This window comes from Sus scrofa, chromosome 9, assembly GCF_000003025.6.
Source record: "Sus scrofa isolate TJ Tabasco breed Duroc chromosome 9, Sscrofa11.1, whole genome shotgun sequence".
NCBI lineage: Eukaryota > Metazoa > Chordata > Mammalia > Artiodactyla > Suidae > Sus > Sus scrofa.
The window spans coordinates 52136307-52280485 of record NC_010451.4 but is presented as its reverse complement, the minus strand read 5'-3'; the positions used below and the strand labels follow the sequence as shown (position 1 = coordinate 52280485).

Genomic DNA, 144179 nt, shown 5'->3' with positions numbered 1-144179 from the left:
GCCAGTGTTTTGGGTTAGCATTTGAAAACCACTCTGACTGCATCAGAACCGTGTGTGTGTGTGTGTGTGTGTGTGTGTGTGTGTGTGTGCGTGTGTGTGTGTGTTTGTGTTTGTGTGTGTGTGTGGTGAGCAAGCTAGAGTGCAGACTCCCACCCCAGTTTTCCTGTATTATGGGGGAAAGGGATGAAGGCTGCATATTTCTAGATTGCTGCGGATGTGAATATTGGAAGAAGGGCACAGAGCAAACACTGTTTTGAAATCAGTCCCTCTTTCCTCTGTCCTGAGTTTCAGACCCAGGAGAGCAGAATGGGTTTTGAGCAAAATATGTTCGTCAGCAGGGCCAGCAGGACTGGAGTTCTCATTTTCAGGTTCTGAGCATCAGCCCCTGCAGCAGCCCGGCTCGATACTGTATCAATAAAACATGGCCTGTGCCTTCTGCACCCAAGCCCTGCTAATTGGCTAATTAAAAAGTGAACCATGTCGAACGAGCAAACATGTAGCCCGCGAGAGACTTGTTCAGTACTGGAGCCAAGGTCAAAGTTATGTCAAAGCTGTTTCATCAAACTGACCTTTTCTGTAAGCTGGCTGCTGGGTTAATCTCTGGAGCAGCCCTTTCCTTCTTGGTGTCTTTGGATCTCAGTAGTCACAGCAGAGCTTGACCTTGACAGGTGCTTTGTGCATCAGCACTGTATTAGTTATCCTCTGCTGCTGTAACAAATTGCCACCATATTAGGCGATAACGCAAATTTACTATCTTAAAGTTCCAAAGGTTAGAAGTCCAAAATCAGCCTCCTTTGGCTAAAACCAAGGGGTTGGCAGGGCTGTCTTCCTTTCCAGATTTCTGGGGAAGAATCTGTTTCCTTGCCCTTTCCAATGGCAGAGACCACCCTTAGCTGTTGCCCCCCCTTGCTCCTCCTTCAGAGCCAGAAAAACGTCTCTCTGACTCTGCCTCCACCCTCGCTTCTCTTTCTCTGACCCTCTCTCTTGTCTTCCCCTACCAGTTTTAAAGACCCTTGTAATTACATTGAGCCGCCTATAATGTACAATTCAGGCCAAGCTCCCTATTTCAAAGTCAGCTGATTAGCAACCTTAATTCCATCTACAAACTTAATTCTCTGTGATGTAACTTAACATATTCACAGTTTCTAGAGATTAGGATGTGGACATTTTAGGGTCCCTATTCTGTTAGCTACAGTCACCCTTCAGGTATTTGGGGTTCTCTTTAGGTGCTAGCTTCCAAAAACTTCTGGAAATTGTGGAGTCCCCTGTCCCTTGGTTTGGGCTGACACTCCACTAAGTCTATAGATTCAGTGGCTTTTTCCTGCCCAAACTTAATAAGCAGCATCATTGGGATCTCTGGAAAATAGAGGTCTGGCAATGAACAGCAGGCAAGTGGGAGAGCCAATACCAATTATAGGTTTCTGTCAGCAAAGACCAAAAGCTTGGGGGTTCAAGTATGAGGCTGGGTTGTCAGGCATCCAACTGAATGAATTGGAGCAAGTTACCATCCTCTCAGTGTTTCGGCATCTCACGTAAGTGGCTCCAACCCTTAAAATGCTGGTTTACAAATGTCAGGGTTCAGAACTCTTCTGATGAAAGTTTTAGAGTCACCTTTTCATTTTGAAAATGACCCCTCCTGAATTGACCATGGGTTGGTGATGACAAAGGGTCTTGGGTATGTGGGGTTATTATACTGTTGCTTTTTTGTGTGTTTAAAATTCTCCCTAATGAAAAGTTAACAACAACCAAATGAGCCTTCCCAGGACCAAGCAAGCAAGCTTCTCATGGACTCTTTCAGATAACTGATTTCAGAACATAAAAGAACTCGTCCAGGGTCTTCAGAGTATTTATGAACCTCCTACATCAAGCCATTTGTTCCCTGTACTTCCAGCTCAGAACCATGAGAAAATGGTTCTTTCCTATCCATTTACAGAGTAGACTTGGGTCAGGATGTCACTGGAAGTTACAAACATGGACTGCCCATTCATCAAAGTTCCAAATGAGCCATGGCCAGGGAGCAGAAGTGATCATAATTTCATTTTTGATGTTTCCCTCTCCAGATCGTTGATACCTTTTTCATTGGCCGCTATGTCCTGCTGGCTTTCCTCACTGCTGTCTTCTTGGGGAGCCTCTTCTTGGTTCTAGTCCATCACATCCTGGAGCCAGTCTATGCCAAACCACTTCGGTCCTACTGAGCAACACTCAAGAAGACCAAGACCTTTCCTCCCCTCGCTTTGATATCATCAGTGAGCAGAAAGGTACTGTTGGAACGTTGTCTTGACAGCATTCATGCTTAAGATCAGAGGAACATCTATTCATCACTCAGACAAACCCCTTGAGTCCTGGCTTCCAGAAACATGGTTGCAGAATTGTCCCTGGGATCCTAGGAGAAATATTGCTGTCTTCTTAACACCTGCACTTCAGGTTTTCCATCTCTTTTGAGAGGGAAATGGCAACAGTGTCTGCTTAGATTTCAATCAGGCCATCAGCATGTGGATTTTGGGAAAAGGAGCACTTTGGTTTCTGCTGTCCAATAGAAGAACCTGGTCCTTTTTGATAATATGTAAAATTCTTAGTTAAAAGGTCAAGATCACTTGGAAAAGAAAGGCATTCAAAGTTGAAAAGTTCATTTTAAAGGGATGACCTGGGAACACATCCAGGTGCTGGATATGGAGCTCTCTGTGCAGACCATGCCTCAGGGCTCTGCAAAGGCCATGTGTCACCTCTCACTGTTCCAGGAAAGCCATCAACAGTGGCCGAAGGACTGCTTTTCACCTCAGACTCCTGGCCGCAGCTTTCTGAATTTAGCATTTCGAGTTTACTTGGGGATTAGAAGCAGGGTGTGGAAATGTCCCTTGTCTGTCCTACTGCTCTGTCTCTCTGGATTCTTTTTTTCCTAGGATTGAGTGACCTTTGTTGCCTTATTTAGTTACCATAACAGTCCATTCTGGGTTATTGTCATCTCTTTCATCGTTGTAGCTCTTTCTCCAAAGCCAGTGAGGAATGTATATTCCCGGGATTAGGCATAACTTTATACCTAAACCCCAGACCAAGTGAAATCTGTCATTAAACAGAGGGGCTCTCGGCTGCTTCCACTTTGGAAGTCTCATTGTGGCTCCCTAGAGCTATTTGAAAAAGGAGATTCTGGCTTAAAATTAAGAACCAGAAAACAATTGGAAAAAGAATTTTGATTGAGTACATGGTATATGCCAGTAGTACACTAGTCTGGGTTTGTTTGTTTGGTTGGTTGTTGTTGTTGTTTTTTACACAGATGTAGATGACGGACTTCCATGTTAAGGGCAAAAACGTACTTTGTACAAAGTGTATTTTAGCTCGGCCTGCCTTCTGTAGCTCCTGTAACTACCAGCAGTGGTGAACTGAATACTAGATCAATTTCTACCTTCATACTCAAAACAGTCATGTCCAACCCTGGGGGAAAAAAAAGCAAACCCACAGAGTTGGGATAAGAATAAAAGGCTGGGAGGGCACAAAGTTAATTTTACTGAGTTCTGCATGGGGCACCCTGATAATCAATAGATAATATTGGCACCCTTTTGTTCATGGCCTTCCTGGAGGTAGAGCTTAAATACAAATAGATCGTCTCAGTTTCCATTCATTGGTCTTTGATCAATGCCCCTAGAGCTAGTTGTGCTCCCCAGAAGGGATCCTGTGGCAAAGAGATGTAGTGATCCCACAGGGGAAGGGAGAGTAAATCTGGGCCTCCATATAAGAAAACAGGTAGGAGTTCCTGTCATGGCTCAGTGGAAGCGAATCTGACTAGCATCCATGAGGATGCATGTTCGATCCCAGGCCTTACTCAGTGGGTTAAGGATCTGGCACTGTGGTGAGCTGTGGTATAGGTCGGCAGCTGTAGTTCCAATTCAACACCTAGCCTGGGACCTTCCATATGCTGCCCTTAAAAAAAAAAAAGAACGAACGAAAGAAAGAAAACAGGTAATTTCATTGCCTCTTAAAATTGTATCCTGACAAAACCAAATCAGCAAGGCGCCACCCCCACCACGGAGACATTCGTCTGATCCGCTAGGTGGCGCTGTGCTGCATTTTAGAAGGCCCTCGGGCCAGCCAAACAACGCTAGGTTCTTTTTTAACAAGTTCCTTCTAGCTCTCATAAAATAGAAGTAAAGCTAACGTTCTTTACTGATGCACGATATCGGACATCTAAAAATTCTCCAAAGTTTTTGTACAATGTTCAGTTACTAGGGAATGCACTGCCCGTCCTCCACGTGCATAGAGCAGGCATTACCATTCATTCCGCCTTTACTGTGTTTACTCTGGATGTGAAGCCTCGTCCTGGTGCTGTAAATCACCCCAAGAAGGAGGCTCTGAGGCTCCTAGGCTGTTTCCCTCACTCCATCCTGGGATGAAAATGTTTTTAATTCTAACATAATCCATTTCTTGTTCTGTTCTCTAAGACATAAACTTTTCTATCAACTGTGTCTCTTGCTGCTGCTGCAGTTGAAACAGTTTTATTTTGCTCTGATTTTTATTTGTGTGTAAAGAAACCTGCTGCAGTTATTTCGTAGATGAGAAACAGGCAGAGAGATAAAGAGATTTTAAAAGTTTCACAGCTAGTTAGGTAGTGGGGCTCAAATTTGACAATGGGATCTTGTCACCTCATTTCTCAGGTAGTTTAAAGAGCAGTTTTGGCTTTCAAACAACTCCTTAGTTTTACATTGGGTAATACTATTTCTTAGCTATTTGCACCCACCATTCCCCTGACCCATATCCAAAAAAAGACAAAAGTTTCATGAAAGAATTCCTCATTAACATTTATAGTACAGATAACATTTTATCATAACTTCTTGGCTTAAACCTTTAAGTATTTGGCTTTATTACATAGGAGCAAGGTTCCAGAGCGGGGAATGGGAATTGCATAGAAGAGAATCTGAGGAAATGCTGATTATCTTCTCAGGAGCATAAAAGCTCAGGGTTGGAGGGCATTTTATAGTCCATGGAGTTCAATCTTTAGTCTCTATTTCCATCCCAATACTTCAGAATATCCTATTCTTTACATGCTGAAATCACAATTTTTTTTTTTTTTTTTTTTTTTTTGTCTTTTTGTTGTTGTTGTTGTTGCTATTTCTTGGGCCGCTCCCGCGGCATATGGAGGTTCCCAGGCTAGGGGTCGAATCGGAGCTGTAGCCACCAGCCTACGCCAGAGCCACAGCAACGCGGGATCCGAGCCGCGTCTGCAACCTACACCACAGCTCACAGCAACGCCAGATCGTTAACCCACTGAGCAAGGGCAGGGACCAAACCCACAACCTCATGGTTCCTAGTCGGATTCGTTAACCACTGCGCCACAACGGGAACTCCACAATTTTAATTATATTTAGCAAACAGGTTAGACATTTTTCTAAGGACTTTGTATTAGATAATCCTCGTAGCAACCGTGTGACATAAATGCTGTTAATACCCCCATTTAACAAATGGGGAGTGGGCACAGAGGGGTGTGGTGGTTTGCTTGAGGTCACTCAGCTCAGGGTTAAATAGTCAGGAAGGCAGGTAGCCTAAGTGCCTCACTGCCTCATACCCTGTTGCTTTGTAAGATGAAAACAAAGGAAAAGGAGGGACCAAGGAAATACTGAGCAGAGGCTGTTGAGTCTAGTGGAAAATCCAAATGGGCCAGGAACCTAGGGCAAAGCAGTTAGAAGCCACATGGGACCTTGGGGACAGCCTCACTGGTCAGCTCTGGTTTGGGGGTCTCTGCATGGTGAGACTTTGGCTCCCCCCTCGATTAGAGATCCTCAGCGAGGGAGCTTGTGGGCTGAGTGTCAAGGATGCAGGCAGCAATCTCTCTCTTCAGCACTGTCTTAATACTTGGGTTAATACTTGGGTTGGTTTGCAGAGGTGTGGCTGGAAGAGTCAAAGCCACAAGCCAAGAATGCGTGTTGGTTTCTTGACCTCTGTCTCTAGCAGAGCACAGTGGTGGCTGTTTACTCAAGCAAAAAGTGTTTGTAACCCCCAACTCCTTCCCCACCCCTCCACCCCCCACCCAATACACCCTCCTGCCTCAGTTCCTGGGACTAAAGAAGTGACAGCAGGGACCGAAATCAGGACCCAGCACCACAGAAAAAAGGAGATAGTTCATTTTTCTGGTTTTCCACACACACATTGGATATTGTCAAGGATGTGTTTAGCCCAAGTCCTGCCTTCAGAGAAGTCAGGGGACTTACACATGTGGCATTTATGGGGTCCCCGGCTGCTCCATGGCCACCTTCGCCACTTGTTTTTTAAATCTTTGAGGATTTTTTTGGTTTTGCTGTCTTCAAATTGGTATAGCCCCCATTTTACACTGGGAATATTTAATAGTATCCTGTGACAAATTACCACAACCTCAGTCGTTTAGAACAATGTAAATTTATTATCTTACAGTTCTGGAGGTCAGAAATCTGAAAGAGGTTTCATGAAGCTAAACTCAACATTTGGGAGGCTTGAGGGGAGAATCCTGTTTCTGTGGCTTTGCAGCCTCCAGAGCCGCCTGTATTTCCTTGGCCCTTCCTCCCTCTTCAAAGCCAGCAACCTGACATCTGACACTTTTACCTCCTTCTTTGAGTATTTAAGGACCCTGTTGATTACTCTGGGCCCACTCTGACCATCCCAGATTAGCTCCCCATCTCATGGTCCTTAAGCACATTGCAAAGTCTCGTTTGCCATGCAGGATGCCATAGCCACTGGTTCTGGGCATTAGGACATGGACCTCTCTGGAGGAGGGACAATATCCTGCCTCCCACCAAATATGTGGCCCCCATCTTCCACCTATAGGGACTGCCTTCTCTACTCTCCCTCTTCTGTACCCTGCGCCTTTTTAGACAAGGCCTGCCCCGAGCCACCAGCACTACTCTCCAGTTCTCAGGGTGCCCACCCGATACCCAAGATATGTTGTTTCCTTCCCCCCAACTGGGTCTTTGTGGCAGCCTCAGCGTGTTCAGACCTACCGAGAACTGCTCTCCCTTTCTTTTCTTTACATCTTCCCATCCCACCGCCACCCCCCTCAGCAGCCCAGCCTCCCAGTGGATCTCTAAAGGAGAAATGCAAAGAGTTATTGCTTTTTAATTACAAGTGCTATTGTAACATCTATAAGGAAGAACACTTTAAGCTTAATTGAGAACAAATGTGAAGTTAAATTAAATGAATAACTAATTAACGTAATGCTCCTGCATTAGCCCCGAGTGAGTGCTGAGGCCCAGAGAAGAGGCGGGTCCTAGGCCTCCAGGGACAGTCGATGCCCAAAGCTACACAGGTCCCTGGGCCTGGGAGACAGGTGGGCAGATCTGCAAGGGCAGACCTCAGGGCCAAGCCCCCAAACACCCACCTACAGCCCCAGTCCTCATTTCTGAGGCTGGGCCCCAAGCTCCCCCCATGCCCTTTGCATCTCCCTAGCGCCACGCTGAACCACTGGCACAAGCAAATGTCTGGTTCATCCAGGGTGTGCAGAATAAGCCCATCAGGAACACAGGGGAGAAGAGGCCAGCTGCAGAGAGCCAGGACCTGCACCTTTGTTCATCTAGTCCCTGTGCCTGATGTGTTAGGGGCTTGATACCGTGTTCGTTTTAACTCCCTGGTCCACGTCCCCTCACTGCCTTACCAGACCCAACACCCAAATCATGTTCATTCTTCCTTCAGGGCAGTCACAGTCATTCCTCTGTTGCCATGGGGACTGCCTTCCTGCCAGCCCTGTCCCTTCAGGGACAAATTCTCTCAACCTGAGTCACCCTCCTCGGTTGTTTGTTTTTTTGTTGTTGTTTGTTTTTTTTTCCTTGTATTGGTTTGAACATCTCCCTCTCCCTGTCTTATCCTCTAACTAGACAAAGCCCTGAGGGCAGGGAGGGTGTTTAACACTGACAAGTCTCCCCTGACAGGAATCCTCTGAGGTAGGGACCGCCATTACTCCTTTCTCAGGAGGAAGAGGCTCAAAGCCAGTCCATGGTGAGGCTGGGGACAAGGAGGCCTCCAGAATGGGTGCCCAGGAAAGAACAACACCCCCCTACCCTGCCCCTGAAAGTGGGCAGGTGAGGGAGTCTCTCTACCCACTGGAAGCAGAAAGGGAGCCCAGGCCACCGCCTCTAGCATGGGATGATGGCGCCATCTAGTGGCCTCCCTGAGTGATGCTGTCAGGTAGACCTAGTCTTGAAAGATGCTTTCCTGAACCTGAACACCTTGCCATCCACTGCAGCTCTGCCCTGGAGGCCTGAGGAATTAGACATCTCAAGTGGCTCCTGCTTTCAAAGCCAGAGTGGGTTTCAGGCACTTTTGAGACTGTCACCACCAGCATCTATACAGTCTGTTTCATTGTGGTGGGATCTGTGGTGGCCATTGCACTGGCCCACACAGGCTCACCCACGGGTCATCAGTGTTGTCACGACCACCTCCTCTGGTCCCCGCCAATTGCAAGCAGCCCCAACTCTCCACCTTTGTGGTCCTGGGAAGCAGCTCCAACAGCCCACATAAGACTTGACAAGGATGAGCACAGACACCTCTGGCAAAAGACATCTGTATTGATGCTGCTGCCTTTGAGGCAGCCAGAAATGCCAAGAGCTAGGCTGGTAAATCCAGGGATTTGGGGCAGCCAGAACAAGCACATCAGGAACAGGAGGAGAGGAGGCTGGCTGCAGAGAGCCAAGACCTGCATACGGAACAGCTGCACCCTCTATCCTCTATCCTTGTCACCCTGGAGCCTGCGCTTAGGCTGTCAGCCCTTTTTCTGTGTCCACTGTCTACTCCATCCTAGGGCAGAGCCGGCAAACAGTGAACACCCGAGAGCCACTGGCACTTCATTACCAAAATATTTAATACACACACCGGTACTTTTGGTCATTTCCCCGCCCCCTTCCCCCACAGCACTGCCCGACAGGCCATCTTCCCTGGAGACACAGAGGGCTGGGACAAGAGCCAGGCAAGGCAGCCTCACTCTCAGGGGCCGCACAGGCCCAAGCCCAGGAGTGACGCCTCCCTTGCCTCTCTCTAGTCCTGGCCCCAAAAGATACAGCAATAATGCTCTCAAAATGGGTCAGCAGTTAGAAGCAGGATCAAATGGAGGGTAGGGGGAGAGGTGCCGACATGGGGAAACACACGGAGAACACTGGTTTGTGGACCAGGGACAAGGAGAGGCTGGGTGGCTCTCAAAGACCCACTTGTGGGTACAGCTGATTACGGAGGTTCAAATTTAACACAAGAAGGAGAGACACACTTTTTCTAGGCCTTGGCCTGGCCGAACCGTCTCCTTCTGTCTTGGGAGCTGAACAAGCAAGACTCTGAGCACATCCTTGTTATACCACAGAGGAGACACCACTCAGCCCTGAACCCTATTCCTTCCGCTTGCCGCCTCCAGAGCTCAGGCCTATCTTGCTGTCGACATAACCGATACCATCTTAGGCCCTGGTTTCTCCTCTCCTTCTGTGGCCCCTACCCAGGACTCTAGTGTGCAGTAAAACACTTCTCTGTCATCAAAGCTTTGTGGTTAATAGATATTGTTGAATAATCATTAGGACCGGGGAGCTTCTATGCTCTGTTAGTCCCCAAACAATGATGGAAACCTTCCCTGACGTATTCCCGGCACCCACGGGGCTGGTTACCCAATCTTAAATCCTAACTCAGGAATGCATGTCCTGCTTCTAAGCACCCGCCTCCCTAGCCTAGCTTAACTGTAAAATCGCCCCAATGGCCCCTGGGACCATGCGCACGGTGCCCAGAGCATCGTCCGCCCTATCCTTGTCCCCATCCCACCCTGTGAGGAAGTGACCCTATAATAAACTGACCCACTGATTGCACAGAGCTGCCTGCTTCATTTTTTTCGGCCTCAAGAAGCCTTCTCAGTTTGGTGGGCACTTTGTATTCCCTCCGTCCTCCAACAAGGCCCTTGAGTGGTCTGTGTCCTCCAGCGTGGCGGTTGGTCCCCTTCCCGTGGAGTCTCTTAGCCCTTGGCAGCCCTGTGGGCAGGGCCGGCTGCTGTTGGGTCGAGAGGCTTGGCCTCAACCATCTGCGGGGGTTGCACTTTGGGAGCCGGCAAGGGCCCTCCATGCTTCTGTTCTGATCGGGGCCTCATATTTCTCTATACCTGCACAAGGAGGAGAGAGGCAGTGAGACATGGTTAACAAGCCCTGGCCCCAGTGGTGGGGACTGGGAAGGTGGGTTCCATGGTCCCTTAATAATGGCCTTTCAGGAGTTCCCATCATGGCACAGCAGAAATGAATCCGACTAGGAACCATGAGGTTGCTGGTTCAATCCCTGGCTTTGCTTGTGGGTTAAAGATCAGGCATTGCCATGAGCTGTGGTGTAGATCACAGATGCAGCTTGGATCTCGTGTTGCCGTGGCTGTGGTATAGGCCAGCAGCTACAGCTCCAACTAGATCCCTAGCCAGGGAACCTCCACTTGCCGCAGGTGTGGCCCTAAAAGGCAAAAATTAATAATAATGGCCTTTCATCCCAGTTCAGTATAACTAGGGCTCCCTGTCACCTGTTCAGCAGGGAATACCAAGCCAGAATCATGTTAAAACCTTTACGATGTTGGTACCGAGTTTGACACTTGGCAGAGCAGTATCACATGTCCCATCTTGCAGCAGCCTGAAGTCAGCCTTCTCAGGGATTTAGAAATAAGCATTCCCCCTTTGACACATAAGGACACAGAAGTTCAGGGAAGGTGCCCAAGGTGTTAGAGATGCAGGTGAGCAAAGAAGTCAGGATTGTCCAGCGTTTCTGGTTCCAAGCCCAGTGCTCCCTCTGCCCCAGCAAGTGACTCCACTCCCCACACACAGGCCTTCTGCAGAGAAGGACTCAGGATGGCAGCAGTGCTGAGAAAAGCAAACTTCTCACATCCGGGGGCAAATTCAGGCTCTGCTGGGACCAGCTGAAGGCCCAAGGTGTATTATGGGAGCTCTGAGCCTCTGTTCTCTCACCTCTAAGTGAGAACACCTTCCTCTCAAGGCTGCTGAGAGGTAAGCAGGTGTATCCACAGTCAGACTCAACTCAGGCTCAGAGCAGACGCTTACTCAACATGCATTCTTTTCCTTTTCTGCTTCACTTGCCCCCTCCTGATGTCCCCTTGGGCCTGGCCTGAGGATGGCAGGTGGAAGGAGCACTAGTCACAGGTGCCAACACCCTCCCCCCGCCCCACCATCCTCTGCCTCCTTAGGACAGGGCAGGACACTCCAGAATGGCTCCAGCCCTCCATTTTTCTCCCTCTGAGCCCAGATGATGCCTTCCTCTAAGGGAAGTGCTTCCCAGATAGAGCGCTGGCTACCATGACCTCAGTGGTTTTACCAGCCAGACCAGGTCCACAGCTCTGGCAGCGCCTCATTAGCAAGAGCTTCCTAAGGAGAGCCAGAGAGGCCCTGAGAGAACATTGCCGACCTCAGCACCAGCTGCACAGCCCAGCTCCTAGCCTCTGCCTCGGCCGCAAGCCTGTCCGTGCAGCCTCCACACCCACCACCACTGGGCAACAGGCAAAGAGCAGCAGGCCAGTTTGGGGTTTTGTTCCAGAGGCTTTGCTTGGTAGTTGCTTTTTTCTGCACACCCCAGGCAGAGGCGCCAGATGGCCTCGGTTTCTGAGCTCTGGGAGGTGCAGACAGCTCAGAGCCCGCCTTCCAAGGGAAAATTCTTTCCCTGGACGCTGCCTCCTCTGTCCCCAGGGGGGCATCCAGAGCCCTACTGCTCTCCCCAAGGAGAAGAAGAGGCTGCCAACCTCCACAGAGGCTCAGGCCCCTTAGGAAACCCTTCCCAAGCACCAGGCTCTGCTTGGGGGCAGAGTCTGGAATTGGCACCCAAGGAAAAAGAGGAAGTCAGAAAAATCTGGAGGAGAGAGGCTTAGCATGCACTCCAACGCACATTAGTCACAGACTTGAAGAAAATACTCACAAAAGTCATGGGACTTGAGGAAAATACTATCGCGCATGGGTTAGGGCCACACTAGAGCTACGGAGACACATGGGGACAACAGAGGACAGGTTAGTGGTGCCAGGCAGGGGGGTTCAGGGAGCGCGTTCGGAGTCCGACTCCACGTTCCTGAGGTCCAGGCTGGAGCTGGGCTCAGACTGGTACAGCACAACAGAGCGCTGGTTTTGATGCCCAGGAGAAGGGAAGCGGGGCTCGGCTCTCCGAGGACTCACCCTCTGTCTCGGTGCAGGGATGACTTCCAGGCCAGGACCTCTTTGTACACCAACCGGCAGAGGAGCTGAGGGGAGGCGGTGGCACAGAGAGGTGGGGGGCAACATTAGCCTGGAGCGAGTGGTGAATCCCCGGTGCTGGGTGACTGCTGGATTGGCACACGGTTTCATTTTGTTGGGGGTCCCCCATGGGAGGCAGTGATTCTGAGCAAAGGGAGCTGTTCTTATTGTCCCAGAGCCCCAGTGGGCAATGCTTTGGACCTCCAGGGTTCTGGCCTGGCAGGGCAGGACCCCTCCCCAACCCCCTCTGTGCACCCCAAAACTCTTACCAAGCAGGCCAGGATGTCGGCAGAGATGAGCATGTAGAAGACATTGTTCCAGCCTGTGGGGGAAATGAGCCCGGCCAGCAGAGGCCCCAGAGCCGCACCTGTGGGGAGCACAGCATCAGACGGGGGCCCCAGCCAGGCCCTCCCTGCCCACACAAGGGCAGCGCCCCAAGAGAGCACCCAAGACCAGGCCCAGGGTTCCGCTACCAGCCTAGGGCAGGAGTCACAGACCTATGGACCCTGTGCCGTCGATGATGGCCGTGACAGTGGAGAGTGCCTTCGCATTGCCCTTCAGGCTCTTGTGAGTCCCCTGGGGAGAGAGAGCAAAGTGGGAAGGCCCACACCAGGAAGCGGCACCAAGCGGGACCGAGACCAGGACAGGGGATGGCTCGGGGAAAGGTAGCAGCTGGGGCTTGGAGTTGAAAGAGGGGCTGGTGGCAGTTTCTGAAGGACTTTGAGCATCTCATCTCTGCAGGCCAGGGGAAGGCAGGGTGGGGGTGGGGAGTGACATGGGGAAGATGGACCTGGCGACAGAGGCCCTAGCCCACCCCCAGGTGGCCCCACTTACCAGGTCAGCTGAGACAGCAGTGGTGATGAGCGCGTAAGGGCCGTTGACCAGGGCTCCAGAGATAATCAGCATGACTGAGGTGGTGACGAGACGGCCGGTTAGAGAGGACAGGCTGCCACCCCCAGACCCAAAGCAGGTGAGTCCCCCAGGCGTCAGGCTGAGAGCCTCCATTCCCTGAGCCTCCCTCCCAGCCCCCAGGCCGGCCTCATGGGGACCCCAAGGCAGCGCTGTCTCCTCACCTATGGAGATGCTGATCCCCCTCTGGCCAATGGAGTTGTACAGGAACATCTGAGAGAGGAGACGGGGCAGCAGAGTCACACCCTGGCTTCCCCGTGGGTCGCCTCCCTTAGACCTGAGCCCAGAAGTCCGAGGACCCCAGAGGTCCCCTTTCTCCTTCTCACACCCAGGCCGCTCTGTCTTCAGGCGTCCCAAGGATGCAGGGTCCGATACGTGGTAACCTATTGTTTCCCTTTGCCCCCAAAGTCTGCTCTCATATCAACCTCAATCTCTTATTCTTTCCTTGGTCAAGAAGCTTAGCAGCTGGCCTCCCCCTTCTCCACCAAAGCCAACAGCCGCTAATCCCTTTCCAGAATTCTCACGCTGAGCCTGGCCTCTCCTCCCCCCACTGTGCACAGAGATGTACACACGCAAAGAGACAGGCATGTGCGTGACGCCCGGGGCGTGCACACAGTCCAGTGGCCCACGGGCACAAATGCCCTTTGTCCTTGAGGTTCTACGCACCATGGGGGCAGCCAAGATCAGCATGACGCAGCAGGTGGTGGCCCTGCCATTGGTGTAGTCAGAGATGAGCCCCGCCAGGATGCCGCCTGGAACACAAGGCGCACACTGCCGCCCCAGGCACTGGGACCCCAGCACTGCCCCAGTGCTCAGCCCAGCACAAGCTTGGGCCTCTCCCTCTGCAGCCCTCCCTGTGCCCACAGCTCACAGGAAGACCAAACACAGGGGCCATCTTTCCTGGGGCCCCCTGAGCAGGAGCCCTTTTCCCTCTGATGCCACCGGCCAAGAGCACATCCCACTGGCCCTGGCCCTTTTTTCTGCACCCTGACAAGAGAAGAGGGGGATGCAGCCTAGAGGCAGAGCAGGGCATGGCCTCACCTATGATGCCACCAACATCGAAGAGTGTGGACAGGTCCCCAGCCTCCTTGGCAGTAAAGTGAACTGTGGAAAACAAAAGCATGGGTCAGACCTGGGGGCTCAGGGCAGACCTCTCAGGGGCCACCGCCAGAAGCGTTCCTGCAGAGCACCTGATCCACTGTCACTGCGTCCTCTTTCAGAGGAAGTGGGGGGGCGGGTTGTGGGGAAGTGATTGGCCAAAGTCACCTGTGAGTCTGCAGCAGACTCTTCCCAGCCCCCAGTCCTATACTGCCCTCTCCCCGAGTGAGATGGCCTTGACCTCCCAACCTGAAACCACTGAGAACTGGCCGCTGAGAGCCCTGTCCCTCTGGGGCACGACTGCTTTCTCTGAGCCTCAGCCCATCCAGCCACATTCTGGCTCAGCCCCTGATGGAACAGAAGGCCCCCTGCAGGAGCGCTTCACAGAAATCAGCTTGTAGGAAAATGGGGACCTTGGGTCCTAGGCCTTGCCCTGGGATTAGAAGAAGAGACGTCCAGAAGCTTGACTTGTAGCCCAGCCCTCGAGGCTGACTCATACTCCGAAGTCAGCACCAAGGCCGTGGAACAAAGAGTCACAGTGTCCACAGAGCTGCCTGGCGCTCTACCCCTATCTTCCAGAGAGGCCTCTCAGAGCTGTGGGACAAGTTACAGCTTGAGATTTGGCTCTGACTAATCCCCGTGGCATCTTGTTGGTGCATGAATATTGTGTGGCAAGGCAGCCTCGACCCTCCCATGGGGCCTGGAGGGAGCAGGGCAGCCCTGGGAGAGCTCTGAGGCCCCGGGAACTGAGGGCAGAGCTGCTCCTTGACAGCACAGCCCCACCAGGGGAATGCCAGAAACCCAGGACAGGTGGACAGAAACATCCTTTTCCAACCCCCAAAGTGGCCTCTCCTCATCTGTCCCTCCTTGGGTGGTGGCAGGTGTGGGGCAGGGGAGAGCAGGGCCATGAGACAGGCACCCAGCAGACCCAGGCACAAGTCATCGCTCCCGAGAGGTTCCCCGCAGCCCCTCGGAAGAGGACAGTGTTTACCGCCGGGCTGCAAGCAGTGGGGTCAGCTCGCAGGCCCTCTTCCTTGGGCTGGGGGAGGCTCAAGGGACCCCTGGAGGCACTCAAAAGGCAGACCTTTTGTAGCACCTTCCAATCCCACCCATCTTTGTGCCCAGCAGCCTGGTGGTGGGTTTCTCCTACACTTAAGGCTGGAGAAGAAGTTAGGGAGGATTGCGGAATAGAGCTTGGAGTTCCTAACCCCAACTCAGCGCCAAGGGAGGAAAGATGGCTGGAATCAGGGTCCAGGGGGTTGTCTTCAAAGTTTAGCTTCCCATTAAAGAAAAAAAAAAAAAAAATGTCCCTCTGCTCTAGGAGAGGTTCAGCAGAAATCCTGCCCCCTCCTGGAGTTATAAGCATCACATGACAGGTTTCCTCCCTCTCTCTCCTCTCCCTCCCCAGCACTCACCCACATTGAAGATGTAGAGGGGCAGCCAGTACAGGAAGGTGTAACTGACCAGCTTGGCAAAGAGCAGACACAAGGAGAACTCGATCACACCCTGGGGAGCATCAAGGAGGGTGCCATGGAAAGGGGTGCAAGACACCCTTGGTTCAGCAGCAGCCCCCACCCTACCCCATCCCACCCCTGCCCACCACACAAAGCATATCTCCAGTCTCAGTAACAGAGGGTGCCTGCTGCTCAAACACTGCGTCGAGACCAGCCTCCCACTTCACCTTCCCCAAGCGGGCCGCCCTCCCAAGGCATCCCACGTAAAGAAAATCTGGAAACCACAGATCACCCCTGATACCCAGCAGAAAAATCTAGAGAGCCTCTCCCTTCCTTCCATTCCACAGACTTCTCACCGGGATCCGGAGCGCCCCAAAGAAGCTGATGGCAGCAGGCTGGGCGCCTGGCTCCTTAGAGTAGGTGACAGCAGATTCCAGGCTGCTGTCCCTGTTGGAGTGGGAGTCCTCAGGGAGGTCCTGGCTGTCTTCTGACTCGACCTGCGCAGAGAGGAGCCCTTGCTGTGGCCACATCACGTACCACCTCCCACCAGCTGCAGGGACAACCCACAGGAGAGGTGGGGGCTCCCAAACTGGAAGGGGTACGTGTCCCCTCCTGGACTGGACTAAGCTCCTGTCGGGGAGCCACCCAAAGGCCCGACCTCGGGCTTGTGAAGTAACTGTGTGCACACGGCCCCCTCCTCCAAGTGCCCAGGCATCTCTGGGACCCACCCCTGGATGGAGCAGGAGGGCAGGGATGTAGGCCACACTTACGTGGTGCTGAGGAGGGGTGCAGTCCACGTCTTCTGGGTCTGAAAGAAAAAACTTCTAAGAAGCTTTCCAGCAGGCAAGGCTCTCACCATGCACGGTGTATAGACCCCAGCCCCCAAGGTGGCAAACCAGGGCTTAGGAGACCACTGTCCAGGCCTGGGTCTCCTAAGGATGAGCTGTAACACTACTGTCTCATGGACTTCCATTCTTTTGCTACAAGTGACCAAACAACCAGCCCATCTGACTTGCAAGGCTGTCAGGGAGCAGGGAAGAGGCTAAAAACGTGGAGAGCATCCCAGCCGTCAGCTCCACTTTCCCTCAAGTTCTGATTAGCCAGCATATCCTGACTCCAGGCCTCACTGGAACTTTCAACAGCCCAAGGAAGCAGGCGCTATCATTCTTAGGTTACAGATGAGAAAACCGAGGCTCAGAGAGGTTGTCGGTCCCCAGTCACCACATCTGTTCTTCCAGCTGGGAGATCCCACTGCACCAGCTGCCTTCTCCCAGAACCTCAGTGGGCGGCCATGTGGGGAGGGAGGGGCTGCTCACATTCGATGAGGAAGAAGAAGGTGATGAGGCCCATGATGGCTGTGATGATGCCAGGAACTATGAAGGACAGGCCCCACTGCTCATCCACCCAGATGCCAGCGATCAGGGAGCCCAGGATGTTGCCCACGGACGTATGGGAATTCCAGATGCCCATGATGAGCCCTCGCCTGGGGAGGAGGGGTGGAGAGTGGAAAAGGTAAGTACAAGAGCCAGCTGCCTGCAGCCTCCAAACCCAAAGACACCAGTGAGGAGGGAAGGAGAGGTTGGGCTCGCTGGTGGCTCTCCGCCAGCTCCCTGAGCAGCACTAGCTGGGCACTCGCTACCCCTGAGGGCATGGAGCCCCGCCCCTCTCTCCTCTCTTGATTCTAAAGTCCTCAACCAGAGGGTGATTCTGCCCCCCCCCCCAAGGGACACTGGCACTGCCTGGAGATTTTTGACTCAGCTGGGGTGTACTAGTGGCATCTAGCAAGTGAAAGCCACCAAATATTATACAATGTGCATGGCAGCCCTCACGACAAAGAATTATCCAGCTCCAAATGGCACTATGTCAGCAGTGCCAAGGCTGAGAAAATCTGCCCTAGAGAAACTTTTTTTTTTTTGCACAAAAGCCAGTTCAAAGAAAAAAATACACACACACACGAGTGTAACAGCTTCATGCAAAATGTTTTTCTCTTCATACAAGATGAAAATTCATCTATTATGAGGAAAAAAACATAACTAAGGTTGCAGGTTTTAAGGATTACAACCTCACCAATCAGAAAGTCAATATACTGCTTTTAGTCACTAAAATGTTTGTATCAGCCTGTGACAGCAAGATGGAGGCATGTCCCTAATCCCTGACTTGGAAATCATATTAGGGACTATAAGGAACCCCTCACCAGCCCAGCCCTCCCCGGGGTGCTGCCCACCCCTCCTCCTTGGTCACACTTACTTCCCCTTCCCAAACCAGTTGCCAACACAGGCCACCACGGAGGGCCAGCCAGTGGTCTGGGCAAGTCCATTGCAGATCTGCAGGGAGGGAGGAGGGAACGGTTCAGCATCTGGGATGGGGGCTACCACAGCCCACCCCACAAGCCCCCCTCCTTCACACATGGGCACACCCCACCCCCCAATCACCAGCTGATTTCTCCTCTGGCAGAGACCCCCACTGCAGAGACCAGGCCTTGCAGGCACCTCAGAGGACTCAGGGTAACATCAGTACACACTCACTGAGCCAACAAGGCTGACCTTAGCAAGGGAAGTGGGGCCCCAAGGCCTGTAATAAAGGAGCACAGGGCTGGGAAGGAAGGCCCAAGATGGGCCAGGACCCTGGGGTGGCTGGGAAGGACCAGAGGCTTCTGGGAGCCTCTCTGAGCCAGAACAGAAGCCCAACTGCAACACGGAGGCTCGTACCTGGACAAGCACAAAGTACCAGAGCACGTGGATGTTCCAGAAATAGCCCAGGCCAAAGAGTGCGGTGAAAAGGCCGCTGAGCAGCATTCCGGCTGAGAGGTAGTAACGCAGGGGGAGCCGCTCCCCAAAAATACCGCTGCAGGAGAGTTAGACATGGTTAATTTCCGCTACCTGCGCTCCTGGACTCTTTGCCCCCTATCCTGCCCCACCCCCGCCCAAAGCCATTGCAACGTCTTGGTCCAGGTGACCACCAATGACCTCTGTGTTGCCACAAGCCAGGGACACCCTCAGACCTCTGCTCACTAGGCCCCTCTGCTTTATTAGACACTGCTGACCAAGAGCCTTGCAATGTTCTCTCTGTGGACCCCAGAAAGTCACTGTCGCCCCCTTCCTCCCCCTGTCTGACCACTCCTTCTCATGCATTTTCTCTTGCATCACTTTTATGGGTTCAGCTGCTGCCTATATATTAAACAGCCCCAACTGTATATCTTCAGCCATGAACTCTCTCCCAGAGCTTCAGGATCACATCCAGATGCTTCAGGACATCCTGGCTTGGATGCCACCAAATAACCACCACTCTCCAACTCTAAAAACTGAATTCCTCTTCCTCCCCTCCCTCAGCCCCAGCCACCTGTCCTGCACCCCTCATCTGAGAGGATGGCACCATTGTAACCAGCAGAGCGCTGTGGGGCCCCTGGGCACAAAAGCCTTTCTGTGTCCCCCATTTCTTGTTTTCAGGAAATGGGCTCATTCAGCCTCCATAGCCTTGCTTGAGTTCCAAGGGGCAGGATAGGACATTTGCTGATCAGGGAAGGAAGGGGATGCAGAGACAGGAGAGGAACAATCAAGCTACAATAGTACAGCCTTGGGGCAGGATCCTGGTTCCCTCTCACCTGTAAGCCAAAGATTAGGCACCCTGAGCACAATTGCCTGTGGGTTAAAGACTGTTAGCACAGGATGTTTTTCCGGAACTTTCCCAGTTTGTTCTTTTTTTTTCTTTTTAGGGCCTCACCTGCAGCACTTGGAAGTTCCCAGGCTAGAGGTCTAATTGAAGCTGCAGCTGCCGGCCTACATCACAGCCACAGTAAGGGCAAATCCGAGCCGCATCTGTGACCTATGACACAACTCACAGCAATACTAGATCCTTAACCCACTGAGCAAGGCCAGGGGTTGAGCCCACATCCTCATGGGTGCTAGTCAGGTTCTTAACCTGCTGAGCCACAACAGGAACTCCTAGGAAGTCTATTTGTAAAGGCGTCACCCAGACTCATGCCCCAGGTTTAGCGGGACTTGGAAGCCAGTTTGAGCCATGGCTTCCTTTCTGGCTGGGAAGGGTTCCGTTCTTGCTTTCAGTTTTGTGCATGAGTGTTTAATTCCACTCAATATGAGAAGCGCTTCTCCAGTTCCATCCGATAGTACCCTGGGAAAGGTTTTGACAAACTGGTCAACCTATGAGTGTATGACTAAGAAAAAAATGATGTTTTCTTATAACACTATGTGGTCATAATACTTTTGGACTCCAGAGAAAACCGGTTTAAGTGAACCTCTTTTGAAAATTCTAAAACTTGTCCTTTTTGCATGTACAGTTAAAAAAAGCAAGCTCAATAAAACATCTTTGCAGAAATCTGACCCTGAGGGAAAAAGTCCTTTTTGGAGAACTTGCTTTTCTTGCCCTATGCTTTAAGACTGGGGCTCTCAGGAATACTTAACCTATTATCTCTAATTCCTGGTACAAAGGGGAAAAAAAATGGGAAAGAAATTTACTAAGTTTAGAAAATGAAGATGTGAGATCTGTGGTTGTGTCTGTGTGTTTATGTGTGCATTGTGTATATATATATATCTTAACCTTTGCATGGTATTATTATCAAAATTAAGTGTAAATGAACTCTACTTAATTGACTTAAAGGAAATGAGGCACATATATAAACTCTCAAAATATGAAAGGGAACTGGCCAAACAATTTTAGGTCCACGTGAACTGGGAAACATTCAGTATTAAATTAGTATCTGGTATTAAAGTTTGTTGATCTAATTCATATAGACATGTCTTCAGCATTATCAACATTAAGTATAATACCTTTTACCTAGGTTTAATAGAAGTCAAATAGGATAATGAGGCATCAGTTACTAAACAGAGAAATTAAAGGTGTTTAGGACTATTAATCAATGTTTGGTGCCACCCTGAAATGTTCTACGAAAACACATTTTTTTTTTTTTTTTTTTTTGGTCTTTTCTAGGGCCACTCCCTCGGCATATGGAGGTTCCCAGGCTAGGGGTCTAATCAGAGTTGTAGCTGCCGGCCTACACCACAGCCACAGCAACATGGGATCTAAGCCACGTCTGCAACCTAAATCACAGCTCATAGCAATGCCAGATCCTTAACCCACTGAGCGAGGCCAGGGATCGAAACCACAATCTCATGGTTCCTTAGTCGGATTCGTTAACCACTGAGCCACCACGGGAACTCTGAAAACACATGTTTTTAGAAATTATTGGTATTTATGTTTGCCAGTCTACAGAATGCTGATATAGAAGACAGTCCACGGTTGCTTAAGGAAAGTAGGATTTATGTTTTCAGTAAAGAAGGAATGAGGAATGGAATTGTATTTTATAAAGGGAAAAGAAAGTAAGTGTCTTATAGCTTGTTGTTTTGGATAGAAAAATAAGGGAGAGGCTAATAAGGATACAGAAAGTGATGGAAGGTTTGTGGGAAGTGGACACTGAGAAAAGAGGTTTGTGCATGGTCGGTACTAAGTTTAGAATAAATTTAACCAAGGTAATTTTAAAAGTAAGCTGGTGCAACTATGTCCAATCTCAATAGAACATGATGGAAGATAGTATGAGAAAAAGAATGTGTGTGTGTTGGTCTATGTGGTCTGACTGGGTCAACATGCTGTACAGCAGAAATTGATACACACTGTAAATCGACTATAATAAAATAAATAAAAATAAGCCAATGCAAAACTTGAATTTAGCTTTTCTCTCTGCTAAGAGAACAAACTCTTCTTAGAATGCTACTTTTGACAACAGATTATGTGAATTTCTTTGCCTTTAAATGATCTGTATTTGCTTTTGAGATCTCTTATAACTTTGGGAAAAGTATTATCCACAGTGACCCATTATTCTATCTGACCAAATGTTTTTTAAAAATGATATTTTTTATGAACTTCCTACCAAATTCTAATTAAAGTTTTTTTGATTTCAGCTAACTTTGGGATGCTTCAGAAAGCCCCTGAGGCATCTCAGGACAAAAAGAAAAAAAAAAAAAGAGTTAAACTAAGGAGAAAAATACATGGAGAGCATTATCAAGTGAATGATAAGCCTTCTCAGATAATACAGTATAATGTCACAGTAACGAAATTTATCAATTGCATTGTAATCAGATTTTAAATGTGCCTTACGTCTTTTGCCATTATAGACAATTAATGGTTTTACTCTGACACTTTTGCAAAAATACTTCTTCTTCAAGAAGATCTATAGAAAGGAGTTTTTGAAAAACACAAGTTCCTGGTTTTCAGGCCATAATGCTGAACTGGGCCTCTGCACCAAGCTGGTATATAGAGAAGACCGTTGATCTCAAAATCATCTTAAAACAGTGCTCACATGAAGAGAAACTACTCCAGTACGAGAAGACAATGACTTCAGAAGTAGGCAGCTGGCCCAAGATACCTAACTTGTATGATGATTTATAATATTTTCTTAACTACTTGAACTTTTTCATATGAATCAAATATTTTTCCATCAGGAGCATGATCCAATGCTAATTTAAAAAAAATCAATCAAATTGTTGGGTCTGTGGCCTATGTCTAGTACTTCTGGGTTACCTTAGTGAATTTTTTCTCTCCAAGGCTCCTACTAGATAGCCCTTAAGAAACGTATTTTATTACCAGGTGGAATTTTTCTCACCTGCCCAATTAATAATCCCTGCTCTGATCCTGACCATAAATATGTATTTTCTTTTAGGGGCATTCAAACTCAGTCAGAACAATGAGCTAAGTCTCAGTCAAAAAACTATAACCTGTTTATTAGAAGGGGGATGGATTTATATGTTTATAAATTCACTATTATAACTGAATAGCCTACTGAATACTGGGATCTATGATGCTTTAAGTGATGCACTCCCTAGTCTTAACATCTTTTAAAACTGGTTTGGCATAGGAAGCTCTTGGCTTAAATGTGTACTTATAACTTTATTAATGTCATTAGCTATAGTGTTTGTATTTTGCCTATTTTATAAGATTATCATTTCTTGTATTACCAATGTGTGACTGAGCCTCCAAAAAAATGATAATGATGACTATGAAACTTGAAGTAGTTGATCAAATGTATAGTTCTTTACCAGATCAATGATTGTAACTCTAGATACAGGAAGATGCAACAAGAAGGAATATTTTCCTGGACCATAACGGACTAGTAAGACAGGTGGTCCAGAGACCTTTGGCTACAGTTAACAAGGCCTAGTCTAGTAACAGCACATTGAATGACCTATCAACTAAATCTTGGCCAGATCTGGGGATGAGCATTTCTAGCACCGTGGGATAAAACAGTCATAAAATGTTTCCCCAAACTGTGGTCAAATTTATGGCATGGGGGAGCCCTGTGAACTGGGATTGGCACTTGCCATCTGCCTCTACACAGATTGAATCAGGAGCCACTATAGCTGCTGACCCTCAACACCCCCTGAAGGAGCTTGGGGTGGAGATCAGGAGGGAGGCACTCTGTGCTCTGGGAAAACTGGCAAAACAGGTCTTCAGATAGTGAGATATTTTCAGAAGAAGATTTTATGAGCCCCCTTCTTACATCTCCTCATATCTAGAAAAGGACTAAAATAATACCAGTGGTATCTGCCATGGCCATTAAGGGAAAATAGTATTAAAAGCCCAAATGGAGTAGCTATGGTTCAGATATCCAAAATAATATTAGGTGGCCATTATGATCATGATTTCAGACAAGTCCTTGTATTGCTGGGAACTTGAGTTTTCTGAGCTGTGTCAGACTTGGAATGCCACCAGCCATTCTTAAAGCAAGGTCTGCTGGCAGCTGGTAGCTGCAATCTTATGGTTTCAAGGTATCCTTTCATAGCTATTAAATTTTTAGACAATGAAATTGCTTTAGATCAGATGTTAGCTGAAAAAAGGAGCTATGTAATAGGAGCCAATAGCTCCTGTTATGTATATGTTAATACTACATCAGAAGTTAAAACCTACTTAAATAAAAGTAGACAACTGGCTACACATCTCCCCAAAGTGCCAGTTCCAGGAGTTCTCATTGTAGTGCAGTGGAAATGAATCTGACTAGTATCCATGAGGATGCGGGTTGGATCCCTGGCCTCGCTCAGTGGGTCGCCAATCCGGCTTTGCCCTGAGCTGCGGTGTAGGTCACAGATGTGGCTTAGATATGGCATTGCTGTGGTTGGAGCATAGGCCAGTGGCTGCAGCATAGGCCAGCAGCTGCAGCTCTGATTTGACCCCTAGCTTGGGAACTTCCATATGCCGAGGGTTTGGTCCTAAAAAAAAAAAAAGCACCAGCTCCAAATGGGTTTTCAGATGAGGAATTCTAATTCCTCAGGGAACGAGACATATTTTTGTCTATTAAAGTTCCAGTTGTCACTCCTCCTACTTATAACGGGGTCTGCTGCACCAAAATGGTCAAGACTTGGATGCAGAACCTGGAACTCAGGAATATTTCTAATTTGGTGTCCATTCCCCTAATTGAGGCAAGACCATGCCCTATTTCAGCAGGAAGTAGCCAGAGCAGTGGTCACCCTGCTTCCTGGAAGACTTGGGGAAAGATAAAACCGAAGTGGGGATTTTAAAACAGGTCCCCCTAAAACCAAGTTCCTGTGCCAAGTTTATGACTGTCGCTCTCTGAAACGATCATTCCCTTTCTTGCCCAACACCTGTTCTCCTCAGGATTGAAGAGTATCAAAGAAAAGGGGGGAATGTAACAGAGCAGGACCCTGTGGGGCTACTGGGCACAAAAGCCTTTTTCCCAGTTTTTAGGAAATGGTCCTCATTCAGCCTTCACTGTCTTCCCTGAGTTCCAAGAGGCAGGTACAGACAGTTACTTATCAGGGAAGGAAGGGGAGGCAAAGACAAGGGAGCAATAGTCAAGCAACAAAGGATCCTGGCTCCCTCTCAAAGGATCCACAAAATGATGTAGGCATCTTACACACTTAAAAGAAAGGTTGTATTCCTTATGCTTCTTTCAGAAATGAATACTTTAAAACTGAACAGCTCGGAGCCCTTCCTTGTGCTTCTCCCTCATTGGATTGCATCCTAAACGCAATCACCTGGGAGCTAAAGCTTAGGCGCCCTGAGCACAACTGCCTGTGGGTTAAAGATTATTAGCGCAGGCTGTTTTTCTGGAACTTTCCTCATTTGTTCTAATCTCTCATCATTATGCCTTTGTCATAAGCACTGTTATTCTAGGCAATAACCCAGAAGACCACCACCAGCATTATGCCGAGATCTCCTGAGGCCAGTTTCGATGACTAAGATTTCCCCAAAGAAGAACACGTGCTTGCCCCAATCCTGATTCTTATCTGCAACTCTGTTTTTCTCCTTTTAGACTATAAAACTCCCTGTAATTTTCCCCAAAGGGAGGCATAGTCTTTAAAGCATTGGCCTGCTCTGGCCTCCTTTGCCTGGCAAAGCAATAAAAGCTATTTTTTTTTTCCACCTTCACCCAAAACTGTCTTCTGCGTTTCTATTTGGCACCAGAGGACAGAGGCTGAGATCTGGCAATACCACCAGGCTGGGCACTGAAACCAGAAATCATGGAGCTACCTGTCTCTTGCCTCTCCACCCCCCTTCACATGCAACCTCCACTGTACCTCTTCTCTGGGTGCTGTTTCCTCTCCACCGATATTACTACTGCTCTAACTCGAGCTCTCCTCAAAGCTCAGCAGGGCTATTATCAAACCTGTTCCTTCTTCCGACTTTCTATCAGTTCTATCCTCCCTCACACCTACCTTCTGTCACCCATGCTCACAGTGATCTGTCCAGAATGTAAATCTGAACGTGCTCAGTGGCTCTCCTGTGCCACGGCCTGGTACACAATGACCTCATTCTTCAGCCTCATCTCCTGCCACGACTTCCTTCAGATTTTACACTCTGGTAAACCTGTTATTCGTGCTTCGCCCCACCCCGCCCCCCAGATCCTGCTGTTTTACACTTGCCTTACTTCGCCCACGCAGTTCCTCCCTCCTAGCCACTCCTGTGTCAGGCCCAAGTCCTCTTCATCAGCTCAAGCATCATCCCCTCCAAGAAACCTTCTCTAATCCTTTTTCTTTAATCCCAGCTTGGACTAAGTGACTCCCTCTGAGCCCCCAGAATGCCCTGCAGCCACCTCTGTCTTTGAGGCTGTTTTTCTGTTACTGTTTTTTGGTTTTTAATGGCCACGCCTACAGCACATGGACGTTCCTGGGCCAGGGATTGAATCTGAACCGCAGCTTTGACCGATGGTTGAACGCCCAATCCTTGAATGCACTGTACTGGGCCGGGGATCCACACCTCTGCAGCGAACTGAATTGCTGCAGCAGATTCCTAACCCACTGGGCCACAGCAGGAACTCATAAGCCTGTTTTATACCTAGCTGCTGATGTATCAGTCGCTCCACTAGGCCGTGAGCTCCTTGGAGGTGCTCTGCCTTAGTCATCTTTGATTCCTGGAAACAAATACCATACTCGCCAGCTAAAAGCTGGGCTGGGCTTTTCCTAGCACCCAGGGCTATCCTCGAAGGACCCCCATCCAGGACAAACCATATTCCAGCCATACCACTGAGTGAATGAACAAACTCAAAAGGAGATCCAAGAAAGCCTTTCTAAGAAAAAAAGTTACTAAAAGTGGGAGCTGGCCAGGGGAAGGAGCAGGCTGGGTGACCATGCAAACCCAGATGGCTACAGGCTTTGTGTGGAAGTCTTGACTCATTCCCAGCGAGGGGAGCCATCAGCTCCCTTTTTCCTTTGACCCCACTGCCCCAGGTTGGTCAAGGGGAGACAGCAGCTCTGAACAATCCCACTCTGGGTCCCAGACTCTGCCTCTCTTTTACCTGATAAACATGCCGATAGCATAGGCCACGAGGAAGGCATTGTCCACGGCCCCCAGGAGCTCCTTGTAGTTGCTCTGATCTGAAAGCCAGTGAGAGAGATTGCAAGTGGATGGATGCCCCTGCAAGCAGCTCTTTCCAAACACAGACAACCCTTTCCCAGGGCAGAGGAGAGGGGTGGGGAAGAGCAACTTGGCTTGCTCTTACCAAATGGGGCCCAGTTGCACCACGTGGTGTCGTTGATACTGTGGGTGTTGTTGGTGGGCTGGATTATTCCTGAGCAGTTGTGATGCAGACGACTCTGGAGAGGCAACGGATGCATGTGTCAGAGGTCATCTTGTGGCCCCAAGCCCACTCGACCCAGAAAGGAACAAGCAACCTCCCCAGTCCCACCAGCCCCACTGCTCCCTCAGCTCTGGAGCCCACGTTCCTTCCTCTGGCATGTCCTCTGGCAGGACAAGTGGCCACAGCAGAGCCTCAGTGAAGGGCAAGGGGAGTCTATGAGCAGAACCCTCAGAGGCCAGGGTGCCTGCTTTCTGGTTCCGCCCCCAGCCCCTGACACAGCTGTCTCAGTGAAGAAAGTCAAAGTGAGCTGCTAGGGGAACTCTGCTGGTAAAAGGGTCTGCTAAACGTGGGGGTCAGCCAGGGGAAGGAGCAGGCTCAGTGACCGAAGGAAGGGGATAAGTTTGGTTCTGGGCCGGGTTCCAGACCATTCTACTGAAGTACATTTCTGCTTGGGCCCAGCATTTCCTGCTCTCTTTCTTACCCCCAGGGCCAGCCTCACCTTGACCACACTGATGGGCTTCCTGGACATGTGATAACAGGTGTAGATGAAGAAGGTGATCAACAGGATGAAGCCTCGGAACCTGCAGGAAAAGGCAGGCATCTGTGTTAGCAGGAAGCTCAGATCCCCATCTCCATGGGTCAGGAAGCATCCTACCTGTGCACTCTGGCAGCCCCAGGGCCTCAGCACCACCCACTCCTCACCTTCATGCTCTCCTACACACACACACACACACACGTTCCTCAGGGCAGAGGCCAAGGTAGGAACAAATGCCCAGAGGCCAGGATGATCCGTAGGCACGTCTCCCTGGTCCCAGTCCCCGAGGCCTCCCAACAGAGCTGGCCCAGCACCTGTGCCCTAGGTGACACCACAGTATCCTGTCCTGTCTTGCTACTGCCCATCACCTCTGCTTCCCTTTGGTCTCACTCAGGTCGGGGTGCTTCTGCGTGGGCAAGAGAGATGTGGGCAAGGAGATAGAATTGTTTATAAAACACTAGACTTGGTGGGAGTGGGTAAGAGGCTGATGTGGGAGAAGAGGCTGCAAAGTGAGGTCAATACTGCTCTTAAGAACACAGCAGAAGGAGCAGATGCTACAGCCCAGTTCAAGCAGAGTCTAAAACATTGCTGGAAATGTGGCAACAGAACACAGGTCCTCTGCCTAGGCCCAGTCTAGTCCATCCCACTGGACAGAGGGGTCATTCTTTCCATTGGTGGCTCACATATCACATGTGCCCTCTCCCACCCTCACTTATCCCATGCCCTGGTCTGGGATGGAAAGAACAGTTCAGCCAGGCACCACTGAAGTTTCCACTGCACGCTCCACTCTTCCCCTTCTCCTGAGGGTCTGGGGAAGGGAGTCTGGTTCCTCCTGAGTCACTGTCTGCTTGCCCAGCACAGCATCAGCTGAGCCAGGTCAGCAGCTGGGAGCCAGGAAGTACATGGGAAATAGACCTCAGGAGGGACTGACAGCCCAGGAGAAAGACCAGAGCCTTGGTTGATTAAAGAGTTTGAGGAGAAGGTGGGAGGAGAAGGGGAGGAGGGGTCCTGAAGCCCTTTCCATCCCTGGGATCCCCAAACTGAAGGGCCAGACACTGGAGGCTCCATCTGCCCTCTTCAGGGATCTGTCTCCAAACCCCAAAATCACCTCGGCAAGCATGTGACGAAGGCTCCTGCTTGTGAAATGAAGGGGTGTTTCAGCAAAGGCTGAACTCAGATTGGGCTACCAGGCCCCTTCTCATTTCCACCCTTGACTCACTCTCCACTCCATTCTCTCCTCTGCCTCACAGTTTATCTTCTCTGAAGAGAACAAAGATACACCTGGCCCCTGCCATCACCTGGCTTAACATTTTCAGTGGCTCTCCATTCCATTAAGAATGAAGCTCCAGCTCTTTCGTCTGGACCTCTTGCTCCCAGTTCCTGAGAATGCATGGGACAAGGGGCTGGTGATCAAGGGCCCTCCCTGGAATCTGCGGTTACTCCAAGGGACTGTCAGAGTGACTCACATAGACTAGCTTGGTGGCAACGATGTTTTCCAATTTTTCAAATGGCTCATGACTCCTAGTTCAGAGACTTCTAGAATTGGGTGGGGAGGTTCTCTAAGAGAATTTGGAGAGAGTGCCCAGCTGGGCTTCTTCAAAGAGCAGTGGATGGGAGTTCCCTGGTGGCTCAGCAGGTTAAGGATCCAGCGTTGTCACTGCTGTGATGCAGGTTTGATCCCTGGCCCAGGAACTTCCACATGCCACGGACATAGCCAAAAAAGACATTCACCCAGTGCCCTGCCTAGGAAGCTGCCTGGTCTGGAAAAAGTTGAAAGCTTTGAGTGATGCCTCTAATTTATTACGTAACCAAATGCAAGTTCCTAAACTTGTTTTGCCTCTGGTTCCCTCATCAGTTACACGTGGATGATAGCACAAACCACATCCATCTCAAAGACAGGTGAACATAATACTACTCTCACACTAGTTCCTAGTTCTCTGTTATGCCACCTTTAAGACCCCTGGAGCTCATGGGAGTTCCCGTTGTGGTGCAGTGGAAATGAACCTGAGTAGTATCCATGAGGACATGGGTTCGATCCCTGGCCTCACTCAGTGAGTCAAGGATCCAGCGTTGCCGTAAGCTGTGGTGTAGGTCACAGACTCTGCTTGGATCCCGAGTTGCTGTGGCATAGGCCAGCAGCTATAGCTCCCATTGGACTCCTAACTTGGGAACTTATGCCTTGGGTGTGGCCCTAAAAAAACAAAAGAAGACCTCCCAGAGGGGAGGAGCTCAGCTGAGCCTAACTTGGCTGCCACATGGATGCAGCCATTGACCTCGGTGACAAATCAGATCTCTGGGTCTGCAAGGCCCCCAAGCACCCCTGAGGCTCCCAACACTGACTTCTCCCTGGATAGGCCTGGCAGTGAGGACCAGGCTGTAACTCAGCCAATCTGAGCCCTCTCAGGAGCTGCTCAGAGACAATGAGGGGTCAAAAGGTACAGCCCAGCTGGCAGCCCCCCTTCTCCCTTCCCCGCTCCCACCACCGCACTGCTTCAGCCCCTCGTGCCAGAACCTGCTCACTTCAAAGGTGCCTCAGCTCACACACCCTTGACTTTCTCCAGCCTGTGGTCCCAGGTGAGCTTCCTTATCTGCCATCATCTGGAGTCTTCTCCCTCCCAACCTTGGGTGGGAGAAGCTGAGACAGAACAGCAGGCACATCTGTGCCCACTTCTGACAACTTGACCCCTCTGGCAGAAACAGGAGTGCCCTCCCATCCACATCCTACCACGTGCCAGGCTCTATCAGGGACCCAGCAATAAGCCAGAAAAACAGTGAGAGAGACCCCCGCCCACCGGGGGCTCACAGGTCAGCGGGGAGGCAAACAGAATTGGTGCAACAGAGTATAAAAGAGGGCGGCCCTGCATGACGTGGAAGGAGGGACCCCAAGGCCAGCTGGGATGAAGCAGGGTCAGGAAAGGATTCTGGAGGTGAGGCTTCAGGAGAATCCTCCCAGACAAGCAGGGGTGGCCAGGACCACCAGGCCTGGGGCGGGGAGTACGTGTGTGAAAGCGCACAAGCATGAATGAGACCACCAGTCTGGGGAGCTCTGTGCAGTTCAGGACATCTGGAAGGTGGGACCGGCGAAGCCTAGAAGGCGAGGCAGCTGGGAAGGGGGTGTGGGATGGGTCAGGGCGGGCCTGCAGTTTAGACGGTTTTTTGGGGGTGATGGGAAGTGACTGAAGAGAGGTGAGATTTTCTAGCTCAGAGAGTTCTGGATACCTCGGAGGCTAAGCCAGGTGAAGCCCCCTCCCCCGCCCCCGCTCTGTTCTGCTGGTTATTTTGGGAGGCTCCATACAGGCTTCCTCGCAGAAGGCAAAGCTGGTTCCCTCCGCCTCATCTCTCCTGTCAGCCACCCCTCAGGCACATGGCCCCCCCACAGGGGACCCTCATCGTGCGTTTTGAGGGAGCTGGTGTCCGTAAAAGAAAAGATCAAGGACTTAGGAATCAGGGAAAACCTGATTTCATTCCCTAAAGCTGTTTGTTATCTGAAGAGAAGAGTTCATCACAGGACTACTGGCAGGTTGATGAGATGATGTGTAAAACAGCTCTTATGTGTTCCTGGCACTCAGTGGGCTAAATGAGTGTCAGGAACACTTAAAAATGACAGCTACGGGAGTTTCCTGGTGCCCCAGTAGGTTAAGGACTTGCATTGCTACTGCTGTGGCTCAGGTTCAATCCCCGGCCCTGGAACTTTTGGTCTTTTTTTTTTTTCCCCCTAGGGCCACACCCACGGCATATGGAGGATCCCAGGCTAGGGGTCAAATCAGAGCTGTAGCTGCTGGCCTACACCACAGCCACAGCAATATGGGATCTGAGCCGTGTCTATGACCTACACCACAGCTCACAGCAATGCTGGATCCTTAACCCACTGAGCAAGGCCAGGGATTGAACTCCTGTTCTCATGGATACTGCTTGGGTTCATTAACCACTGAGCCATGATGGGAACTCCTGGCCCTGGAACTTTTGTATGCCATGGGCATTGCCAAAAAGAAAAGACTGCTATTATTATTTCAGATTTTGAGGAAGGAAAGCTGGAGGGGTCAGTGGTAGCCCATGCTGCTCTTTACAGGAGGTGAGTAGGGTGGGGCTGCTGCCAAACTGTTCTGGGTGGTGGGATTCAGGCCCTGGATTTACCTGTAAAGTAGGGATTAGGAGGATTAGGAGGCCAGCATGCCCCTCCTCCCACTATAAGGATCTCAGCTAGAGGGACTCAAAGACACCTTGCAGTGACTAGTGCTGCACGGGGGAGCCTGCAATGGCATAGGACAGAGGCCTATCGGCTGGGGTCCGCCCACCTGCTCCCTTGGGAGTAGACAAGGAGGCTCAGCAGAGGTCCCCAGACATGCTGATATGCGAGATAGGTAGTGTGCCTCTATCTGACTTGGTTACTCAGTAACCAGTGCTGGGTAAGGAGAGGTGGGACTAAGAAGCGTCACTTCTCATCAACACAGCCTGGCCTGCCCTTTCTCCCTGCTCTGACCCCAACCCCCAATGGAAAATCTGACACCCAAGATAGCAGGAGAGTCATGCCTCCGGGAGGGAGGGGGGCTGGGGGGGGGCAGAAGTTTCTCTAATGTGCTGTGTGATGCTAGGCCTAGCACTGGCCTCCTCTGGGACTTCCTGCCTGGACTCCAGCACTGTGACAGGATGAGCCCAGAGCTGCATGGCTAGTGGGCAGAGCACACTTGGGGCCGGGCCTCTTTCCATTCCACTCTGGCAGCTCTCCCAAGAAAAAGGCCAAGGTGCCGTAGTTCAAAGGGGACTGGGGACATGGATCAGGTGAAGGGCTGGGCTGAGGACAAGGCCACCAAACTCACAGTAGCTCACAGGGAAGACAGCTGACATGTTCTTGCAGCGTGAAGAACCCACAGGTTTCACTTCTCTTCTCTTGAGCCCTTCTTTCAGCATCAAGGGGCCCCAGAAAGAGAGCAGGGGTAAAAACATACAGCTAGACTCGCCAAGCTGGGCCAAGGGCAGTGGGGGGAAAGCATGGCAGCCAGGGGCTGGGCCAGCAGGCCACAGACCCAGGAATGTGTATAGCAAGGCCCACAGACTGTTCCAGGCGGGCTGCCTGGCTCATGACCCTCAAAGTCTGTGTTGATGAGAAGTGACGCTTCTTAGTCCCACCTCCCCTTACCCAGCACTGGTTACTGAGTAACCAAGTCAGATAGAGGCACACTACCTATCTCTTAACTATTAGGTGACAGTCCAACTTAGTCTTTCAATTGAGCCAGCTAATATCTTTATGGACCTTGGCAAGACTTTGCACTAGAAATGCTTCAGAGGAAGGGACAAAGAACAGTGTCTGCCAAAGAAGCAAACGATAAAAAGCAAAACCCCAAAGGACCTACTACCAGCCCAGGACAACGGAAAACAAGAAACAGCCCAGCAGAGGGATGCTGACCTTAGGAGATGGTAGACAGAGGCCCATTTTCTCCAGCGTCTACCCCGTCACCTCCGGTCCCTGTCTCCTCTTCCTTGCTTTGCAACCACATTGCTGACAGTCCCTATCTTCATGTCAGGCCGGTGGGGACTTAAACTCCCCACTGGCTGTTCCCCACGATCCCCTACCTCAGCCTAGCCTCTAACCTGAGGCTGTGACTCCTAGTAGATTGTCTAGGGCTGCTCGGGTTGGCCATGTGACCTTGACCCTTGTCCTGAGGAAATGGATTTGGTGGCCTATCCTTGGATGTGCCTATTCTGGGACTCAGCAGCTCTGAAAAGGAGATAGGGCTGGGGGGGAATAAGAACCAGGCCAATGGTGACAATGCCACCACACCACCCCCTGCCAAGTCCTCCACTGACACTGGAAGACATCCTGGTAGGGAAAGACCAGCCCGGAACAGACAGGGCAGAGCCCTGAGCCAGGCCTTCCACTTACAAGATGGAACAGGACAGGACAGGTCTGGGAGGGCCTCTGAAAACAGCCCTCTCATGGCAGAGAAGCAGCCCACGGAATTCTCTACTTGCCACCCTTCCTCCAGCTGGGACTCGGGTGCTTGCTCAGAAAGATCAAGCTGAGTCAGGGTTTGGCCCCAAGATTTCTCCCAGAAAGGGGAGCCACTGACTAGGAGCCACAAGGAGCCCAGGACTTTATGGAATGAATGAGTAGATAAGATAATGATCTTTTTTTTTTTAGGGGAGGGGAAGACGTAGGGTAGATTGTTTTGCTTTGAGAAGGAATCTAAGTAGGGGAACCCTGAGTGCTCTGACAGAATGAAAGGACATGGCTTTTAGCTACAGTCTGATGTTCGGTTTCCCTGGAAAAACTGGAAGAAAGAGATTGTTGGGAGGGTTTGGAAGAAGTGGTCAACAGTATTTAGTTGGTCTCTCTTCTGAAGAAAGGCTATGCAAACAACACAGCAGGAAATGTGTTGATGGTGGCAGAGCCATGGTCCTGCCCAGAATGCTCTCAGGATTCTCTGGGGGCCTGGTCCCATGGCTCACCCTCACCCACTCCTCCCCAATAGGAAGGATCCAGGGGACGAGGCAGGAGCCGGAAGCCAAAGTGAGGACAGTAATACTACTCACTTCACCTCAGCCCCACACAGAAACTCAGGGACAAGCAGATGGGGTAGTTGCAGCCTTCATGGACTCTGTCCCTGGCGTCTGTCCCCAGTTTTGGTGTAACTTTGGGACAGCTCCAGGCCAACCTCAGCACTCAGGTAATGCAGCTTGACTGGAAGAAGAGAGGCCTTGGCCAACTACACAGACCATTCCAAAATGCTTGTGCCTTTCTAGACCAGCCTGCAGTGTAGGAGGCAGACCATCTCACCGAGAGCCAGGAAAGCGCTCATCAATCAGTTCTGTCAGAATTCCCATTGTGGTGAAGTGGAAACGAATCCGACTAAGAACCATGAGGTTTCGGGTTCAATCCCTGTCCTCACTCAGTGGGTTAAGGATCCAGCATTGCTGAGAGCTGTGGTGTAGGTCACAAACATGGCTCGGATCTGGCATTGCTGTGGATCTGGCGTAGGCCAGCAGCTGTAGCTCTGATTAGACCCCAAGCCTTCAAACCTCCATGTGCCGAGGGCGCGGCCCTAAAAGCCAAAAAAAAAAAAAAAAAAAAAAAAAAAATCAGTTCTGTCCAGAGGGAAAGAGGAAACAGCAGAGAGGAAGAGGAAGCAGAAACAGCTGGGTGGGAGAAGGCGACAGTCCGGTCGTGAGAGGGTGGGGGAGGGGGCACGACACAGGGTCACATGCTCTTCATGCATCAGCCCAGGAACCTGAGGAACCGAACTGGCTGGGGACTGGGATGATGGGCTCAGCCTCCCAGGTCCTCCTTTTCAGAACAGCCTCTGGCTACCACAGCTCTTTTTCAGGAGCCCTTTCTGCTGCCCTTAGCAGGCACCTCTTGGCAGTTATCAGGAAAAGAAGACCAGAGAAAGCCACACAGGTAGCATCTGGTGCTCCTGGCCTGAGGCCTCGGTAGAATGGGGACAAGAACTAGACTGAAAGAGCATGAGCTGCAACTTCTGGTTCTGTTACTGTGACCTCGGGCAAGCTGTCTCACCTCTGAGCCTCAGCCTGAGCTTCTTTGAAATGAGACAGAAAACTCCTGTCACACAAGACTGCCATTAGGACTAATTGAGATAACATTTCACCTTTTTCACAGCTAAATCTTCTTTTAAATGAGATAGTAAATTCCTATCACATGAGATTGCTCTAACAACTGAGATAACACTTTACCTCATCCTCAGCCTCTGAGCTTCTTTTAGATGAGACAGTAACTTCTTGTCACACAAGACTGCTATTAGGACTAATTGAGACACTTTAATCTTTTTTTAAATAAGACAGTAAACTCCTGTCACATAGGATTGCTATAAGGATTAAATGAGATAACACTTCTTCCTCAGTTTCAGCTTCTTTTAAAAGAGAGAATAAAGTCCTATCACACAAAATTGCCATCAGGACTCAATGAGACATTTTACCTCTCATCCTCGCCTCGATCTTCCTTTCAACAAGGCAGTAGATGCCCATCACACAAGATTTCCATAAGGATTAATTAATCAACATATGAGGGACCTGCCCACAGAACCTCAGCGGGCTCTGGAGGGCAGAGATTTCGTCCTAGCCGCAGCCTTTCCAGCTGGCGTGGACGGGTAGGGTGTGGGGAGAACTGAGTGGGTGTCCGCAGCTCCTGCCCTCCTGCCTGCCCAGGGCCCCCGCCCCATTCCTGTCCCTCCAATTGCGATGTCACCTGGGCTTCCTCCCACGGGCTCCTCTTCTCCAAGTCCTGGACTGTCCCCCTCACAGGCCCCAGGAAATGGGCCCAGCCCCATAAGTAGGAGCCGTAATCATCTCTCCGGCAAGATGCCCACATTGCCATCTACCCCCAGACATGCCCGTGCAGATGTTGCCACTGAAAGCAGGGGGCTGGCCAGGTGGTACCAGCCTCCGGGGCAGAAACTCCTCAAGTCTCTGCCTTTCGCTTGCACATCTTGTGCCTCCTGCCTCTCAGCCTCCTCTCCAGGGACTTCGCCTTCAGTCCCATGCTCCTGCCAGCCACAGCTACGGGTGACCAGTCCTGAAGAGACAGGCTACATCTTCATGTCCCTGCCTTTGCCAGCTCTGTGGCCTCTGCTCAGAACACCTCCAGATCCACCAAGACTACCCTTTCCTCCTAATGAAGAGGAATCTGCCCTTCACAGAAACTCACAAGCACCAAATGGTTACCAAGTAGTAACTGATTTAAAATACTGGATCTCGTCTCATTTAATTTCACCAAAACCCCTATGATACAGGTACATTGTTATTTCTTTCTCGCCTTTTTTTTTTTTTTTTTTTTTTTTTTTGCTTTTTAAGGCCACACCTGAGGCATAGGAAGTTCCCAGCATAGGGGCTGAATTGGAGCTACAGCTGCCATCCTATGCCACAGCCACAGCAACACAGGGTCCTCAACCCACTGAGTGTAGCCAGGGATCAAACCCACGTCCTCATGGATACTAGTCAGATTCATTTCCACTGTGCCACAACGAGAACTCCCTGTCATTTCCATTTTAAAGACAAAGACCTGGAGCCTCAGGTCGATTCAGTGATTCATCTAAGGCCAAGTGGCCACATGATTTTCCCCCTTCCACACTCTAATCAGGAGGACAGTAGAAAAGCCATGGGCTTGGGAGTCCTAACTAACCTGGATTCAAATTCAGCTCAGTCATTTATGAGCTATGTGACACTGGACAAGCTACATAATTTCTCTGTGCTTCATTATACCCGTATAATGGAGAATTAGGTGAGGAAACAAATAATGATCCTGCAGTGAACCACAAACACAATGCCTAGCACAAAGCAGAAGGAAAATCAAGTAGAATAATAGTCAATAATTAATGTTTAGTCAGTGCTTAATATGAGCCTGGCACTGATCTAAGTATTTTTACCTGCTGTGCCTCACGACAATCTTTAATCCTCACAACCACCTAATGAGGTATGTGTTACAAGTATCCTCACTGTACAGACAAGGGATCCAAAGCTCAGAGCCAGTCCAGCCTTTTGTGTCCTACTCCAGGAAGCTCTGCTTCCTTCACTTCGGCTTATATGTCCTCCTTGGGAGCATAAGGAAGCAGCAAGTTTGATGATGGGAGTACACACCCTGTCTCCAGCTTAATCTTTAGCTCTGAGAAAGTAGGACTATGTCTTAATCATCTCTGTGGGCCTCAGAGTTCAACACAATAATGTGCCTCTATTAGGAACTACGTTGATGTTCAGTGTTTGTCAGGCACTCCAAACCTACATGCATCAGGAAAGAAGAAAAAGAACACTTTTGAGTGCCCTCCATCAGCCACTAGAGGTCAAGAATGTTCATGTACCATGTTTATCCTCAAAAATCTACCTGACTTCTACCGATAAGGAAACAGGCTCAGAGAAGTTAACTATACAAGGCGCAGTGGTGAGAGGACTTCAATCCAGATCCATCTTAAACATGGAGATGCTAGAGAACCCAATAGTTGGATTCACACTTTAAGAAGTGTATAAATGATGAATGTGGCTGTAGAAAGCTGTGTATCTTTATGAGCTCTTCTAAAATGCTGGTGAGGAGTTCCTGCCATGGCACAACAGGATCGGCAACATCTCTGCAGCACCAGGACGCAGGTTCAATCCCGACCCGGCACAGCGGGTTAAAGGATCTGGCAATGCCGCAGCTGCAGCATAGGTCACCACTGCAGCTCAGATCTGACCCCTGGCCCGGGAATTCCACGTGCCGGGCAGGGCAGCCAAAAAAGAAAAAAATAAATAAAAATAAAAATAAAATGCTGGTGTGGGACAGGCTGTTTACAATTATCTACTTTCCCTAGTCCCCATTTTCTCTGAAATACAAGTTATTTTGGTTCAAGGGTATAGTCAGTATACACAAACGAGACTCTACTAGAACAACAGTGGCAGAGAGGTGCAATTTTGTATATATGATAATGAGATGTATTTTTGTTTATTAAGGGAAAAAAGTAGAATGTTATTATTTCTATAACTTCTCAGTAATTGTTTGCTGTATGAGAAATTCCTACAGATTTCTCAGTGGTTTCTTGGTCCTTGATCTGATTCTATGGATCGGCACCAACATGGTGCTTTGCCTGATGATAATAGTATAGAGTTACCAGTCATGACTTCAGTTATGATTTTAAATGTCACCTGGGAAGCACCCTTACTTCTTTAATTTGAATCTAGCATCTTCTAGGCCAGTGGTTTTCAACTGGAGATGTACATCATACTTTCCCCTGGAGTTTTATTAAAACACAGATGTTTAGGATTTACTCCAGACCTATTAAATTGACGTTCTTGGTGTCTCCTTGGCGTATCATGTAAATTATGTTTCAGAGTTTTACTTAGCTCAAGATTTTTTCCTCTATGAAAATTATGTCCATCCATTTTTCTAAATCAGATTTAATGTCCGCTGACAAAGTTCGTTGAAATTAGACTTTTTAGACACTGTATAATTTTTTTAACTTTCTTTTGTTTTACATACCTTAGGAACAACCTGATTTCCTTGTTAGCTGCATCATTCTTGTCATGAATTCCCATCAGATCATTTACTTTTGAAAATTATCAGTAATATGTTAATCTTTACCTTTTAGGTCTCTGTCGCCTACAGATAGTTTTTATTTTTTTATTTTTTCTGTCCTCTTAGGGCCACACCCTCGGCATATGGAGGTTCCAAGGCTAGGGGTATAATCAGAGCTGTAGCCGCTGGCCTATGCCAGAGCCACAGCAATGCCAGATCCAAGCCGCTTCTGCGACCTACACCACAGCTCACAGCAACGCCAGATCCTTAACCCACTGAGCGAGGCCAGGGATGGAACCCTCAACCTCATGGTTACTAGTCAGATTCGCTTCCGCTGCACCACGACAGGAACCCCCAGATAGTCTTTAATTTCTTCCTAAAGGCTCTGCAATCAGCTAGAGACCAAAGGTTCTATCTTTAACTGCTAAGAAAAAAAAGTATTCAGAAAAGCACTGTACTAGGTACTTACTCGGGGGTACAGCTTTTTTTTTTTTTTTTGTCTTTTTGCTATTTGTTTGGGCCGCTCCAGCAGCATATGGAGGTTCCCAGGCTAGGGGTCCAATCGGAGCTGTAGCCACTGGCCTACGCCAGAGCCACAGCAACGCGGGATCCGAGCCGCGTCTGCAACCTACACCACAGCTCACGGCAACGCCGGATCGTTAACCCACTGAGCAAGGGCAGGGACCGAACCCGCAACCTCATGGTTCCTAGTCGGATTCGTTAACCACTGCGCCACGATGGGAACTCCTTTTTTTTTTTTTTTTTAGTTCTAGAATTTCAACAGATTTCTGATGATGTGACTCAAACATCTTTAAGAACATACCAGTGGACTGAGTCAGGATTTCCAAAACTCTTTAGTAAAGAAGCTGACAGGTTTATGATGTTGCTATCTCAAGGTTCAGCAGAACAAGAATTAATCACATTGGACTAAATGAACTGATGAGCGATGACAGTCATTTACATCTGGAATATTATTAAGGAAATCCTTTCTCTATTTTTTTTTTTTTTTTTTTGGCTTTTTAGGGCTGAACCCACAGCATATGAAGGCTCCCAGGCTAGGGGTTAAATCAGAGCTATAGGTGCTGGCCTATGCCAGAGCTGTAGCAATGCCAGATCTGAGCTGCGTCTGTGACCTACACCACAGCTCAAGGCAGTGCCTGATCCTCAACTCATTGAGCAAGGCCAGGGGTCGAACCCACATCCTCATGGATCCTAGGCAGGTTTGTTAACCTCTGAGCCACAACAGGAACTTTTTTTTTTCTTTTTGTTTTTGGAGCTTAACCTGCAGCATATGGAAGTTTCCAGGCTAGGAGTTGAACTGGAGCTGCAGCTGCTGGCCTACACCACAGCCACAGCAACACCAGATCTGAGCCACATCTGTGATCTATACCACAGCTCACAGCAACGATGGATCCTTTACCCACTGAGTGGGGCAAGGGATTCAACCCGCATCCTTATGGACCCTAGTCGGGTTCGTTAACGCTGAGCCACAACGGGAACTTCCCCTTTTTCTTCTAAAATAATCTGTAACCCATAATAATTTAGGAATCTGTTTTTGTAAACTAAAATGAAACATTTGTAAATACTGTATTCTGGATACTTGACCCCCCAGAATTAAAAAAACTTTTGTGTTTTTTGCCTTTTATGGAAAAATGATTATTTGCAAGTATGGTTATTTTCAGTAAGAATATGTCCTCCTTGTTTTTGTTTCTAACCAGGACATATTAGAAAAATTGGTTTTGTAATCAAGGGCTTGCCTGGAATGTCGTATTTGTCAATGATGCTCATTTAATCAGATATTGCCACCCCTTTCAAGAAATTAAGGTTGACAGCCCATGCAAAACACTCCCAAGAAAACTGGTTGACTGTGTTCCCTTATAGGAGAATAAGGAAGGTCACTCCCTGGCAGGCCCAGGAACCTTAGGATATTTTGGGGTCCTCAAGAAGAGAGGAATTTGCCCAAATTTATAGATACAGCAGGTAAAACTAATAGAGACAGTTTCTTGGCTTGGCTTCCTAATCTCAAAACAGTAAATAACAGAAGGCTTTTAAAAGTCCAGTCTAAAGCTCCCACTGTGGCTCAGTGGGTTAGGAATGTGACAACAGCAGCTGGGGTCACTGTGGAATCTGATCCCTGGCCTGGGCGCGCAGTGCGTTAAAGGATCTGGCGTTGCTGTAGCAGGTCGAAGCTGTGGCTCGGGTTCAATCCCTGGTCTGGGAACTTCCATATGCTGCAGGTGTAGCTATGGAAAAAAAAGTTAGAAAAATTTAAAAGTCCAGTCTAAGATCCCTTATAAAAACTGCCAGCAAAGTGAACATAAGGCATACATAGTAAATTATATATATGAATAATCATATCAAATCTAATCAGACCAATCTATTTTGTGATCAAGAATAATCTTTCCTTTTTTTCTTTTTAGGGCTGCACCTGTGGCATATGGAAGTTCCCTGGCCAGGGGTTGAATCAGAGCTGCAGCTGTTGGCCTACTTGGCCAACTCAGGATCCGAGCTGCGTCTGCAACCTACACCACAGCTCACAGCAACGCCGGATCTCTAACCCCACTGAGCGAGGCCAGGGATTGAATCCGAGTCCTCATGGATACTAGTCGGATTCGTTACCACTGAGCCACAAGGGAACTCCAAGAATAATCTTTGTTTGAGACTATTTTTGATCACAGCAGGGCAAACTGTAGGAAAAAAATTTGTGTTTCTCTGGGAAAACTGCATTGCCTAGAGGATACCCCTCCAAGTTATCTGATTCTCACTTTTCAATGACCCTGAATTCCTTGAAGTGGTAACTGATTAGTGGTATAAAATATGTCTACGAACTGAGAGTTTCAAATAGTCTTCCCCTTCCCCACCAGTTTTGCCTCAATATTCCTGACTTATAAATGGGCATTTTCTTTGTAATCTCTCTCTCTTTTTTTTTAAATGGCCACACCTGCGGCATATGGACGTTCCCCGGCTAGGGTGCAATCGGAGCTGCAGCTGCCAGCCTAAACCAGAGCCACAGCGATGCCAGATCTGAGCCACATCTGTGACCTACACCACAGCTCATGGCAATGCCAGATCCTTAACCCACTGATCGAGGCCAGGGATCAAACCTGAGGCCTCAAAGATACAAGTTGAGATCGTTACTGCTAAGCCACAACAGGAACTTCCTCTCTAGTCTCTGTTTTTATAATTGTGGTAAAATATATCTAACATAAAATTTTCCTTTAACTTTTTTTTTTCTTTTTGCCAGCATGCAGAAGTTCCTGGGCCAAGGATCAAATCTGCAACACAGCAGTGAAAATGCCAGATTTTTAACCCACTGTGCCACCAGGGAACTCCTATTTAACCATTTTTAAGTGTACAGTTCAGTGGCATTAATACCTTCACATTGCTGTGCAGCCAACACCACCATCCATTTCCAGAACCTTTTCATCTTCCCAAAATGAAACTCTGTACCCATTAAACAATAACTCCCCATTCTTCTGGCTCCCTCATTATGAGTAAAATAAACTATTTTTAACACATGTTCATTTTTATGTCCTTATGAGAGTCATGATCTTATCTTTTTCTGAAAAATATTTTTAACAGTCATAAAGGCAAAAATAATCTGAGTGAGCAAGGCTGGAAGTGATAAGGACTGTCTGCAGTGAGAACTGTCACCACTGGAAAGTGCCGAGGGTGACCACCCTGATCTGCCCAGGTCTGAGGGGGTTGGAGATGTAGGATTTTCTGTATTAAAAGCAGAACGAATTGGTCATATTAAGAGCTTGCACCCCATCTAAAGGAACTCCTTGACTCCTACTGATATAATTTAGGAATTTAGGCCTGACTTTGCATCGTCTGTTTTTCAAGAGAAGCCAGGAGTCTGAGGAGTTTATGTTCAGTTTGATGGTAACTAACACGTTATTTTAAAACAGTAACAACAGCAAAAACAACACCTGTGCAGACCAAGCAAAATGCTCCAGTGTGTGGACTCTGATGAAGAGAGAGCTGAAAGCTCTCCACCCCATCATACACCCCAACACGTTCTGGCCTCCTCAGGCTCCTTGGTTGAGAGGAAAGCTACTGTGGAAGCCGCTGGCCCACTGTGGGGTTGGCCACCCAGCTGAGGAACAGCTGCCAATCTCATCTGAGAGGTATGCCCTACCCGGGGCATGTCCCTCAGGACCGGAACCATTCAGGCTCCCAGGACCTCTGGGTTCTGGCCTTCGTGTTATCACAAAGTTACAAGGGCTGAAAGAGACCAAAAGGGAAACCCAGTAACTCCAAAGGCCACTTTTTCAGCAACTCCACCATGCCCGGGCTTGGGGTTCTCTGGGGTGCTAGGTGAAACGAAAGTGAGACACACTGATGATCTACCCCCCGGGGGGGGTGTGTGTGCGCTGGAGGTGAGGATGTAAACCCTCAACGGGGCAGCGTCCCAGAAGGAGGTCTAGAGGAAGGCCGAGGGAGCCAGGGTGCGTACCAGCCACCTCCCCAGCTGGCGCCGGATCCTTCCGGAACCCCCGGAGCGCTCTAGGACTCCCGCCGCCCTAGCCGAGTCTCCGGAGGGAGGCTGTCCTAGACAGGGAGCTCGGCGCTCGGGGCCGGCGGGGAGTTGTTCCCGGGCGTCCCCCACCCCCACCCCTCAGCCCTGCTCACCAGCTGTCCCTGGAGAAGGCGCGGAGAAACCAGACGCCCGGCGCCAAGGAAGACCGCATCTTGCCCGGCCGGTACCCGGAGTAAAGCTGAGACGGACGAAGGAGGACGCAGCGCTGGGCATGCGTCCCAAGCGGGCAGTCCGCGGGGTTTAAAAGCCCCGCCGGCCGTCCCGCCCTGACCCCGCCACTCGTGGCCCTTAGCTCCCGCCCCCTTGCACCTGACCGCCCTGGGGGCCCGGCCGAGCGCAAAGCGCACACCGACTGCCAATCCTCCGGCGTCCGCTAGCACCGGAGTATTCTCGTGCTTTGCCTCGGGCTAGGGACCAACGGGCCCCTCCTTCAGCCTGCGCCGGGAACCGAAAGCTGAGACCCAGCCGTCGTCAGCTGTGTGACCTTCCGTCGGCCCGCAGCTGCTCCTGCAGCACCTATCTTGATTAGTAGTGGCCCGCCACAGACGGGGAAACTGAGGCACGCTGGAGGGCTAGGACGGACACCCAGTGGTCCCCACAGGGGAGCTGATCTGAGGGCAGGCGCCCCCTCGGAGCGCAGGCATTTCAGGAGGTTACTATAGTAGCCCCCCCAAGGCACTTTCTGGCCCACTCAAGATTCCAGACTCTGTGTTGAGCCAGACAGAACCCTACCACTCCCCGTTCGCACAGAGGTTCCCCACCCCCTCCCTCGCCCACATCCCACTCGCGGCAGAGACAGTGTCACGGCCACGCCTGCTCTCCCTTCTGGAGGCAAGCAGCCAAGTAGCCAAGCAACAGCGAAGGGCCAGTTTGAGGCACAAAATACCGTGCTCTTAATAAGCGCTCTTCGGGCCCTCTGGCCTGAAGATTTCCAGGGTATGTTTCCACTCATAAAAACCAGTTATTGTGAGATCTTTGGATATGAACCCAAGGGTGAACTAGAGGGGTGGAGAGGGAAAGCATTCACCTAGAGAATAAAATTGTTAATAGAACATAAACTAGGAACATGTCTGTGCAAATAGATTTCAGCCGTAACCCCACCCTGCCCCTGCCCCTCACTCCAAGGAGTGCCCAGGCCCAAAGTGCAAGGTCAGAAAAGTAGAGCAATGGGCTACACCAGACAGGTTAGGACCCAGGAGAGTGGGCTTGGCCACTACCAGCCTGGGGAATCAGGCAAAAAGGGGTAAAGAGAGTGGTAAAAGCCTCCCTCCGTTAGTGTCAGGCAGTCAGAGGCTGGGGTGTACTGGCAGAAATGAAGACAGCAACAAGCAGAGAGCAGGAGGTAAAGGACTAGAAAGGAAAGGAGAGAAGGAAGGAGCCAGGCTGGATTGCGTAAGGTGTGGAGCTGAGGCACCAGAGGAAGAGCACAGCTAACAGAGGTTAATTCAGCCCTTAATTATACCACACACAGTGCCCACATGTACACTCATTTCATTCTTACAAGTCAGTGAGGTGGGCATTACCCATCTGGGAAGGGTGCCTGTACATCCTGGTTTGTCTGGGACAATCCCATGTAAGATGGATGGCTCTGGGGTCAACAACACCCAGAAGACATGAGGTCTGAAAAAAGGCAGATGAAGAGTGGAATGTAGACTGGAATAATGAGCTGGTAACACCAAGAAGACAGCTTGTTTCCAAGGGACTGAAGGGAAGGATGAAGTTAGAATACAGAAGAGTCAAGGAAGCAGCTGAAGTTACTTGATGCTACACGGGAAGAGAATGTGGAGACGACTGGGGGAAGGGAGAGCCCACCGCCAGGGCTTCAGCAGTGTGGAATAGCCATCTTGGCATTTCAGACAGAGAGAAGCCAAGGAATAGGACTTTGTTTTGTTTTTAGGGCCGCTCATGCAGCACATGTTCCCAGGCTAGGGGGCAAATCAGAGCTGCAGCTGCTGCCACAGTCATGAAAATGCTGGATCCTTAACCCACTGAGTGAGACCAAGGATCAAACCTGCATCCTCACCCACGATTGCCAGGTTCTTAACCTAGTGAGCCACAATGGGAACTCCAGGAATAGGACTCTTTACCATCACACGCCCCTCTGGAGATGTGTTTGTGCTCCTCAGGGTCCATGCTGAACTGCACCTGGAACTCTCTGAGGGGCACAGAGAATATGCCCTCATGTTGGTATGGCTATTATTCATGCTGCGCCAACAAGTGGCTGGGAGCAGGGCCAGTCCTGAGACAGTCTTAGCCTTGTCCTAGTTACTTCCTGTGAATTCAGCCATGTATCCCTGTTCAGAGGTCAGGATGGCAGGGGAGACACTCCCACCAGGATGGCAGATGTCGCCCCTGTGGATGAGCTGACAACCTCCTTGCTTCCTGCTGCCTAGGGGAGTGACAAAGAAGAATACTCCTTCACTCACCTATACAAGCTTTCCACCCTTGACTCATTTTCCTGTTATCTGGCTCCCTTCCCATGCTACCTCCTCGAACCCTGCAGGGTGTGGACAGTAGGGACTGAAGAAAATAAGGAGGGAAGGGATAAGCCACTGAATCAGCCACTAAAGGAAGAGATCCTTAGTTCTTATTGTGGGTAGCCCTATAATGGGTCAAAAATGCTTACTTTGGTTTAGTATCAGACACCTGTAAAACAGGAGCTGGCAGTTAAAGGCCTTTTTGGCATCAAATACCAGTTCCTATTGCTAGCAAGTTTCATTGACCATCCACAAGACTTTCTGGGTAGCCAGTTATCTGTTTAGGTTCTTCTAGATCTGGCAACAAGTGTCCTTCCTGGTTTTTCTCAAAGGGACCCAGGGACCCAAATCCTTGAGAAAGTCTATGAGAACAAGCCATGGGGCAGCAGAACCTCCTCACATGTCACTGTACACACCCAAGCATCATTCTTTGAACACCTCTCCCTTCTCCCACTCTGAGAATAGTATAATTTTTTTTTGTGGTAGAATCAAAACCCAGACCCTTGATCAATCAAAATGGTGTAGGAGTTAAGACATTAGGGGAAATAGAGATTATTCAGTCTTGAAAGATTCAATTTCATATTTTTATTGAAAAGCCAGGTAGTGTAGTGACAAAAACATGGGATTTGAGGCAACTCTGGCTTTACTACTTCTCTAAACTTAGTTCTCTGATCTGTAAAATGTGGATAACGACATCTATCTTGCAGGGTGGCTATAAGAATTTTAAATTATGCATATAAAAAGTCTGGCCATATTAAATATGTTTGGTAGGTGGAGCAACTATTGTAAGTGCATGAGCTTATATATAGCACTAGGATCAGATATTGACTGTAACTTTGACAGAAACCAATGATCACTATGAGAACTATAGCTTGCCAAGGATCAGAGTCCTTAAAAAGTGTCAGTGGGTATAAGAGAATAGATCTGACCTGCAGGGTCTTAATATTGCGTATGTGTGTGTGTGAGAATGTATATGTATATGGCTATCTCTGTGTATACAACTTCACTCACTGAACTACTACAAGAATTATGATAACACATGTTGAATAATTTGGGGCTGACATGTATGGATGTATGTACAGGTTGAGTAAAATGTCATAAAAATGAAAGAAGCTGTTATTATCTCAAATATATCAGATGCTGAAATCTCACTATGAAGAGTTGCTTTTAAACTTCTTCCAGCCAACACAATCAAAAGATAAACAAGGTGCCAACGCATCCAAAAACATTTTGTTTCTCAATAAAAGACAGTATCTTTGGAAGGGCTTGGCAAAGAAAGCCCCAGCATTGATGTAAGTGGTCAAAAGGAGGGGCTCCTGCCTACTTAGGACTGGGCTGGTGGTTCATACTGTTTTCAAGAATGGGCTTTGGAGATGACTATCAGCCAAACCAGGGGCAGCCCTGCTCTCAGTTAACCAGTGGTGGCAGCAGATACATGTAAGGACAACCTGTAGGGAGGCAGACCTCAGGAAGTGAGGAGCAGACTGGGGGAGGTGAAATTGTTACGGTCTCCCAAAGTCACTTTGTTTGGGGGAGAAATGAAAAGGAATACATGGCAATGATAAAAGGCAGCTTCAGGTAGTCTAGTCACACAAGCTGAGGTCAATTTTTGGTTACTTTAGTATCTGAAAGTAACAATTCATTTATTTATTCATTTAGCTAACACATTTTTTTTTTCACTTTTTAGGGCCACATCCACGGCATACGAAAGTTCCCAGGCTAGGGGTTGAATGGGGAGGAGCTACAGCTGCCAGCCTACACCACGGCCACAGCAATGAGGGATCTGAGATGTGTCTGCGACCTACACCACAGCTCAATGGCAACGCCAGACCCCTCACCCACTGAGCGAGGCCAGGGATCGAACCCGCATGCTCATGGATACTAATTGGATTCATTTCCACTGCACCAGAAGGGGAACTCCTAGCCAACACCTTTTGAATGCCAACTATATGCAAGGCACAGTGCTATGCACTGAAGATACACTGATCAATCACAGAGGTACAGTCCCTAATCTCAAAGTCACAGTTGAATTGGACAGAGATGTAAGGAGGTATAATTCCACTGCAAAGAACCCTTGTGGAAGAGATCAACTCGAAACAAGAAACATCTTATAGACGTATGTTCACACTCCTAGGCAGGCACATGGTTCACTAACTCTGGAAAAGGCCGGAAAGGCTTCACAGTAGGCCACAAGAGAAGCAGGTGTGAGGCAGAGCTAGGGACATGCCAAGTAAAGAGGAGAAAGGCAGGACCAACAATGCGTGTACACTGGCATGGGCAGAACAACAATGCATGAAAAGCATGGTATACTTAAGAAATGGCACATAAAAAAATTCCACATAGCTGGACAGTACGCGTGCACAGTGAGGAGCTGCAGAAAATGTGACTGCTGTTCCCTGTGGTGAGATAGTGAAAAGCCTTAAATGTTTAATGTTAAGAGGTTGAGATTTTGTCCTTTGGGACCTTTTGTCCATAAAGTTGGGTGTTATGAAAAGAAGGTTTTCAAGAAGGGTTGAGAGATGATCATATTTATGTTCTTGAAGGAGCAATGGCCATTTAAAAGCCCTTGTCAGACTTCTGATTCTGGACCATGATGGAAAAGACACACTTCTCCTTATTCTTGCTAAATGTCAAAAACTCTGGACATATATAAACAACAACATAAGAAAACTCTGAAAAAGTGGAGAGAAGAAGGAAGATTAGCTGGGAAGCTTGAGATCTGAGGAAAGAAAGTAGTAATTTGTCCAGGCTTGCTTTTACTTCATTTATCCTGGAGTGAATGCTATTGAAACTAGCAATCCAGAAGCACCAAAAGCACAGACAAAAAAGAAAAGGAAAAAACAAGAAAACCTGGCTATTTAGCTAAGGAATCAACAAGGGGGTAGCCTACTCCAACCAAACACTGTAGCCCCACTCCACTTCTATCAGCAAAGGCAAAGTGGGGGGGGGGGCTCAACTTCCATTTGCACCTGGCTGAAATGAGCTGTCCCCCAAGCCCTACTATCAGGGTGGTGTCAGAGAATTCCAAGTGGGAAGCCAAGACTTTCACCATCTTCCAGGGGTAATGAGCACCACCATGGCATCAGTGGAGACGGCATGGGGAGCAATGAGCCCCTTCCCCTTCCCACGTGAGGTGGTATCAGTGGAGGCCCAGGAACGAGCCAGAACTCCCACTATCCAAGCAGTAGTGAGCTGCCCTTCTCCATCACCCCAGGGGTACCCACTGAGGTCAAGTAGGAAACCTGGGTCCTACCACTTTCCTGGCAAAGAAAATTAAAGACATGATCCAACTACATGCTGTCACTTTCTTAAAAACCTAAACATACAGCCATTCTACAACTCATTTGTTGCATTCCTGGGCATTTATCCCAGATAAATGAAAATTTTGTCCATACAAACCTATATACAAATGTCCATAGTGGCCTTATCTGGAATAGCAACAATGAAAATGTCCCTCAGTAGGTGAATACTTAAGCAAATTGTGGTAATCCATGCTACTGAATACTACTCAGCAAATGAAAGAATTATTGATACACACAACTTGGATGGATCTCAATGGCATTGTGCTGAATGAAAGAAATCAGTCTCAAAAGACCACACTCTTGTATGATTCCATTTAAGTAACATTCTTGAAATAACAAAATTATAGACATGGCAAAGAGTAATGGTGTCCTGGGGTTAGGAATAGGGGTGTGAGTGTGACTCAATAGGAGTAACGCAAGAGAGATCTTTGTAGTGATGGAATAGTTTTGTATCTTGATTGTAGTGGTGTTTACATGAATCAACACATGTGGAAATGGCACACATAGAACCATACCTACATGCTGTACCAATTGACAATCTGCTTTTGATATTGTGCTGGTTATATACAATGTAACCATTGGGGGAAACTGGGTAAAATTTACTCTCTGAAATATTTTTGCAATTTCCAGTATTTATATCATTATTTTATAAAAAGGTTTTTTTTTTTAATGTGGGAGAATAAAGTAGCCCTTTGTCAACTTTTAAGCTCCTTCTAGTAGTTCACAGTTTGCTAATTCTAGAAACAGGAGGTGTGAGGAATTTACCTTTTAAAAATAAATCTTTTCTCTGAGACTATGCTGTGGAATGGCAAGGTCACCTGTCCATGTTAATTCAGGTTAATGTCTAATTCACTTTCATCAGTACAGATTTCAGCACTATTCTTTTGATTTCAATTTATTCCAGCTCTGCTTTTCTAACACCTTCCTCGGTACCACTTAATGACTCAGAGCTAATACTTCTCCCCATTCCAAAGACAAGAAAAACTAAACTTATAGAAGAGAACAGGCATATTCTGAAGCCCATAATGATTGTGGTAGAAAGATAAGATACCAGCTCTCCCCAAGGCCACTCCATGTGTAAATCAGATTCCTTCTCAGCCCCTGGGGTGACTGTGGTAATGCCTCCCTGCCTTACACTGCTGTTCTCTTACATCTAAAATTGGGAATATAGTTTTACTGCACCATTGTGAAGCAAAAGGAATGAAACAGGGAGAACAGGTTGGACAAAGGAAAATTGGAAATTGGGTTTAGAAATCAGAAGCATGTGACTTCAAAGAGCTATAATTCTTTTCATCGGCAAGAATTGGAAGGTCTTTTATTAAGGGAAAATTTACTAGTAAGATTAAAGATGGTCTGGATAAATAAACTAGTGCCACACAATAAAGACTGAAGATACTCTTGCTGCCCCTAGATGTCCATGGCAGCAAAGGCAGGTCCCAGATTCGAAAAACTTTTATCTCCTTTGGCCCAGAAATACCTTCACCCTAGAATTTCTCCATGGAACCCTTTAGTACTGGCCTCAGATCCCTGGCTCCTAGTATACTGTTGACATTCCTTGTAAAATATGTGAAAAACAGGCAGGTTGCAAGATGTAGGAATCAAGTCCAAGACTGAAATTTCTGGGAGAGTCCTAATCCTAGTCTTTTTGAGAAACTCTCATTTGAGATCCAAGACGTCCCTTTTCAGAATTAAATAGCATCTAAATGTTCACCGTATGCTCAAGTGTGCTCTAGTAATTTCTGTCTATTGATTTAACACTGTTTCTAAGCCTTCCCACCCCTACTTCCTACTAAGGGATTTGTACAGGTTCTTCCCAGTTTATAATGACAGAGCTTCAGCCAGAGAGAAGGGGATATGGCCAGGCATCTCTAGAGAAGAAGGAAAAAAAAAAAAAGCAAATCAGAAAATTCATCTGTTTCTTTCAAAGTCCTTGTAGTACCTTATCAAGTCCTTCAATTCTTATAAAGTCCTCATCTATTCAGTGCACAGAATAAGATTTAAGACATACACACATAAGCCTTAAAAGTTACCGATCCAGTCATGCTGAAAACAGATGAAGTATGAATGAATATTCAGTCCAGTTAATTCACAAATATTTTAAAAGTCAAATCTGAAATTCTTTATGAAAACTTCCCGCAAAGCAAACTTAAGACCTGGATCATAAATTAACACTCTTGCTGTACCTTTATAAATAATCAGACCCAGTCTAATGAGAGCAGCCTTAGATTGTGATCAAGAATAGTCTTCCTTTGAAACTATTTTTGATTAAAACAAAGAATGCTGTAGAAAAAAAATTGTATGCTTCAGTAGAAAATTATACATTGTCTAGAGGACTTCCTTCCAGGTTATCTGATTTTAGCCTATAGATGATCTAATTTATAATTCTTCAAATTGCAAATAACTACGGAAAAAATCAATTTCATCTGTATTGAACTTTCATAACATTCCTTTATCCACATATTTTTCTTTTACTTTTTCTTGGAGCCAGTTATAACATCTGCTTATTTTCCTTGTGAATTTAAGCCTTTAACATGTTTATTTTATTTATTTATTTAGCTTTTATTTATTATTTTGTGGCATATGGAAGTTCCCAGGCCAGGAGTCAAATCAGAGCTACAGCTGCAGGCCTACGCCACAGCCACAGCAACGCAGGATGTAAGCTGCTTCTGTGGACCTAAACCACAGCTCACAACAACACTGGATCCTTAAGCCACTGAGCGAGGCCAGGGATCAAATCCATATCCTAATGGATACTAGCTGGGTTTGTTACCACTGAGCCACAATGGGAACCTCCAACACATGTTTATTTTAATATCCACACACATTCATTTTAATAGTTGTATAAGAGTCAAGATTTTACCTTTTTCAGAAAACTATCTTTTAGCATATATAAAAAATTCTCATGTAAGGCAGAAAAAAAATACATACAACTTAGAATTACAAGTAGTACACTACTGTCAGGCAGGAGGAATAACTGGTTCTGATTGAGAGAAATCAGTTTCTATAATGCAGGTGGTAGTAATACTTTGCCTTAAGGGTGAGTAAAATTTTAAGACTAAGAATTGGAAAGCTATTTCAGACAAACAAAAGGCCTATTAATCCTAAGGGGCTCTCCTAACCCAAATATTATTAGCCAGCACCCTAGAGTCCCAGGGAGAGGCCAGACTCAATGCTAGGAGATTCATGTAGGATCATTACCCAATTTGCAACCAACTCCAGGGAATCTCCCTATATATCTTACTCGTCAAGTCTTACAGACCCAACTGCTCACCTGATCAAGGAATCCTGGCATGCACAGGAATGTGAGGTATGATGATAACTGGGATAATTGGCTCATCAATTCAAAGCAGTGTGTCTTGAAATAAGGATCACAACATACCTCCTGTAAGTCCTACAGAACTATACCACAGCCTGAGCAAATTCCCCACCCCATGCTGCCTCAGTAGGTCAGGTATTATGTATGGATCTAATTGCATCTTACTTCTGGAGTCAAATTAAGTTTCATTAATGGCTGCTAATTTATCTATTTCCATTTTGCCAATGGCAAAGAGGAAGAAGTAGGTAAAGGTTCAGAAAATGTAATAGAAAAATATATAGGGGGTTCCCGTCATGACGCAGCAAAATGAATCCAACCAGGAACCATGAGGTGGCGGGTTCAATCCCTGGCCTCGCTCAGTGGGTTAAGGATCCGGCGTTGCCATGAGCTGTGATGTAGGTCGCAGACTTGGCTCGGATCTGGCAGTTGCTGTGGCTGTGGTGTAGGCTGGCGGCTACAGCTCTGATTCGACCCCTAGCCTGGGAACCTCCATATGCCATGGGTGTGGCCCTCAAAAGACAAAAGAGGGAAAAAAAAAAAAGAAAAATATATATTTAGTAGAGCATTAACTAAGTCTCCAGCTATCATTGTTGATGTATCTGATGGCATTCCCTCACAAATGGATTTTCCAGCATGAGCCACTATGTAAGTCTATTCTTACTATAGATTTATTATTACTTATAATAGACTTTTACAGTATAAGCCACTTATGTTAGTCTACTAGATTAACAAAAAATACCTCTAGTTTTCAGAAACCATATCTAACTAAACTCCTACTTCCTTTTGTGTTGGTTCAAGCTCCAATCCTGTTCTACTTCAAACTCTTTTCCCTTGATCTTCCATGGTGATTCTCAGTCTCAACGAGTTCCCTGCCTTATGTCTCTGTAATCCCCCCTCTCAACCTTAGCTCTGTTTTTGGTCCCCTTTCATCTACTATCCCAGACCTAAGTTACTAGTAAGCTAAGAACAAGGAGTGGAAAAAGACTCCTGAGGCAGATCCTTAAAAGACCTAATTGTATGACATTTGGGTTTTATGTATAGGATACTGTATGAGTGACAAGAAAAAATTGTTGGTCAGCTTTATGGCAATTGCTTTGAACTCCATGGAGAAAACACAGACCACCTGGGGAAATGGGGTAAGAGGTCCTCCTCCAGCTGAACCACAACTCAGTCTTGGCAATATGGTAAGGTGGGTGAATCCTGTCAGATGAGGTACCTACAGTTTTGAGCCTGGAAGGATTTAGAGGTAGGTATCATTTGCCCTCTGGTTGAGCAATAAAGAAGGTGTGCTAACTTACAATTTCAATGGCACACCCATCCATTTGGCAACTAGATAAACTCTCTTCCCTTGATCCTTCACCTTAAAAAAAAATCCAGCATTAGTGGTAAGAAGGCTCAGAATAGGACGGAGCAATGAATAAAATCAAATACTCAAATGCAAATGAAATGTAAATGTTATCACAACCTAGGGAATTAGTAAACTTTTTCTTTTAGGTATTAATACGAAAGATCAAATGAAATGTCTGAACTATTTTCTCGAATTCTCATAACAACTCTATGCAATAAGTACTATTATTATTCTCATTTTGCAGATGACGAAACTGAGGCACAGAGAACTCAGGTAACTCGCTTAAGGTCACACAGCTGATATGAGGCAACACCAGAATTTAACCTGGGACTGACCTTAACCATTGCATAAACTATCCCACAGCAGCAGGGCCTTTTGAAGAAAGAGCACAAAAGAGCTTTGACAACAAAAAATAATGTTTTAGGAGTTCCCGTTGTGGCGCAGCAGAAACAAATCCAACTAGGAACCATGAGGTTGCAGGTTCTGATCCCTGGCCTTGCTCAGTGGGTTAAGGATCCAGTGTTGCCATGAGCTGTGGTGTAGGTCACGGAAGCGGCTCGCATCTGGCATTGCTGTGGCTATGGATTAGGCCAGCGGCTACAGCTCCGGTTATGCCCCTAGTCTGGGGACTTCCATATGCCACAGGGCAGGGCCCTCAGAAAGACAAAAAGACAAAAAAAAAAAAAAAAAAAGTTCCAATCTCCATAAGATTCTGTTAAGAGGGAAAATGGAGATGTAAATGACTTTTCCCATTTCTAACTTGAACCACATAAACATTATCTCCTACTCCTATCTTACCCTAAGATTTCAAAACTTCAAACAGACATCAAAACAAAATGATTTAATTTTGTTCTTTTTGTAATTTCTATCCTATTTTCTATGGTCTTTCATCCCCAATCTTCTCAACCTTTATATGCCTGGGAATTCACCAGATTATAAAACAAGGTACAGAAAGATCACGGAATGCTGCAGCCTCTAGGTTCTAATCACCATCTGATGATAACTAGCATGTGAGAAGTCACACAACTAAGGGACATTACTTTCTTCCCTAAACCTCTTATTATAGGGGTGGGGAAGGACAGTTATAATGCTATCAAGGTTATCTCAGGCCCAAGGTGTTTTTTTTTTTAACAGTAATTGCTCTTTGACAAAATTCAAACACACAAAAATAGAGTAAATAGCATAATGAAACCCCAATATACCTATCACTTAGATTCACTGTTATCAAATTTTTGCTACCCTTACTTCATCTATCTCTCCTGTCCCATTTTGTTGAATTATTTTAAGATAAATCTCAAATATAGTTTTATTTCACCCCCGTATATGTCAGTATCCATCTCTGTATATTTTCTTATATAACTATAATGCCATCACTATACTTAACAAAACGAAGAACTTAGACTTTATTCAAATTCCCCCAACCTTTTTCAGACTAGTTTTTTTTTTTTTTTTTCCCACATTAGGATCCAAACCAGGTCCAAACATTATTTTTGAGGGTTATAATCTCTAGAAGTGTGTCTTAACCTAGAGCCTCCTGCTCATTTTTAAATTTAGGCCATTAACTTGTGGAAGAAATTGAGCCCATTTTCCTATAGAATGACCCATCCTCTGGGCTTCTGCTCTCATCCCATAAGGTGTAATTTGTTTTTCTTTCTTTCACTCTCTCTCAATTTCCTATAAATGGAATCCTCATGACTTTTCTCTTTACATATTGTTTTCATCTAACCTAGAAAACACAGAAAATGATTCAAGAAACCATTTTCTCAACTCTCCCATGATGAATTCTTAATTCTCTCTCTGTACCGTTCTAAGTGTGCAGTTGAACTGAGCTTAGGTCCACTTGCCTGTTGTGTAGCAGGGCCACTTTATTGGCACTGGCTTGTGGTGAAAGAAATTACTCCTTTATTTGCAGGGTGCCAAACAAGAAGTACGAGGTGATTTGTCCTCCAAAGAACTGAACTCCCCGATGGCTTTCAGGGAAGGGTTTTCAAGGCAACAGGAAGGTGCAAGGTGCGTGATCAGCTCATGGACTTTCTTCTGATTGGTTGGTGATGGCGAGGTAGCAGGGTGATGCTTCAGGAATCTTACTCATCAACCTTCTGATTCCAACCAGTCTGGGGTTGACATGCTTGTACTCTGCATTTCTTCCATTGGGTGGGGTTCTTCGCTCCTGCAGAACAACTCAAAAATCTGTGTCAGATTATGGTGTGTGTCCTTTGAGGAGGAACTGTTTCATTGCTGAACTACTGTTTCTTGACTCCTTTTCCTTTGTTTCTGCATTCCCTCACTTCCCCTAATTAGCAACTGCTTGAGTCTGCTCACTGGAACTCTGGAAAGTCTAGGAGACTAAAGCCTTTTTCTACAAACAAAAACCTGGGGACACAGAGGGACTTTTGTACCTAGGAGGGCCCCACAGGATCCTGCTTAGTTTCAATCCTCTCTTTTCTTAGACATTTCTCAATTGTGAGGAGACCAGGCGCGGGACAAGAAAAGGAATTAAGTTTTAGATAAGGAGCTTAATCATAAATACAGCAGGGAAACTTGGTTTTAGGGGGACCTGGTTTCAAATGAATTGGAGAAAAGTTAACTTATTACACAGTGGATTCCTTAGGGCAGTGGAACTTAAATTTCTCTCAGAACCCAGATGAAAAAGGCTTAAAGGCTTGATTATATTCATCTTTTTTTTCGACAAAAATATTTCATAGAAAGCACTGCATGCTTCATACCACCTCACATCAGAAAGCACAATGTCTGCGCTCACATTTAGTGATGGGAAATGAATTAATGGGTTCTGATGACAGCGTATAACAGTTTTACCCTCTAATGGCTGCTGTAGATGTTTTGAGGCAGGGGAGAAAACTAAAGCAAGAATTGAGTGAAAACGCTGATCAAGGGTGATCTCATCTCGAGGCCTGGAAGGGATGATGACTCATGCAGTACAGCACAAAAGTGTCTTAATCAAAAGAAATCAATGTGACTTCTCCTCCTTGGTACCCCCTCTCATAGGGGCCAGTAATACTCAGAGCAAGATCAGATAGGAACCATTCACTTTAAGAGAGCTTTAAAAATCTAAGTCAACATATTCAAAGGCTTTTGCCCAGGAGAATGGGCCTAGCATGCCAGAACATTTGCCTTCATTTTCTTCTATATTTCCTCTCTCAAATCTTTTCTGAGAAGCATGGGAAAATGCCCAAGATGGGACCCAAAGCAAACTATGCTCACTACACTTAGACGGAAACTAAAGGAAATATTTTGCTTCTAAAAACAGAATCTAAGTAAGTAAACACATAAAAGTAATACCTGCCACCTATCATACCTTAAATGGTTAGAAGATAAGGAAAGTGGTAGTTCCTACCCTGTACCCAGTGAGTAGTCAATAAAGTTGTTGACGATCTTATTCCTGCCCATCATAAAAGGGCTAAAAAGGTAAGGCTAAGTATAAGTAATACTAGACCACTACTAGTAATATACGGGAACAATGCCAGAAAGACGATATAGAGTTCATTAAATCAAAGCATTCAGAACAAGCCGTTTTAGGTCAGACTGCCTAGGAAAATGGGTCATGTATCAGCTTTTTGATCATTATTGCACAAAAACTAGTACATGAATATCTTCTGCTACTACAATGACCTTGGAATTGCTCCTGTCACATACACATTCCAACTTGGCATGATTTCTGCAATAAACAGCATAGCTGAGCTTTTCTGCGGTTGTGCCCCTCTTGCTGGACATAAATTCATACTTTTCTACATTCCCCTGTTCTGCTCTCCTATTCCACTGTGACCTAGTGAACCTGCATCTACTCTTGACAAGATCAGTGTTGGAGTCAGAGCAGAAAAGAGTAAACTTGTCTGATATCATCTCACTGTCTGCAAGTAAAATGTACCACAAGCTCTCAATTCAGCATGAAGAGAGAATGAAATGGAAAGCTTGTAAGGTCAAAAGCTAAAATACAGTCAATAAATTCATCGAATGTTACAGCTATTGGGGAGACTGAACATCACTTAGTATTAATTCTCTAACTTTACAGAAGAGAAAACTGTAGCCCAGAGAAATTAAAGCATTTGTCCCAAAATCACAGTCAAAATTAAAGAATGAAAATCAAAGTAAAATATCTAAGGACCTTTAAAGATCAAAACTGGAGTTCTTGTCGTGGCTCAGTGGTTAAAAAATCCAACTAGGAACCATGAGGTTGCGGGTTCAATCCCTGGCCTTGCTCAGTGGGTTAAGGATCCGGCATTGCCTTGAGCTGTGGTGTAGGTGGCAGATGCGGTTCGGATCCTAAGTTGCTGTGCCTCTGGCGTAGGCCAGCAGCTATGGCTTAGATTCGATCTCTAGCCTGAGAACCTCCATATGCTGCGGGAGTGACCCAAGATGTGGCAAGAAGACAAAAAAAAAAAAAAAAAAAAAAAAAAAAAGATCAAAACTATCAGGTAAAATTGATAATCATGTAGAAGCATTTGGAGTATTTAAAATTCAAATCTGTGTATTTATTTAGCAAATATTTACTGAGAGCTTATTACATGCCAGAACTGGGGATAAAGCAATGAACAGACAAAAATCCCTGTCCTTGTGGAGTGTACAATCTAGTGGGGAGATAAACATTAAATAAAATATCCAGTATATCATACAGCTGTAAGGATCATGAAGAAAAATAGGCAAGAGAAGGGGATGGGGGCATCTATGTAAGGGGTGGGTAGGAGAGTCACATTTTGAAATAGGGTGCTCAGGGAAGGCCCTCTAATTAAAAATACTTGGATAAAGGCTTGAAGGAGGTAATAGTGAGCAAAACACTATCTGAGGGAGAAGAAAGAGAAAATGAAAAAGCCCTGAGGCAACAGTTCCTGTAATGTCCATCAAAATACAAGATCAATGAGGTCCAGCAGAATGAGCAAGAAGGGAAACAAAGCCTTGAAATAACAAGGACCAGTTTTTACAGGCCCTTGTATGCCATTGTAAGGACTATGGCTTTTCCTAAATGAAATGAATACCCAAAGGAGACCTTGATCTTACTTTTTGAAAGGACTGCTCTGGCGGTGGTGCTAAGAACAATCTATAGGGGGCAAGCAGAGAAAGGACCAACTAGAAGGCTACTGCAATAACTGAGGCAAGGCATGATAATACCTTAGATCAAGGTTGTAGTACGGCAGATACGGGAAAAAATAGCTGTAGTTTAAGTATACTTTCAAGGTAGAGCCAACAAGGATTGATGTAGGTTGCATAGGAAAGAGGAGTGAAAACTGACTCCATGTTTTTTTGGCAAGAAGGACAGTGGTGTCATTTGCTGAGAATGGAGAAGACTGCAGGAAGAAGATTTTTTTGTAGTTTAGTGTGTATGTGAATGTGTGCATGTGCAGAGGGTGGAGATCAGAAGGTTTGGTGTGGGATGTGTTATGTTTGGCTGTTGTATTGAGAAAGTATACAGGTGCAATTAGGGTTACTTAGGAACTCTTAAAATAATCCAGGAGAGAGATGATAGTGGTTTGGACCAGGCATCTGGCAGCAGAGACAACGTGAACTGGGATATATTTTGAAGAAGAGCTGACACGATTTGCTGATGAAGGATGAGAGAGAAAGAGGAAAGTCAATGATTTCTTTAAGGTTCCCAGGCCTCAATAACTAGACAAATGGAATTGCTATTAACTGATATGAGAAAGATTACAGGAAGATCAAATTTGAGGGAAACCAACGATGTGGAAATGTCAAGTAGGCAGTTAGTTAGGGGTTTCAGGGAGAGGTCCACACCAGATATATAAATGTGGGAGTTATTAGTATGTAGATAACATTTAGAGCCACAAGACTAAGGAGATCACTGAAAGAACAAATGTAGACAGAAAAGAAGTCCAGGGAATTAGCCCTGGAACACTCTAGTATTAAAAGATTGGAGATGAGCAAAACACAGCAAAGGAAACTAAGAAGTAATGGCCAACTGAAGTTGGAAGAAAAGTCAAAAGCTTTGGTATTATAGAAGCCAGGTGTAAAATACTTCAAGAAAACAGAGTGATGGAATTCCCTGGTGGTGAAACAGGTTAGGATCTGGCTTTGTCAGTGCTGTGGCTCAAGTCACTGCTGTAGCACAGGTTTGATTCCTGGCCTGGGAACTTTTGCATGCCATTGGCGCAGCCAAGAAGGAAGGGGAAGGAAGGAAGGAAGGAAGGCAGGCAGGCAGGCAGGCAGGCAGGGAGGAAGTGTTTAATTCTGCTGACAGGTCAAGATAAAGTCTGAGAATGACCACTGAATTTAGTGATGTAGAAGTCATTGAAGATTTTGAAAAGGGCACTTTCATTGGAGAGGTAAAGGCGAAGAGTCTTACTAGAATGTATTCAAGAGAGAATGTGATGAGAAGAACAGGAACAGTAAGTATACACAAGGAATTTCATTATTTAAAAAAGCAGAAAAAGTTGGTGGTAGCTGAAGGAGAATATGGGGTAAAAGAAAGGTAGCAGGTAGCTTTTTCTTTCTCTCTCTTCTTTCTTTCTTTTTTTTCTTGGCTGTTGTTTTTTAAGATGGGAGAAATTACAGTAAGTTTATACATTGATAGGGATACTCTAGCATTCAGGAGAAAATTATGCTGCAGAAGAAAAAGAAGGAAATACCGAGGTAATGTCCTTCAGTAGGCAGAGGGAATTGGATCCAGACTAATGTCAGAGTAGGCCTAAGATAGGAGGGCAAACAGTTCATCCATATTAATAGGAATCATCAATACCCACAGATAGGCAGGTAGATATGATGGTGGGAGCTGAGGGAAGTTCCCTTTTGACTGTGTGTTTTTTTCAGTGATTACAAAAAATATTGTCACTGAGAGGAAGTGTGAGGGAAAACCTCTAGGAAATTTGAAGAGAGTTAAAAAAAAAAAAATGAAACAGTTACCAAGGAAAGTGTTCATTCGTATTCAATCAGTTTTTTCTTTCTTTCTCTCTTTTTCTTTCTTTCCCTTCCTTCCTTTTCTTTTTTGGCCACCCTGTGGCATATGGAGTTTCAGGACCAAGAATCAGATCCGATCCACAGTTGTGACCTATGCCACAGCTGCAGCAATGCCCACAGCTGCAGCAATGTGGGATCTTTAACCCACTGAGCCAGGCTGGGGATTGAACCTGCATCCTGGAGCTACAGAGATGCCACCAATCCTGCTGTGCCACAGTGGAAGCTCCATCAATCATTTTTCACTTGAAATGTCTGTCATATGACCTATTTTGAAATAGTGGGCTTGAATTTAATCCTGTTGTCCCCCCTCTTCCTACCCTTGCCCCCAAATCAAAGTCTATCTCACTTAGGCTCAATTCTTATCTTCAGGCTTCTTCTTCCTTATAAGTCCCTGCTAATTTAGAAAACATTCTAAACCCACAAAAATTAGCATTCTCTAAACCCACAAAAATAAATCATTAAACACCATCTACACATAACCAAACTACAATACAAAAGCATACTCATTCTCAGGTTAAGACTTAAATTCACAGACTGAACCTAGAGGAAGAAGACTTGCAATATCCCTCATCCTATGTAAGAGCTAATCCTATCACCATTCTATCATTAACCTGATGTCAGACAAGTCAACTCACCTATGATAACTGAATCAAAACATAGAAAAGAGGAAAAAAAAATGTCAGACAAGACTAAAGAAACAAATAAATAAAAGCCAATACAACTTATCCTAGAAATGAGTTTTTAACATCCACAAATCAATTAATGTAATATATCTTAATCATAGAAAAAAATGACAAAAAGACATAATAATAGATGCTGAAAAAGCATTTGACAAAACTCAACACCTTTTCATGATAAAAGCACTCAAGAAACTAGTAATAGAAGGGAACTTTGTCCCATCGTGGCGCAGTGGTTAACGAATCCGACTAGGAACCATGAGGTTGCATGTTCGGTCCCTGCCCTTGCTTAGTGGGTTAACGATCCGGCGTTGCCGTGAGCTGTGGTGTAGGTTGCAGACGCGGCTCGGATCCCGCGTTGCTGTGGCTCTGGCGTAGGCCGGTGGCTACAGCTCCGATTCAACCCCTAGCCTGGGAACCTCCATATGCCGAGGGAGCGGCCCAAGAAATAGCAACAATAACAACAACAAAAAAGACAAAAGACAAAAAAAAAAAAAAAGAAGAAGGGAACTTTGTTGAATAAAAGGCATCCAAGAAAAATTCACAGCTAACATCATACAAAATAGTGAAAGACTAAATGCTTTCCCCCTAAAATCAGGAACAAGACAAGGATGTTCACTTCATCACTCCTTTTCAACACTGTACTGGCTGTTCTATCCAAAGCAATTAGGCAAGAAAAAGAAATAAAAGGCATCCAGATTGGAAAAGAAGTAAAACTGTCTCTATTTGCAAATGAGAAAATCTTATATATAAAAAATCCTAAGGAATTCCTTGAAAACTATTAGACATAAAAAATTAGTTCAGGAAGGTTGCAGGTATACAAAAATATATTGTGGAATTCCCATCGTGGCACAGCGGAAACGAATCCGACTAGGAACCATGAGGTGGCGGGTTCGATCCCTGGCCTCGATCAATGGGTTAAGGATCTGGTGTTGCTGTGAGCTGTGGTGTAGGTCACAGACGTGGCTCAGATCTGATGTTGCTGTGTCTGTGGCATAGGCTGGTAGCAACAGCTCCAATTAGACCCCTAGCCTGGGAACCTCCACATGCCACAGATGCGGCCCTAAAAGGACAAAAGACAAAAAAAAAATGTGTGTGTGTGTGTGTGTGTGTGTGTGTAGTATTTCTATACACTTGTGATGAACAATTAAGGAGATGATTCCATTTAAAATAGCATCTTTTGATGCTTTGGAACAAATTTAGCAAAAAAGTACACGTTTTATGCTCTGAAAAATACAAAGCATTCTAAAAGAAATTAAAGAAGACTTAATTGAAAAGAAAGACATCCCATGTTCATGGATCACATGGTAATAGATCCCAAACTGATCTACAGATTCAATATGATCCTTATCAAAAATCTCAGCTGGCTTTTTTGCAAGGAGTTGATCTTAAAATTTCTATGAAAAATGCAAGGAACTCAGTATAGCAAAACAATCTTGAAAAAGAACAAAGTTGGAAGACTCATGTTTCTCAACTTTTAACTTACTACAAAGCTACAGTAATCAAGAGAGATGGTATTGGCTTAAGGATAAACATATAGCTTAATGGAATAGAACTGGGAGTTCAGAAATAAACATTACATTACATTAATGGTCCCTTGAATTTTGCCAACAGTGTCATATCAATTCAATGGGAAAAAATAGTTTTTTGAACAAATGGTGCTGGAACACTAGATATCCTCATGCTAAAGAATGAAATCGGAGCCCTCTCTAAAACCCTATACACCAAAATTAACTCAAAATAGATGATAGACCTCATTGTAAGAGCTACAACTATAAAACTCTTAGAAGAACACACAGGAATAAATATGTGACCTTGGACTCGGTAATGGTTAAAGCAACAACAAAAAAAGTAGATGAAACGGGCTTCCTCAAAATTAAAATCTTTTGTACTGTAAAGGAAACCATCAAGAAAGTGAAAACACAATCCCCAAAATGACAGGAAATATTTGCAAAACATATGTCTGATAGGAAATCTTACATAGAATATATTAACAACACTCACAGCTCAATAATCAAAAGATAATCTAATTACAAAATGGCAAAGGATCTGAAAAGACAGTTATCCAAAGAAGTTATACAGGTGGCTAATAACCACATGAAAAGATGCTCAGAATCATCAGCCATCAGGAAAATGCAAATTAAAACCAAAATGAGATACCACTTCATAGCCAGTAGGCTGACTATAATTAAAGAAACAGATAATCACAAAAATTGGAGGATGTGAAGAATCTGAACCCTTATACACAGTTGGTGGGAATGTAAAATCATGTAGCCACTTTGGAAAACAGTTTTTAGTTCCTCAAAATGTTTAATGCAGAGCCATCATATGACTCAGCAAACACCCTCCTGGGTATGTACCCAAGAGAAAAGAAAACAGATATTCACTGAAAAAAATGTAAACAATTGCTCATAGCAGCATTTTTCATAATAGTTAATTAGTAGAAACAGCCCAAATGTACATAAACTGATGACAGGTAAATAAAATGTGATATATCCATAGGGTGGAATATTATTCAGCAATAAAAAGCAATGAAGTATTGGTACACACTATAATATGGATAAATCTTAAAACCATTATACTAAATGAAAGATTCTAGTCACAAAAGATCATATATTTTCCAACTTATGTGAAAAGTCCAAAATAGGCAAATGGATAGAGACAGAAAGTAGATTGGTGATTGCCAAGGGAATTGGAGACAAATGCTAATGGGTATGGAATTTTTCTTTTCTATATTACAAAAATTTTAATTGTGGTTTAAAAAAACCCCACGTAATCTAAAATTTACCATTGTAACCATTTCTAAGTATATTTTTTAGTAGTGTTAACTATATTCACATTGTTGTGAAACAGACCTCTGAAACTTGTTATCTTGTAAAACTGAAAGTCTACTCATTAAACAGCTTCCCATTTCTCTCCCCTCCCAGACCCTGGCAACCAACATTCTATTTTCTATCTCCATGAATTTGACTATTCTAGTTTCCTCATGTGAGAGGAATCAAACAGTATCTGCCTTTTTGTTACTAGCTTACTTAACATAATGTCCTCAAGGCTTATCCATGTTGTAGCACATGACAGGATTTCTTTCCTTTTTAGGGCTGGATAATATTCCACTGTATATCCAATCATCTCTTGATGAATACTTACGTTGCTCCCACCTCTTGGGTATTGTGAATAATGCCACCTATGAACATGGTGTGTAGATATCTGCTGAAAATCATGCTTTCAATTATTTGGGGTATATACCCACAAGTGGGATTGCTGGATCGTAGGGGCATCTCTTTAGAGTGACAAAAGTGTTCCAAAATTTGATAGTAGTGATGGTTGTACAGCCCAAGAATGTACCAAAAGCCACTGAATTGTACATTTCAAATGGGTGAACCAAATGGTATATGAATTATATCCCAATGAAGCTATTAAAAACACAACTCTGAAAGGCTAAATCAAGGATATAGTTACATAAGGATTTTGACTGAACTGGATAATTAATCTAGTTAAATAACCAGTCAATCTCGTCACACAGGTAACTTTGACTCTTATTTTGAATGACCTGGCTAGATGCTTAGGTGTTTTTTGAGACATAACTTAAGTGCTTCTTCAAACGAAAATGTCAGTACCTATCTTTAATTCAATATTAAACCTTTTCATATATCATGATATAATGTGTGAAGAAATAACAAATTTATATGAACTATAGTAATTTTTATTTCATCTGCTCTGTAGATTTGGCATTCACTAGATTTTTAAAAGACAGGGAAGTAAGTTGGGATTTTACTCACTTTGACTTCACATTCACTTTCTGAAATGTCACTCACAATTATTTCACATAAAAGATGCCCCAAAGACAGAGTTTATTTCGCTTTGGGGGAGGCACTAAAAATTAGACATTTAAAAGTCCTATGTCCATTGCTCCTGAATAGGCAGAAATAAATTAAAAAATAAGAGAAAAAATTTTGAGAAAAAATGCATCAAATTAGGATTGTTCTCATCTATTATTGTTATATACAACTAGAAAAGTTTACAGCAATATAGATGGCCACTAATGCTCAGAAATTCGTTTTATCATCTTTTCTGCTTTATCCAAATATTTTCAATTTGAAAGATACAGTTATAGAAAGACAATAAATGTGATAATCTCGAAGATTTCTATAACCTCTTCCAATCAGAGCAAAGTGAAAGAAATCTTTCCATTCTGACCAATCATTTTTACTTATTTTTCTCTTTTTCCACCACACCCACAGCACATGGAAGTTCCCTGACCAGGGATCAAATCCAAGCCACAGCTGTGACCTATGCTGCAGTTGTGGCCACACCAGATCCTTAAAGCACTGTGCTGGGCCAGGGATCAAATCTGTGTTGTCTCAGAGACAATGTCAGTAGTACCACAGTGGGAACTCCTGGCTGATCATTTTTCAAACAATATGCTCCATATGGTTTATAGCAAAGAGACAAGTCTGTAAGCCAACGGTCAATCTTGGTCCCAAGCACAGAGGGAAACAATGGTTACGATCTAATTATAGAGAGAGCTGTTATGTGGGACAGTCTTTCTTTCCAGATTACACACCTTAAAAACTTTAACAGCTTTTCTGAAATAATCTCTCAGGGTTGATTTTAAATGAAGGTTAGGATAGTAACAGTTGATTTCAGATTCTTATTACAGATTTTTCAAAGTCCGTCTGCATGCAGAAGCAAAATTACGAATGGCAACTCGAAGAGTTGAGTTCCCCTCAGGGAGATCACAGGAATTGATGACTGAATGTAGTGCCCGGGTGTATGCTGTAAAAAAAAAAGTTTGCACAGTGATGAATGAAGTCAGATTCTAAACCATTTTCCCTACCTGTACTTGTACCACTTCTCTCCTCAGTCTCATGGGTATTAACTTTAACAATCCATTGAATAACTATTGAGTACTTAGCACATGCAAGTACTCTGTCATCAGTTTATGTACATTTGGGCTGTTTCTACTAATTAACTATTATGAAAAATGCTGCTATGAGCAATTGTTTACATTTTTTTCAGTGAATATCTGTTTTCATTTCTCTTGGGTACATACCCAGGAGGGTGTTTGCTGAGTCATATGACGGCTCTGCATTAACAGAGCGAATGGACACAAAAATTAAACTGTAGCGTAATATTTCTAAATCAGAAGCATACAAAACATCATCTAAAAATGAAGTTCAGAATAAAAGAAAAACTAGGAGAGGATGGAAACGATTTCTAGGCGTGGTAACATTTAAGATGGTCTTGAAGAATTAATAAAAGTAAAGAAGGTATTCTAGGTAAAGAAATGAGTATGTGGGGTGCCAAAGGTTTTAAAAAATGTGGTAGGTACTGGAAAATAGCAAGTTCGATAAGGCTGGAGTGTTGCCTGAAGCCAGAGAGAAAATATGCTAAATACGCCATGTATTTTTTACTGTAATGAACAGGACTGATAAGCAGCTCTTATCACACAGATAGGGCACTAGGAATACATATACTGGCAGTATTTTTGGAGTGTACACAAAGCCTATATAATCTCTACACCATGCAAATAAACATATTTAAGGACAGACAGGAAACAGAAATATTAGTGACAATAAGAAGGACTCCATTTTCTTTAGCTAGGACCCCTAATAGAGTTTATATTGGTCCTGATTTTCCTCAGTGACTCCTAGCAGAACTGGGCAGTCTAATGTGGATATATATAAAAATAATGCATATGTGTGGATGTAAATAATAAGTCTATAAGTATTTGGATAACAAGGAATTCACCTGGACAGAGGCCTAACTTAGATGGCCATAAAAAGCAAGCTCTAATATTGTTCATTTACAGGATAACCTGAAACTCTAGTCTCCCAACTATGAAATGAGCTAGAAATATTTCCCCAACATAAATGGAGACAAGAAGATAATAGATCTCAAGGAGAAATATAACTCACAATAATTATTTTTATTGCTTCAGAGCTTTTCTGTAAAGGAGGTATAATAGTCTCTGATGTATATTAAGTGCTTCATCAATATATGCTAAATTACTACAATCACTACTTTTATTGTTGTTGTCTTTTAATTGCCACCAAACCGTAATCATTCCTTAAGGAGACTTACCTCTGTGGTTTTTATAGAAAATACAATTGTTGGCACAGGTATCAGGATGAGCATCCCAAAAATCAGGACCACAGCAGCACAGTGGAGGTAAAGTAATATTATACAGCTGCATTTTCTCCTGAATCTGGGCTCTTAAAGCTTCTACATATCTATAAAAATACAGTATGTAGGCAAAGTGAACCACTAGGAAGAGAATGAACATGAGTCCTTACTTTATTACCAGCTTTAACTATTAAAACTATTTCATATCTGTGCCTCAACTCTTCCTCTTTGTACTGGAAAGCAGCACTAAGAAAAATGTAGTGCTATTCCCAATAGGTATTGGGCAATCAAGAAATCTGATAAAGTTTTGATGAACTCCAAAGGTATGAGAAGACAATCACTTTTTTTTTTTTTTTTTTTGCCACACCCATGGCATGCAGATGTTCCTGGGTCAGGGATCAAACCCAAGCAGTGACCTGAGCCACAGCAGTGACAACACTAGATCCTTTAGCTGTTAGGCCACCAGCGAACTCCCAGCAAACTTTTATTTTTAAGGAAAATGAGAACACTGACTTCCTAAGTCTCCTCTAGAGCCAGAATTTCATGCATAACTGTTCCAACTGGGAGTTCCCATTGTGGCTCAGTGGAAACAAACCCGACTAGTATCCATGAGGATGCAAGTTCAATCCCCAGCCTCATTCAGTGGGTCAAGGATCTGCTGTTACCGTGAGCTGTGGTGTAGGTCGAAGAAGTGGCTTGGATCTGGTGTTGCTGTGGCTGTGGTGTAGGCAGGTGATTGTAGCTCTGATTCAACCCTTAGCCTGGGAACTTCCATATGCCTCGGGTGCAGCCCTAGAAAGCAAAGGAAAAAAAAAAAAAGAACTGTTCAAATTACCTTTGGTATTCCTTTTCTTTCTGTTGTTTTTCTTTGGCTCCTTTTATTTCTTCAAGTTGTAGCTGGGCTAATATCTCACTCATCTTCTCCCCTGAATACGGCTCTTCATGAAAATTCATTCTTAATATCCTCTGCTCTTCAGCATAACGTTGCTGCTCTTTCTTTTTCTTAATTCTGAGAATAAAATCATAACATGGTTAGGAATTTCATAAAATCAGAAATCGAAATCAGATGGATTTCGATGGAAACAAACAGATGGAAAGATATACCATGCCGGTGGATTGGAAGAGTTAATATTATCAAACTGCCTATACTACCTAAGGCAATCTACAGATTCAATGCTATCCCTATCAAATCACCAAGGACATTTTTCACAGAACTTGAACAAAATATTTTAAAGTTTGCTTGGAAGCACAAAAGACCCAGAATAACCAAAGACATCCTGAAAAAGAAAAATGGAGCTGGAGGAATCAGGCTCCCGGACTTCAGACTATACTACAAAGCAACAATCATCAAAACCGCATGGTACTGGCACAAAGACAGAAATACAGATCAGTGGAACAGGATAGAAAGTCCAGAATTCAACCCACGCACCTACAGCCAACTCATCTATGACAAAGGAGGCAAGAATATACAATGGAGAAAGGACAGCTTGTTCAAGAAGTGGTGCTGGGAAAACTGGACAGCCACATGGGAAAGAATGAAATTAGAACACTCCCTAACACCATACACAAAAATAAACTCAAAATGGATTAAAGACCTAGATATAAGACCAGACACTATCAAACTCCTAGAGGAAAACATAGGCCAAACACTCTCTGACATAAACGACAGCAACATCTTCTCAGATCCACCTATCAGAGAATTGACAACAAAAACAAAAAATAAACAAATGGGACCTAATCAAACTTCAGAGTTTCTGCACAGCAAAGGAAACCCTAAACAACATAAAAAGACAACCCACAGAATGGGAGAAAACTTTTGCAAGTGAATCGACTGACAAGGGATTAATCTCCAAAATTGATAAACAACTTCTGCAGCTCCATACCCAAAAAACAAACAACCCCATCAAAAAATGGGCAGAAGATCTAAACAGACAGTTCTCCAAAGAAGACATACAGATGGCCGAGAAACACATGAAAAGATGTTCAACATCACTCATTATTAGAGAGATGCAAATCAAAACCTCTGAGGTACCACCTTACACCAGCCAGAATGGCTATCATCCAAAAGTGTACAAACAATAAATGCTGGTGAGGGTGTGGAGAAAAAGGAACACTAGTACACTGTTGGTGGGATTGTAAATTGGTGCAACCACTGTGGAAAGCAGTATGGAGATTTCTCAGAAAACTAAACATAGAACTACCATTTGATCCAGCAATCCCAATCCTGGGCATCTACCCAGAGAAAACCATGACTCGCAAAGACATGTACTCTGATGTTCATTGCAGCACTATTTACAATAGCCAAAACATGGGAACAACCTAAATGTCCATCAACAGAGGAGTGGATCAAGAAGATGTGGTACATATACACAATGGAATATTACTCAGCCATTAGAAAGAACGAAATACCAGCATTTTTTGCAACATGGATGGACCTAGAAACTATCATGCTAAGTGAAGTCAGCCATACAATGAGACACCAACATCAAATGCTTTCACTGACATGTGGAATCTGAAAAAAGGACAGAATGAACTTCTTTGCAGAACAGATGCTGACTCACAGACATTGAAAAACTTACGGTCTCCAGAGGAGACAGTTTGGGGGGTGGGGGGATATGCTTGGGCTGTGGGATGAAAATCCTGTGAAATCAGATTGTTATGATCATTATACAACTACAGACATGATAAATTCATTTGAATAATAAAAAATTATTAAAAAAAGAAATAGAAATCAGAAAATCAGAAATAGGGGAGTCAGGAAATCAAGTTTAACTCCCCTAGAAAAGCCTCAAAAATCCCAGCTGGCTGATTTTAGTTTGTCCTATAGCTCATGTGTACATATAGCCTCCCAAATGGAAATGGCCAATGGTTACTATTAAAAGTTTTTCTGTAAGAATTCTAATATAAGAGCTTTCTCAGGTTAAAACTACAAGTAGACAGGACTTCTACTTTAGGCTAAAATGAGTAACAGGGACTGAATTTGCCCTCCCACTTTAAACAACCAAATGAATACATAAACAAATCAACCCAGAAACCAACCAGACCAAATACAAAAAACAATGGTTTTCAAGACACTGGATATCAGGCCACAAAATACAGTGATCCTTGACAGATCAAAGACAAATGAAAACAAATGAAGTGAGCCCTCCAAGTGCCCAACTTAACCACAAAAGTTTCCAGGCAGCAGCATATGGCACAGAAAACAACTCTGGTAGGCTCCCAGAGTTCAGGAGATGAAAGCCAAAGTCCAAGGACACAGAAGCAATTAGAGTTCCTAAGAATACCAAGGGGAGAGAGCTGCTCAAAGAAAGCACTCCAGAAATCTACAGACAGTCTCCCAATACACAGTAGGACACTGTGCTCATATGTGAGGAAATGACCTGAGGCTAGGAACAGAACCATCCAAAAGAGAATACGGAACAGGGTACTGCCCTCACACAGAGCAGGAATAGAGCCTGTTCTCACCAGTCAAGACTTGGAAAAATTCATAATGCACAGAACATTGGGTAGAGTTTTCTGAAGATTTTACCTTACTAGTGGGGAATAATGATTAGTCCTAGACTAAGCACTGCTCCAGACACACCCAGCATTATAAAGGCAAAGCTCTAAAGTAACTTTGTTTTGCATCCCAAAACAAAGCTCAGGAAAATTTATATGAGAGTATGAAGATATCCCGTCACCCAGGGGTAAATGCACAATGTTGGACATCAAGTCAAAGATTACCAGGAATGCAAAAGAGGCAGTAAAATACAGTTCATAATGAAGAGACTAATAAATTAATCAAAATCAACTAGAATGTGCAGTTATTAGAATTAGCACAGAAGGACATTAAAACAGATAGTACGAGGAAGTTCCCATGTGGTACAGTGAGTTAAGGATCCAGTGTTGCTGCAGCTGTGGAATAGGCTGCAACTGTGGCATGAGTTCATTCCCTGGCCCAGGAACTTGCACATGCCACAGGTGCCAGAAAAAAAAATAGTACGACTATATCTTATATGTTCAAAAAGTTTAGACATAAAAATAGACTGAAATCGACTTCTCAAGATGAAAACTACAATTTCTGAGAGAAAAATGCACCGGAGAATAAGCCCATATTTTAAGAAGTGGAATTAATAATTAGTAAACTTCCAAAAAAGAAAGTAGTAGGCCCAGATGGGTAGACAAAAAATTAAGGAACAAATTATGCCAATTCTCTTTAATCTCTTTCAGTGGACAGAAACAGAAAGAACACTTCTTAACTCATCCTATGAGGTCAGCATTACTCCAAAACCAACACCAGAGAGATATTACAAGACTACAGACCATATTTCTCATGAACATAGAGGCAAAAATATTAGCAAATCAAATCCAACAATGTATATATATTTCATACCACAACCAAGTAGAATTTATGCCAAGAATGCAAGGTTGATTCAACATGGAAAATCAATTAATGTAATAGATCACATTAACAAGCTAAATAAGAAAAATCAAAAGATCCTATAAATAGATACAGAGAAAGTATTTGACAAAACTTAATACCATATGATTCAGCAATCGCACTCCTTGGTATTTACCCAAAGGAGTTGAAAACTTATGTCCACACAAAACATTTAAAACAGCTTTGGAGTTCCCGTCATGGCTCAGTGGTTAATGAATCCGACTAGGAACCATGAGGTTGCGGGTTCGGTCCCTGGCCTTGCTCAGGGGGTTAAGGATCCGGCGTTGCCGTGAGCTGTGGTGCAGGTCGCAGACGCGGCTCGGATCCCGTGTTGCTGTGGCTCTGGTGTAGGCCGGCGGCTACAGCTCCGATTCGACCCCTAGCCTGGGAATCTCCATATGCCGCAGGAGCAGCTCAAGAAAAGGCAAAAAGACAAAAACGAAACAAAAACTAAAACAGCTTTGTTTATAACTGCTAAATCTTGGAAGAAACCATGATGTCCTTCAGTAGATGAATGAATGGATAAATAAGCAGCTGTGTATATCCAAACAATGAAATATTATTCAGAACTAAAAAGAAATGACCTATCAAACCATGAGGAGATATGGAACTTAAATGTATATTACCAAGTGAAAGAAGCCAATCCCAAAAGACTACATAGTGTATGATTCCATCCATATGACATTCTGGAAATAGCAAAACAATGGAGACAGTGAAAGATCAGTGGTTACTAGAGGCTGGGAATGGAGGGAGGGAAAGGACGAATAGGCAGAGGATAAAGGACTTTTTGAGTAGTAAAATTATTCTGTATGACACTATAATGATGGATACATGTCATTATACATTTGCCCAAACCCATAAACGTATCATACCGAGTGAGATTTTGGGTGATAATGATGTGTCTGTGTAGGTTTACTTGTTCACAAACGTACCACACTGGTGGGGGATGTTGATGATGGAGGAGGCTCTGAATGTCAGGGGGCAGGGAGTACACATGGGAAATAGCTCTACCATCCTCTCAATTTTGCTGTGAAACTAAACTGCCCGATAAAAATAAGTTCTTTATTTAAAAAAATACACTGGGTGGGATCACCAGCAGACTAAATGTTGCAGAACTAAATCCAAAAGCATACTAATTGAAATTATCCAAAATAAACCACAGGGGAAAAAACCAAATTAAAAGGAACACAAAAAAGCAATTAATCCAATTAAAAATGGGTAAGGGATTGAATAGACTTTTATCCAAAGATGATCTATAAATAATCAACAAATATATGAAAAGATGCTTAACATCACTAATCATGAGGAAAATGCAAACCAAAATCTCAGTGAGATATCACCTCAAGCCATATTCATAACAATGTGAATATGTTTATTCATTTATTAACACTACTGATCTGTACACTTAAAAATGGTTACAATGGTAAATTTTACCTTGTGTTTTTTAACCACACACACAAAAAAGTATATGTCACATATATAAAGAACAAATGAAGGGGAAAAAATGAAATATAGTTGTTTTTAGGCACACAAAAACTGAAAGAATCCATCCTCAGTATAAGCATAACCTAGAGATATGGCAGGTTCAGTTCCAGACCACTGCAATAAAGGGAATATCACAGTAAAACAAGTTGCATGAATTTTTTGGTTTCCCAGTGCATATACAAGTTCTGTTTACACTACACCATAGTCTTTTAAGTACATAATAACACAATGTACATACTGCAATTAAAAATGAATGCTATTGGAAAAACAGCACCAATAGACTTGCTCGACACAGGGTTACCATATACCTTCAAGGCATAAAAAATGCAGTATCAGAGTTCCCGTCGTGGCTCAGTGGTTAACAAACCCGACTAGGAACCATGAGGTTGTGGGTTCGATCCCTGGCCTCGCTCAGTGGGTTAAGGATCTGGCGTTGCTGTGAGAGCTGTGGTGTAGGCTGCAGATGTGGCTTGGATCCCATGTTGCTGTGGCTGTGGTGTAGGCCAGCAGCTGTAGCTCTGATTAGACCCCTAGCCTGAGAACCTCCATATGCCGTGGGTACGGCCCTAAAAAGAAAAAAAAAAAAAAAGAAAAGAAAAGAAAAAAAAAGCAGGGGAGAGTAGATGTCAGATATTTGCCATCTTCCATTATCTAGCATATGATGTAAGGGAGGCTCCATTAATTGATACACTTATTTTGTTGTTGTTGTTTTGTTGTTTTAATTATTTAATGAATTTTATTACATTTATAGGTGTCCAACAATTATCACAACCAAAATTTACAGCATTTCCATCCCAAACCCTCAGAGCATCCCCCCACCCCACAACCTGTCTCATTTGGAAACTGTAAGTTTTTCAAAGTCTGTGAGTCAGTATCTGTTCTGCAAAGAAGTTTATTGTGTCCTTTTTTTAGATTCCACATGTAAGTGATGGCATTTGATGTTGGTGTCTCATTGTCTGACTGACAATGAGTCACTCAGCATGATAATTTCTAGGTCCATCCATGTTGCTGTGAATGCCGTTATTTCTTTCCTTTTAATGACTGAGTAATCCTCCATTGTGTATATGTACCACATCTTTATCCACTCCTCTGTCGATGGACATTTAGGTTGCTTCCATGTCTTGGCTATTGTATACAGTGCTGATACGCTTATTCTGTGTATTGATACACTTATTGATTCAATGTATTGTATTGATACATTTATTGATTCCATCCTCCAGAGTTTTAGAGTATCAGCTGGCTCTAGGATCTGGTTTAAAATGTAAGTCAAAAACGCCCAAAATCCATTTAGTTATTTAGAAACATCATACATTTCACAAATAGCATTGGCACATGTGGTCAGTCCATATCTCAGGGATATGGGCATCCTAGGGCCTTAGGAAGAGAGGTAAAAATCCTGAACCATCATTCCTGGGAAGGAGCAAGGTTGCTCACTAGGTCAAGTGCCGTCCCACCTGGGAAGTTTTTGCTCACTCATTTTTTCAGCATCACCGCAGTGTATGATTCTTATAATAAGATTTGAATATTAAATTTGAAGAAGTACAATATCATCTGAAGGTAAACTGTGAAAAGTTAGAGATGTACACTATAAATCCTAGAACCAATAAAATAAAAACATCACAACTATTATAAAATCAAAATATATCACAGGATTATAAAAACACAAAAGAAGGCATAAAAAGAGAAAAAGGTGAAGAAAGAACAGATGGGACAAATAGCAAGATAATATACTTAGATCAAACTCTACCAATAACCACATTAAAAGTAAACAGTCTATGCAGTTCCCATTGTGGCTCAGTGGTTTAAGGACCTGACATTTTCTCTGTGAGGATTTAGTTCAAGTCCTAGCCTGGCTCAGTGGGTTAAGGATCCACTGTTGCCACGGCTATGGCGTAGGCCCCAGCTACAGCTCTGATTTGACCCTGGCCCAGGAATTTCCATATCCTGCAAGTGTGGTTGTAAAAAGAAAAAAAAGTAAGTAAATGGTCTAAATACCTCAATTAAAAGGAAGAAACTGTCAGACTTGACAAAAATCATGACCCAACTACATGCTGCTGACAAGAAATGAACTTTATAATTTTCTTTCTGTGTGTGTATGGTATCCTTGATTCTGGTTACCACGGTGATGATGGCCTCATAGAATAAGCTTGCAAGTGTTCCTTCTGCAATTTTTTGGAAGCGTTTCAGAAGGACAGGTGTTAACTCGTCTCTGAATGTTTGACAGAATTCATCTGTGAAGCAATCTGGTCATGAACTTTTGTTGGTTGGAAGTTTTTAATCACTGTTTCAATTTCAGCACTTGTGCTTGGTTTGTTCCTATTTTGTATTTCTTCTTGACTCAGTCTTAGAAGACTATCTTTCTAAGAATTTGTCCATTTCTTTTAGGTTGTCCATTTTATTGGCACAGAGTTGTTTTTAACAGTCTCTTATGATCCTTTGTATTTTTGTGCTATCAGTTTTTTATTTCTAATTTTATTGATTTGAGCCTTCTCCCTTTGTTTTTCTTTTCTTTTTTTTTTTTTTTTTTTTTTGATAGGCCAAAGATACATTTATTAAGATAGGATGCTTGTGAGGGACACAAGTGGGTAAACGAGGAGGTTCTGCCCCGAGGATTATATGGACTACATATTTGTAATCCAAGCAAAGTGCGGACTTCTTCCTCATTCTTCGAGTAGATTAGTAGATGTCAGGCTTACATCAATAGCTCCTCCTTAGTATTGGGTAAGAGAGTATTTGACCATATGAGGTCAAACTAGGACTGTCAAGGCGCTTATTCAAATCACCAGAAGGTGGTAACATACACTAAAATATGTTCAATCATCTCAGGATACTTTGGAATGTCATCTTTCCCTTAAATTCCTGTCTTTGGTCCCAAGGATCATTAACTTGCTGAACTTGAATGCGGGCCTCATTTTATTTTTCACTTAATGACTGGAGGCACATCTCGTGCTCTTATTTATGGTTTTGTAGTTAAGCAAGCCTGTTTCATTCCATGATGTTCTGATAGCTTTCTTGAGTGATCATTAACTTATCCCAAAGTTCCCTAGATTTCCCTCTGTATCTCTGGTCCCCTACCAGGACTTCTACAACTACCTGTGTAACTATCCTACTCTATCCCTATCATTTCCCCCTCCAACTCTTTTATACCCTTTATGCTTGAAGGTGGATATGGGGTGATGACTGTTTAGTAACTACTTCCTGCGGAGATAGGGTGTAGGCCTGTCTATGGGAGGAGTAAAACACCTAGCTAGCTGTCCCTTCTGTGCTGTGAGGGCAGAAAGCCAGTGTCGCACTGGTTAACATTATTTTTCCAGCCAACTTAGAAGTTAAATAGTGTAGGATGAGTTATTTTAGATGCTATCCCTTCCAAGGTAGTCTCCCAACCAGGTATTACTGCCCAAAAAGTTGCTGCAAGGGAATGGTATAGAAGGTGTCCAACAGTGTCCACAATGAGTAGGAGTTGGAGTGGATGGTATCTGGACTTATTCTCCTTTTATTTCTTGATGAGTCTGGCTAAAGGTTTATCAATTTTGTTGATAAACCTTTCAAAGACCAGCTTTTAGTTTCATTCATCTTTTCTATTGTTTTCTTCATCTCTATTTCATTTATTTCTACTCTCATCTTTATGATTTCTTTCCTTCTACTAACTTTGGGTTTTGTTTTTCTTTCTCTAGTTGTTTTTGATGTAAGATTAGGTTATTTGAGATTTTTCTTGTTTCCTGAAATAAGGTTGTTTTGCTATAATCTTCCCTCTTAGAACTGCTTTTGCTGCACTGACATTTGTCTCTAGGTACTTTTTGATTTCCTCTTTGATTTCTTCAGTGATCCTTTGGTTGTTTAGTAGCATTATGTTTAACTAAACATGTTTCTGTATTTTTTACAGTTTTTTCCCTTGTAATTGATTTCTAATATCATAGTGTTGATACTTATAGAACATTCCATCTGAAAGCAGCAGAATCCACATTCTTCTCAAGTGCACTTGGACCATTCTCCAGGAGAGATCACATGTTGGGCCACAAATCAAGCCTCAGTACATTTAAGAAAACTGAAATCATATCAAGCATCTTTTCTAATTGCAACACTATGAGATTAGAAATGCACTTTAAATATAAACAAATAGATTAAAAATAAAGCAATATAAAAGAAATGCTAACACAAGTTAAAAGAAGGTTGGAGTGGCTATATTAATATCAGGCAATGTAGACTTCAGAACAAATTATCAGAGATGAAGAAGATCACTTCATAATTATGGAGACAACTGAAGAGACACAACAATCCCAAATATTTATGTATCTAGTAATACAGCTTCAAAATACATGAAGCAAAGACTGATGGCATTGCAAAAAGATACACCAAATCCACAGTTTCAGGCAGAGATTTTTAATATCCCATCTCAATTATTGATAGAATAAGTAGGCATTAAAATGGCAAAGATAAAAATTTGATCAACATCATCAACCAACTTGACCTAATGAACATTTATAAAATACTCCACAACATTTATAGAATAGCAAAATACACACTTATGGAACAACAGAATACACATTCTTCTATTGTAAGGTTATTGAACATTTACCATGATAAATCAAATTCTGAGCCATAAAACAATTGTCAGTAAATTCAAAAGGATTCAAGACATACAGAGCACAATGGAATTAGAAATCAATAACAGAAAGATCCTTGAAAAATCTCGATACTTGTAAATTATATAACTCATGATCAAAGATGAAAAAAGGAGAAATTAGAAGGTTTTGAACCAAATGAAAATGAATTTATTAAGTGCTACTAAAGAGTATTTAGCATAAAATTTATGGCACTAAATGCCTACTAAAAAAGGAAGTCATCGAATCAATGTCCTAATTGTCTACCTAAAAAAACCTAAAAAAGAAGAGGAAATTAAACCTAATGTAAGCAGTGGAAAGAAATGATAAAGATTGAGGCAGAAATCAATGAACTAGAAAAAAGAATAGAAAAAAAATAATGACCAAAAGCTAGGGCTTTGAGAAGATCAATAAAATTGATAAATCTTGACCTTATCTGATCATGAAAAAAAGAGCAAAGACACCAATTAAAGATTAAAAACTTAAGAGAGATGAAACCACTACAGATTCTACAGATATTAAAAGGGCAATAAGAAAATACTAAGAACAATTCTTACCAAATAAATTATACAACTTAGATGAAATGACAAATTTGTCCACAGAGACAAACTACTAAAGCCTCATGTAGGAAAAAAACAAAAACAAACAAACAAACAAAAAAACTGATCAGCCCTACATCTATTATCAATGTGAAAACTGTTGTTAACAGCATTTCCACAATCAAAAGTCCAGAACCAGGGAGATTCACTGGCAAATTCTACCAAAAAGTTAAGGAAAGCACAATACCAATTCTGCATAAACTCTTCCTCTTAAATTAGAGCAAATACTTCCCAATCCATTCTATGAATAGGCTAGTGTTTCCCAGAAAACAAAACCAAAGATACTACAAGAGAACTACAAGCCAATATCTCTTAGAACACAGAAGTAAGTTCTAAACAAAATTTTTAGCAAATCTAATCAAATAATATATTAAAAGGATAATACATTATTACCAAGTGGTGCATAACCCCAGGAATGCAGGGTTGGTTTAACAATCAAAAAGCAATGTTAACCACCATATTAACAAAATAAAAAAGTAAAACTGTGATCATCTCACTAGAGATAAAAAGAAATTGACAAAATTCAACATCCATTCCTGATAAAAATTCTCAACAACTAGGAAGAGAAGGGAACCTGAGAAAATATTATAGCTAACATCATACTTGATGTTGAAAGACTAAATGCTTTCTAAGATTAGGGATTGTCTACTCTTATCACTACAAATCAGTGTTGTTCTGGAGGTCCCAGCCAGTATAATTAGGCAAGAAAGAGAAATCAAAGACATCCAGATTTAAAGGAAGAAGTGAAAATGCCTTTGTGGAGTTCCTGCCATGGCATGTGGGTTAAGAATCTTGATTGCAGTGGCTCAGGTCACTGTGGAGGTGTGGGTTCAATCCCTGGCCCAGCACAGTGGGTTAAAAGGATCCAGTGTTGCCACAGCAGCGGTGTTGGGTTGTAGCTGTGGCTCAGATTCAACCCCTGGCCTGGGAACTTCCATGTACCACAGGTGTGGCCATAAAATTTTTAAAAAAAAAGAAGAAGAAGAAGTAAAACTACCTCTGAAGAAGACATGATTGTATTAAAAAAAAATCCAATGGAATTAATGAGTACAAGATCATACCTTCAAACATCAACTATGTATTTCCATGTAGTAGCAGCAACCACAAAAAACAAAAAATCAAAAATTGAAAATTTTTAAAAATACCATTTACAGTAGTTTTTAAAAATAAAACTACTTTAGGATAGATCTGACATAAAATGTAAAAGACCTATACACTGAAAAATACAACTAAAAAAAAACTAAAGAACAACTAAACACATGTTCCTGGGTTGGAAGACTCACTATCATTAAGTCTCAACATCTTAATGATAGCAATTCTCTTCAAACAATTTATAGATTCAACACATCCCAATCAAAATCCAAAGTTTCTTGGGAGAAACTGAAAAACTGATTTTAAAATTCATATGGAAATGCAGAGGGCCTAGAATAGCCAAGACAACTCTGGGGGGGAAAAATTGGAAGGCTAAATTAGCTATTTGATTTCAAGCAAGATTATAAAACTATGCCAATCAGAACAGCATGGTATAAGCATAAAGACAGACAAATAGATCAGGACAACAGAAGAGAATGTCCAGAAATAAATCCACGCATATACGAACAACTCATTTTTAACACTTTTACTGAGGTATTATTTGCACTCCATAAAGTTCACATGACCATTACGCAATTTTCATCCTCCCCAAAAGAAACCTTGTACTCACTAGCAGTCACTCTTTCCACCTAGACCTAGACAAACACTCATTTTTCTGTCTCTATAGATTTGCCTATCCTTGACATTTCATATAATGGGGTCACAAAATATGTGGCCTTTTGTGACTGGCTTCTTTCACTTGGAATAATGTTTTCAAAGTCCATCCTTGTTGTAGCATGCACGGGTATTTAATTCTTTTTTATTGATAATATTCTACTATATAGATATACCACATTTTATTTATCTAGTCATCGGTTTGGGGGCATTCAAGAAGCTTCAACTTCCTAGTTATTTTGAATAATGCTGCTATGAACATTTTTGTAAGTTTGTGTGTAGATGTACATGTTCAGTTCTCTTGGATATAGACCCAGGAATGAAACTGCTGAGTCATACTGGTAACTCTATGTTTAACCTTTTGAGAAATTGCTCAACTGTTTTCCAAAGTGATTATAGCAACAATATATAGAAATTCACTGTATTTTTCCATATCTTCATCAACACTTGCTATAATCCATCTTTTTTTTTTTTTTCAGGGCCACACCCATAGCATTCAGAAGTTCTTGGGCTAGGGGTCAAGTTGGAGCTGCAGTTGCTGGCCTATGCCACAGACACAGCAACATCAGCGCCAGGCTGCATCTGTGACCTATACCACTGCTTGGTGCAACCAACCCTGGATCCTTAACCCACTGAGTGAGGCCAGGGATCAAACCCACATCCTCACGGACACTATGTTCTGTTCTTTACTTGCTGAGCCACAGTAGGAAATCCAACCCCTTTTTTTTCTTTTCAGTGGTTTGATGTGTGATCTCAGTTCCCAGACCAGGGAATCAAACCTAGGCCACAACAGTGAAAGTGCTGAGTCCTAACCACTAGACCACCAGAGAACTCTCCTGTCTTTTTTAATATGGCTATTCTTATGCATGTGAAGTGGTATCTCATTGTAGCTTTGATTTCCATTTCCTAGGAACTAATGATGTTGAGCATCTTTTCAAGTGCTTATTAGCAATTTATATATTTTCCTAGGAGAAATGTCTATTTAAATCCTTGGTCCACTTTTCAATTGGATTATCTTTTTATTATTGGGTTGTAAACTTTTTTTATATATTCGGAATACAACTCTCATCAGATATATGATCTACAAATAATTTCTCACATTATGTAGTTGTCTTTTCACTTTCTTTTTTTTTTTTCACTTTCTTGATGGTTTTTAATTTTGAAGTCCAACTTATCAATCTTCTCTTTTATTGTTTGTTGGACAAAAGATTTTGAACAAATGCACAAAAGCAATGCATTGGAGAAAGAATAGCTTTTCAGCAAATGGATATCCATGTACAAAAAAAACTTCACACCATATATGAATATTAACTCAAAATGAATTACAGACCTAAAAATAAAATCTAAAATTACAATCTTTCTAGGAGAAAACAAAAAAGAAAATTTTTGTGATCTTGGGTTAGGCAATGATTTCTTAAATATGACACCAAAAGTACAATCTATAAAGGAACAAACTGAAAGATGAAAATCTTTGCATAGCGTATATCTATAAACGATTTGTATTCAGATTATATTAAAGAACTCTTGGGAGTTCCCGTCGTGGCGCAGTGGTTAACGAATCCGACTAGGAACCATGAGGTTGCGGGTTCGGTCCCTGCCCTTGCTCAGTGGGTTAACGATCCGGCGTTGCCGTGAGCTGTGGTGTAGGTTGCAGACGCGGCTCGGATCCCGCGTTGCTGTGGCTCTGGCGTAGGCCGGTGGCTACAGCTCCGATTGGACCCCTAGCCTGGGAACCTCCATATGCCACGGGAGCGGCCCAAGAAATAGCAACAACAACAACAACAACAAAAGACAAAAAGACAAAAGACAAAAAAAAAAAAAGAACTCAATATAACAAGATAATAACTCAATTTAAAAATTGGGTTGGAACATACTTCACCCAAAACAATATACAGATGACAAAGTAAACACTTGAAAAGATGTTCAACATCTTCAGTCATTCAGGAAGTGTACTAAAACCACGAGATACCACTGCATACCTATTGAAATGGCTAAAATGAAAAAGACTGACTGTACCAAGTGTTGGTGATGATGTAAGGAAACCTGAACTCTCCTACACCGCTAGTGGTAATATAAAGTGGTACGACCACTTTGGAAAACAGTTTGATAGTTTCTTTAAAAAATGAAATATATACATACCATGATGATCCACTCTACTCCCAGGTATCTACCCAAGAGAAAAGGTAACATATTTCCAGAAACTTGCACACAAATGTTCACTGCAGCTTTATGTGCAATAACCAAAACTGGAGACAACCCAAATGTCCATCAACCTATGAATGGATAAATAAACTATGGTATATCCAGCTAATGGAATACTATCCAGTAACAAAAAGGAATAAACTCTTGATACCACAACAAAGACAAATCTCAAAATAATTACTCTGAATAAAAGGAGCTGGGCACAAGAGTACATGTTGTATGATTTCAGAAAATGTAAATCAATCTAAAGTGACAGAAAGCCAACCAGCTGTTTCCTAGGGAAGGGGGCAGGGGGAGAAATGAGGGATTACTAAGGGCATAAGGAAACTTTTTAGGATGATACATATGTTCATTACTTGACAATAATAGCAATTATGCATGTGAAAATATCAAAATTTATACTATATATAGTTTATTTAATCTTACCTACTAGCAGAAAGGAAAGGAGAAGCTCATCAAGAAAACTCAGAAAATCTAACTTTAGAGCTTTTGTTAAGAAATATAACTAATGCAGGGAGTTCTGTCGTGACTCAGACATGGGTTCAATCCGTGGCCTCGCTTAGTGGGTTAAGGATCCAGCATTGCTGTGAGCTGTAGTGTAGGTCACAGACACGGCTCAGATCCCACACTGCTTGGCTGTGGCGTAGGCCTACAGCTACAATTCAACCCCTAGCCTGGGAACCTCCATTATGCCATGGGTGCAGCCCTAAAAAGACAACAACAAAAAAAAGAAAGAAATATAACTAATTCAAAACCAGAACTTATAAATACATGCTGATAATGTCAGTTGCTAAAAATTACTTTGAAACAAATGAGCTATTGTTTTCTGAACAGTGGCATGAGGTCAATTCATACTCATACCTCTTCAATACAGCACGGATTGCTGAAAATTCTGGGCTTCTATCCATCTGTAGCAGGCTATTTACTCCAGGGGAATTATGGACTTCCTTTTAGTTAGATTAACACAAGAATATACTAAAAAGCAGGAAGCTGTACTACAAAGGCTGAAAGATCAGGAACTGGAAAAGTACAAAAAACTTGTATGTGGAACTAAATCCATTCAGATTCTGACAACTAATCCCTCGCCACCTTTAACAGAGTGACAAGGCCACTTTAAACAAAGATTTTCTTATAACTGTTCTCTCTCACTTGCCATTCTTTCTTGTAAGTCTAAATTGAGTACTCCTCAAAGGATACAGAACATAAATATAGCTTTTATGGTATGATTCAAACTCGTATGCAATATAAAATTGTAATAGGGTAGAGGTAAGAAATCTCATTATTGCAAATTGAGCAGAGAGCTATGTTTTTATAACCAGTAAGGATCAAGATTTAAAGGCATATAAGGCAGTGTACTAGACATGTGGGGGAAAACAAGACATAAACTTCTTCACAAATGACTTTAAAACATGTCACTTTACTCTCTTAAAATATAATGCATGAAATAAGTAAGAGAATGAAAGAAAAACATTGTAAGAGTACAAAAGTTAAAAGATGAGTCTAGGAGTTCCTATTTTGGTGCAGTGGAAATGAATCCGACTAGGAACCATGAGGTTGTGGGTTCAATCCCTGGCCTTGCTTAGTGGATTAAGGATCTGGCATTGCTGTGAGCTGTGGTGTAGGTTGAAGACGCGGCTCAGATCTGGCGTTGCTGTGGTGTGGTGTAGGCCAGCAGCCACGGCTCCAATTAGACCTCTAGCCTGGGAACCTCCATATGCTGCGGGTGTGGCCCTAAAAAGACAAAAGACAAAAGACAAAAAAAAATAAAAAAGATGAGTCTGAGACCACAGGCGCTCTTGGCTAGAGATCTACATACATAGAGCTCTTATTCCAAGTAGAGTCAGTAAAGAAAAGTAAATATTTTGAAGACATTTGTATTTGATTAGTTCAATAATTCCTTAGCTTGTGAAAAAGGCAAATGTGAAAAGATTTTTCTGTAGATAAGAAACCAAACTGAGGTTTTCAATAGTGAAATATAAAAGGAGCCAAGTGAATGACAATAGAACAGCTTAGTTACTAGTACAATGCTCTATACCAGTAAACTAAGAGCTAAGGAAACACATGATCCCCTTAGGTCTTGATAATGAGACAATTACTAAATGATGGAATCAGTCCCTTTACCCCTCTCCCCTTGCTATTCCTCTCCTCACAGTGAAACACCTCAAGAGAGCTGTCTAGACCTTCTGTCTCTATTTCCTGATCTCCTCTCCCACTCCAATACAGGTTGAAGACCCATCAATCACTCCACCAAAATAACTCTTTAAGGTCAATGGCAGCGTACAGGTCAATTAATCCACCTACTATGTACATTCTCAACAAGGGCAACATTGTACCCAATGTGGCAAAAATTGATTCGAAGGAATAAAATATCTTAAATATTTAAAGTTTGTGGCCCTCCAAAAAGTAATAGTACATAAGCAGAAATACACTACATCTAGGCATTCTCCCACTTCTTACTCTATGCCTTCTCCCCAGGTGACTTTACGTATATTGCCTGCCTCAGTTACCATACACCATCGCCTGTAACTCATTAAGCTCCACCTCCAGCATAGACCATTCCCCTGAGATTCAAACCTATTTAACTGCCTCCCAATTTGACATTCCACTTGAGTGTCACAAAAGTATTTTTCTGGGAAAAGAATCTACAGCTTTGGTCAGATTCTCAGGTTAAAAACTACTGCCATATAGTAATTTCAGAAAGGATCATAAAGACAAAAAAGGCAAAGTCAACTAAAAAGATTGATATAAACAATTATTCTATAAACAAGTTTATTCTCTTCTGATGTGTTTAAAGCTTCTTGCATATATATACCTTTTAGCTGATACACAAGAGAAACTAAACTAGGTTGGAAATCAACCTGTCAACAATATCGGTTTTCCACAGAGCATTGACGTGAATACAATTATAGTGGTTTGCCTGGTTATGCTACAAGGTATTCTGAAACCAGTGTCAGACTTTCAATAAAAGAGATATTTATATTCAGTAAGAATATAAATTGCAAATTGATTGTAAACTTGCTACACTGGGTGTGTGCACAACTGAACAAGTAGGTGTCAATATTTACATTTTGAAGAAAATCCTGAAAATAAAGTGATATCACAAGCAAACTACATTAAAAATATATTCTTATAATTACAACAACTCTTGTTATTCAGTTACCTTCCACATAAGTTTACACTACTAATCCTTTACAAATTTAAACAAAGATTGAGACCTAGAACCAAAAACGAGGGCTATCTCTGGCTCTATGGACTCATATTTCTTGAGCAATTACAGAAATTTGCCAAAACCAATACTATCAAATAAAAGGAATTGTGCATCTAAGAACAGGAAATAGATTTATTTCAGGAGCTAAAGAGGTGCTCTGTTAAAAAGAACTTCTCAAGGAGGTGAAAGAAATCTTCCTCTTTGGCACAACAGGATTAAGGTCTAATCTAGCACAGTCTAAATCTTTGCCTGCTGTTTTTCTGTCAACCTTTTTCTCTGCTTCTCCGCTTCTTGATTCTGATAGTATTCTTCCTTAGGGATGTCTGAAAGCATTATTAAAAATAATTTAATGTTTCCTATTGGACCCTCTACTTGGATTCCTTTAAGCATTTCAAACCCAATATGCCACAAACTAAATTTATCCTCTCTGCCTCTACCTCCTTCCTGGCAAATCTGTTTTATAGTAACTCATTTGCCCGGTGGCCTATGCCATAAACCTGGGACTTTCCCTTAAATTCTCCTCTGACAATATCTTATCAATTCTATCTCTTATGCCTCCCTCCTCACTGCCTTCCTGGCCCCAGCTTATAACTTAAAGTTACAGACTTCAAAGAGGTTAAGTGATGGAGTCAAACAAATCTGGGATTGAATCTCAGTTCTGCCATTACTAAGTGTGATTTTAATCTTAGGCAAACTACTTAACTTCTCTAGACTCATTTTCTCATCTGTAAAACAAAAATAATAATAAAATTTACCTCATAAAGTTACTGAAGCAGACAAATGAGCTAATGCTTCTAAAACCTTTAACACTATGCCTGGCGCATTGTAAACACTCAGTGCCTGATAGCCACAACCCTACAGAATTGTATATCAATTAAATGAGATGATAATCCATGTAAAGCACCTCACATACAATAAGGGCTTAATATTTAATAACCTTTAAAAAATTAATTTTACTTCTCATCTTCTCTGTATTACTTCAATAATCTAATATCTAATCTTAGTCATTTTATCTATTTCTCACAATGCCGCTAAATGGCTCCTGTTTTCAAAATAAAACCCAAATTCCTTCTCATGAAATGCAAAGTTCTTTATGATTTTTTTCTCATTTCATAGGGCTTACCTCTTGTCATTCCTTTAGCTCCAATCACATCCAGCTCGGAAGTGTCACAGTCTCTCCAGAGTTACTGTTTTTGCAATGCTATTCTTTTTGCCTAGAATTCCCATCTACTCTTTTCCCCAATCCATCTTTATCTCACACTACTTCTTCTAACCCTGCAGAACTCAGCCCAGGAAATGCTCCTTGTCCTGAGACATCAAACCCTCAATTTTGAGTTCAAAACAGTCTCTGTGCTCTCACATATTCTTGTAATATTTCCTTCTAATGACATTAGAAGAAAGATTTTATTTTACTAATACTTTGAGACTTTTACATTTGTGTTGATGAAGGAAATTAAGTCTGTAATATTGCTTTCTTATAATGTCCATAGAAGGAAAGTTGGTATTAAGGTTATATTGGCTCCTATAATTATTTGGGAAGTATTTCCTGTTTTCCATTCACCGGAATATTTTCTGTAAAATTTGGTGTTATTTTTCCCAGTAAGTATTTGGTAACTAACATTTATTGAGCACATACTATGTGCCAGATTCTATATTTAGCTAATTTACCATCCACATTGAATCCTCATAGCAACTTTCTGAGGTATATATCATTATTGCTCCTGTTTTGTAGAGAAGAAACTGAGGCTTACAGAAGATAACTTTCCCAAAGTTGCAGAGCTGGGACTTCGACGCATATCTCCCCATGTTCTTAATCACATGCTACGATGTCTTATAATACTTATAATACAGTATTATAATTATCAATTCATTTATCTGCCTCCCCATTAGTCAGTGAAATCTATTTAGTAAGATCCTTGAAGGATGCGATCATGTCTTCCATTTTTTGCATCCCCTTATTATCACATTGGCCAATTAATAGGTGCTAAATAAAGAACTGTTAAATGACTTAATGCAAACGTATCATTTGATCCTTATAAAAACTGGGTAAATTGGTTATTATAACCCCCTGTTTAGAAAGTAGATGTATATTTACTTTAGAATGCTGCTATAGTGGTTTCTGTCATTAAGTGAAAACATATGACCCCCATGCAAAGAAGGCAGGCATGATTTAGTTTTTTCCACAGGAAAAAGCAAAAAAAAAAAAAAAAAAATCTAATTGTTTGCAAACTATCAATGACAACAAACTTAATGTTCTGATACCATCTTTAAGACAGAGCCCTTCATATTTTTCCTGGGATCAAGAGTATAAATCCAACAAGAAAAAGATTATCCAGTGAGAAAATGGCAATAAAACAAAAGCCTTAAGCAGAAAAGCTTTCAGAGAAGGTCAGCAGTACAGCTAAAGAATTCCCCACTGACTATGCCATGTGGTAGGCATGTCATAAGAAGATTTAGGGTAGACATAAAATACCCACAGCAGAGATGTCTTAGCATGGGTTAAATGAACTGAACTAAATTTCCATTCTGTCTGCTGCCTGATGAGTCTGTAAAAATTCTTTAATATGGGAACCACAGAACTGAGATTTTTTTTGATGTAGATCAGATCATAATTATGGCTAAATGACTAGGTTACAGTAAGACAAATCTGGCCAGATATAAGAATGAACTTTCTGAGAGCCAATGTCCTTAAATTCTGAAATTATTATCCAGGGAGCTAATTTATAGTCCTAAAGAACATCAAGAATAGAAGAGATTCTTGAAATATTAAAATAGAATCCTGCTTAAAGGCCACCCTATACAACCTCATGAGGATGTTTCCAAGCCTCTTCTACCCCAATCCAAAACACACACACACACACATTTTTTCACTGCAGCAATTTTTGTCAAGTTGCTTTTAGGACAATAGTATTATAACATATACCAAAGAGGGGAAAAATGTGAGAATAAAAATATACCAAAGGAATTGCTAATCACCTCACAGGAAAACTATTCTCACCACTGGACTGCCACATAAAAACTTCAGAAGCCTTTGTATTCTCTATAGCAAAATAAACAGGCTATTCAAGAGGCCCCTTACAATGTACATACTGCTTAGGCTCCCAAAGTAAAATATACAAATGACAAAAAAAAAATTTTTTGAAACACAGTAAGAATAGAAAAAAATGATTTATATCCACCAGTGAAAGACAATTCCTAAACATCTTGGAATGTTTAATTTAGTCCTTTAGTTCATCATCATTCTTTTTATTTATTTATTTATTTATTTATTTATTTATTTATTTATTGCTTTTTAGGGCCACACCCGTGACATATGGAAATTTCCAGGCAAGGGGTCGAATCGAAGCTACACCTGCTGGCCTATGCCACAGCAATATGGGCTCCAACACGTATCTGCAACCTATGCCAAAGCTCACTGCAATGCCGGATCCCTAACCCACTGAGTGAGGCCAGGGATCAAACCCTCATCCTCATGGATCCTAGCTGAGTTCATTAAACGCTGAGCCATGAAGAGAACTCCTATTGATCATCATTCTTTTTGCAAAAAGCTTTGTTTCCATTGGGTCCATGACTTGGCAGAAGTTCAAGAGTTCTAAGAAGCCTCCCTGGAGTTCCTGTTGTGGCTCAGTGGGTTAAGAACCCGACTAGTATCCACAAGGATGCCGTTTGATCCCTGGCCTCACTCAGTGGGTTAAGGCTCCAGTGTTGCCACAAACTGCAGTGTAGATCACAGATGTGGCTTGGATTTGGCGTTGCTGTGGCTATGGCCTGAAGCTGCAGCTCTGATTCGCCCCTTAGCCTGGGAACTGCCATATGCCACAGATGTGGCTATAAAAATAAAAATAAAAACCCAGAGTTCCCGTCATGGCTCAGTGGTTAACGAACCCAACTAGGAACCATGAGGCTGCGGGTTCAATTCCTGGCCTCGCTCAGTGGGTTGGGGATCCGGCGTTGCCATGAGCTGTGGTGTAGGTCGCAGATGCAGCTCGGATCCTGCATTGCTGTGGCTGTGGCTTAGGCCGGTAGCTACAGCTCCAATTAGATCCCTAGCCTGGGAACCTCCATATGCCACAGGAGTGGCCCTAGAAAAGGAAAAAAAAAAAAAAGACAAAAAGAAATAATAATAATAATAATAATAAAATAAAAACCTGCCCTGGAGAAGCAGGCAGAGGCTTAGACAGAAGCCCAAAGGACTTCTTGCAGTAGTGTCCCTCAAAGGTCACTGGGTCGTCTCACTTTACTTGGAATTATCATATTTATGTTCATGAAAGAAATCAGTCTGTAAATGTTGCTTTCTTATAATATCCTTGTCAGGCTGGTACTACCTCCTCAATTATTTGGGAAGTATTACCTGTTTTCCATTCTCTAGAGTAGTTTATATAAACCTTGGTGTTACTTTTTCCCTTAAATATTTGGGATCCCAAAATGAAAACTGTGCCTGGACCTGAGCTTGAGTTCTTTTTGCTAAGATTTTCAGTGAGTGCTTTAATGCCTGTCAGTGATATGGGATTACTCATATTTCTAGTTCTTCATTCATTTTCAGTTTTTTATTTTTAAAGGAGTTTTTCCAATTCATCAAAGTAATCAAAATTTTTAGTGTAAAGTCCTTATTAACATTTAATGTTTCTGAGCTCTGTAATAATGTCTCCTCCTTCATTCCTAACATTGGTAAATGGTGTCTTCTCTCTTTTCTTTTTACTGATTAGCAAAAGTGGTATGTCCTTGGCAGACTAAATTTTCAAAGAACTAATTTTTGGCTTTGCTGATTTTCTCCACTGTACATTTGTTTTCTATTTCATTGATTTCTATTCTTTCTGACTTCTTTTGGTTTGATATGCTATTTTTCCCTAGCTTCTTAAGACAACAAGTTACAATACTGATTTTTTTCTAGCTTTTCATTTTTTCTGATAATTGCAATTAAGGATCTAACATTCCCTCTGAGCAATTTTATCTGCGTCTGACAAGTTTTGATATGCTTTATCTTCATTCTTGTTCTCTTCAAAGTATTTCCACTGTAATTTTATCTTTGACCCAGAATTCGTTAAAAATGTACTGCTTATTGGCAGTTCCCGCTATGGCTCAGTGGTTAAAGAACCCAAATAGTATCCATGAGGACACAGGTTCAATCCCTGGATTTGCTCAGTGGGTTAAGGATCCGGTGTTGCCATGAGCTCTGTGTAGGTTGCGCACACACAGCTCGGATCCTGCATTGCTGTGGCCGTGGTGTAGGCTGGCAGCTACATCTCTGATTTGACCCCTAGCCTGGGAACCTCCATATGCCATGGGTGAGGCCCTAAAAAGACAAAACACACACACACACAAAAAAACTGTACTGCTTATTAATTCCTAGCCTAATTTCTGGTATAGTCAAAGAATATACTCTAGAAAATAACCCAGGATATGATCAATTTTGGTAAATGCCATGGACACTTGAAAATATACTCTGTCACTGTTCAATATTTTTATGAATGTTTTTACTTTTCTTGAGGAAATATCTAGCAGTAATGTGGCTGAGTCTCAGGGTAGGTATATGTTTAAATATATAAAAATATTAAACAGTTTTCTGAAGTAGTTGTTTCACTTTCACTACCAATACATGAGTTACAGTTCAGCCATACAATGAGACACCAACATCAAATGCTTTCATTGACCTGTGGAATCTGAAAAAAGGACACAGTGAACTTCTTTGCAGAACAGATGCTGACTCACAGACATTGAAAAACTTATGGTCTCCGGAGGAGACAGTTTGGGGGGTGGGGGGATGTACTTGGGCTGTGGGATGGAAATCCTGTGAAATCAGATTGTTATGATCATTATACAACTACAGATGTGATAAATTCATTTGAGTAATAAAAAAAAATCAATATCCCTGGCACATCTGGTACTGTTAAGTACAATTTGTTTTTTTGTTTGAGCTATTTGAATGAGTATGAAGTGGTATCTCATTGTACATGGAGTTGATTTTAAGATTATATTTTTAAACTTCAGACTTTTTATTTTATTTTAAAGATTCCAATTCTCTAGTGAAATTCTCCATGTTTTCATCTATTTTCTCCATCTTTTCCTCTACTTACCTGAGGGTATTTAACCAACTGTTTTAAAGTCCTTGTCTGATAACACCAATATCTGTGTCATCTGTGAGTCTGCTTCTGTTGTCTCTTCTTTCCCTTAGCTTTTGGTTACCTGGTCCTATCTCTTGACATGCCTAGGAAATTCTGACTGAAGGCTGAATGTCATTTTAAAAAAACTTTACAGCCTGCAAACTATGTTATCTATGACCAGAAAGACTTCACCCTTTTCTCTGCTAGGCAGAGAGTGCAGGGTTCATCACCTTAATTCAGTCAAGTCACTCAGGAGAATCAAGGCTTCTTTGCAGTTTGGGTATGGCTTTATGCTATAGTTGGTTAGACCATCTTCTTAGTGTATAACTTTCTATAGCTTTCAACTGAAAGCTTGGCATATTCACTGGGTTTTGCCCCCCACCTCACCTTGGGGTGGGGGGTGTCCTGAACTCTACATCTACTCAGTACCACAAGACTGAGTTTCTCTGTTTTCCAGAGGTCTTCAACTAAGCCTTTCAGCATTATTTCCCACATACATTTAGACTTTGGCAAATGTCTCAAGGAGAAAACTGATCAAGTGTTTGAAACTCTCTGTCTCCAATTTTGTGAATTCCGCTCCTTAAAGACCAACAAAAGCTTTGCTTATTCTCTCTCCCCCAGAAGTGGCCCTGTGCTTGGTCCAAATTCATGTTGAAACATACATTGAAAATTTCTAAGAAAAAAGTCTTTAGTTCCCATTGCTCCCTGAACTCTGGTTTCTTATTCCCAAATGTGTTAAGTCAGCCCTCTATTAATATTCCACAGGCTTCTCAAGCTTGATGTCCAAAACTGAACTTAACTAGCTTTCTGTCAAATCTACCTATGTTAATGGTATTAACATTCATTCAGTAATCCAAAAAGAAAGTTAGAAACTACCCTTGTCTCTTCTCTCAATCCCAAACCCAATTGGCCATCAAGTCCCATGGATTCTGCTCCTTAAATTTTATTAAATATCTTACTCTCCATTTCCAATGACCTCATCACCTCCTAACTCGACCATTAAACAGGAACTTCTTAATTGGACTCTGTCCTCTCCAGATCATTCTGTATTCTGCTGCCAGAGTGATCTTTCTAAAATATAAATCAGATCATAAGACTTCTTAAAATCTTTCATCACCTTCTTTATACCCCCTCTGCCACTATACTTCCAACAGTTTAGCCACCTCAAGTTTTCACATTGTTTCTCAAAGGTATCTTATACTTTCATACTAAATTCCTTGACCATCCAGCAGATTCCAGGTCATCCTTCAAGACCCTGCCTGAGTATTAACTCATTTATAGACCTTTCTTGACCTCCCCACACTGTCCTTGCCTCACTTTTTATGTAGCACTATAATTATTATTTTCATCTCCTTTTTTCTATTTTCCATTTGCCTGCTCTCCCTTGGTGTTCATCCTATGCACCATGATATCATCACCACCATCATCATTATGGTAGTAATAGGCTCTACTTATTTTGATTTTATTAAACACCAGGTACAATGTTAAGTACTTTACATATATTTCCCCATTTAATTCTTTCAACAACCTAGAAGGTAGGTATTATAATCCTCATTTAAGGTATGGAGTCTCAAAAGTGAAGAACTATGCTCAAAGTTACACAGCTAACAGGTGGAAAATTCAAACCTAAAACTAGCTGATTCTAACTTGCACTATGAACCACTATCCTGCCACATGTTCAAATTTTATATTATCAGTATATAGTAGAGTGTCTACCATGTGGTAGTCTCTCAATACATGTTCATTTTATTGTTGAAACACTAAAACAATATATGAACAATATATGAAAGCCCTTGTAAATTATAAAACTCTGCATGAATACTATTATTTCCTTCCACTCTGGCTCAGTTTTTTCTGATTTTTCTACTTCACTATCCTTATCCACTTCCCCAATAAACACACATTTATTCACTAGGTCCAGTGAAATGTAATAATTTCTCTAACTCTCCAGATGAAATTAGTAATCTCTCTTCTTTGGTGCTCTCGGGGAAGCACTTGCTCTGTCTTCACTTACTTCAATCACAGTAATTATATAACTCATAAGTATATAATCTTCCTCCCAACCATCCTAGATAATGAATTCTTCAAGAAAAGAAACCACATTTTATTTATCTTTGCGATGCTTGTGCCGAGAACAATTTCAACATATGAAAGATATCCAATTCATATCTGCTGAATAAATGCAGAATCATTCTCAGATCTGGGTAAGACAGGAGATCTTTGCCTTGGAACTCACATTTTTTTTCCTAGCTTTATTGAAATATAATTGACAAAAACACTGTGTAACTTTAAGGTATATAATGTATACCAATAATTTTATAAATATATATAGTGAAATATAAGGTTATTTAACACATTCATTATCTCACAAAGTTATCTTTCTTTGTATGTGATCAGGACACAGAAAATCTAGTCTCTCAGCAAATGAAGTATGTAATACTATAGTTACCATGCTGTACATTGTCAGATCCCCAGAATTTATTCATCTTTTAACTAAAAGTTTGTGTCCTTTGACCAACATCTCATTTCCTCCACTGCTGCCACAGGTCCTGGCAACCACCAATTTATTCTCTGTTTGTATAAGTTCAACTTTTTAAGACTTAAAATGTCAGATCAGGGAGCTTCCACTGTGGCAGAGTGGGTTAAGGATTTGGCATTGCTGCAGTTATGGCACAGGTTACAGCTGCAGCTCAGACTCAATCCCTGGCCCAAGAACTTCCATATGCCATGGCCGTAGCCCTAAAAAATAAATAAATAGATAGATAGATAGATAGATAAAATGTAAGATCATAAACTATTTGACTTTCCTTGTCTGACTTATTTAACTTAGCATAATGTCCTCAAGTTTCATTCATGCTGTCACAAATGACAGGATTTCCTTTTTCTTCATGACTGAATAACATTCTGTTTCATTTATCCCACATTTTCCCTTATCTGTTCACTTGTTGATGGACACTTAGGATGCTTTATGTCTTGACTATTGTCAATAATGCTACAATGAACATAGCAGTGTACATATCTCTCTGAGATAATGATTTAATTTCCTTTGAACATATATCCAGAAGTAGAACTGCTGGATCACATAGCAGTTTTATTTTTAATTTTGGGGGGAACTTCTATACTGCTTTCCATAATGTCTGTATCAATTTATCTTCCTAACCAATACTGCACAAAAGTTCCCTTCTTCTACATGGTTGACAGGACTTATCAACTGCTTTTTTATAATAGCCATTCAAATAGGTGTGAGGTGGTACCTCATTATGGTTTGGATTTGTATTTTCATGATGACTAGCAAAGTTGAACACTTTTTCATATACCTGTTGGCCATTTGTATGTTTTTTTTGAAGAATGTCTATTCAGGTGCTTTGCCCATTTTTTAACTGGGCCTTTTTTTCCCTTTTGAATGGGATGAGTTTCATATATTTTGGATATGAACACCTTATCAGATTATATGGTTTGCAAATATTTTCTCTCATTTGTATATCGCCTTTTCATTTTGTTGAGTTATCTCCTTTGCTGTGTAAAAACTTTTTAGTCTACTGTAATCCCACTAGATTATTTTTGCTTTCATGTACTTATGGTATCATAATAAAAAAAACTGTGTCGAGAATAATGTCAAGGAGCTTACCCCTGTGCTTTCTTCTAGGCGTTTTACAGTTTCAGATCTTTTTTTTTTTTATTTTCCCACTGTACAGCAAGGGGGTCAGGTTATCCTTACATGTATACATTACAATTAGTACAGTACAGTTTCAGATCTTAAGTTCAAGTTTTCAATCCACTTTGGGTTGATTTTTGGTGTAAGACAGGGGTCCAATTTAATTTTTTTGCATGCAGTTGTTCACTTTTCCCAATACCACTTAGTGACAAAACTTTACTTTCTCTGTTGTATATTCTTGGCTTTTTTGTCATAAATTAATTGATTTATTTCTGGGCTCTTTATTCTGTTCCACTGATACAGTATCTGTTTTTATGTCAATACCACACTGTTTTAATTACTATAGCTTTTTAATTTAGTTTGAAAGAAGAACTGTGATGCTTTGTTCTCCTTTTTCAAGACTGCTTTGGTTATCTAGTGTCTTTTGTGGTTCCATACAGATTTTAGGATTGTTTTATTTCTACCATGGGAATTTTGATAGGGACTGCATTAAATCTGTGGTTTGCTTTGGGTAGTATGAAAATTTTTAACAATGTTAATTCTTCCAATCCATGAACATGATATATCTTTCCTTTTTTTTTTTTTTTTTTTTTTTTTGTCTTTTTGCCTTTTTTAGGGCCTCTTCCTGTGGCATATGGAGGTTCCCAGGCTAGGGGTCTAGTCGGAGCTGTAGCACCATCCTACACTAGAGCCACAGCAACACAGGATCTGAGCCACGTCTGTGACCTACACCACAGCTCATGGCAACGCCAGATCCTTAACCCACTGAGCAAGGCCAGGGATCGAACCTGCAACCTCATGGTTTCTAGTCAGATTCATAAACCACTGTGCCATGACAGGAACTTCTATCTTACCATTTATTTATGTCTTCCTTAACTTCTTCCAACAATGTCTTACAGTTTTCAGTGTATAGACCTTTCTCCTCCTTGGTTAAATTTATTCCTAATATTTTATTTTTTTGATGTTTATAGTAACATCAATTCAATTTCTGTCTTTAATAGTTCATTGTTAATTTATGGAAATACAACTGATTTTTGTAAACTGATTTTGTATCCTGCAATTTTACTGAATTCATTTAGTTCTAACAGATTTTTGGTGGAGTTTTTAGGGTTTTCTATATAAAATACAATGTCATCTGTAAATAGTGACAGTTTTAATTCCTCCTTTCCAATTTTATCCTTTTTATTTCTTTAACATGCCTAACTGCTTGGGCTAGGGCTTTCTGTACAATGTTGAACTAAAGCAGGAAGAGTGGGCATTATCTTGCTCCTGATCTTAGGAGAAGCTTTCAGCTTTTCATCATGGAATATGTTAGCTATGGCCTTAACATATATAGCCTTTATTGTGTTGAGGTACACTCCCTCTATACTCACTTTGTTGAGAGTTTTTACCGTGAATGGATGTTGAGACAATCTATTGAGACAATCACATGATTTTTAGCTTAAATTTCATTAATACGGTGTATCACATAGATTATTTGTGGATTTGAACCATCCTTGCATTATAGACTAAATCCTACTTGATCCTGGTGTATGATCCTTTTAATGTATTGTTGAATTCAGCTTGCTAATATTTTGGCAAAACTTTTTGCATCTATGTTCATTAGGGATAGTGGCCTCTGATTTTTCTTTCCTTTCCTTTTTTTTTTTCTTTCTTTTTAGGGCCACACTCATGGCATATAGAAGTTCCCAGGCTAGGGGTCAAATTTGAGCTACAGCTGCCGTCCTATGCCATAGCCACAGCAACACCAGATCCGAGCTGTGTCTACCACCAACACTGCAGCTCACGGCAATGCCAGATAGTGGACCCACTGATCAAGGCCAGGAATCAAATCCACATCCTCAGGGATGCTAGTCAGATTTGTTTCCATTGTACCACAGTGGGAACTCTTCTTTCTTCTTTTTTTGACCTCACCAGCAGCATGTGCAAGTTCCCAGGCCAGAGACTGAACTCACACCACAGCAGTGATAATGCCAGATCCTTAACAGCTAGCCCACCAGAGAAGTCCCTGTAATTTTCTTTTATTATAGTGCCCTTGTTTTGTTTCCGTATCAGGGTAATACTGGCCTCATAATCAGTTTGGAAGCGTTCCTTCCCCTTCTATTTTTTGGAATTTTTTTAGAAGGTTTAGCATTATTTCTTCCTTAAGTGTTTGGCAGATTTCTCAGTGAAGTCATCTGGTCCTGGACTGTTGTTAGGAGATTTTTAATTATTAATTCAGTTGCCTCATTTGCAATTAGTCTGTTCAGATTTTCTATCTCTTCATAATTCAGTCTTGATAGGTTGCACGTTTCTAGAAATTTATCCATTTTCCTTAGGATGTCCAATTTGTTGACATACAATTGTTCACAGCAGTTTCTTATAAACATTTACGCTTCTGTGGTATCAGTTGTAATGTCTCCCCTTTCATTTATATTTATTCGAGTCCTCTTTTTTTGTTGTTAATCTAGCTAAGGATTTTCAATTTTGTTTTGTCTTTTTAAAAACCAATGCTTAGTTTTGTTGACATTTTCAACTTTTTTCCTATTCTTTATTTCTGCTCTAATCTTTATTTCTTTCCTTCTACTAACTTCGGGCTTAGCTTGCTCCTTTTTTTTGTTCTAGTTCTTTCAGGTGGAATGTTGTGTTTTTTGATATCTTTTTTCTTTAAAGGCATTTATAGCTATAAATTTTCCTCTTAGAAACGCTTTTACTATATCCCATAATATCACAAGATATTTTTTAGTTCCCTTTTGATTTCTTCTTTGGTCCACTGATTGTTCAGAAATGTGTTGCTTAATTTCCATGTATGTGTAAATATTCCAATTTTTCTTCTGTCATTGACTTCTAGTTTCATACTATTATGTTTAGAAAAGATATTTGATATAATTTCAATCTTATTGATTTGTTAAGACTTGTTTTATGGCCTAACATATAATCTATCCTGGAGAATGTTCTGTATTCTTGAGAAGAATGTGTTTTCTGTTGCTGTTCGATAAAGTGTTCTGTACATGTGTAGTAGGTCCATTTCATCTACAGTGTTGCTCAAAACTGCTGTTTCCTTATTGATTTTTCTGTCTGGATGATCCATCAATTGTTGAGAGGTGGATATTAAAGTCCCCTACTGTTACTGTATTGCTCATTTCTCCCTTCAGTTCTGTTAATATTTGCTTTATATTTAGGTGCTCTGATGTTGGGTGCATTAAGTATTTACAATTGTTATATCATCTTTATGCACTGACCCCTTTATCATTATATAATGATTTTCTTTATCTATTGTGACATTTCCTTTTTAACATAAAGTCTATTCTTTCTGATATAAGGCTAGGTACACCTGCTCACTCGCACTCTCTTTTTTATGGCCACATTTGTGGCATATCAAAGTTTTCAGGCCAGGGACTGATTCCAAGCCACAGCTGCTACCTGCACCAAAGGTATGACACTACTGGATCTTTTAACCCACTGCACCAGGCTGAACTCACACCTCCAAAGTGACCCAAGCTGCTAGTCAGATTCTTAACCCACTGCACCATAGCAGGAACTCCACCCTGCTATCTTTTTTGTGATCATTTGCATGGAATATCTGTTCCCCTCCCTTCACTTCTAGCCTATGTGTGTCATTAAAGCTAAAGTGAATCTCTTTTAGGCATCATTATTTTCCTTTTAAGTCAGTATGGTATTGACAAAAGAAGAGACAAATAGATGAATGGTTTCAGAGAACCCAGATAGATCTTCCTAAATATAGTTAACTGATCTTTGATGAAGAAGCGAAGGCAATACAATGAAGCAAAGATAGCATTTTCAACAAATGGTTCAGGAACAACTGAATATCTATGTGTAAAAAAAAAAAAAAAAAAGACCAACAGACATTATACCCCTTACAAAAATTAACTCAAAATCGGGGCGGGGAGGAATCATAAAGTGGTTACTGATGTGGCTCAGTGGTAACGAACCTGACCAGTATCCATGAGGATGTGGGTTCAATCCCTGGCCTCACTCGGTGGGTTAAGGATCTGGCATGTTGCCATGATCTGTGATGGAGGTCAAAGACGTGGCTCAGATCCTACATTGCTGTGGCTATGGCATAGGCCAGCAGCTATACCTCTGATTTGACCCTTTGTCTGGGAACTTTCATGTGCTGTGAGTACAGCCCTAAAATGGCAAAAAAAAAAAAAAAAAGGATCATAAAGCTAAATGTAAAACACAAAAGTATAAAATTCCTAAAAGATAACGTAAAAGAAAATGAAGGTAACTTCAGGAATGGCAATTACTTTTAGATACAATACCAAAGGTGCAATCTATGAAAAAAATAATTATAAACTAGACTTTGTTACAATTAAAAACTTCTTTCCAAAAGACAATGTCAAGATTATGAGAATTCAAACCACAGACTAGGAAAAATTACTTGCAGAAGACACATCTGATAAAGTACACTGTCCAAAGTATACAAAGAACTCTTAAAACTCAAGAAAACTTGGTGCCCAATTTTTAAAAATGGGTCAAAGATCTGAACAGACACTTCACCAAAGATGATATACAGCTGGCTAGTAAGCATATGAAAAGATGCTCCACATCATATGTCATCAGGGAAATGCAATTTAAAACAACAACATACTACTACACATCTACTAGAATGGCCAAAATCCAAAATGTTGACAGTACCAAAGGCTGGCGGAGATGTATAGGCAAAGGATCTTTCTTTCACTGTTGAAGGATTGCAAAGTGGTACAGTCACTTTAGAAGAAAGTTTGTTGGGCAGAAAAGAAACAAACTCATGGACTTGAAGAACAGACTTGTGGTTGCCAAGGGGGCAGGAAAGGGAGTGGGATGAACTGGGAGTTTGGGGTTAGTAGATGCGAACTATTGCATTGGGAGCGGATAAGCAATGAGATCCTGCTGTATAGCACAGGGAACTGTATCTACTCACTTGTGATGGAACATGATGGAGGATAATGTGAGAAAAAGAATGTGTATGTGTATGTGTGTGTGTGTCTGTATATATATATATATATATATGGCTGGATCACTTTGCTGTACAGCAGAAATTGACAGAACATTGTAAATCAACTATAAGAGAAAAAATAAAAATCCTGAAAAAAAAGAAAACACATTCTTACCACACAATCCAGCAAATATACTCCTTGGTATTTACCCAAAGGAGCTGAACTTTTATGCCCACACAAAACCTGCACATAGATGTTTAAAGTAGCTTTATTTATAACTGCCAAATCTTGAAAGAAACCAAAATACCCTTCAATAGGTGAATGGATAAACTGTGGTACATCCAATAGAATATTACTCAGCACTAAAAAGAAATGAGCTATCAAGCCATGGAAAGGAACTGGTAGAATCCTAAACACATAATACTAAGGGAAAGAAGCCAACTTGAAAAGGCTACATACCGTACGATTTCAACTATATAGGATATTCTGGAAATAGCAAAATAAGATCAGTGGTTGCTAGAGGAAAGGAGAAATGAATACACAGAGCATGAAGCATTTTTAGAGCAATAAAACCATTCTGTATGATACCATATTATATGGATACATGTTGTTACTCATTTCTCAAAACCTATAATCATGTACAACACTGAGAGGGAAACCTAATGTAAAATATGGATTACGATGTGTTAATGTAGGTTTATGAGGTGTAACAAATGCACCACTGTGGTAAAGGATACTGACAGTGGAAGAAGCAGCTCGTGTGTAGGGGTAGGGAGTAAATGGGAACTTTTGGTACCTTCTGCTTAATTTTGCTATGAACCTACAACTAATCCAAAAAACAAAGTCTATTTAAAAAACATGACTCTTAACCATCTTTTAATACTGCTGCCCAGATCAAAAAGTTGTTTCCATATGGATAAGAAAGTAAAACCACTGCCTGATTATTTCTGAAGCAGTTTCCAAAATCAACTTAACTGGTAATTTAAGGCTCACAATGAGGACCAAAGTACTTACTTTTCAATTTTTTTCCTATGTTCATTTTGTCTTTGTTGTTCTTTCACCTGTTCTCTTTCAATATCCATGAACAATCGTCTATATCTCAGGTACTGCTTTTGCCGCTAATGAAAAGAAGTTAAAATTGTTAAGATTCTGCTCTCAGAGGAGTTTCCAAGAGAGGAAAATATCTTTGTGTCATAGTCAAGAAAACTGTATGATACAAAAGTCACAGGGAATTTCCTTCTATTTATGATGGAAATTTATAAATAATAGGAATAATAGTATTATTCCTAATAATAATAGAAATAAATTAAGGAATAATAAAGAAGTACTAATTAAGTTTGCCCTTAGAATGGTCTGTTGTCAACAGCACTTAAGGAAATGATTATAGTTTATATGACAAGATACACACTGTATTTACTCTGTGTTCCCAAATAAAGTACCATAAAAGCAGAGGCAAAGAAGGAATATGAGAGGTATTTTAAAACAAAACAAGAGGGAGTTCCCTTGTGGCTCAGTAGATTAAGGATCCGGCATTATCACTGCTGTGGCAAGGGTTTCTGCTATAGTGATGGTTTGTTCCCTGGCCTGGAAACTTTGAAATGCCATGGGTGCAGCCAAAAAGAAAAAAAAAAAGGAAAATAGTCACTTTGACTTTTCAAACCATACCACAAAAGCACACTGTAAGCCTAGCCTAATATGGTTGGGAGGAGGAAGAACTAAGGAATATCAGAGCATCACACTTTTAAAGGAAACAAGTAAAATAAAAGCAAATGCTACTACCCTGTATGTGATCTCTTCATACCTCCAAATTTAGATATTTTCTTTTAAGGACACAAGCTACACAAAGGGCCCTAGTATACATAGATTTGTTTGTGTCCTTTGAGCAGCTTATGTCTTGTTGGTAAAAATTATTAAAAACCTAATAGCAGTTCTCAATACTGAGGATACATCACAATCATCAGTGGTATTTTTTAAAAACACAGATGCCCCAAGCTTTACCTTTTTAGATACTGATTCAGTGTGTCTGCTTTGGGTCTAGGCATTTGTATTTTGAAAAAAGGCTCCATATCTGACTCTGGTACATGGCCAGTGTTAAAAAATGTTCATTTAAACTAACATTGGCGTGAAAAAGGAAATCATAAATTAAAACTCTTCCTTTAAATAAGCTTTGTCACAAATATATACTAACTGAAGAAACTCACTAGGAGCGTGAAAAAGGAAATCATAAATTAAAACTCTTCCTTTAAATAAGCTTTGTCACAAATATATACTAACTGAAGAAACTCACTAGGAACGGCTCTCTCTCACATCAAGGTGGCCTAAATCCCAGAAGCTTAGAAGAGAAACTCAACATATTATACTGACTCAAAGTAACTTCTTTGCCTGTATCTACAGAATTTGTAGTACTAGCTTTTAATGTGTTAGGACACAACAAATTGTTTCCAATTTCACATACACTAGTATAGTAGAAACACTAATGTCCAAAAGCAATCATCACCATATACCTCTTTCTTGTCTTCTTCTTGATTTACTCCAGACTGAAGTGCCAGTAGAGTTTGGAATTCAGGGTTCAATCCTGCTTGACATTCATCACCAATCTGTTAGAAAGTCCAGTCACACAAAGTGACAAAATTGCCAAAATATAGCCCTATGCATGTTTTTGATGATTTCACCTACTGATTCTTGTCTCCTGCAATTTTGAGCTCAACTGATAAAAAAACAAAAGGTATTTTCCATATATATATATAAAAATAAAATTTTTTAAAAGAGTAAAAGAAAGAAATTAACCAAACAAAAACCAATAAACCAAAGAAAAGATTCAGGTCAAAAACATGGATGATAAATCAAAATGTTCAGAATGAAAGTTCTTCTAAAGTAATCACTTGAGAGTTCCCATTGTGGCTCAGTGGTAATGAACCTGACTAGTATCCATGAGGATGTGTGTTTGATCCCTGGCCTTGTTCGGTGGGTTAAAGGATCTGTATTGCCATGAGCTGTAGTGTAGGTCACAGATGCAGTACGGATCCTGTGTTGCTGTAGCTGTGGCATAGGCTAGCAGCTACAGCTCCAATTCAATCCCTAGCCTGGAAACTTCCATATGCTGTGGGGTGGCCCTAAAAAGCCAAAAAAAAAAAAAAAAAAAAAAAAGAATTCAATGGGTAAGAAGGGTCTTTTCAACACATGCAAAGAAGAAGGAAGTTGGACCCCTACCCAATACTATATATGAAAATTAATGCAAAGTGGAATGCAGACCTGAATGCAAGAGAGATAAAATTCTCTTGGAAAAAAAAATAAATAAAATAAAATAAAATAAAATAAAAACTTTCTGTGTTGTAAAGGAAGCCACGGAGAAAATGAAAAGAACCCACAGGATAGGAGAGAACATTTGCAAATCACAAACCTAATAAGGGTGCTGTATGTAGAGTATATTAACTACTTACATAACTCAATAATCAAAAGACAAATAATCCAGTTACAAACTGGGCAGAGGATCTAACTGTTTTCCAAAGAAGATATATACACAGCCAATAAGCACATGAAAAAATGCTCATCATTAATCATCAAGAAAATGTAAACCAAAACCACAATAAGATACCAGTTCATACCCATCAAGAGAGCTGTATTTAAAAAGACAGGCAATAACAAGTGACACTGAGGATGCAGAAAAACTGGAACCATAATAACACTGTTGGTGAGAATAAAAAATAGTGCAGCCATTTTGGAAACCAGTTTGGCAGCTCCTCAAAAGTGTAAGCAATGGTTACCATGTCTCGGCAATTCCCCCTTCTAGGTATATACCCAAGAGAAATGAAAACATATATCACGGAAAAACTTGTAAACAAATGTCCACAGCAGCATAAGTCATGATAGTCAAGAAGTGCAAAACAATCCAGATGTCCATCAACTGATGAATGGATAAATAAAATGCACTATATGCATACAATAGAGTATTATCTAATGACTAGGAATGAAGAACTGCTACATGCTATGTCAACGAACTTTGAAAACATTATACTAAGTGAAAGAAGTCAGTGACAAAAGCCCACATATTCCATGATCCCATTTATACAAAATATCCAGAATAGGCACATCAACAGAGACAGAAAGTAGATTGCCTAGAGTTGGGGATGGGAATGAGGGGAAAAAAGGAAGTGTGTGTCTGCTAATAGGTATATGACATTTGGGGAGTAATAAAAATATTTTAAAATTGGCTGTGGCAAAGTCTGCACAACATTTTGAATATAGTAAAAACACTGAATTGTACACTTTAAATGGATTAGTTGTATGGCATATAAAGTATAGTTGGAGTTCCTGTCGTGGCACAGGGGAAATAAATCCGACTAGAGGTTGTGAGTTCCATCCCTGGCCTTGCTCAGTGGGTTGAGGATCCAGCATTGCCATGAGCTGTGGTTTAGGTCACAGACGTGGCTCAGATTTGGCGTTGCTGTGGCCGTGGTGTAGGCCAGCAGCTGTAGCTCCGATTAGACCCCTAGCCTGGGAACTTCCATGTGCCACAGGTAAGGCCCTAAAAAAATTAATTAATTAATAAATATTGTCAATCCTTATTATTTGAACATTCCTTGCTTGTGAATTTGCCTTTTCACTAAAATGCATTTGTTGTCACAAAATTCTCTCAGTGCTTTTGTAGTTACTTGCAGACGTGCACAGAGCTGTGAAAAGTCTGAGTCATCAGATGCAACATGTCTGAGGCACATGTTGCAAGCTGAGGTAGAATATTGTGATGCTCTCCTTTTTTATTTCAGCCATCAAACTATAAACAAGTATTATTTTCAAGGTATATTTAGTGCAAAGGTTTTTGGATTTTTGTGATTTTTTTGTTTTTGTTGATTATGCTGTTTAAAACGGCCCTCAAACACAGTGCTAAAGTAGTGCCTAGTGTTCTTAAACATAATAAGGCTGTGATGTGCCCTACGGAGAAAACATGCATATTACATAAGCTTGATTCAGGCATGAGCTATAACGCCATTGGCCCTGAGTCCAATGTTAATGAATCAACAATACATATTAAATAATCTGTCTTTAAACAGAAATTCACATAAAACAGTTGCACTTTGGTTCAGTATTCACTAATTCAGTATTTATGGCAACTTTATAGAATGAAACTATGAATAAGGAGAACTGATTGTATATCCCAATAAAGCTATTATTTTTTAAATTATTCAATTGTTATAAATAAAATCTGAAAATAATACATAGTAAAAGGCTAATGGTGGTTATCTGTGGAATTTTGGTGTTTTTTTCTTTTTGTTTGTATTTACTTTTGCTATAACAAAAAGGCGATTATTTTCTGCTTTCGAAAAAGTAAGAAAAACTGGACTTCCAACACTGGCCAAGGAGTAAGCCCACTCTGAGCTTCTCTCTCTCTCTCTCTCTCTCACTGATTGTAACTAAAAATTCCAGGAAACATGGCCCCTGGTACCTGGAGAGTATACAGGGTAGGTAACCAGAAGAGGAATGAATTAGAAAAGTGGATTCCTTAATTCTGTGTGTGAACTGGCATATATACCAGAATCACCCCTGAGCTGTGCATGGACAGACTTTGAGGAGTATAATGAAGGCTTTGAGAACCAACTAACATTGGAGCCACTGTTCACAGAAGACAAGAATGAATTTACCAGTCTGAACTTAACTAGGTTGACTGCCTGCTAGAACAAACAACTACAACAAAAAAAAAAAATGCAACATTCTTCAGAGTATTTTAATAGAAACCAGAGTCTCATGATACAATATTAAAAACTGGACCCAGAAGAAAAGATGGCAAGAGAATCTAGAATATGGATCCAAAGAGAGACAACTCTGAGCTTAGCAGGAATAAGAATAGCAAAAAAATAAATGGTCAAGGGAGTTATTTCATGATGACTTCTATTTTTCCTTTATGAAAGTCTGAGAGTATGGGGGTGAAGCAAGAACTTTAAGGAGTACTTAAGGTTTAAAATCATCAGTGTGGGCCACAGATGAGGGAGCTGACAAGTGGCAAGGAAGAAAAATGCTAAGCAGCAATGGAGACCCAGCTATGACTATAAACCCCAAGGATGAATGTGTATACATCTGTACTATTAGAGTTTTCCCCAATAAGGCTGGATTATTTTTAAAGATAAAAAGACTGATCCAGGATTAAGGATTTTCAGGGCTGGGATGGTAGAAGGACAAAAAGAGGTCCTGACTACCAAGGCTGTACCCTCAATTAAACAGTCAGGGTTAGGTACCTCTCTTCTGTGCTCAGTGAATGCCCTGTGCACCCTCTACCACTAATCATGTTGCTTCATAATTACCGCTTATTTGTCAGTCTTTCTTCTTTAGACTGTCCGAAATATGAGTGCTCTGTCTTATTCACAGCTATGTCTTGATACTTAGAACCTAAACAATGGCAAGTACCTAAGAGGTGCTCAATAAATGTTTAATTGATTGACTAATTCTTCCCAAACAAATTTAGCAAGAGACTAGAAGGCCCCAGTTGGAGATAAGGAGAAGGAAACAAACAGAATCCAGGGGTAGAGAAAAACAGAAGAGGGGAGACCTAATCTTGATAAGGTGGTCAGAGCAGTCTTCTAAGAAGGTGGCGTTTAAGCTGAAACCTGAAGAATATGAAGCTTTGTGAAGAAAAAAGAGAAGACTATCCAGGTAGAGGAAAAAATATGCACAGCTCATGATGTATAAACAGTAATGTGTAATAAAACTCGATAGCCTTCCCTTAGGCCAAACTGAGAGACCCAAACTAAAAAAGCAACAAGAGGAGCTGCAGTTTCATCCTGAAAACCTTGGCCCAAATCCTACTTTCTGCCTCTATGCCTCCTTTTCTTTCTGCTCTCAAAAGGGCCAAAAGGAAATTTTGCTTTATCTCTTTTATACAGTCTAACAATGCTGTTCGCCTGAAGGCTCTTGTTTTTAAAATAACATAAAACACAAGTTAGAAATTATCCAGACAGTTGTAAAATTCTAGTAGGAATAAACTAGGCTTCGGTTAAGCCTTAGAAAAATCTTAGTAGGCCAGAGTATTGTGACATTTTCTTGAAAAACTATAGATGTTAACTCAATACACCAGAACGTAGGCAATATTATCCTAACAAGCTCAGCCCAACCTTTGAAGAGTCCATTTCTTGGCGACCCTGCCTTATGTTCTCTCAGCTACTGTTGGGGGGATTCAGCCCTGGCTGTTGAGGGGAAGGTCCTCCTGAACCCTCCCTCTCAGAAACCACTTATTTCTTCCTCTATCACAGCATAAATGACAACAGCCACCAGAAACACACTTTTTATAAAAGAACATACATATACATTTTTCCAATAGGCAACAAGTGCTCCTGAAAATACACTAGGCTTCAATGAGTAATCTTAGGTCAGGACAGGTTTTACACACTATGAAATAAAACAAGAATCTGGCTTTTTACTCAGCATTACCACTCTCAGCTCAGTAAGTACCCATCATCCTATCTAAATTCCACTATGCATATTCCACGGTCTGCTCTACCTGTCTTCTGCTAGAAGCCTCTTTCTGGAGCTTGGGTGGAAGACGGTGATGGCCATCCAGAAGCAAATCTTCTTTCCATCTTTCAGCTGTTCTATCAGATGGCTGCTGTCCAGAGTATAAGCTCTAAGATACAAAAGCATTCACCAAATTATGAGCAGCGACATAATGGTAGTAAAAAATACTTGAGACTACAGTGATACCCCGAGGCAATCTGAATAAGTCAGAATAGTGTGGTACATTATGGCATAAAAGTGACATCATACTTCTTGCCACTACTATGAATTGTAAATGTATCTGCAAAGCAATCCTAAGTTTCTTTATCCATAAAACAAGGACAATAACAGTACCTAACTCTCAGGGTTATGGAGAGAGTTAAATGAGACAATGGATACAGTTTTAGAACCTTTGTGGCTATGGTAAATGCTTAATGAATTTAAGTTGTTACTCACAATAATATTAATAGTATTTATTGGGAGTTTCCATTATGGTGCAGTGGAAACAAATCCGACCAGCATCCACAAGGACGCAGGTTCGATCCCTGGCCTCACTCAGTGGGTTAAAGGATCTGGCACTGCTATGAACTGTGGTGTACATTGCAGACATGGCTCAGATCCTGAGTTGCTGTGGCTACCATGTAGGCTGGCAGCCTTAGCTCTGATTTGACCCCTAGCCTTGGAACTTCCATATGCCACAAGTATGGCCCTAGAAAGACAAAATAATAATAATATTTATTGATAATATTAATAAGAGAGAACACTATCGTCATCATTGTTGTTGTTGTTGGTAGCATAGCTCTGGCAAGCCCACATGCTGTTGTTAGTAGCATAGCTCCTAACTGACTTTCTGCTGCTTACACTTTACTATTCTCTGCTCTACCTGCTCTCTGGCAGAGCCTGGATCCTGGATTTCATGTAAAATATATTCATGGTGCTCCAGAAATAACTCCTTTCTCCATCTCTCATCTGTCATATTATGTGAGGCCTGCCTGTAGTTCCTGCACTAAAAGACAACATAAACACTGAATATCAATTGTCCAAGCAGTAGCATCATGCCAGGGCAATAGTTATAAACTTCACTGAAGAGGCCAGAAGTAGTCTCAATAGGGCAAAATGGTCACAGAACAAGAGGACATTATACCTTTGCCCATTGTTACTGACCTTAACAATAAACCCCTGAAGCAGTTACTACTCTGTCCTGTCAATCTTGAACCAAAATGTAAGTAATTTGCCTTCTGTTACTTACTCCTCACTATATTCGCTCTACTTATTCTCTGGGAGAGGCCAGTCCTGAATACGAGGTGAAACATACCCATGGCACTCCAGAAGCAATTCCTCTTTCAATCTCCCATTTCTCAAAAGATGAGAGTTCCTTGATATACTTGTTCTAAAGAAACAACAAAACATAAAGATAATTGTCTAAGCAGAAATGACAGGTTAGTGACAATACTGTAGACTTCAGAGACAACTCCAAAACAATGATACCAGGGGAAGAAAGCAAGGGTGTACACATGCGTGTTTCCAAACATAAATCAAAGTGGGAAAAAAAAGAGCATAATGAATCATAAGATACCCATCACCCAGCTTTGACAAATAGCAACATGTTGTTTTTTCATCTGTCTCTTTCCCTACTTTTTTTCCAGGAGTATTTTAAAGCAAATACCAGATTATTCTGGACTTTTTTGTTGTTGGGGGGGCGGGGTCGCATAGGGCAACTCTTTATTTAACAACACATTTGGAAGAAGAGAAAGCAATCAGGTGATATATTTTTTTATTTACTTATTTTTTGGCCAAGCCACAGCATGTAAAAGTTCCTAGGCCAGGGATCCAAGTCATGCCACAGCTGTTACCAGAGCCAGAGCAGTGACAACGCTGGATCTTTAACCCACGGTGCCACAAGAGAACTCCACAAGGCAGCATTTCTATAATGTTGCTAGCATTTTCTCAGGTAAATCCAGGAAACAAGCTTGTGTCATTTCCCCAAGTACTCCTACTTGATGTGGCCAATAACTCCATACACAAACATGAGAAGTGATGAAGTTTGGGACGTTCTGAGGTGGCAAACAGCTTGTTTTGTCATCATAATTATTTGGCAAATTGGATATCTGATTTTGGTGTACTGCTTTAGTCGGCCAGGAGTAGAATTCCTTCAGCATGTCTAAGACCAAATGTCTGAGGCCAAATTTGCTAAAGGACCTGAGTTTAAGAAGGACCATTTACTGTTAATCAATCGATATTATATAAAACCTATCTCTTATTTAATCCAAATGACAGAGGTATGCTTTCTCACCCGGACTCTGGAACATTCTGAAATAACTGAAGACAATATACCCTGAGCCTAACTCTAGAAGCTTCAATTCTAATGTAAGCTACATACAAGCCAGCTTGAGAAGCTCTAGCCCAAGTCTTAAGTAATTTCATCTCTGTTACTCTTGTAGAAAGCAGACAGCACCCCCACTGTATCCTGCTATAGCTGCTCTCCAAGGGAAGCTTGGCCCTGCATTTTAGGTTTAACATACTGATGATGCTCCAGAGTCAAGTCATCTCTCTCTCTCATAAAAGACGACAGGTGTTTCAGAAACAGGTTCAAAAGAAACAACAAAAAAAACATAAAACAAATCATCTAGTCAGGGCAACACGCTAAACTCAATACCATAGGCTTCAGTGAGAACTCCAGGGAAATGGTACCAGATGAGGATCCTCTGGTACATTTTGGGTTGAACAAGAATATTATACTTTTAGCCCAACTCCACAAATCTTAATTTTTAATCTCAAAACATGTACAGAATAGTCTGACAAATCTTAAGTAATTTAGGATTTGCTAATTCTTCCTACATTGTTCATGTAAGGGCAGTATGCTTGTGGTAATAATGTGGGCTTCAGCAAAAGTTGTAGCATAATGTTAGTACATTAAAACAATCTGATTGCATAATAAAAACATATGATTTATCAGCCTTCTGAATGACAGAACTGATTTGACTGACACAGTTCACTAAACAAGGGTCTTTTGCACCTGATCCTATATTTCACATTACCAGTTGCTGAAAATGTATAAAATCCAGTTACTTTATTTCCTATTTCTTGCTTTTTCTGACTGTGCTATACCTGATCTCTGATGATGACCTGGTCCTGAAATTTAGGAGTCAGATACTGATAACCTGCCAGAGAAAAGTCTTCTCTCCCTTTCTCTGTCATATCACAATATGACTCCTTAAAGCGTACCTTCTAAAAGAGAAAACAAACAAAAGTGTAAATTGTCCAGTGATAGTAATAAGATAAATATTACAGGCATAATTGGGAGCCTTACAGTAATTTTTAAACTCCAGATAATATGAAACAGTATGGAATAAAACAGAAAACCATACTGAGAACAATCTCTGCAAGTTTCAAACTAAACCCTAAACGATTCCATTCCTATTGGTCTCGTTCCTTTCCCTGCTCTACCTTGCCCCTGATGAAGGCCTGATCTTCATGCCTGTGTAGAAGATCCTGATGGACATCCAGAGGAAACACCTCCCTCCTGCTCCTACCTACCAAAAGTGATGCTGGCTGCTTCAAATTTGCTTTCTAAAAAAGGACAAATACAAAATATCAACTGTTCAGTTAAGAAAGACAAATTAATCAATAATATTTTATGCTATAGTGACTATTCAGAAATTAATTGAGGTCAGAGTATAACTGAACATCTTACAGAATAAAACAAACACTATACTCTATTAAACATAACCCCAGTCACAACCCTGAATAATTTATTTCCTATTGACCCCTTTCTCCTTCCTTTTAGTCTAGCTGATCTGTGGTGGAGGGTTGGCAGCCTTGCAACCTGTGTAAAGATACTGCTGGACACCTGTGAGTTACTCTTTTCCCCATCTTTCAGCTGTTAAGGCAGATAATGACTGCAAAAAAATATTTTCTGTAATGAAGAATACTTTTTTAAAAATTAACCATCTAGACAGGGGCAATATACTGCTGATAATACTTTAACACTGAACAAGAACCCTGGACATTTGAAAAATCAATCAGGAACCTACTGTTTTCCAGGTATGGATCTCCAAATCAGCTGCAATACAGTCCCTGCAAACCCCACCACAGACCTTAAGTAGTTTATTTCTTTTTGTTCTACCTCCTTTCCTTTCTATTTTACCTGATCTCTGGGTGGAAAATTCTGGTCCTGACATGTAGGTAGAACATCCTGCTCTTTGGAGAGAACATGCTGGCCATTGGGTAGAAAATTCTGGTCCTGAGATGAGGGCAGAATGTTCTGGTCTTCAAGCAGAAAATTCTGCTCCTGACATCCGGGTAGAATATTCTTATCTTCAGTTAAAAAATGATGGTCCTGATATTTGGGTAGAATATTCTGGTTGTTGGGTAATACATACTGCTCTTTTGGAAGAACATCCTTGTCTTGACATTTGAGTAGAATATTCTGGTCTTTAGGGAAAAAAGCCTGGTTTTGGGGTAGAAAATCTTGAACTTCTGAAACAATATTCCCATCTTCTAGTTCAATACTCTGGGATTTCATCATAACACTCTTTGGAGTTTCTATCTTAACAGCCTGGGCTTTCAACTCAATGGTTTGGCTTTCCAACTCATTATCCTGGGTATTGAGCCTTGGCTCAATCTTTTGGGCTTCCAGCTCAACACTGAGGACACCTGTCAAACCACTCTGGGCTTGCAGCTGGTCACCTTGTGCTTCAGGAAAATAATCCCGGGCTTGGGGTAGAACGCCCTGACGTAACTGCTTTACTTCTTCCTCTTCCATCACAGAAAATAATGGATTTTTGAAGTGTACTTTCTAAAAGTGAACATAAATATCAATATAGAATACCAGGTGATATAGAATGCTAGGTTTTCTGTGAGATTTCTAAAATAATCTTAAAAGGACATGGCAAGCCAACAAATTACTAGAATAAAATGTGAAATTACAGTCTTTACTCAAAACAAGCTAAATCTACAATCCCAAACCAATACAGGAATACCAGCATCCCTAGTCCAAATCACAATTACTTAATTACCATTATATTATCTCCTTTCACTCTGCTTTACCTGCACTCTGCTGAAAGGTATATCCTTGTCTTCAGAAAGGAGATCCTGCTGGTCTCCCCAAGACAAATTCTCTTTCCCTTTCTTATCTATCAAAATAGATGAAAACTCCTCAGAGTCAGGTTCCTAAAGAACACACAAACAAAAAATGGGGGAAAAAAAGCCCAAATGTAATGTATTACAAAAACAAATAATGTGACTGCAACACAATCCTCGGCCTCAAAACACTACTAATATAATTTTAGTAGGTCAGTATAGTCAAATATTATAAAAACAGAAATTACAAAAGAAGTGCAAGACTGTACAGTGAAAACTACAAAATGTTTTTGAAAGAAATTAAAGAAGATCGACATAAAGAGACTTCCCATGGTCATGGATATCAGAAGAAAATATTGTTAAGACAGCAATAACACACATGCACAGTCAACTGATTTTCAACAAGGGTACTAAGACAATTCAATGCAGGAAGAGTTTTTTTCAACAAATGGTGTTGAAATAAGTAGATATTTACATGCAAAAGAATTAAGTTAGAGTGCTTCCTTATGTCATACATAAAAATTAACTCAAAATGGATCATAGGCCTAAATGTAAGAGCTAAAATTATAAAATTCTTAGAACACATAGGAAATCTTTATGACCTTAGACTAAGGAATGGTTTGTTAGCACAGCAACAAAAGAAAAACAGATAAATTAGACTATATCAAAACTAAAACTTTCATGCTGCAAATGAGAGCATTAAGAAAGTGAAATAAGGGAAGTTTCCATTGGGCTGGACAGGCTAAGGACCCAACACAATCTCCATGAGGATGCAGGTTCAAACCCTAGCCTCACTCAGTCGGTTGAGGATCCAGTGTTGCTGTGGCTGTGGCACAGGCCTCAGCTGCAGCTCAATTTGACCCTAGCCTGGGAACTTCCATATGCTGTGGGTGCAGCTATTAGAAAAGAAAAAAAAAAAAAAAGTGAAATGACAACCCACAGAATGGGAGAAAATATTTGCAAATCATGTATCTGATAATGGACCTGTATCCAGAATATAAAGAACTTTTAGGGAGTTCCCATTGTGGCACAGCGGAAACAAATCCAACTAGGAACCACGAGGTTGTGGGTTCGATCCCTGGCCTCGCTCAGTGGGTTCAGGATCTAGCGCTGCCATGAGCTACGCTGTAGGTCACACACTCGGCTCGGATCTGGAGTTGCTGTGGCTCTGGAGTAAGCCGGCAGCAACAGCTACGATTCAACCCCTAGCCTGGGAACCTCCATATGCTGCGGGTGTGGCACTAAGAAGACAAAAAAAAAAAAAAAAAAGAATTTTTATAACTCAATAATAAAAAGACAACCCAAATTTTAAAATGGACACTTCATTTGAATAGACATTTTCCCCATAAGAGAGATATAAATGGGCAATAACCACATGAAAAGATACTCAAGATCATTAGTCATCAAGAAAGCACAAACCAAAAGTACAGTGTTCCCACTATGGGACAACAGGATCAGTGGTGTCTTGGGAGTGCTGGGACATAGGTTTGATTCCCAGCCCAGCACAGTTAAGGATCCAGCATTGCTGTGGCTGGGATCTGATCCCTGGCCAGGGAACTCCAAATGCTGCAAGGTAGCCAAAAAAAAGAAAAAAGTTCAGTGAGATACCACTTCACACCCACTAAGATGGCTATGATAGAAAAGATGGACAATAACAAGTATTGAAGAGGATGTGGAGAAACTGGAACTCTCATATAATACTGATGGAAAATAGCTTGGCAGTTCCTCAAAATATTAAACATGAAGTTACCATATGATGAAGAAATTCCACTACTAGAGAAATGAACATTTACATAAAAACATTTGTACAACTGCTTACAGCAAATTATTCATAAAAGCCAAGGAGTAAAAATAACCCAAATATTCATCAAATGATGAATGGATATACCAAGTGTGATATACTGACATACAGATAACATGCTAACAGGCTACAATGTGGATGAACTTTGAATATATTATGCAAAGTGAAAGAAGTCAGTCACCAAGACCCCATTATATGATTCCATTTATATAAAATGCTCAGAATAAGCAAATCTGCAGAAACAGAAAGCAGATTAGTGGTGACTTAATACTGTGGGTCGGGACAGGGAGGAACTGGGGAGTAAAAGCTAATGAGTATAGGGTTTCTTTTAGAGATGACGAAAATCTTCACAATTAGGTTGTGATGACAGTTGCACAATCCTGTGAATATACTGAAAACCTCTGAATTGTATACTTTAAATGGGTGAATTGTGTGGTATGTGAATTATATCTCAGTATAACTGTTAGAAAAAACAATTATTATAATCTTAATACTTAAGCCCATCTTTAATTAGTTGTGGTTATAACAGGGGAGTTTCCACCTCTATTCTTTATATTTCCCCACCTGATCTTCCATAAATTTCTGGTAAGGTACAGGAGTTGAAAGACCTTGCTGGACCTCAAAGGGCAATTCTCTTCTTACCCCTATATTTATTTTGGCAAATGCTGGTTTCCTACAAATTGCTTTCTGAAAAAAAGGGAAAATTAATACAAATAACAATGATCTAGAGAAAGCAAAATGCTCATGATACTAAGTTGAGTTTTTGTGAGAGATCTCGAGTAATCTAAGCAGGTTGCGGTGGTCTAACATAGCATAGTGAGTTCTGTTTCAAGTATACAAACACATCGCTTACATATCAAACATATGGACTGAAAGAAGCTGGAAGGAGAACATATTAACTTTACAGATGACAATTTGCCCCTATCCTAGCCAGTAACAGTATCAAAAGGCTTATAATTTTATCTTGGTGATCTGTCAATGGGCGAGTAAATCTATCTTCTATGTGTATCTCCAAAACCTGCAACAATAACAGCCAGACAGAGTCTAATGTCAGTAAGTCTAACAAGAAAATGAAACCAGAGTTAAACTGGGTTCAGATTGTTCTCCCTTCTGACTGGTGGATTTCTCCTTCACACAACTGGGTGGGTAGAAAACTGTTCAGATTTGAGGAAAAGACTACATACTTTACATGAGTGATAAAACAAAATTTCACTAATTTCTTACATCAATCTCAATTATATGGAATAGATTTGTTTGTTTAACCTGAAAAAATATATATGCATTCTTAGGAAGCAAGCAGCTAACCTGAATTCATCACCATCATCATAACAAATTACACTTAGATGGCACCTCTGACGTATAAAACTGGTTTATATAGGGACGTTATCTCAGATTTAATCCTCCTCCCTTCTACTGGATAATTATCTCAGACCTAGAACAGTATTTTTTTCTAGAATAACATCAGTTGAAAGGTTCAAATATGTTCCACAAAATACAAAATATGAGTCTCTAGGATATGATAAACCCCTTCCCCTTTCTCCTGGCTTAATTACAATGTGTCTAATCACCTCCTTCCAACAGTACTAGGAAGTCAGTCTAACGGCCCACACTATAGTACTGTCAAATCTGTGGTGGAAGTATGAAAATTGTCAAGAAACCAAGTCCAGAATTTAGGCACAAAAAAACTCAATTTTTTTTTTGTTGTTGTTGTTGTCTTTTTGCTATTTCTTTGGGCCGCTCCCGCGGCATATGGAGGTTCCCAGGCTAGGGATCCAATCGGAGCTGTAGCTGCTGGCCTACGCCAGAGCCACAGCAACGGGGGATCCGAGCCACATCTGCCATCTACACCACAGCTCACGGCAACGCCAGATCGTTAACCCACTGAGCAAGGGCAGGGACTGAACCCGCAACTTCATGGTTCCTAGTTGGATTCGTTAACCACTGCGCCATGACGGGAACTCCAAAAACTCTATCTTGGGTAACAACAAGGCAATTCTAGAAAAAGCTAACCATACTTAATATATCTAAGATGGAATGCCATATGTGGACACACCCATGCCCACTTGGTTTTTATATTTAACTATAAACTTCTTAATTACCATTGAAGAGAAAGACACTATAGTTTAGTATTCTACCAACTGCAAACATATGAGAAAAATGTTTTTGATAGTTGTACTGATATACTTAAGGAAAAAAAACAAAAATAAAGTATACACATATACATAATCTAGGAAATTGTAAAAAAACAAACAAACAAAAAAACCCCACCAATTAGGAAGCAAAACTGAATCTGGTGTTGCTGTAGCTGTGGTGTAGGTCACAGATGCAGCTTGGATGTGGCTTTGCTGTGGCTGTGGTGTAGGCCAGCAGCTGTAGCTCCAGTTAAGACTCCTAGCCTGGGAACCTCCATATACCGCAAGTACAGCCCTCAAAAAAAAAAAAAAAGAAAAAAAGAAAAAAGAAAAGCAGGAGTTCCCGTCGTGGCGCAGTGGTTAATGAATCCGACTAGAAACCACGAGGTTTCGGGTTCGATCCCTGCCCTTGCTCAGTGGGTTAATGATCTGGCGTTGCCGTGAGCTGTGGTGTAGGTTGCAGACGAGGCTCGGATCCCGCATTGCTGTGGCTCTGGCAAAGGCTGGTGGCTGCAGCTCCAATTTGACAGCTAGCCTGGGAACCACCATATGCCGCGGGAGCAGCCCAAGAAATAGCAAAAAAAAGACCAAAAAAAAAAAAAAAAAAAGCAAAAAGGAAGCAAAATTGAGAAAGAATTAAACAAGAGACAAACTTGATGATGGTACCCAAAAAAAGAGTGAAAAAAGACTAATTAATGGTCCATTTGACCAGATACTGCCTATCAAAACTTGAAACTAATGCCAAAGGAAAATACATGAGCTTAGCATCCAAATTTGTGAACATGGAAATAAAGACGCACTAAAACAATGTCATTTGCAAGCAGAGCCTTAAATACCCTTTTTTTTTTTTTTTTTTTTTTTTCTTTTTTTAGGGCTGCTCCTGTGGCATATGGAAGTTCTCAGGCTAGGGGTCAAATCAGACCTACAGCTGAGGCCTACACCACAGCCACAACAGTATCCAAGCCACATCTTCAATCTACACTACAGCTTGCAGCAATGACGGACTTAACCTACTGAGTGAGGCCAGGGATTGAGCCTGCATCCTAATGGATACTAGTTAGGTTCTGAACCCAGTAAGCCACAATGGGAACTCCAAAAGCATGACATTTTTGATAATAACTATACGTGAATATATCATAACTTTAAACCACTCTCTGCTATTGGATAATTAAGGTTATTTCCAATTATTTTTTAGTTCTAAATAATATTGAGATGTAAATAAATCTTTCTATTTTAATCTATATTCTTAGAAATAATTCATTAGAATTCAATTTACCTCTTGGTTGGCAAGGCTTTTCTTTCTATCATCTGGAAACACTGGTGCATTCTTTTCATTCACAGTTTTAAAAGACGCCAGTCGGTGACGTGCTTGTTTCATGGTTTGACTAAGCTGCCAAGGAAAAGGGAAAAAAGGAAAACAAAAACAGGCTGAAGTCTTAATACCAAATTCACTAAGTGTTCCAAGAGGAAAATAGGCCCCTATTATTAAAAAATGCCAGACCTAAAACAAGAGGATTATTTACAAAGGAGACTTTTCGACCTGCTGATAAGTGTTTTTACAACATTATTTTCATTATTCTAAGAGACTGCATTTCATAACTTCATTTAAGTGCTGCTACTCAAATTATTTTTAATAATGTACGCTTTATATTAAGGATATAAACAAAAATATTAGAACTTAAAAGTCTAAATTTGGAAAATATTAAACAAAATCCTTACCTTCTATCCATCTTTTCTTTCTTTTTTTGCCACAACATGCAGCAGCTTGATGTGAGATCTCAGTTCCCAGACCAGGGAATGAACTGGGGTTGCAGCAGTGAAAGCACCAAGTCCTAACCACTAGACCACCAGGGAACTCCCCTATCAATCTTCTTAATAAAGAGTTATTTCTTCAACTGGTCCTTGCATGCCTAATCACTTTTATAAACTCCCTGTATGAAGATTCTATTCCTAGCAGTCCTAAAATTCTTTTTTTCATACTTACATGAATCTCCTCTTTACCCAAAATATTTGAAGACTATAGTTATTCAGTCTTCTCTCAAATCTCTCTTATTCCAGGAAGACTTCCAAAAGTTAGTTTAAAATACAAATTCTAACATCTCAAGAGAACCAATACCCTAAGTGTTCTAAGGGAGTTCCTATCTTGGCTCAGTGGTAATGAACCCAACAAGTATCCATGAGGATGTGAGTTCGATCCCTGGCCCTGCTCAGTGGGTTAAGGATCTGGCATTGCTGTGAGCTGTGGTGTAGGTCGCAGATGTGGCTTGGATCTGGCGTTGCTGTGGCTGTGGCACAGGCCAGCGGCTAAAACTCTGATTTGATCCCCAGTTTGGGAAGTTCCGTATGCTGAGGGTGCGGCCCTAAAAAGACAAAAATTTAAATTAAAAAGAAATTTTTAACTAAAAAAATAACATCCACATAAGTATTCTAAGTACTCTAAGTAACAATTGATACTAAATATTAAGTATGTTAACTTTCCATTCATTCCTTATCTCTACCTAGCAAATTCAGTAAGCATCTATTGTCTTTTTTTTTTGTCTTTTCTAGGGCTGCACCGGTGGCATATGGAGGTTCCCAGGCTAGGGGTCTAATCGGAGCTGTAGCTGCCAGCCTACACCACAGCCACAGCCACTCCAGATCTGAGCCGCGTCTGCGACCTGCACCACAGCTCACAGCAACACCGGATCCTTAACCCACTGAGCGAGGCCAGGGATCGAATCTGCAACCTCATGGTTCCTAGTCGGATTCGTTCACCCCTGAGCCACGACGGGAACTCCCAAGAAAGCACCTATTTTGATTTCTTTTTCAGGGAAGCACAGCCTATTTTATATTTCACAAATATTTACAAAATGTTCCTTTAAGGAAAATATACAAAAGCATATCCCTATACTACTAAGTGAAATTATGTCAAAGCCAGACTGTTTCTAACGCATCCAGTTTACTGATATGAATTTACTGATATGAGTTTACTGATATCCAGTTTACTGATATGAATTCTCTCTTGAAGGGAAATAATTACTATGATTTACAGATATAAATAACAAATACTTTAAGATTTTTACTAATAGGGAGCTAGAGATAAAAACACTCTCTCTTAGTTCCTGTTGTGGCTCAGCAAGTTAAGAATCCGACTAGTATCCATGAGGATCCCTGGCCTTGTTCAGTGGGTTAAGGATCCAGCACTGTCATGAGTTGTGGTGTATGTTACAGACACGGCTCAGATCTGGTGTTGCTGTGTCTGTGGTGTAGGCTAGCAGCTGCAGCTCCAATTTAACTCCTACCTTGGGAACTTCCATATGCCAAGGGTGCAGCCCTAAAATGGGGGGAAAAAAACTCTCTCCTGCTACCAGCCTGGTTTCTTACAGCATATCACCTGTTTCATCCTTGCTTCTAGAAGCTCTATACCTCTAGCCAGAGAAATCAACTTGAAACATTACTTACTCTACTAAGAGGAGGACTTCTAAAGTTGATTAGAGCAGAGTGGATAAAGAGGTCAAAATAGATTTAATCACAATGCAAAAAGACAGTATGTCTGCAGTTAAGGTTAGGAAAAAATACAGAACTATGAACATACCTGCTTTTACTCATTGCCAAGTATGGGAAACATTACTGCCCTGCACAATGTGACCAAGGATTCAAAATATCTGCTGTAACAGATTTAAAATAAGAGTACATAATCTTCATTTCCCATCAAGTCCAAACCTCTAGCAGAGTCATAGATTGATTTTAGTCCCTTAAGCACGATATTTCAACTGGTCCACCAGTTGGACTACACATCATATTCAACATGATTCTGTCATTACCATAACCCTTCATCAAATCAACCCAAAGGCCTTTCAATGACCTACTATGAGAACTGTAGTAGACTGAATATTGGCCCCCCCCCCAAAGATATCAGGCCTTGGAGTTCTCTTGTGGCACAGTGGATTAAGGATCTGGCATTGTCACTGCAGTGCTTCAGGTTGCTGCCACAGCATGGGTTCAATCCCTGGCCTGGGAACTTCCACATGCCCAGGCTTAATGCCCCCCTCCCCCCAAAAAATATCAAGCCTCAATCCCTGAAACCTGTAAATGTTACTTTCATAAGGATGCATAAATTAAGGATACTGAGACAAGGAAATAATCCCAGATTATCCAGATGGGTACTAAATCCCATCCATAGGTATTTTTTTATAAGAGAGGTAAAGGAAGATTTGACATACAGAAGATTTGACATGTGAGGGAGTTCCCATCGTGGCTCAGTAGTTAACGAATCCAACTAGGAACCATGAGGTTGTGGGTTTGATCCCTGGCCTTGCTCAGTGGGTTAAGGATACAGCATTGCCGTGAGCTGTGGTGTAGGTTGCAGACGCGGCTCGGATCCCGCGTTGCTGTGGCTCTGGCGTAGGCTGGTGGCTACAGCTCCAATTCAAACCCTAGCCTGGGAACCTCCATATGCCGCGGGAGCGGCCCAAGAAATGGCAGAAAGAATAATAATAATAATAAAAGAAGATTTGACATGTGAAGATGGAAGCAGAGATTGATTGATATGATGTGGCCACAAGCAAAGGAATGCCAACAGACACCAAAAGCTGGAAAAGTTAAGGAACGAATTTTCCCTAGAATCTGTGGAAGGAGCGTATTCCTGCGGATACCTAGATTTTGGCTCAGTGAAACTGCTTTTGGACTTCTGGGCTCAGCAACCGTAAGAGAAAAAGTTTCTGACATTTTAAGCCACTAAGTTTGGGGTAATTTGTTATAGCAGCCACAGGAAACTAATACAAACACCAAAGTTAATGTTAATAAGCATTAAACAAAAACACAGAAGAAGATATGTGGATGCTACAAGTCAAATTACATAAAATGAACTGGTATGTAAATATATTTCTCCTATTGTAAGAAGTGGTGATCACTACATATATCTGTGAGTGTATGTGTGTGTGTATACATATGCATTTGTATGTGTGAATATATATATTTACATATGTAAGTAAATATATATGTGTGTGTGTTGTGCGTGTGACTCCTTAAAACATAAAATTTGACCAAAAGTCTTTTCTATACTAGAAGCTTAGACACAATTTTCTTTCTTTTTGTAGCTGCTGTTATTAACAAAGACTGACACCTAATCTCTAACCAAGACTTAAAAACTCCCTGAAGGAAATAAATTATTCATAATTACATAGAAAACCTAGCAAATATAACTATCAATAAGCAAAGGTAGTTCTGACCAATAAAATTAAAATGTACTATGTAAACAAATTTTGAAACAAATCTTAAAATCTAAAGCAAACAATGATCATTTATTAAACTTTAAAACTTGAAGAAAATATGTACAATAAAACTCAACGAATATAGGTATCTAGAAGTTCCCATCATGGCTCAGTGGAAACAAATCTGATCAGTATCCATGAGGACACAGGTTCGATCCCTGGCCTTGCTGAGTGGCTTAAGGATCCGGTGCTGCCGTGAGCTGTGGTACAGGTCGCAGATGTGGCTTGGATCCCACGTTCAATGTGGCTGTGTTGTAGGCCAGCAGCTACAGCTCCAACTCGACCCCTAGCCTGGGAACCTCCATATGCCATGGTGTGACACAAAAAAGGCAGGGGAAAAAAAAAGACAAGATATCTACTATGACACTGTTTCTTATTCATTGCTCATATTTTCTTCAATTATTTTTAATTTATTCAGATAAGATGGAATTTATATGTAACTATAGAAATGTAACTATAGTAATTACATGTAGGTCATGGGAAAAGAATGAGATCTAACATTTATAGAATTTCACCTAGCTATTGCAATGGAGGCCCAAAACCAATTTTATTATTTTTTTGGCCACACCCAAGGAATGTGGAAGTTCCTGGGCCAGGAATCGAATCTGCACCACAGTTATGACATGCACAACAGCTGCAGGAAATGCCAAACCTTTAACCCACTGCACCACAAGAGAACTTGCCCACACCAATTTTAAATGTATGTTAATGCCATAAAAATCTACCCAAAGCTGAATTCTATCCAAGTACAACATAGTTTATTTGCAAAAATAACATATTGATTTTTAAGTGTGTTAGACTTTTCTACTGCCACAAAAATACTATACATTTAAAACTTCAACTCACATGAGCCTCTTAGTAAAGCCCATAACCACAATTCGGTGCATCAACTGCATTAGCTTTACCATAAACAGGCATACCAAGCTAGAGGCTGACCAGTAACCTAGACCTAACGAAAAAGGCAAGATGCTCCAATAAAGATTCCTTATCTTACATAATGAAGTGGGAAGTGTTCAGAGAAAAAGCAGGAGATAGGAACTGGACCTAAAAGATCCTCAGCTGAAGACAAGAGGCTAAAGGAGCCTGGAGTATGCCAGTTTTGGAGCTAAGATGATTAAAATACAAGTTATTAGCAGAAAAAATAAGAAGAGAGAAGCACATGTGAAGAGGTAGTGTGACCAACTCTTCCAGTTTGCTTAGAACTGTCCCAGGTTTAGCACTGAAAGTCTGATGTCCTGGGAAACCCCTCAATCTCAGGCAAACAGGGAAGGTTGGTCACCTTGTGAGAACAACAGAGTCAATCAAGTTAATAATGAAATACTAGCATAAAGATCAAACATTCTATGTTGTTGGGACCAACGGAGCTACTTCAGATCCAGAAAAACTCTCGGCTGCAGACTCCTTAAGGGAGTTTGGATTTGTGTGAATTTCTGATTAAGCCTTTATTATCCCATGCACATTCTTAAACTTTCCCCTTCCATAGGTTAGCCTAAATTCTTGCAGCCAAAAGAGTCTAACTGAAACACTAGTTTTTTTCAATGATAGATCACAGAAAACAGGTTATTTCACATTACCTAAACCTTTACTTAACTACCAAAACTGTTATTTCCATATTTGTAAAAAGCTACAAAACATGCATTATATATAGAGTAAACAAAAACAAGATAATAAAAGATTTAGTGAAAAACAAAAAGCTCAGATAGGCATTCCAGTTGTGGCGCAGCGGAAACAAATCCGACTAGGAACCATGAGGTTGAGGGTTCAGTCCCTGGCCTTGCTCAGTGGGTTAAGGGTCTGGGGTTCCCCTGAGCTGTGGTGTAGGTCGCGGATGAGGCTCAGGATCCCGAGTTGCTGTGGTTCTGGCATAGGCCAGCAGCTACAGCTCCGATTAGACCCCTAGCCTGGGAACCTCCATATGCCGTGGGTGCGGCCCTAAAAAGACAAAAAAAAAACTCAGATATACCATACTAAAAAAGAAATGGTGGTGAATCTAACAGTCTATATATAGATAAATAAAAAGTAGTTATATGGTGAGAATGAAACAAAGACCAGTAGTTCTTCAATTCCCCACAAAAATGAAGTTATAAAGGGAAAGAAACTCAATCCCTAGAGATAAATATCAATCCTAGCAAAAAGCAGGGGAGTTGCTATTCTTATGGGAAAACTTGAAATTTCTTCCAGTTCTATGATTCTAGTTTCTAAATTCAGATGTCCAATTTTACCTAATCTTAGAACAACTAAGTAATATCAAGTATTATAAGTGGAGGATAAGGTGGGGGTGCAGAATAAGAGAGGTCCTAGCAAAATCACATTTGCAGCACAGTATTGTGTTCAAGTTTTGTGGGTCATATTAAAAAGGGCCTTGAGGGAGTTCCTGTTGTGGCTCAGCAGTAACGAATCCAGCTAGTATACATGAGGACATGGGTTTGATCACTGGCCCTGCTCAGTGGGTTAAGGATCCAACATTGCCATGAGCTGTGGTACAGGTTGCAGACTCAGCTTGGATCCTGCACTGCTGTGGCTGTGGCAGCTCCGATTAGACCCCTAGCCTGGGAACTTCCATATGCCACAGGAGTGGCAGAAAAGGAAGGAAGGAAAGAAGGAAAAAGAAAAGAGCACTGAAAAACTAAATAGCACTCAGAAGAAAATAACCAAAATTGAAATCTGGAAATCATGCTATGAAAAATGGCTGAAGGTAACAGGAATGTAAAAATCCACAGAGAAGAAAATGGTGGCTATAACCAAATACTTGAAGTGTTCTACAGATGGCCACGGTATTTTATTCTCCATTACTTGTGAGTGCAAAACTAGGCCCAACAGGTAAAAACCATAGGAGGAAGATTTGACTCAATGTATTAAAAAAATACTTCTAGGGAGTTCCCGTTGTGTCACAGCAGAAATGAATCCAACTAGTAACCATGAGGTTTCAGGTTCGATCCCTGGCCTCATTCAGTGGGTTAAGGATCCTGTGTTGCTGGGGCTGTGGTGTGGGCCAGCAGCTGTAGCTCTGATTCTACCCCTAGCCTGGAAACCTCCATATGCCTTAGGTGCAGCTCTGAAAAGCAAAAAAAAAAAAAAAGAAAGAAAAAATACTTCTAATAATTTCAAGCCCTCTAAAAATGAAATAAACTAAACAGTGGTGAGTTGCTCAACAGTGACAGTGTTCTAGCAGATACTAGATGGCCATATATATATATATACACATATACTTATGGCATTATAAAAAGAGTTCCTTAGAGAAAAATTGGACTACATTTTTTTCTTTTCTAACATTTAATTAAAAATGTAAATAAATCCAAATATATTGGAAACTTCAAACATACGGAAGTAGACAGAATACTAACTTGGACCCCTACTTAAACATCAACCAACTTTAACATTATCAACTTCTAGCCAATTTTGCTTTATCTATAACCCCCTACTTTATCTCACCCTTATATTATTTTGAAGTATACCCCAGATGTCAAATCATTACATTCTTAAATATTTCAATATGTCAAATGAACTTTTAAAACCCTTCCAACTGTAAGACTCTATGTTTACATCACCCCAAAATACAAGAAAATAGAAAAGTCCGCTAATATTTAGAAAGTGAATTATGTTCACCACTTACTCAACCAGTTCAAGACAAAACAAAGTGGTTAGTGCTTGAACATTGTCTCATTGTCTGGTTCTTAGTGACATCTACTGGATAGAAACTGCAGTGGAAATGGTGAGACTAAAAGCATCTATTTGTTATGGTTTGGACAAAGGTTTACAGGCTTAAAGTATTCTGAGTCACTTAACATTCCTCAGTTGTTCATCATCTTCTTTTTGTTGTTGTTCATATTCTTTTTAGGAAATAAAAAGGGTATAAAAACTTTTTCAATTTTGATACCATTTAATTAGACTTTTTATAACCTGATTTTCTCCTATCTAACCTTATTTTCTGTTATTTTTCTCTATAAACTATCAATTTGAAAGGCTCCATCACTTATTAGCACTTATTAGCAAATGTAGTAAACTCCCTTTGTATCCTAGACTTTTTCCTCTGATCTCAAAATTCTCTTAAATTCACCAATTCTATTTAGTTTTCCAATTCAAAATATACGGCTCAATTCTATCTCTTCCAGGAATTCTTCCCCAACCATTTTCTTGGAATTTAAAATTTTTTGAACTCCCATAGCACAAATTTACCACCAAATACAGCAAATATCATTAAATTATCTAATAGATTGCTGGTGTGTTAGCATTATGTCTCTACAAAAACCTATCTATAATCCCATGAAGGGTCCTAGTTCACATATCATTGGTATCCCTCAAGGTTTAACAAACAGTATGCTCGAATATCTGTGGACTGATGTGCACTATTTATGTATAATACAGATGAAGTAAACTCCTCACTACAATGAGATTTATAGCTTTAAGCACCATGAAAGCAAGGACTGCATCTGTCTTAGCCAATGTTCTGTCCTTTGTACTTTATACAGTGTCTGGCTCAATAAATATTTGCCGAGTAAGTTGTTCATAATCTTAATAAGAAAAAAAAAAAAAAAAGGAGTTCCCATCGTGGCGCAGTGGTTAACAAATCCGACTTGGAACCATGAGGTTGTGGGTTCGATCCCTGGCCTTGCTCAGTGGGTTAAGAATCCAGTGTTGCTGTGAGCTATGGTGTAGGTCGCAGACACGGCTCAGATCTGGCATTGCTGTGGCTCTGGCATAGGCCAGTGGCTACAGCTCCAGTTAGACCCCTAGCCTGGGAACCTCCATATGCTGAGGGAGCGGCCCTAGAAATGGCAAAAAGCCAAAAATGTAAATAAATAAAAAAGAAAACAAAAATTACAAAAATGATTACTACAAACCAAACAATGACAGGGAAAAGTCATAGCCTGGGATAAAATAAAAATCTTCTTAAAAACTATTTCAAGGAGTTCCTGTCGTGGCTCAGTGGAAACGAATCCAACTAGGGACCATGAGGTTGAGGGTTCAATCCCTGGCCTTGCTCAGTGGGTTGGGGATCCAGCATTGTCTTGAGCTGTGGTGTAGTTTGCAGACTTGGCTCAGATCTGGCATTGCCGTGGCTGTGGTGTAGGCTGGCAGCTATAGCTCCAATTGGACCCCTGGCCTGGGAAACTCTACATGACGCGGGTGTGGCCCTAAAAAGCAAAAAAAAAAAAAAAAAAAAAAACCTATCTCAACATATCATGTACTTATAAAGCTTTCCCTATTTATACCAACAGCACTATCAGATCCACTTCCTACTTATAACCAAGCATGTTAGCAATTACACAATTTTTATTTTCACATAATCATCATTTTCCATATTTTTGTTCTGCTCTTACTATCCCTAGGAATACATTTTATTTTATTTTATTTTATTTATTTATTTTTTGTTTTTTTGCCATTTCTTGGGCCGCTCCTTCGGCATATGGAGGTTCCCAGGCTAGGGGTCTAATGGGAGCTGTAGTCGCCGGCCTACACCAGAGCCACAGCAACTCCAGATCCAAGCCGTGTCTGCAACCAACACCACAGCTCACGGCAACGCCGGATCCTTAACCCACTGAGCGAGGCCAGGGATCGAACCCGCAACCTCATGGTTCCTAGTCGGATTCGCTAACCTCTGAGCCACGACAGGAACTCCAGGAATACATTTTAAAATGATAAGATGAAGGATTATTCCCACAGTAGGGCTGAGGAATATGAACATCCAAACAAAAGCTTAAGTTCACTAAGGGAGGAGTTGATCAAATGGCATTAAGTGATTTGAGTCGGATGAATCTACTTACGGTGGTTAATTTTTTTTTTTTTTTTTTTTTTTTTGTCTTTTTAGGGCTGCACCCGAAGCATATGGAGGTTCCCAGGCCAGGGGTTGAATCGGAACTGTAGCCACCAGCCTTCACCATAGCCACAGCAACATGGGATCCGAGCCTCATCTGAGACCTACACCACAGCTCACAGCAATGACAGATCTTTAACCCACTGAGCGAGGCCAAGGATGAAACCCACGTCCTCATGATTGCTAGTCAGGTTCGTTAACCACTGAGCCATGATGGGAACTCCTATTGTGGTTAATTTTTTAAAATCATGTATATAAAGTAAATAACTAAAAAGTTACATTCAAAAATTATGAATATATTAGAGTTTACTACATTATTACTTGACTTATAGATCTACGTATTATGATAATCAGATTGAAGGACAGAAAAAAGAAAAATGAAACAAAAATAATGAATGAAAGCTCCATATATGCACTGAACCTTTTTGTAAAAGATTAGGAATCACTTTTGTCCATATGCTACAAACTGAGAGCAACCTATAACACAATTTCAGCATAAAAGGAATATAACTACATTCTTTGACCTAAAGCACTTTCTAATAAGTCATGGGTTTTTTGTTGTTGTTTTTTTTTTTTGGTCTTTTTAGGACCGCAACCACAGCATATGAAGGTTCCCAGGCTAGGGGTCAAATTGGAGTTGCAGCTGCCGGCCTACACCACAGCCACAGCAACTCAGGATCGGAGCCACATCTGTGACCTACACCACATCTCACGGCAACACCGGATCCTTAACCCACTGAAACCTGCATCCCCATGGATACTAGCCAGATTCGTTTCTGCTCACCCATGACAAGAACTCCTCTAATAAGTGTTTAATTATAACACTTGAGCATTTTTCTTTAGATGATTCTAAAGTGTCTTACCAATAAATATATATTTAAAATATATATATATAAATAAATATCCTCCCACTATTTCCCACTTTAAAAAGGTTAAAAAAAAAAAGAGGTGATAAAAAGTGAAGTTGAATTTAACACCTCCTAATCTCTACATCATAGCCTAGGTATGTCATTTATCTAAAAAACAAAACAAAACAAAAAAACAAACAGACATAAAATTAAGTGAATATGTACTTACAGCCTGGGCTTGTTGGAATAGTTCGTTCTGATTCTCTCTATCTTCTATTCCATCCTCAAGCATCTGGGAAGGAGGTAACCTGGCACTTCCAATAGCAGCATTCAAGGTGTTTAGAAAAATGCTTGTTCTTTTAGGAGTTAACTGTGCTGGAGCTGAAGAGTGCATGGCTATGGAACCTTCTTTTTCTGCCTACACAGAGGAAGAAAGACTGAGATTCCTCTAGTAAGATTCTACTCCAGTCCAGTGCAATCAAATAATGCCTATAAGCAGCCCCAAAGATTTAAAACTGGGGTTGGGCAGAGGGAGGGGAAAGCTTTAGCTGGCAAAGAAACATTTACCAGGCACCAACTATGTGCTAATAATTTGCTTTATCTAATTCTCACAACACTGTGAGACAAGTATCATACCCCTATTTCATAGATAAACTATAGTGCAAAGAATTTAAGGAATTAGACCAAGGTCACATAACCAAGAGACAGCAAAGCTAGTATTCACACCCCAATCCCAAACTCTGACATTGTTTATAATTATCCGGTGAAAATTAAAGAGGGAGTCAGAACAACAATGGAAACAGAAACAAATGTTTCTCTATATACAAATCCACTGCCCTCACTAGCAAATGAGATTATACAAAGCCTGAAATCAAAAGAAAGTGATTCTGTTACTGCCTAATAGTATATCTCATAATAAAAACACTTTCTATTCAGTCTTTATTCATGCTCAATTTTGAACTTACTGCTTCATAAGACCTCTGAAGTTGTTGCTTTTTCCTCAGCCTAATTTGTTGATTTACTCTGCGTTTGACTTGTCTCTGAAAATGCTTTAGAGCTTCTTGTTTTTTTCTTAGTTGTTCCTTCAGTTCTTCTTCAATCATATATGCTGAAGTCTTTAAAGACAAGAGATAAAAAGTAGTAGTTTTGCCCATGAGGATGCTGTTGTAAACACAAAAGTCAGGATACAATCATGAAAATAAAATTCAGTTCTATAATATAAAGCTCCCAGTAAAGAAATACAGGATTTCAAAGCTGATCATCTAGACCTTACTAGTAGTACAAGGAACTTAAACCAAATCACAAACTAAAACTGCAATCTGTGAGCACTCAAATCAAACCTTAATTTTTCAATGAACTCAGAACTAAAGGTATCTTCATTAATTCTTAATGAACCAATTCAAACCTATTTTATGTAACATTTTCAAAATGAGTAAAATAGTTTAGATACACAAGACTGTTCACCACTTACAAAATGTCCTATTATAAAATGAGAATTATGCTTCATTTTTAACCTAGCATGCCCTTTCTGTCATCTCCATCTAGAAAACGCCCACTCAGTCTTCAAGACCATGTAATATCCATCTAGTGCCTCACATTTTTATTAACGGTTGAGTACAATACTTTTTTTTTTTTTCTTTTTAGGGCCGTACCCATGGCATATGGAAGTTCCCTGGCTAGGAGTCCAATCGGAGATGCAGCTGCTGGCCTACACCACAGCCACAGCAACATCAGATCTGAGTCACATCCGCAACCCACACCACAGCCTACACCAGATCTTCAACCCACTGAGCTAGCCCAGGGATCGAACCTGCAACCTCATGGTCCCTAGTCAGATCCCTTTCTGCTGCGCCACGACAGGAACTCTCAGTACTATACTTCTTAACTCCCCCACCAGATCATAAATTCTTTGAGCTCAGGAAATGTATTTTATTATTCTTTCTTTCCCCTATGGTATATAACACAGAGTCTTGAATACAAAGGTAATACTTACAAAATGCTTAATTCCAAAACATTCTAAACAACCTGGAACATTTTATCACATTTGAGTCCTTGATCATTGTTCACCTCTTCTATGTACTTTGAATACCAATGATAGTCATCATAACAGAAATTAAAAATTATTAAAGATCTATTACAAGACAAGCAATCCCCACCCCCCTAGATAATGAAGTATGACTGTATTGTTTCAATTGCACAACTAAACTTTTTGCACCCTATAGACTATCCGTGGGGCAACAGAGAATCAAGTGTTTCTCAGAACAATCAGAGAACACATTTGGATAATTTACAAGTGATGGAACTGATACTTAGATTCCATTAGTCTCCAAAGATGATCTCCCCTTCTCCCCACAATAAATCAAGCCTCTCAGTATTTATGCTCTTGTGAGGTCATCTCCCATACTGAACGTAGTCTGACTGTATATCCAACAGACTGAGGCACAAGTGTTGGCTCCATGATTTCCCAAGCCAGATCACAGAGCAACTTCCACTTAGGGCTTTTAGAATGCTCACTCTAGGGAAAGCCAGCCACCATATAAGAATTCTACCCTGAGACCATTATGCAGAGAAGCCCATGCTGGCCAAGTAGAGAGACCACATGGAAAGAGAAAGATGTCTAGCCAGGCCCCAGTCATTCTAATCATCCTAGCCCACATGACAGTTATATGAATGAGAAAGCCATCTTGCAAATTACAACCCAGGAGATGCCAGATAAATAAGAACCAAGAAATCCAAACAGAATCCAGTCAAGTTGTCTCAGATTATTATCAGTTTTTTGAGTCACCCCATCTGAGGGCTCAGACACTGTGGAGCAGACAAAGCCATCCCCACTGTGCTCTGCTTAAATGCCTGACACACAGTATTGTTTGCTCTATGCCATTAAGTTCTAGTGTAGTTTGTTACACAACAGACAAATTATGAAATAATACAATAGCCATATATGCTATGCAGTGTCTTTGGATGCTGATTTAAGTAGGGGCAATCTGAAACTATGGCATTTTTAGGAATCCTGATAGCTCCTTGAAACTTAGGGACAAAAGTGATTAGGCACTTCCCTTTGGAACAAACATGATCTTAGGGTAACCGAGCTTTAGAAATCCACATCTGTTCTGAGCTGACAAGAGCAGCATCTATTAACAAGGGTAGGATTCCCAGGCTATATATGTTAATTAGCATATATGATGCTTGATCAAACTGTCTTTGATTGGTATTGATCAGAATTTTTTAGAGGAGGGAAAGGAGACATGTTACATAGTTATATATGCTACAAGACTTTAAACTTTTGAATTAATGTGTGGGAACATGAGACAATTACTTTTAACACAGATAATCTTGATAGTTTTTAGGCATTTTGATGCTACTGACATTATACAGATGTCATAATTTGAGCAGTTAATAAGAGGTATCAATAACTTAAATACCAAAATACCTCTGTACCAAGTCTTACTGTTTCTTCTGGGATGTTTCTTATATTCATCCCCTCATTTCCACTTCAACCACTCTTTTCCAAGGCTTTCCCTCCACATTCCTTACCACTAAAGTCTTGATGCTATATTTCACACCTGATTTGTTACAGTTACATCCTAATATGTCCCCCAAGAGTCTCACCTTTAAGAACTTGAAAGCAATTAATCTAATCAAAAATTCTGATTATGGGAGTTCCTGTTGTGGCTCAGTGGGTTAATGAATCTGACCATCATCCATGAGGACGCAGGTTCGATCCCTGGCCTTGCTCAGTGGATTAAGGATCTGGTATTGCCATGAGCTGTGGCTAGGTCGCAGAGGTGGCTCAGATTCTGAGTTGCTGTGGTTGTGCTGTAGGCCAGCAGCTACATCTCCAATTTGACCCTTATCCTGGGAATCTCCATATGTCATGGGTGAGGCCCTAAAAAGCAAAAAAAAAAATCTGATTATGAAATTCATCTGTAAATATTAAACAGTGAATGAAGTCAATCCCTTCTCCAAAATTTCCTGTGGTTTCCTATCACTCCTATTTTCCATAATCCTATCAACCTTCATCCCCCTACTAAGCCTGCCACTCCAATCAATCTAATCTACCCCTAAAATTCTGGCTATACCTTGCTTACTCCCTATCCTCTCCATTCTCCTTAAATGGACAATCATTCCCTTTCTATTTCTATTTTGATTAAGCAAATAATTCTTTACTAAACTTTTCTGGGTCATATCAACCCAAAGTTGTATCTTTCTTTTCTGATTAAGTGCTATGATCTTAGCACTTAAATTTGCAAAAGTTTCCCTTCATCTGAAATGCTCTTCCCTACCATCAGTACTTATATAGCATCTCCACTCTTTAAATACACAAACAATATTTCCTCACTCATTCATTCAACAAATATTTCCTGAGGACTTGCTATACCAATATGAGAAACAATAAAAAATAAAGGTCCCTGTCCTCACAGAATTTACAGTTAAACTTTCTCAGGATCCCACTCGGAATTAATCTCTCTCTTAATCTCTTACTGCACTTGAACCTTAATGAATCTCCATTACAAACCTTATAAACTTTAGGCAATCAATGTTACATCGACTATGGTCGTCATCCCTACTACACTCACTATAGAGTGTCTAGAAGACAGACAGTGCCTACGTCGTGTGCACGTCATGTGCACATCGTGTGCAGAGCAAGCATCAAGAGTTTATGAGGTAAACTGAAATATCTATATGTATGTATATAAATGTAATAAACACTCAATTATGTAGACTAAAGCTAGAGCAAGTTTTTAGCAAATTCATATTTGTTCTATAATTCTAATGCAAGAGCCTATCTATAACAGAATAGAAACAGCACCTCCAGACTGTTCATCTTATCTGTGCACCAGGGACTAGAGAAGGTTAATAAAAAGAAAGATGGAGGAGGAACCCCACCGTATTTGCATCAAACTGACACTCACATGTGCTGGGACTTCTGTGCTACCTGGTGGGGCAGGTTCCACCCATGCCCCAACTGGTACTACAGCCTGGTTCCTCTCAGCCAGCACTGTCAACACGTCCTTGCTCTTCAGGGGGTTTAAAGCCAGGGGCAACTTTGTGGAATTTCGAGGCTTCTTGAGGGGGGCCATACTTCCTGGCACCTAAGATTCCTGGTTAGGAGAGAAGAAAAGCTTAACATCTTCAAACGACTTCCTTAGAAGCTCAGCCCCTTAACACATATGCCACAGGCTCCTTAATAGGAGAGAAGCCTTGGAGGAGGCAGTAAGTAGCCTAACAGAGAGCCAAGAATAAGGATTCTGGAGAAGGAAGGAAAAAAGCTTGCCCTCGTAAAGGAATAGGGACGAGTGGAAAGAAGTAAGAATCTGAAGGAACGAAAACTGTGCCAGTGGTGACACACCGACGTGGGACAGGGAGGAAAGAGCGTAGCAGCCGGAGGGCAAGAGAGCTGGGAGGGTGCGGAGTGGGAACCTGGGTTGAAGGCAGAGTCCAAACAATCGGTATCCGGTTATGGGGGGAAGCGCTGAACGCCGGGGAACCCCGGGCCAGGGAAAAGTTTGGCCTGTTTCTTAGGCCTCGGGGTCCTAATCCTGCCGAGGCAGCCCTGGCCTAGTATCAACTCGCTGCTCGCCACAGACTCAAACTACCACGGACACTAAAGTAACCGCCGCCAACAAACCGCCAATTTTGGGAGGGCCGCCTTTCGGAACCCCGGGCCAAGGAAAATTTTGGCCTGTTTCTTAGGCCTCGGGGTCCTATTCTTGTCGAAGCAGTCCCGGCCTAGTATTAACTCGCTGCTCACCACAGACTCAAACTACCACGGACACTAAAGTAACTGCCGCCAACAAACCACCACTTTTGGGAGCACCGCCTTATCCCGCCGCGCCCCTCGGTTGGTTTGTATCCGCCTCCTCCGGCTTGCGTCACCTCCCTGGTACAGGGAAGGCGTAGGGCGGGGTTTCGGGTTCCGAAGGGTCGTCACTTCCGCTCTCTGTAACCCTGAGGGGGCGGGACTTGTGAAGCGTGGGGGTGCGGGTGGAGTCTAGCTCAGTCAGCTGAGCTGTTGCATTATCTACCCTGGGATTAACCCACATCTTTCAGAAAAAGGAATACGTTGGGCTGGAGAGCTGATTAAGTGGGAAGGACAGGGGTCCAGTTGAGGGACGCATGGGAGAAGGATGGAAGAAGGCAGGCCTGGCAGGGCTTCCTTGACGGAGGAAATACGCCTACAGTAAATCATACTGATCCTTTGTTCACTTCGTTACGTTAGCAGTGCTGTTTCATATATACTCTTACATGTAAATATCGCAGCCTTGAGAGTGGTCTCCCTTTCTGCTCCAAGCTTTGCTATAATCCAGGGACACTTCATTTTTCTTGTGAAACACCAGTTTGTTCGTTCAATTAACATATAATTGAGAGCATTTTATATACCAGTACTTTGCTAGGCACTGAATATATATAGCAGTGAACAAAACAGACATATCCCTTGTTCATGGAATTGACAATATAATGAGAAATAACCAAATAGACACATGAATAAGTAAATAAAAGTGGCTGATGATGATGCGCAACTTGCAACTGGCCCAGGAACTCTATATGCCTCTGGGTGGCCAGAAGAAAAAAGAAAAAAAAAAGGGGGCAAGGGAGTAGTTAAATAACTGACCATAGGATTTAAGATAGGTAATGTAGGAAAGGATGACAAGTGGAAGGAAGGGACCTTGTAGAGGTGGTAAAATCAAGAGATTCTAGGTTCCAATGGAGACCTAAGTTTTGCTAGAGCAGAATACTAGAAGGAATGCATTGAAAAAATAAGAGGTGGTCATCCAAGATTGAGATGCTTGAAAGTAAGAGTATAAAGTTATTGTAGATATTAGTAGTGTTGGAGTTCCCTCGGAGCCTAGCTGTTAAGGATGGACACTGCCACTGCTGTGGCACAGGTTCAATCGCTGGCCTGGGAACTTCTGCATACCGTGGGCATGGCCCCTCAAAACATATTGGTACTGTCAAAATCTATGGTATAACCAAGAGAGGGAGTGCTGAGGTAGAAGAACAAGATTACTGAAGAAGAGGTCATAGAAATGGCCAAATGGCTTGAAATCACCAAGATACATGAACAGAAGAGTGTTGCAAGAGCCAGGAGCATCCATCTTCAAGGAATTTCAGGAAAAGACCTGGAGCTTGGTAGATGAGTATAACCTGGAAATCAGGGAGTGATATAGTCTAGCAACATCAGATGCAAACCAAGGAGCAGAGCTGAGAAAAAAAACAGGAAGCATTGTTTACAAACAGCACTGAGCAATCAAGTAACGAGAAGGAAAGCCATACCACCTCCACACAAAGAACAGAAAACAGCCACCACTGGAGAAGGCCAGAGGAAGGTTGATTTGTACACCTCTGTAAACACACACACACACACACACACACAGAAGAAATGTTATTAGGTAGCCCCTTGCTGTCTCTAACCCTCTACCTCAAGGTCTGTGCCCCACTAGCAGCCATCCAGTGGTTTCATATGAATCTACACTCTCTTATGTCCAGAAAGATCCCATCTTGGGCTCTGCTCCCACTTTCTAAAGTTTTCACAAGGTGTGTCTTCCATATGCCCAGAATTAGTTTCTCCCCAAGAGAGCTGTTTGCTTAGAAATGTCTTCTTCAGAAACTTAAAAGACTGGGTGTTGCTGGCACCAGAGTCTTGAGGCCCTGATCCAGAACACTCTTCATTAGAACTTGATAATGTGTGTGGCTGGGGGATCCCCGGCCATTGCTGCACAAGGCCCTGTCACTGGGTCCTTGGCAGCAGTCCACTCCACACAACTCAGAGATGTGCTGTTTGGGAGTTCCCATTGTGGCTCAGCAGGTTAAGGACCAGATGTTGTCCCTATGAGGATGTGGGTTTGAACGTTGGCCTCACTCCATGGTTAAGACAACAGCTGCAGCTCTGACTCCACCCTTAGCCTTTGAACTTCCATATGCCGCAGGTATAGCTGGAAAAAGAAAAAAAAGAAATGTGCTATTTGGTTTCACCATCCTTTTGACTCACAGCTGTAGCAAATTAGAAAACTTGGTCACCTGTTAGTCCTCAGGGCCTATCCTAAGGAGAACCTCTCTGGAAATTGGAAACCTGCCTATCCCCACTCTCATGGTATCTGGATGTTGGGAATTTAACCTCAGGCAGCTGAGTGGTACCCACTTTCACTTCTTCCTCCAGTTTGAGCAGGATTTCCCAGGGCTGCCCAATGTTCTGGGCTGTTTCCTAAAGGTTTCTTTTGTTTCTCCTCCTCCTGATTCACTCTGAAAATAACTTTTCTAGCTGGAATAATTGGTGAGGGTCCTTCTGCTTGCCTGTACAAACCAAATTTCTGCAGCAGCATTTCACTGTAAGTGGCATCCATGGCAGATGGCTCAGGTTAAGCCCAGTCATCTCAATAGCTTCTTCTGCACTGATCTTTGAAAAAAGAAAAAAAAAACTTTCATTTCATCATGGGTGCAGAAGTCTTTTATCCTTTCTCTTTGCGGATGAAAAAAAAATTAACACGGAGTCTCATTGTCTTCCACTTTACCAGATACTCATCTAGGATAGACACAGAGGTACACTTCAAGGAAAGACTTGTTGGTCCAGCTTTCAAGAGTGTTGTGGTCCCTTCAGCTGTCAGCTCCTTCAGGGTCAGCCTCAGCTTCAGAGAGCAGTCTTTCCCTCCCTTTGAGGAGCAGTGACCTCCTGGGACTGGTGGGTCTAGGGATGTAAAGGTCCAGTTGTTTCAGCCTAACTTGGAGCAACCCTAATGAGCCATCATTTCAACTTCAGAGCTCCCTGTGGGCTTGGCTAAGGCCACCCCATCTGCATCACAGCTCAGCTTCTCCCTCTGCCTCCTCCTGCATCCTCCTCCTCCCTTCACAGATGTCACTTTCTGGCACACTCTCTGATAAACGTCCTGAACTTGAAACTCCATCTCAGAGTCTGCTTCTTGAAGAACACAACTACAGCCCCCCCCTCCAGTATTGTTAGGCCTCAGAGACCAAGGCACTAAAAGCTCTCAGGCCATATCACTCCTGGTGTAAAATTCCATAGATTATCCTTATCGCTATTTCCCTTTGCATCAAATAGACCAGCAACATGTCCTGGAGATGATCTAACCACAATTTAAATTCCTTCTATTTCCTGTTGACACTTTGGAGCCTCTGGATTAAGATAACCCTCAAGGTTACCCCCCCCTCTAGACTTTCTAAATATGTCAACAAATAAAGTTCTTTATCATTAATGCCAATTTGCATTAGGTTTTATATTGTTCATATAGAGAACCCTGAGATAAGCAAAGTAGAGGGAGGCAATTAGTAAAGGTAGGAGAATGGAGCAGATAAGCAGCAAGATTCAGAGCTCCCTACAAAAATTGGTTCCAAGAGCTGCCTTAGCATTTGAGCCTTGCAATTCTAGATGCATTCTAGAGGACATGCCTCTCCTCTGATGGTTATTTCCATGGATATCTGTTCTTTGAAGCCAAAGAAGCTTCATTAAGATAACAGACCCCAACTTAACACAAAGCTAGTTTGGGCCAAAATGATCTTACCTATCAATAACTTGTTTCCTGTATTGTTCACTATATTTTGACTTTTTCATAAAGTGTACTCCCAAGATTAAAAAATTGCAATCATTAGAGATATGTTTCAGGATCCAAAAGCAATTTCAAAACATTTTATAGAATAAATAGCTGGCACTCAAGGTACCCATCGCCAGAAAACCAAGTCATTCATTTTATGTGTTCTACTGTGATTGTTCTAATTATCCACTGTTTGTAGTCACATTTCCTACATCCCAAATCTCTAGAAACAGCATAGTGTAGAGAACAGAGACTTTGGAAGCAAACTGGTCAAGTCATATAATCTGCATCTTTGTTTCTTCATTTTCACAATATGAGGGAACAATTGACCTTTCACAAATTTTTTGTGAAAATTAGGGTAATGTGAAATGCATAATTAATATATAATAGATTTTCAATAAAGCTTTGCTTTTTTTTTTTTTCTTTTTAGAAACAACACAGAAGTCCTACCTTCTACCTTTAGAAGGCTGATTTGTCTGCAAGTAGTTGGCACATGGCCCAGACTGGGATAGCTTTCTATCTTACTGGTGATCATGATTGGTCCAGAACTAAATATGTGACCTGTGCCAGGCCAACCACAGTCCTCCACCAAGATTTTATTTAACTAGCTTCATCAAAATTCTCCTACCTGGGGAGTTCCCATCGTGGCTCAGTGGTAACAAACCTGACTAGTCTCCGTGAGGACATGGCTTCAATCCCTAGCCTTGCTCAGTGGATTAAAGATCCAGGTTGTTGTGAGCTATGGTATAGGTCACAGATGTGGTTTGGATCTGACTTTGCTGTGGCTGTGGTGTAGACCAGCAGCTACAGCTCCAATTCAACCCCTAATGTGGGCACTTCCATATGCCACAGATGTGGCCCTAAAAACAAACAAACAAACAAAAATTCTTCTCCTTAGGAGTTCCCAGGTGGCCTAACAGTTAAGGATCTGGCATTGTCACTGCTGTCACTCAGGTCACTGCTATGGCTGAAGTTCAATTCCTGGCCCAGAAACTTCTGCTTGCTATAGGTGCAGACAAAAAAAAAAAAAAAATTCTCCTCTGAATGACAAGCTGTATGCCCAATACGTTGATCACTAGCTACATGTGGCTATTTTAAGTTAACTGTAAGTTTATAAAATTATAAATTTTAATTCCATGAAATTTATAATTCATTCCCTCAGTCCTACTGGCCATGTGTCACTAACAGCTACTGTACTTGCCAGCGCAGAAGTTACATTGGAACCCCTTCAAACTGTGTAAGAAGCTTTGTGAGAATGAAGCTGATACCAAGACATAAGCAAGAGAAATGAGTGCTAACCATTATGGCTTTTAAGTAGCTCATTTCCAATTATTCCAGCTCTCTCTGAAATTTTGTTACCTGATGCAAGAGATTCCTCCTTTTGGGCCTGAAACAGTTCAAGTTGAACTTCTGTCACTTACAACTGAAAAATCTTGATGAATCACATTTCTTACCTTGATGGGCAGCAAACTAGAATCCTAGAGGGCTAACTCTGGTAAGTATCTGTAAAGGAGGCAAAGCTGGACCCTAAAAGTGCTACAACAAGGGGCAAACATTTTGGCCAGTCTTCAAGGCCACTTTCCCACTAGCTTAGGATTTTTTTTTTTTTTTTAACGCCTGCACCCATGGCATATGGAAGCTCCAGGGCCAGAGATTAAATCTGAGCTGCAGCTGCAGCAATGCTAGATCCTTTAAACCACTGCACCAGGCCAGGGATCAAACCCCAGCCTTCACAGTCACCCAAGCTGCTGCAGTTGGATTCTTAACCCACTGTGCCACAGTGGAACTCCAGTTAGTGTCATCTTCTTCTTCTTCTTCTTCTTCTTCTTCTTCTTCTTTTTTTTTTTTTTTTTTTTTTGTATTTGACCCTCTTTAATATCTTTATTTTCACTCCGCCATCTTTTTTTTGGCCAATCCTCAGCATATGGCATTCCCAGGCCAGGGATCAGATTCGAGGCACAATTGCCACCTAAGCCACAGCTGTGGCAAAGCCGAATCCTTAACCTACTGTGCTGGGCCAGGGATCAAACCTTCAACCCAGCGTTCCCAAGACACAGCCGATCCCATTGCACCACATCAGGAACTCTTAGGGTTTTCTTTTAAGAAAACTTGTCTTTTCCTATGTTGAGTCCCATATATCACAAATTCATCTTCTTAGTGTCCCCAGACATACCACTGGGGACACAATCATTCTCTTGCTGATTAAGTTTTATTTGTCTTAATTTCCTGTTGCCCACCTTATCCTTCCTTGTCTCATATCTTATCTCAGAGCCTTCCTTTTTTCTACCCACTTTTTACTTTTGGGCTTCCTGACTGAAAACAACCTATTTCAGGAATGATTTTTGTTCATTTGTCTGGCAGTGGCAGCATGCAGCAGCTTGATGTGGGATCTCAATTCCCAGGTCAGAGATTAACCCCAGGCCACAGTGGTGAATGCACCAAGTCCTAACCACTAGACCACCAGGGAATTCCCTCAGGAATGTAGTATGTGAACACTAGACCAAGAAGCACAGGCTGAATCTGCACTACACTGACTTAAAAACTGTGTGACTTTGTACAGGTTACTTAACCTCTCTCAGCTTCAAGCTCCTCCTTGGAAAAAAAATTCTTACCACATGGAATTGTTAGAAGATTAATTAAAACAACATTCTATAAGACAGTTTGTAAGAGACAGTGCAAATATATTATCAATCATATTACTTATAGATTTAGATGCAGCTTTCCAATTATATTTAAGCACCTAGGCAAAGACTGAGATTTGAATGTGCCACCTTCCCCCTTTTCCCACATCCCATTCCTCTTACTAAAGTCTGGAACAGGGAGCATTCTTCACGCAGTAGGTAAATATTAGATGCTGGCCAGCTGATTTCCATTTCTGTGCCTCCCTCTTTGGAAGGAGGGTGGGAGAGAGAGGATGAGATTGAATCCTTTCCGGATGTGGTTGGTGGGAGGACAGCATCTGAGGATCTAGAAGGGAAACAATGAAGCCTTTCACGAGTTGGGGGTAATTTGTGACTCCCCCATGATTTTTCAACCTGTTTTTCTATGAGCACTGAAGCTTTACAAGGACAGAACACCAGAGATGTTTTCTAGAATGTCCTCTCTGCATCTTAAATAGGTCAGCAAAAGCTGGATCTCTCCACACTTAAATGCCAATTAATTTTTCCTCTTTGTTCCTCTGGAGAGTTGCTGAATAGGACACGTTCAGCCACTCCAAACAAGCCTGAGTTCCTCCCGGTTTCTGAGGGGGCGGGAATTCTATTCAAAAATCAAATATTTACTCTCAGCATAAAACACTTTGATGTTTGCAGTTTGAAACTGGGAGCGCCTTCTCCATGCCTTACGGAAATATACCTGAGACCCCATGCCACCCCAGGATCACATATTTCTCCCAGTTAACCCCACACCTCTTTGAAACACCCCATCTCTGCAGAACACTTTTCTTGCAAGCAACTCGCATTTACAGAAATCCCCAGACACCAAAACCACATTCTGGACGAAGGCCCCGGAAAGGGCACGGGGAGACTTTTGACCCCATCTCCGTTCCTATTAATGTTTCTCAGAAGCCAGCCAGAATTGGGCTACCTAGGAGAACTTTCAGAAGACAAAGGAAAGAAGAAATGTCATCGGGGAAGGCCATTCCTCACTGTCCAGGCCCACAGAAAGCCTGTTTTGTTCCCAAGAGCTCTAGCTAATCTGTCTCTTGTTGGGTGGTTGCTGGAGCAGCAAGGCCCCGCCTCCTCTCAACACAAAGCCTCACACAAATTCCTCGTTTCCTGGGCAATGGGCTGCAGCTCTACAAATTCTCTGACTGCTGTTGGGCTCCGGAATCCTCCCTCCCCCTCCATTCTGGCAAACGGAACTTATGGTAGGGACAACTCTGGCACCATTCACCTACAGGTTTATGGACCAAAGAATCAAAAATAACTTCAGCAATGAGGGAGGGCACCGGAGGGGGCAGAAAGGTTCCCTTACGTCCTGGAGCTTAGTCAGAGGGTAGGTGCTGGGATAAAATGTTAGAATAGGAGATGGACTTCCTCCCACTGATGACTCAGAGAGATGGTCAGAAGCCTGAGCTTTATTCACCAGCTTGGGTTTCTAGTCCAAGGTCTGCCAGTTAATAATTATATGACTTCAGCAAGTTGCTAACTTCTTGAAATTTTAGTGTTTCTTGTTTGTAAAATGGGGTGACAATATCTACTGAAAAGGAAGTATAGGGAGAATTAAATGAACAAATAGATGTAAAGTGCCTGACAGTAGCAGTAGCTAACACACACACACACACACACACACACAAGTTAGAGGATCGAAGTCTTGGATGACTTTGAACATGAGGGTCATCCAGAAATCTGGGGAATTAGCTTTTCCTTCCCCCTCAGAAGCAGATCTTAGTCACATCTGATGGCAGTTGGTGGAGAAACATCCCAGCTCCCTTGCACCTTGTGTGGGAGAACTCTGAGACTTATTCTTTATTATTTCCCACAGGATTAAGCTCTAGCTGCCCATGATAGTAATTTGCTTGATATGCAACCTTCCTTCCTTTTCCAATATACTATCTGGTTTTGCTAGGATCACCTTTCTTTTTTCTTTTTCTTTCTTTCTTTCTTTCTTTCTTTTTTTTTTTTTTTTTTTTTTTGCTTTTTAGGGCCACATCTGCGGCAAATGGAGGTTCCCAGGCTAGGGGTCAAATCAGAGCTACATCTGCCAACCTCCACCACAGCCACAGCAACTCAGGATTCGAGCCATGTCTGCAACCTACACCACAGCTCAAAGCAACACTGGATCCTTAACACATTGAGCGAGGCCAGGGATCAAACCCCCAAACTCATGGTTCCTAGTCGGATTCGTTTCTGCTGCACCACAATGGGAACTCCTGGAATCACCTTTCAAATAAAGTAACTTCTTGTCTCAGGATTTGCCTCTGGGAGAGCCAAGACTGAAATAACAATTTTTCTCCAAATTTCAGAAGGCCTAGGTTCTCAGGACCATCTCAAACACAAAACTCCTGTTTCAGCTGAATTAGTCCATATAGAGATCATTTCACTGTTCTCTGCTTGCTGTCCTCCTGCCCACCATGTTGCTCCAGACCTGGAACTCACTTTCTATGCTGCATAACAAATTGCAAACAAATTTAGCAGCTTAAAACGACATACATTTTTTTTTTTAGTTTCCATGGGTCAAGAGTACAGGTACAACTATATAGCCCGGGGAACTATATCCAATCTCCTGGGATAGACCATGATGGAATATTTATTTATTTTTTAAATGATTTTCATTTTTTCCATTATAGCTGGTTTACAGTGTTTTGTCAATTTCCTACAGTACAGCAAAGTGACCCAGTTGCCCATACATATATACATTCTTTTTCTCACATTATCTGATGGAAGATAATATTTAAAAAACAGTGTATTTTGCTGTATAGCAGAAATTGGCACAACATTGTCAGTCAACTTTAAAAAAAAAAAAAAAAAGAGCACAGGAGTTCCCGTTGTGGCGCAGTGGTTAACGAATCCGACTAGAAACCATGAGGTTTCAGGTTCGATCCCTGCCCTTGCTCAGTGGGTTAACGATCTGCATTGCCATGAGCTGTGGTGTAGGTCGCAGACGCGGCTTGGATCCTGCATTGCTGTGGCTCTGGCGTAGGCTGGCAGCTACAGCTCCGATTAGACCCCTAGCCTGGGAACCTCCTTATGCCGCGGGAGCAGCCCAAGAAATGGCAAAAAGACAAAAAAAAAAAAAAAAAAAAAAGAGCACAGGCACATCCTAGATGGGTTTTCTACTCAGGATTTCACCAGACATCAATTAAGATGTCAGCTGATCTGCTTTCCTTTCTAAGGTTCAGGGTCCTCTTCCAAGCTTGTGTAGTCACTGGAAGAATTCAGTTCCTTGTGATTGTAGGACTGAGGTTCCTATTATCTTGCTGGCTCTTAGCTAAGGGTGGCTCTCAGCTCCTAGAGGCCACCAGTCTTTCCCTGCCACGTGGCTGTTTCACAACATAGCAGGTTACTTCTTTAAAACCAGCAGGACCATCTCTCTCTCTCAGCTGCAATGTCCGAGTCTTACATAACATAACCTAATCAAGGGAGTGGCTATCCCATCACCTTTTCCATATTCTATCAGCTAGAAGCCCACACACACACATGCTGCAGTTGTGTATGGTACAGTTTTCTGAGTGTTTTGAAGAAGGCAAAGGAGAGAGGATTTTACAGTGTAACAGTGCTAGCTGTTCTCAATTTTCTTCAGTTCTTCCCCTCCCCCCCATGTTGCTCCCTCCTCTCCCCTCCCCTTCCTCACTTCTCTCTTCTTTGCTCTTTCCCCCAAATTCCTGTTTGTCTCTATTAAACAGGGCTTTATTTTTTTG

General features: G+C 42.1%; 3 protein-coding genes across 22 annotated transcripts in view; 1 reads left to right on the top strand and 2 right to left on the bottom strand.

The window, feature by feature from the left end:
• TMEM218 (transmembrane protein 218) overlaps positions 1–9795 on the top strand; it is a 32076-nt gene extending 22281 nt beyond the window's left edge. For both annotated transcript variants that reach the window (XM_003130031.4, XM_005667473.3), the window contains exon 4: positions 2061–9795. In XM_003130031.4, coding sequence (XP_003130079.1) covers positions 2061–2195 — 135 coding nt within the window. In that variant the 3' untranslated portion in view covers positions 2196–9795. The remainder of the gene's footprint in view (positions 1–2060) is intronic.
• Positions 6362–43463, bottom strand: SLC37A2 (solute carrier family 37 member 2). Of its 4 annotated transcripts, none has more exons than XM_005667471.3 (19): positions 42848–43463; positions 27184–27265; positions 26607–26700; positions 26403–26481; positions 18352–18487; positions 17891–17967; positions 16960–17126; positions 16414–16451; positions 16000–16140; positions 15605–15695; positions 14133–14195; positions 13758–13843; positions 13256–13304; positions 13017–13090; positions 12680–12758; positions 12452–12549; positions 12126–12190; positions 11875–11931; positions 6362–10078 (listed from the first exon to the last, which is right to left on the bottom strand). In XM_005667471.3, exons 1-18 carry the CDS (start codon positions 42904–42906, stop codon positions 11901–11903), a joined length of 1509 nt encoding a protein of 502 aa, XP_005667528.1. In that variant the 5' UTR covers positions 42907–43463; the 3' UTR covers positions 6362–10078; positions 11875–11900. The 4 variants fall into 4 exon arrangements, with proteins under 4 accessions (XP_005667528.1, XP_020918746.1, XP_020918745.1 ...); XM_021063087.1 differs by lacking the exon at positions 42848–43463 and adding an exon at positions 32037–32321; XM_021063086.1 differs by lacking the exon at positions 42848–43463 and adding an exon at positions 28328–29225.
• Positions 62807–134188, bottom strand: CCDC15 (coiled-coil domain containing 15). 16 transcript variants are annotated; one of them, XM_021063072.1, is made up of 16 exons: positions 134074–134188; positions 133187–133375; positions 129239–129388; positions 128503–128691; positions 117635–117748; positions 114791–114913; positions 112393–112515; positions 111491–112141; positions 110452–110571; positions 108659–108733; positions 107351–107473; positions 102369–102461; positions 100879–100982; positions 67761–67934; positions 66884–67032; positions 62807–65575 (listed from the first exon to the last, which is right to left on the bottom strand). In XM_021063072.1, exons 2-16 carry the CDS (start codon positions 133352–133354, stop codon positions 65454–65456), a joined length of 2478 nt encoding a protein of 825 aa, XP_020918731.1. In that variant the 5' UTR covers positions 133355–133375; positions 134074–134188; the 3' UTR covers positions 62807–65453. The 16 variants fall into 16 exon arrangements, with proteins under 16 accessions (XP_020918731.1, XP_020918727.1, XP_020918729.1 ...); XM_021063068.1 differs by having other exon boundaries at positions 133695–134176; XM_021063070.1 differs by having other exon boundaries at positions 133855–134176.

What these genes read in the sequence shown, in the direction of transcription:
- SLC37A2 (XM_005667471.3), bottom strand. Translation starts at nt 42,906, where the DNA reads ATGCGGTCTTCCTTGGCGCCGGGCGTCTGGTTTCTCCGCGCCTTCTCC. An exon ending in GGTACTTTGTGCTTGTCCAG is followed by an intron (nt 17,968 to 18,351) that starts GTACGAGCCTCC and finishes CCCTCCCTGCAG; the next exon opens with ATCTGCAATGGACTTGCCCA. An exon ending in CGACGGCACAGGGTCCATAG is followed by an intron (nt 12,550 to 12,679) that starts GTCTGTGACTCC and finishes TGCTCCCCACAG; the next exon opens with GTGCGGCTCTGGGGCCTCTG.
- CCDC15 (XM_021063072.1), bottom strand. Translation starts at nt 133,354, where the DNA reads ATGGCCCCCCTCAAGAAGCCTCGAAATTCCACAAAGTTGCCCCTGGCT. An exon ending in TATTCCAACAAGCCCAGGCT is followed by an intron (nt 117,749 to 128,502) that starts GTAAGTACATAT and finishes TTTCCTTGGCAG; the next exon opens with CTTAGTCAAACCATGAAACA. An exon ending in AAAGAAAAGGAATACCAAAG is followed by an intron (nt 67,033 to 67,760) that starts GTAATTTGAACA and finishes GTATTTTTATAG; the next exon opens with ATATGTAGAAGCTTTAAGAG.